The sequence below is a fragment of the Doryrhamphus excisus genome, chromosome 1, assembly GCF_030265055.1.
Source record: "Doryrhamphus excisus isolate RoL2022-K1 chromosome 1, RoL_Dexc_1.0, whole genome shotgun sequence".
Taxonomy (NCBI): domain Eukaryota; kingdom Metazoa; phylum Chordata; class Actinopteri; order Syngnathiformes; family Syngnathidae; genus Doryrhamphus; species Doryrhamphus excisus.
In genome coordinates, this window is record NC_080466.1 from 1,280,526 (window position 1) to 1,424,704 (window position 144,179).

The window sequence follows — 144,179 nt, forward strand, 5'->3', positions numbered from 1 at the left end:
AGCTTGTAAGTTGCACATTTGTTTATGATGCGGTTACTCTGGCCAACTATCGCAGCAAATATCCATCAGATATTCAATAATGTTTAAAAACACGCATTGTTACATTATCCGTTCTTGTATTATCGCCATGTTTTTCTTAGAGGAAGATGCATGCGTCTGGTCTGTTATCACACTCATACCAGCAAGGGGTTGACCTTTCTCGTGAATGTCATGGCGGTAAAAAGAGTCAACGTCTGCGCAAGATTAATAGGAAATGAATTATAGTCACTTGTATAACCTTGTATACAAGGTTCCTCATATTCTTTGGGTCTCTTGTGTTCTGTTCATCACGGATGGAAATGTGAAAAGTAGAAATGGATATTGCATGGATACAGGAAGAACATGTTTGGTGCAGGTCTGGTTATAGGTACAGGTTTTTTTTTCATTGAGCCATACAACATATACAGAAGAGGAGGTAGAGGTCATTTGAGTTTACATTTTATTTGCACTTTGTCTCAATATGGTTCCTTCTTTAAAGCCTCCCTCTGTGCTTTTCCACCTGCCTTCACCTCTTCTTGCACACACACCACCCCATTTCACACAAGTCTCCAAACACATTACTGTCTGAAATGGGGCCAAAGCCTCCGTCAGTCTCCTGCGGGTGCAGTATGAGTATGTTCACGAGTGTGTGTGTGTGTGGAAGAGGGGGAATTCGGTGTAAGTGGGTCACCTTACTGCAGTGTTCAACACAAAACAAGCATGTCAACACTCAAACACACAGTCATATATTACCATCTTTTTGTCTGGGAGTAAAATCCACCCTCACGTTCACACAAACGGACACTTTGCCTCGCTCTGTAACGCTCCACAGGCTTGATTGCTTCAGGGGATGAACAAAATAAGGAAAAGTATCTCATTCCATCACTCTCGCCCCGCGCCAGGACTCCCTCTGAGCTTGTTTGAAGAACCTGTGAGGTCTCGGGAGTCATGTAGCCGCCCGTGTTACAATCTGGGTATGTTCAACCACATCAGCGCTTTTTTTCCCCTTCGATGACTTCATGAAATATGTGTCTGCGTGCACTTCCGTGACCTGCAAAAGCACTCTGGTCTTTAACTCGACACCTTCTCCACAGGGAAAGCAGGACACACTCGTTTTATTCTTCTTTGCTTCAAGTCAAAGAAGAGGAATGCCCTCCCACGTGGCGATGAGAACATCTGCTGGAAACAACTGAAGGCCTGGGAGAAAAAGAAGAGGAAGGGGTCAACAATGAAAGAACACGAGATTATGGAGGAGTTCATCCGCCGTCCAGAACAAGAGAGGTGAGGAATGCGGACTCACAGCGGAACATAGGATAGTGACACAAGCAACATGGCTATTTTTTCCTTCCAGAAGACTTGACAGAGTTCAAAGTAGCAGCTTCTACACCACAAATGGGAAGTTAAACTGAATAATTTCACCTGTTGAGATCTCAGACTTGGAAATCACTGATGTGAGATGCTATAGGAGGCTGAATGGAGACACAACATGAATAAATGAAGCATAGAGGTCACAGTGACATTATGATGAGGTCATTGTGGTGGAAGTGGTATTGACCAGGTGAAATGACTACAGCGGATCCCCGTAGATTCACGATTCAGCTTCCACGACCTTGTAAAGCGGTGTACCGGCAACCAGTCCAGGGTGTAGGAAATAGAATGAATGAATGAATGGAAAATGTTTCTCTAGAGCAGTGATTTTCAACCTTTTTTTTTTTTTACATGACCACTTTTTCTCTTTCCGAATGACCTTTCGGGAAACAATGGTATCCATGGAAAGGAATATATTATATCTCTTGTCTACATGCGCCGTGAAAATCAACCAGAATAGTCACTAGGGCATGCCCAGTAAAACGTAAACATCAACATCACGTGATACCGGCTTCCCCGAGTTTTTCTTTCACTTGTCGGAATAACTCCGTATTGCCAGTTTTTCGTGTGTCCAGTCTTGAAATTTAGTTTGAATCAAAACTTTGCTTAGTCCAGTGCCGATTGCTGGCCTCCATTTTTAAAAGTGAAGAACTGCGTGTTACGTCATATCTGAGCATGCGCTGAAAGAACGCACCCGGGATCAATTTAAACAGGAAAAGATCAAATTCAATCTTGCTAATATTTTATAATTAAACTCGGGACATTTATTTTCTTTTTTTAATAAAACTGGACTTATGAATAAAGTATAGAAGGGTTTAGATCAGAGGTGGGCAAACTTTTTGACTTGTGGGCCGCATTGAGTTAATAAAACTGTCCGGGGGGGCCAGAATATATTTTTAACGCACCCACTGTTTTACGCTTATAATTCTAAACAATCCACCTTGAATTATTTGTCTAATTTTATCTGTGTCGGACTATATGTATGTTATCTTGTATATGTTCGCTATATGTTGTTGTTTTTTTTCCGGAGCACTTTAAACATCAGACCACATCAAACTACGAAATTTAATTTTACAATTTTTTTTGTTTGGTTTTTTTTGTTGCAAAACATCTCACATACGAAATTCAATTTTACAGTTTTTTTGTTTGTTTTTTGTTGCAAGACATTCGACATACAAAATTTAATTTTACAATTTTTTGTTTGTTTTTTGTTGCAAGACATCCGACATACAAAATTTAATTTTACAATTTTTTTGTTTGTTTTTTGTTGCAAAACATCTGACATACGAAATTTAATTTTACAGTTTTTTTTGTTTGTTTTTTGTTGCAAAACATCTGACATACGAAATTTAATTTTACAGTTTTTTTTGTTTGTTTTTTGTTGCAAGACATTCGACATACAAAATTTAATTTTACAGTTTTTTGTTTGTTTTTTGTTGCAAGACATCCGACATACAAAATTTAATTTTACAGTTTTTTTGTTTGTTTTTTGTTGCAAGACATCCGACATACAAAATTTAATTTTACAGTTTTTTGTTTGTTTTTTGTTGCAAGACATTCGACATACGAAATTTAATTTTACAGTTTTTTTTGTTTGTTGTTTGTTGTAAGACATCCGACATAAAAAAATTAATTTTACAGTTTTTTTGTTTGTTTTTTGTTGCAAGACATCCGACATACAAAATTTAATTTTACAGTTTTTTTTGTTTGTTTTTTGTTGCAAAACATCTGACATACGAAATTCAATTTTACAGTTTTTTTTGTTTGTTTTTTGTTGCAAGACATCCGACATCCGAAATTAAATTTTACAGTTTTTTTTGTTTGTTTTTTTGTTGCAAGACATCCGACATACAAAATTTAATTTTACAGTTTTTTTTGTTTGTTTTTTGTTGCAAAACATCTGACATACGAAATTCAATTTTACAGTTTTTTTTGTTTGTTTTTTTGTTGCAAGACATCCGACATACAAAATTTAATTTTACAGTTTTTTTGTTTGTTTTTTGTTGCAAGACATCCAACATACAAAATTTAATTTTACAGTTTTTTTTGTTTTTTTGTTGCAAGACATTCGGCATACGAAATTTAATTTTACAGTTTTTTTTGTTTGTTTTTTGTTGCAAGACATTCGACATACAAAATTTAATTTTACAGTTTTTTTTTGTTTGTTGTTTGTTGCAAGACATCCGACATAAAAAATTTAATTTTACAGTTTTTTTGTTTGTTTTTTGTTGCAAGACATCCGACATACAAAATTTAATTTTACAATTTTTTTTGTTTGTTTTTTGTTGCAAAACATCTGACATACGAAATTCAATTTTACAGTTTTTTTTGTTTGTTTTTTGTTGCAAGACATCTGACATACGAAATTCAATTTTACATTTTTTTTTGTTTGTTTTTTGTTGCAAGACATCCGATATACAAAATTTAATTTTACAGTTTTTTTTGTTTGTTTTTTGTTGCAAGACATCCGACATACAAAATTTAATTTTACAGTTTTTTGTTTGTTTTTTGTTGCAAGACATTCGACATCCGAAATTTAATTTTACAGTTTTTTTGTTTGTTTTTTGTTGCAAGACATCTGACATACAAAATTTAATTTAACATTTTTTTTGTTTGTTTTTGTTGCAAGACATCCGACTTGCAAGTCATGTTGCCAGCATGTATGTTAAAAGTTAGAAGGCAACTAGCGGGCCGGATTCACACACTTGGTGTGCCACACGTGGCCCCCGGGCCATAGTTTGCCCACCCCTGGTTTAGATTCTGTTCCACAGATGGCGCTAATACACACGAAAGCCGCTTGCCAACCGCCAATAAACAACAGAAGAAGAAAAACACCAGGAAGAAGAACGCAGTCTGACAACTTCCTGTTTGATCGGATTGGTTAAGGGAATATTCCATCACTGTTCAATTCTTTCCGTTTTGAGCAAATAAACCAAAGTGAATTGGAATATTTGGGTCCAGGTATACTATTGACATAATGGCTATTGACATAATATTTACAAATGGTTGAAAATCACTACTCTAGAGTCCATAAAAGTTGAGTAAGGATAGTTTTTGGCAACTCTGGTGCTTTCCTCTCCTCTGTCATTGTATTCCCTGTCGTGTTTTGTGCTTACTCCTCGTTTCCTACACTTTCTGTGACACGTACACTGTTATTTGTCTCTATTATGTGTGTTAAGCAGTCATTTTTAGGATGTGTTTTTTTTGTCTACGAGTAATGTTGCTCATGCAGTACGTGAGAGCATCTTGCGCACATCCCATTAATTCCATGAACTTGCCAACAATGTGGGCAGATGACACTTTTCGCTGCTGGCCGCTGTCTCGCAGGCCGCGAGTTTGAGACCCCTGTTTTATTTCATTTTTTTGAATTTTTTTTTTTTTTTTTTTAGGCAACATTAGACTTTGGTACCAAGGTGGGGGCCTCAAACTAGCGTCTCACGGGCTGCATTTGGCTCATGGGCTGCAAGTTTGAGACCCCTGTTTTATTTTTTTTTTTGAATTTTTTTGATTTTTTTTTTGACAACATTAGACTTTGGTATCAAGGTGGGGGCCTCAAACTGGCGTCTCGCGGGTCGCATTTGGCCCGCGGGCCGCGAGTTTGAGACCCCTGTTTTATTTTATTTTTTTGAATTATTTTTTATTTTTTTTATTTTTAGGCAACATTAGACTTTGGTATCAAGGTGGGGGCCTCAAACTAGCGTCTCGTGGGTCGCATTTGGCCCGCAGGCCGCGAGTTTGAGACCCCTGTTTTATTGTAATTTTTGAATTATTTTTGAATTTTTTATATTTAGGCAACATTAGACTTTGTGTGACACGGACAAACTGTTATTTGTCTCTATTATGTGTGTTAAGCAGTCATTTTTTTTTTGTCTACGAGTAATGTTGCTCATGCAGTATGTGAGAGCATCTTGCGCACATCCCATTAATTCCATGAACTTGCCAACAATGTGGGCAGATGACACTTTTCGCTGCTGAGCGTGTGTGTATGGGCTTGGAGAAGCTGATCATGCTTGTGCTATCCTTTTTCTGCCACATTGCCATGGCGACAGTGCCCTCCCGGGGTAATGGGGGACGAGTACGCTAGAGCTATTTATTCTCCCTCCCTCACCCTCACATTTCCTCCGTCTCTCTCTCTCTCTCACTCACTCCATCTCTGCCCTCTCCCTCCTGCAACCTCGCCGCCGCTCTCCTCTCTCCATCGCCCTCCTTCCCTTGCTCTTTCATTCCCATCTCTGATTGGCTTAACACTCCCCTCCTCAAAATGAGAAACTGTCTAATGAGACGAAAGGGTGAGGGAGACAAAGACCAAGTGTCTTTAAAAAAAAGAGAAGACGGAAAAGCATGGGGGAGGTGATCTATGCAGATGTATGTTCCTCTTTGCATGTCAATCGTGGACCTGTTCTAACAAAACTCTGATGTCATTTGGGAGGGAAGCGGTGGACAATGATGGTCGTACTGCATGGACATGTCGCCGCCACCGATGTGTGTAGCATCCACGCACAGGTCACATCAGGCACAATCATGTCCTTGCAAAGAACATCCTGTGAGGGAAAATAATTGAACAATGGAATTATTTACAATATAAAGTGAGAAGTGAGTGTCACGTTAATGTACCGAGATACGTAGCTGACATCTCAAAATGCAGTCTTACTACATCCACGGTCATAAACTGACAAATTTAATCTGTTTAGATGCTCATCTTCATGTTTTCTAACACACTGTTTACTCATCAAGGAGGCATAAAATATGAAAAAAAAATGGTATAAAATAAAAACAAATTATTCATTTTCTACCGCTTTTCCTCACGGGGGTGCTGGAGCCTATCCCACCTGTCTTGGGGCCAGAGGCGGGGTACACCCTGGACTGGTGGCCAGCCAATCACAGAGCACATATAGACAAACAACCATTCACACTCACATTCATACCTATGGACAATTTGGAGTGGCTAATTAACCTAGCATGTTTTTGGAATGTGGGAGGAAACCGGAGTACCCGGAGAAAACCCACGCATGCAAACTGATGGCAGAGGGTGGAATTGATCCCTGGTCTCCTAGCTGTGAGGTCTGCGCGCTAACCCCTCGACCACCGTGATGTGGTAAATTATTGGCCTGACATCAGCATAAAAATATAATATTGGGTTATATGTGTATTGTTTTTTTTTCCCTATCATGAAAACCAATAGGGCTGCAAGAGTGGTTAGCGCTCAGGTCACACAGCTAGGAGACCTGAGTTTGATTCTGTGTGGAGTTTGCATGTTCTCCCCGTGCATGCGTGGGTTTTCTCCGGGTACTCCGGTTTCCTCCCACATTCCAAAAACATGCTAGGTTAATTGGCCACTCCAAATTGTCCATAGGACAATTTTTAATTTTTATTTTTCTATACACAAAATAAGATAATAATAAAAAGACAATAAATCAATCAATCAGTAATAAATAAGTAAATAATAATAAAACAGCAAATAAGAAAAACGTAACAAACCACATACAGTTGGTAGAGAAATGATTTTTTTCATATTCAAATGTACAGTATTAACAGTTATTTAACCTTTAACATGAACATGAATGAAACTTAATAATTGTACCCAATTAGCAAGTTAGCATGGTACTCAGTTCCATCTGGGAGCAGCGTGGTAACTTTAACAACATGTTTTAATGAGATGCTTTATCTTGACGTGTATTTTAGCTTTTATTCCAAATCATTTCCTGCATTTATTTGTACCCAGCGTCATATAAGCCTTTAGCTTCATTGCTAATCCAAAGCAGGGCGGGGTAACAGGGTAGGGTAACAGTATGGGCGGGGGCAAAATCATGTTTAATTGTGTCCGGTGTGCACACAGCTTTAAGCTGTCATTTCAACATTAGACTTTGGTATCAAGGTGGGGGCCTCAAACTGGCGTCTCGCGGGCCGCATTTGGCCCGCAGGCCGCAAGTTTGAGACCCCTGTTTTATTTTATTTTTTTTTATTTTTTTTTATTTTTTTTTATTTTTAGGCAACATTAGACTTTGGTATCAAGGTGGGGGCCTCAAACTAGCGTCTCGCGGGCCGCATTTGGCCCGCGGGCCGCGAGTTTGAGACCCCTGTTTTATTTAATTTTTTTGAATTTTTTTTTATTTTTTTAATTTTTAGGCAACATTAGACTTTGGTATCAAGGTGGGGGCCTCAAACTAGCGTCTCGCGGGCCGCATTTGGCCCGCGGGCCGCGAGTTTGAGACCCCTGTTTTATTTTATTTTTTTTTATTTTTTTTAATTTTTTTTATTTTTAGGCAACATTAGACTTTGGTATCAAGGTGGGGGCCTCAAACTAGCGTCTCGTGGGCCGCATTTGGCCCGCGGGCCGCGAGTTTGAGACCCCTGTTTTAGACTATTTTTGTGCCCGTGGGGTCAGAATTCTCACATTTTTTTTCTCCATATCCGATCAAATTCCTTCCAAATTCCTGACTTTCTAAGGTGAATTCAATCCCAAATGAGCATCATTTGTAAAGCAGTCAGGCGGCGTCTTGTACTTCACTTCCCATTGGTGACATTGGTGACATAGCCGCATGCAAACTTGCAACATATATAGCACATGCATACCAGGGCGACACAAATGCCACCACGAATGAAGACACATTATATAGACAGCGGGAACAGAAGAGCAATAACGGAAGAGAAAGACCGAGGGAGATAAATGGCCGAGTAAGGAGAGAAAAAAAAAAAAAAAAGATGAGTGAAGCGAGAGAGCAACACTGTGTGACATACTGCAGACAGAAAGACTAACGGAGCGAGAAAGAGAGATGACAGAGGGAAAGAGAAGAGGAGAGCTGAGGCACGTCAATAGCCCCCACCTCTCTGCTCCTCCCCCATTTTACCCCCCCACCCCCACCCCCCTCTCCATACCCTCCATGCCATGTAGCAGACCTTTGCTAGATGTAACAAGCCACTCAGACGCTTGCACACATTGGACGTCACTAGATTCCCTGAAGATCAGGTCATCTTTGTGTGTGTGGACTTTCTTGCATATGTGTGTGTCAGTGTTACAACACATATTTAAAACGGGGGGGGGCACATCACATGGTTGTTTTTCTCTCAAATCTTTGTGGTCACTTTGACACACACATATATATATTTATATAAACTCTGGTTCCCTCCTTTTCTATTTCTCTCTCCTCCCACCTGAGCTGTAATTTGCAGGGCTGATGAGGGCAGGACTGAATTGTGTTCACTCCATATAACACACACACACACACACCCACATCCACAGTGCTGTACAACTACAGAGTGAATCTGATCCTTTGTGTCTGTGTGCGTGGAAGCTCTCTTTTTAACCTCTTTTTCTTCCCGTCTGTCTCTCTGTTGCTTTTTGTCACTCTCTCGTCCTCCCTCCCTCCCTCCCTCCATCTCTCTCTCTCTCTGTGTGTGAAGCGTGGGGAAAAACAGACGCTCATGTGACTGGTGAGAGACAGCAAGAGAGAGGCAAGGAAGAGAGCAGGGGGGATAACAGAGCCGACGCCACCATCGTTCCGATCGGATTCCCGCCAGACATGTGAGAAGATGTCCGTGGGCGGCTGCGCGTGTCCCGGTAAGTGGCCGCCGTGGTGACTGTTGCCGTGAACGACAGCTGCAACCGCTGACACTTTCTCTTTCTCGCCGCTCGTTGCTGTAATTCCGTGTTTTGGTGCGAGCGGCTCCCGCTGTGGCGTGACTGAGGCACAGAGGAAACGGGGAGATATGGGTGCCCCGGGGCCCTGGGGCCCTGGGGTCTGTTTGCAAAGCCTCATGGGAGGTTATTTTCTGTGTTGAGAATAGATGTCAACAGATTATCCCTTTTTACTTTTCACCTCAACTTTGTTTTGGAGGATTTTGTTTGGTTTAGAGCAGGGGTCTCAAACTCAATTTACCTGGGGGCCACTGGAGCTGGGGTCTAGGCAAGGCTGGGCCGCATCAGGTTTTCCAAAAAAACCCCAAAACACATTTATTAAAAACAGAAAAATATACAAACTTTTTCAGTGCTTTGGTTCCGATTTTCTACAATAAAAGCTCTGATAAAACATTCCACTGTTTAAAATATCTTAATTATATTTTTCTGCACAAAATAAAATGAAAAATAAATAAACAAATCAAGAATAATGAAAAAAAATCAATCAATAATAAATAAATATAATATTAATAATAACAGCAAATAATAAAAACTTAAGAAACCACATATAGTTGGTGGGTAGACAAATTATTTTTTCAGATTAAAATGAACAAAGCATTATTAGAGCCCTGTAGACATGACAAAACACGACTATAGTCACATTTATACTCTTTTTATTTACAACATATTGCGCAACTGCAGGGTCTTGAGACACATGCTAACTCGCAAACTAGAGAGCTAGCGACCTAAACGGTAGCCTTCAAGTTATTTCCTTTCAACTTAAATCGCCAAAAACTTACCACTTCCACACGGATAGGGAGGATAACTATTAACAGTTATTTAACCTTTAACATGAACATTAATCAAACGTAATCATTTTTTACTGGGTACATGATACCATACAGCATCCATATCAAACTAACATTAAACTTTCATATCAAGGCGGGGGCCTCAAACTAGTGTCCTGCGGGCCACATTTGGCCCACGGGCCGCGTGTTTGAGACCCCTGGTTTAGAGATTTGCTAATATTCCTTTAGCCGGTTGTTGTCACAGATAGCAGCAATTCTTTGAACTTACTTCAGAAAACTTACTAAAGAGTGCTCAAAGAATCCCGAGTGTGTAAGAGTGCAAAGGTCACTGGCTTTGATTAAATGATGCTGGATTGGTTGTCGGTTTAATGCACTACGGTAAATACATAAAGAAGGTTATGGCATGAATAAAGTTCATCCAGATGAAGACGCACTTTTGTCACAGATGCGCAACAATGCAGCAACACCCGATTATTTAGCATTTAGCTCCAAAACCAAACTTAGGGTCAGGATCTAAAGTTGAAAAACAATCATTTATCTAATGTTGAGTTCTGTGTTTTCATTCATTCATTTTCTACCGCTTTTCCTCACGAGGGTCGCGGGGGGTGCTGGAGCCTATCCCAGCTGTCTTCGGGCGAGAGGCGGGGTACACCCTAGACTGGTGGCCAGCCAATCACAGGGCACATATAGACAAACAACCATTCACACTCACATTCATACCTATGGACAATTTGGAGTGGCTAATTAACCTAGCATGTTTTTGGAATGTGGGAGGAAACCGGAGTACCCGGAGAAAACCCACGCATGCACGGGGGAGAACATGCAAACTCCACACAGAGATGGCCGAAGGCGGAATTGAACCCTGGTTCAGCTAGCTGTGAGGTCTGCGCGCTAACCACTCGCGCTGCCGTGCCGTACTATGGTACCCATTATGTTATTGGATGCTCATATCACCTCCTACTTCAGTACGAGGTACATTATTAAAGAAAAAAACAAAAAAAAACCTTATTTTGGAAAGCAGGAAGTGAACAAATGTAAGAGTTACTGATTGTAAAAGTACCAGATGGAGGGGTAGGATTTAATAAGCTTTGCTTCTTCCTACTCCTTTTGGACATGTGGAACTGGGAACTGATTATGGGATGCACTCAATTGGAATCTGATGCATGTTCTAATGAAATTAAACCATTACCATTACCATTACCATTACCATATTTTTCCTGATTAATGAATGAAAACCGATATTAAAAACTGCTGTATACATGCCATGTGTTCATTCTATCACAGGACACATGTCATGTTACAGTTATCGGTATTGGCTCATATCCGTATCAGAAATTGAAAAAAGTTAATCCCTAGTTGTTTTACATCAAAATATCTATTTATTTTGAAATGTAACTAAACTAAACATTTAGTGTGTGTGTTAAATATGTTATTATCTGCACACCTCAGTCGAGTGTTTGGGTTTTTTTCCATGCAAATGATCTTTGCCAAGCTCTTGTCAGATGCACGTGTGCCACCTTGTGGCTTTTTCTATTGTTAAAAACTGCTCTAAAAGTGACATCCATTAGTGGGCAGATGCGTCATCACCTCGTTTTTCCTCTCGCGCAAAAAAATAATTGTATGAAGCGTTGGGGATAGAAGGGTTATGTTAGAAAGGTCGTGGATTATGTGCGCTATTACAAGGAGATCTAGGAGGTGAGGAGGCGGTGAGGTTTTCCTTCCAGACGAGCCTGGAACCGTATTTTAAGAAGGGTAGAAAGGCCTGCAAGACAATTACAGTGATAAAATGTTTTTACAGTAAACCTCGGATATATCGCACTCGGATATATCGGGAAATTCGCTCACAACGGACAGATAAAAAAGAACCGATTTTTCTGTAATGCATTTCCAATAAAAATTCATTGCATATATCGGATTTTTTTATAACGGTTTTCGCCTATTTCGGACAAAATCTCCAGTCCCGTTCCAATGCATTTCCATGAAATTTCCCTAGCATATATCGGATGGCCGCATCGTTATGCTAATCTTGTTGATGTCACTGGCTATTGTCTTTCTCCTGGCTCCAGATTTAGGACAAATATAAAAGTGAGTGACGTCAATAATACTAGCACAGCAGTGAATGAGATCTTAACCTCACTATTGGAAATAACGTAGGCCTGACGGGCGTAACAGGGCCTAGCTTAATTAACAATTTGTTATGCTCAGAGTCCAATAAAGTTCAATTCTCATTACCTTACGTCTCTTTTCATTGCCCAGTCCAGGTACATTGGAAACATAGTCAAGGAAGTGCCTTTTTATAACGGATAAAATCCCATTTACGCATATACCGGATATAAATCCCATATATGCGTAAAACGGACATTTTCCGGTATACGCATATAACTGATTTCGCTTATATCGGACAAAACCAGTGGGAACAATTGAATCCGATATATCCGAGGTTTACTGTATTACTGTATTTTATATGCTGTTGTGTGTACAGTATGTGTGAGGTTAGGTAAATTGTAATTTACACAAAAGCCTATATCATAATCTGGGAATGGAATCATTGGTAGGACTGGACAAACGTGCTAAAACTGATTTACTGTAATCAACCTTTTTTTGTTTAATAAACCAGAGTTATTCCAGTAACAGGAGATCAGTCGTAGAGGAAGTAGAATACGTCGTATTGAAAAGCGTGCGGCCAGTCGGCTGTCTTTGAAGGATGAGGAACTCCCCTCAGGCTGCGTTACGGTTGCTTTTGGCCTTCCAGAACCTGACAGCAAACGGATAACTCCACTCGTGTTATTGACTTTAATCACGCCGCATTGAGAAGAAAAAGAGGAATCAAGGTCTAGAAATAAAGCCTGCGCCGCTTCCCCCCCCCCCGCCCCCCCCCAGGCAATATATTATTAAGTGTTGCAGCCATTTATGTCCCGCTCCTCATAGCACGTGTCGACATTAAACATAATCCTGTATCTGAAAATCTATGACTTGCTATTACTCGTACTGCGTGGTGTTCTATTCCACCGGGGAAGAAGTGGAAGTCTTTTGATGGGTGCAGCATCACCCTGATGTGGCCTCTCTGTTCCCCTTCTGACTAACAAACCACAGCGACTGCAGTGGTCGCACACTTTCATCATGAGAACGAGCCAAACGCTAAATGCTCTCATGTTTGTGGTTTGGAAACTATTTCACTGGCAGGCGGTCGCTTTAGTTAAGAGACAACAATGGCTTCTCATCGCAAAGAATGAAGAAATAGCTGGACATTGTCGTAGATTGTCGTAGATCAGGGGTGCTCATTAAGTCGATCGCGATCTACCGGTCGATCGCGGAGGTGGTACTGGTCGATCGCTGGTCGATCGCGGCGTGACATTAAAAAAAATATCATCCCAGCATCAATGCCGTCACTTGATTGATATACAGGGCAGCCATTCAGATGACAACTGAATGTTGCCCTTCGGGCGACCAATCAAATCAAACAACGTCTCTAAGTGCAGCAGAACTTACGATGTCAGCCTATCATCCATCCCCGTTACTTGATTGACATACAGGACAACCAGTCAGATGACAACTGAATTTTGACCTTTAGGTCACCGCTCATGCGTAAACAACGATGCAAAGTGCTAAGCTAGTCGGCGAATTGCGAGATTTTAAGCCCTCGCTAAAGTTTATGGTCACTAAAATGAGTGAAGGAGCTGGACCAAGTAAAAAGGCAAAAACTGGACCAAGTAAAAAGGCAAAAAACATATCACTTCCATACGGATATGGAATATTATACGGATATTATGATACGGATATTATCCATGACTGATAAACATTTGGAAGTGTGCTTGAGGCTGGCTATCAGCAGCTACTGTCCGGACTATGCATCCCTGGCTGGTTCAATTCAGTGCAAGTCATCAAAGTAAACTCAGGTAATTACAAAAAATGTTAATAGTTAATTATGTGTGTTTTGCAATATTGGCTCATTTGGTTATGTAAGGTACATCAACATACATTGTACGTACAAATAATCCTCAATACATTTGAAAATAAATAGATGTTTTGCATTTTTGTAGTGGGTAGATCATTTTGACTCGGTCATTTTAAAAGTAGCTCGCATGCTGAAAAAGTGTGAGCACCCCTGTCGTAGATTGTGGCGCTCTGGAACAGCGGCCATCGGTTCGGTGATTAAACCGTTGTGTGATTAAAGGCGCACGTGTGTTTCCAATCTGTGCTACAGAGGAAACGTCGCTGCCACTTCAGCCATTAAACAAGCCTGCAGAGCCGAGGCGGGGGATCTTGTTTAGAATAGGTCCTTTGGATATCTTGCGGTCAGATTGCATAGTGAATCAACACGGTCATGGAAATTTCCTCAAAGATGTCCGACTGCTCTGTGGGCGAGCCTGCGCTTATGTTTTTTCACGACCTTCCATAGTCTGCTAGCTTTATTGTTAGCCTCCTCGTCGTTCAATCAATCAATCAGTCAATTAACCGTGAAGAATTCAGTCAATGGTTTGGAATTGATTGTTGGCTTAAACAATCGAAACGAAGCAACTGAGGCAAAACGAGGTCTGTTGAGCCGGACTTTGGATCCGACTTGACAATATCGTGAAAGACTCGACTTGGACTTTGACATCAATGACTCATAACCCGACTCGAGCTTTAGTCTGACTTGCAAATATTTGAGAATTTCAGGACTCGAAAATTTCAAATGTTATGACTTTGGACTTGACTTGACTTGACTTGACTCGCACATCTTTACTTGAGACTTGCAAAACCCTGACTTCCTCCGACCTCTGATGTATAGTGACAGGCAACTAAAAGACATTAAAATACATAACAAACCTAATTATTATTTTGATGTACAGTCACTCTATAAGTCACTCTAGTATAATGTTTTTTTCAAAAGTCTGTCATGACCAACCACAAGCTAAAAGCCAACTTTGAACCCCTGACATCACTTCCTGTCCTCCACATGGAACACATTTACTGCAACACCCACCAGCAGAAGTTTTATTTGCTTTAAATGGCTTATTTTACTATATTGGGTAATATGTTTATAAAAGATACTATATGGGTGTTATTTCATATCTAGGAGTCTTTAATAATGTGACAAATCATATTTGGAAGATCTGGAGGATTTGGAGCTAGGGTCTGGGCAAGGCTGGGCCGCATCAGGTTTTCCAAAAAAAAAACAAAAAAAAACGCATTTATTAAAAACAGAAAAATATACAAACTTTTTCAGTGCTTTGGTTCCGATTTTCTACAATAAAAGCTCTGATAAAACATTCCACTGTTCTCAAATATATTAATTTTTATTTGTCTGCACAAAATAAAATGAAAAATAAATAAACAAATCAAGAATAAAGAAAATCAATCAATCAGTAATAAATAAATATAATAATAATAATAAAACGGCAAATAATAAAAACTTAAGAAACCACATATAGTTGGTAGGTAGACAAATTATTTTTTTCAGATTAAAATGAACAAAGCATTATTAGAGCCCTGTAGACATGACAAAACACGACTATAGTCACATTTATACTCTTTTTATTTACAACATATTGCGCAACTGCAGGGTCTTGAAACACATGCTAACTCGCAAACTAGAGAGCTAGCGACCTAAACGGTAGCCTTCCAAGTTATTTCCTTTCAACTTAAATAGCCAAAAACCTACCACTTCCACACTGATAGGGAGGATAACTATTAACAGTTATTTAACCTTTAACATGAACATTAATCAAACGTAATAATTTTTTCTGGGTACATGATACCATACAGCATCCATATCAAACTTGCGCGGGCCGCACTGACATTAAACTTTCATATCAAGGCGGGGGCCTCAAACGAGTGTCCTGCGGGCCACATTTGGCCCGCGGGCCGCATGTTTGAGACCCCTGCTTTAAATGAACCAATATGGTTCTTGAATTGTATCGGTTACCCTGAATGATGATATGAATCAAAAAGGAATGGGTACACCCCTACCCAAATGTCGATCCCTAATTGATGTCAATGAGAAAAACCATGACCCGGGTGTACAAGTCCTGTGTTTGCTCTGTCAGAAACCAAAACACAGGTGATAAAATGACAGTCGCACAAAAGCTGGCCCCCGCTCTGTCTCCCCTCCCTGCTTGTTTACATTCCAGTGCCATGTTGAACTGCCTCCTCCTTGTGTGGGCTCAGTGTTTTGTGCGGGAATGTACGTGTGAATGTACTCCCTGGTGTTGTCTCATCCATTTTTTTTTCACCTTTATCCCCCCCCCCCCCGCCCCACCTTCCTCTTGTGCAAGCTTTTACTTCTAGCCTCATCGTCTTCCTCATCGCCCGCCGCTCGTTGGCTCTTTTCTGTCTGACGCCCCTGATTGCTAGCGTATGTTGCATGGCTGGCTGGAAAGATGTGGAGGTCGAGGGTGAGGAAGAAGAGGAGTGTGTGTGTGTGTGTGGAGGGGAAGGGGGTGGAGGAGGGGGGGGGGGGGGGTGTTGCCCTCTCATGTAGGGAGTCACATGGCATCCCTGATTGGAGGAAAATGAGTAAAGACAGCAGCCTGGCTGAAATAGCAAGAGACAAAAAGGCACAAAGGCTTAGCTGTTTGGAAAGGGTTGCACAACAAGGCAGCCTGAAGAGGTGCTGGTGGTGGGAGGGGGGGGATTATGAAGGAAAAAAGAGAGTACAGAAAGATGTGATTTGGGGAAGAAAGAGTTGGAGGGTGGAATGAGATAGCAGAGTGTGACAGAGGGATGAGGAGCAAATGGGAGATGAAGGCTGCAGGAGTGCATAAGGAGTGTAGAGGGAGGGCGGGAGGCTGAGAAATCAGACTGTTTCTGTGTTTTCTGCAAGGCTGAGCGCTGACGTGATTGGCTGGGGGGGGGGGTGTCGGGGAAGGCGGGCGGTGGGGGGGCAGACCTGACTCTGAGATCAGAGACAGACAAAATGGCTCCCAAAGAACAGAGAACGCAGCATCAGGCCACTGTCATATCCCACTCACACAGCTGTCAGCTGACACCAGTCTCACACACACACACATTCAAAAAGCTAAGCCACCTGCTAAAATTACACGTACGGATTTAATAATATCCTCCATTTTTAAAAAATATTATATTTATATATATTTCTTGTAACACACGTACCATTCGAGTTCGTGGTTGTTGTCCCGAGCATTGATTCATCCTGTCCGATAGACAATACTTTCCGCCACGTTTGAAAACAATCACACTTCCCTAGTGCGTCCACACGAGGGCGCTGTTTGACAAAGTCATACAGTCGACTGGCTGCCTCTGATGGTGTCACAGCTATTCTAGTCTTCCCTTTGATTATATATATGTGTGTGTGTGTGTGTGTGTGTGTACTGCATAGATGTATGATAGTGCTCACGACTGAAGCAGAGTGATGCTATCTGCAGCATCACAGACATGCTCATTTGCATAAAGCTTTCCTTAGTATGTATAATGGCTAAATAAGGGCTAATATCACAATTTAAAATGTAAACGAATATTAAGAAAAATACTCAATTTAATACATAATTAACTGAACTTTTGGAAAAAAAAGGCATTTGTGATTGTTTGTATGCTTTTTGAGTAAATAAAAAAAATCTAGGAATTTCATCTCAAGCTTTGAAGGGTACTGCCAATTTTGGTATTGATCCAACTCCAAATATTTATTGGATTTATTGGAATATAATTTGTGATTTTTGCCTCATGATGACAATAAGGAATAAAGCACAGGACATATTTTAGGCAAACAAACCAAAAAATAAAACAATAACATTTTATGTACCATCTTGGAAAAAATGATGAGACCCTATAGCGTTATATCCTTCGGTAGTCGCCCGAGGTGTTGGGAGTGTGTGGAGAAGCTAATAGCTAGCCGGTGTGTTGTGACATATTGTCAATACGCCAGTAATGTATAATTCGATCGGCATAATAATAATAATGTAGTTGTAGCTTGTTTAATATGCAAATGGAGCGTTGTTGGAGTCTTTTTCAAGGCTTTATTGGCGGGATAAGTGTTTCCTTTGTATCACTTTGTTCCATCTTTTTATCTGTTTTTTTATCTTTAGAATGCACATAGAAAATAAAAGCGTGTTTATGGCCACTCATATAAAGTATCCTGTATTTGTGAAAATAAATCATAAATCAATTTAATTTAGACTTAAATCGACATGACCACCCCTAATGTTTCAGGAAAATGGTGTCCAAAGTGAGGTCGGAGGGCCATTTGGGGCACATAGAATAAAATTAACACCAATAAACTACAAAATGGGAATAAATAGAGCAAAAGGACAAGATGTAAAGACAAGAAGCTGACATGTTGACGCTAATAGCTAATAACACAAAGCTTTGTCTGCAAATGTTACAAATACAGGAAATCATGCCCTCGTAATGCAACCATTTGGATCCGTCAGCTGTTGGTCGGGGAGGGCCAGTGAGAAGGATGTTATCAGAACTGAGGCAGACGTTCGGTTTCCTGTTGACTAGTGAGTGGAAGTGGCGACCCCCCCCCCCCCCGCCCCCTTCCCTTCCCTCCTCACCACCCCAGTGCCTCTGAGCTGATAGTCTGGACACTGGAGATATCACAGAGGAGGGGAGAGGCATGAAGACACGCTCATAGAGCTGGAGCAGTGTCGAGTAGTCACGGTGTGTTTATGGGTGACAAAATGGCCATGTCTGAACAGCCAGAAACCCAGGGAGGTAAGATTGACCTTTTCCTTCTGGCCCGCCGCACACCTGATTCAGCAGCGCGTCACGTGATGAAGAAATGATGGCGCCTGACTGCTTTGTTGTGGCTTCTCTCAGCTTTGTTGATGCGCCGATTATCATCACATCAATTGGATTAATCGGGTCTCGCTTTTAGGTTCAAGTATCACTCAGCATACATTAGAGACTTTGCTCTGTTTATGACCGAGGTCAGATCCTAGACTGGGATGTACAGTCATGGCCAAAAATAGTGGCAGGCTAAAGGCGCTAATATGTTTTAGTGTAAGTCACAAATTTATACCTAAATTACCACCTAAGGCACTCATACTGTCTACAAAACACATGAAGGACAAACGAAATACAGTCATATAAACATTATAGGCTAGTCTGGAAGGATAGCCTTCTTCTCCCAGAACTCCTTGTGACAGCGCACAGAATCCATGACCCCTCTGGTATTCATTAGCATTCAATAATCCTCATCCTTAACTCATTCACATACCAAAAACGTATTTAGATGTTTTTTCAACCTGACCACACACTCCCAAATATGTATTTATATGTATGTTTTTTGCGCAAGACGCACAAAGAGGTGATGATGTAACTCCACAATAGCGTTTGAAGTGGATTTTATAAGAGCACGGCCTCCCTTTTTTAGTCAGGGACTGATATTTTGCTGAAATTTACTTATGTTCTACTGCTGATTAAAGAAAGGGGCAACATATTGAAGTCCAAAAAGTGAACAAATAAGCCACGTGTAGCTCTGCAGGCACACACAGTCTCATGTTTACCAACCAAAATTACATTTTTAATAAATTTATGGGAGAACTTATGGAAATGCAACCTGAAATGTTGTAAAGCAGGGGTCTCAAACTCAATCTACCTGGGGGCCACTGGAGCTAGGGTCTGGGCGAGGCTGGGCCGCATCAGGTTTTCCAAAAAAAAACCAAAAAACGCATTTATTAAAAACAGAAAAATATACAAACTTTTTCAGTGCTTTGGTTCCGATTTTCTACAATAAAAGCTCTGATAAAACGTTCCACTGTTCTCAAATATCTTCATTTTTATTTTTATGCACAAAATAAGATGAAAAATAAATAAACAACTCAAGAATAAAGAAAATCAACCAATCAGTAATAAATATCATAATAATAATAAAAGGGCAAATAATAAAAACTTAAGAAACCACATATAGTTGGTGGGTAGACAAATTATTTTTTTCATAAAAAAATAACAAAGCATTATTAGAGCCCTGTAGACATGACAAAACACGACTATAGTCACATTTATACTCTTTTTATTTACAACATATTGCGCAACTGCAGGGTCTTGAGACACATGCTAACTCGCAAACTAGAGAGCTAGCGACCTAAACGGTAGCCTTCAAGTTATTTCCTTTAAAACTTAAATAGCCAAAAACTTACCACTTCCACACGGATAGGGAGGATAACTATTAACAGTTATTTAACCTTTAACATGAACATGAATCAAACGTAATAATTTTTTCTGGGTACATGATACCATACAGCATCCATATCAAACTAACATTAAACTTTCATATCAAGGCGGGGGCCTCAAACTAGTGTCCTGCGGGCCACATTTGGCCCGCGGGCCGCGTGTTTGAGACCCCTGTTGTAAAGGGTCACAAAGCCTGTGCAGGAACATGAAAATAAGTATTTCAAATAATTTTACATCCTTGCAAAAGCGTGTGAAGAGTTTAAAAAAATGTCCAAAAATATTTCGAAAAATAGCATTTGAGATTATGAATTAATTTGCAAATGTGGAATTTATTCCTTTTTGCCATTTGTTCCATTCTCAACATCTTATTTCATTTTTCATGGGTAAGAAAGTAAGAGTTTTTACACTTTTGTGAGGCTCCTCTATTTTTTCCTTTTGCTGCAAATGTCTGTTTGTATATGGCTTGTCATGTCAGGCCATCAATTAGTCATCATTTACTGCCTTCTTCTTGCCAGAACGCACGCTATTGATTGCAGAAACTTATCCTCTCTGACAAATAAACACAAATACGACACTGCCTGTTTAAGTGCTGTTGTGCTTATATACATGCGTACATAGATATCTGTCATTTGGCGTGAGGGTGCTCACTGCAGGGAAGGTTAGGCAGCAGAACGTGTGTGTGTGTGTGTGTGTGTGTGTGTACACACGTGTGTAGCTGGTTAGGGTGCTGCTTGAAGATAAGGCCTGCCCTGTGCCTCATAGCGAAAGAGACAGTGTGTGTAAGCCCTTAAAGCCTTATCCTGACACACCTCCCACCCCCCACCTCCTCTCCATCACCCAGCACATACACTTGATCTGTGGATTAACCCAGTCATGTAACATTTCAATGGCAAAGCTCACAACACACACACACACACACACACAGGGGATTAACCCTTGTGTGTCCATAGATGATTCTTAGCCTCTCTCCAGTTGTGACAGCTTGCTTGTGTTACCATGGCTACTGTGGCCGGAGAAGTGTAAGATAGGCAAATCCACATAAATCACCCACAACACACGCTGCAGGTACTCGTGTGTGTACACCACCCCCCCCCCGGTACGAGACACGGGGATACAGTATGCTGCCATAGAGACTGACTGACAGAAGCATCCTGTGCTTTGTGTGGCGGTTCTCTTGATACAAATATACTGTACATACGTAGACTCAACATCAGCATCTTTTTGCCACGGGTCGGGGAGCGCGGTAAAAGGGATGTCCGTCTCTGGGATGTTGGGTAGCGTCATATTTCAGCTGTTGTATCATCCTGTCATCAATCATCTGTGACAACAATCGGGAAAATACATACACGGTACATATATAGATCTGGGTTTTGAACCTGGAGGAGGATGTTTTGAGTCCTGTTGCAGACTAAAGAATAAATGGAAGCTAGTTGTCGGCTTGCTGACTACTTGGAGTCCATGTTTTGAACACCTCATAGCACATAATTGTTATGTGTTGTATGCAACACAGTATACAGCAGAGTATAATGTACTTAAAAATGTCTAATCCAGCCTGGACCGTTAGGACCCACTAATGCATACTTCCCTGTAATTAAGGAATGCCGTGACAAATGAGCTTGGTTTCTTACGTAACCCGCTTGGTCCATCCCCGGGTCGGCAGAATGAGAGCGGAGAGCGCTAGCCATCCAGTTATACCAGGGGTCGGGAACCTTTTTGGCTAAGAGAGCCATGAAGACCAGATATTTTAAAATGTGTATCTGTGAGAGCCATATACATTTTTTTAAACATTGAATGCAATAAAATGTGTGCATTTTTATGTAAGACCAACAGTTTTAGATATAATGGGCTCTAATTACGTAGACCAGGCACACTACCCCACGCCAATGGGGTGTGGCCAGCATACTTTCATGAGCAGCACAGTGTCTAATAATAAATCAAATACTTGCTGCCATTAATGCAACTTCTGCTGCTGCATGGTTTTGAACCGTATTCAGTATATTTCATTCTTTTGGCCATCTTCACCAGAAGGCTTGGTTCTGCAGCTTTAGCTAGGTGACTATTTGACTAAAGGAGGAAAGTTTACATTTACATGTTTTTTGACATCTCAATGACCGAGGTAGACGACCGCATTACCCAGTAATAATCAAGTTTTGGTGTTTGACCTGGAAAATATCATCAGGAAAGATTGATATGGTCGGCCGTATTGCAGCAGAATATAGATGGACGACTTAAAATTCATAAGAAAGTTGTTGATTTTGAATATTATTTTTAACAGTCATTTCCGTGATGTTTACTTTAAAATGTTAGCAAACATACATTTTTATTGTGGTAAGAAATGCTTGAGAGCCAGATACAGTCATCAAAAGAGCCCTACCTGGCTCCCGAGCCATAGGTTCCCTACCTCTGAGTTATACCAATGTAGTCTTGCAGAGCTGGTTGCTGCGGAGCATGTATTTCAATGGGAAAGATGCAGGTCAAGGTCTTATAAAATTAACTTCTGCCACTTTGTTGTTGTTTTTTTTGTTGGCTTAAAACTACACCAAACATGTTCTCTATTGTGGAGTTGCATCATTTGTGCCTCTCTTACAAAAAAAAAACCCTCTGGTATTCATTAGCATTCAATAATCCTCATCCTTAACTCATTCACATACCAAAGACGTATTTAGATGTTTTTTCGACCTGACCACACACTCCCAAGTATGTATTTATACATATGTTTTTTGCGGAAGAGGCACAAAGAGGTGATGATGCAACTCCACAATAGTGTTTGAAGTGGATTTTATAAGAGCACGGCCTCCCTTTTTTAATCGGGGACTGATATTTTGCTGAAATGTACTTATGTTCTACTGCTGATTACTGTTCTACCTTTTCCTTCTGGTCCGCCGCACACCTGATTCAGCAGCGCGTCACGTGATGAAGAAATGATGGCGCCTGACTGCTTTGTTGTGGCTTCTCTCAGCTTTGTTGATGCGCCGATTATCATCACATCAATTGGATTAATCGGGTCTCGTTTTTAGGTTCAAGTATCACTCAGCATACATTAGAGACTTTGCTCTGTTTATGGCCAAGGTCAGATCCTAGACTGGGATGTACAGTCATGGCCAAAAATAGTGGCAGGCTAAAGGCGCTAATATGTTTTAGTGTAAGTCACAAATTTATACCTAAATTACCACCTAAGGCACTCATACTGTCCACAAAACACACGAAGGACAAACAAAATACAGTCATATAAACATTATAGGCTAGCCTGGAAGGATAGCCTTCTCGTCCCAGAACTCCTTGTGACAGCGCACAGAATCCATGACCCCTCCGGTATTCATTAGCATTCAATAATCCTCATCCTTAACTCATTCACATACCAAAGACGTATTTAGATGTTTTTTCAACCTCACCACACACTCCCAAAGATGTATTTATATGAATGTTTTTTGCACAAGAGGCACAAAGAGGTGATGATGCAACTCCACAATAGTGTTTGAAGTGGATTTTATAAGAGCACGGCCCTTCCCTTTTTTAGTCGGGGACTGATATTTTGCTGAAATTTACAGGCACACACAGTCTCATGATTACCAACCAAAATTACATTTTTAATAAATTTATAGGAGAACTTATGGAAATGCAACCTGAAATGTTGTAAAGGGTCACAAAGCCTGTGCAGGAACATGAAAATAAGTATTTCAAATAATTTTACATCCTTGCAAAAGCGTGAACAGTTTAAAAAAATGTCCAAAAATATTTCGAAAAATAGCATTTGAGATTATGAATTAATTTACAAATGTGGAATTTATTCTTTTTTGCCATTTGTTCCACCCTCAACATCTTATTTCATTTTTCATGGGTAAGAAAGTAAGAGTTTTTACACTTTTGTGAGGTTCCTCGGTTTTTTTCCTTTTGCTGTACCTTACAAAAAACCTGAACGATCCCTGTTGTGGCCTCCTTTACCTTTACCTTTACCTTTACCTTTACCGTGGAGAGGGTTGGCATGGTTGCTGCGTCTTGACGACGACGCTTGAACACAGACTCGGCGTGACGCAGGTGTATTGTGATGTTGAGTTTCAATAATGATGAGACCATACCGGGATAGCAGACACTTTGAAGGTGAAATGGCAGAATAGCAGTGGAAGGAACGGGAAGAAACGGTGTAATGTTTACAAAACTTGTGCCAAAACGGTCAAAAAAATTACGGCTACCTGCCTTTTCTCTTTCCTACCCCCTGCACAAGCGAGTGTGCGCCATTTATGGCTTCCATGTGCGTAAGCACGCACACCCACCTGTGACCACGTGACCACGTGACCACGCCCCATACACCCAGGCAACTTAAATCACTTCAATCACTTTCATTGCAAATGTTAATCCAAATGTTACTCCACAATCAAAGTGGAACACAAATGAGGGTTTGGAAGGGGTGTAGCGAGCCATGTGTCAAACATGGAAATGTTTCTGAACATATTTGCTGGTGGTCCCGGAAGGTAACCCCCCAAGAAAAGCAGAGATCTAGCGTATTTCCTATAGCAAAATGTGTCTTAAAATATGCACAAATCCCAGATTGTACAGCTGTACCGTCTCAGCGGTATTCATCTCAGTGCTAAAGAGCCACTGGCATGACTTTAGGTTATTTTTTGGTTTAAATAGATAGTATAGTAATATTCCAGAGGGCATGACTTTGGGCTGCAACACAAAACGAAGATTTTAAAAAAAAAGTCGTTTCAGGTCATGATTATCCTCCAAGTATCGAAACTCATTTGAATTCTTGAAGTCGTCAAGTATTTGAACTTGAATGAGTGTATTCCAGACCAATATAGGTGCAAATAATGTCACCGTAACATTGCCAGTCCGCATGGGCTGATCTTATTTGGAGTTTGCAGAGTACTCTCACAAAGACGGCTTCATTTTTCTTCATGATCTTGTATTAAATGCAATGTTTTCATTCCCTGTGTGCATGCATAAATAAGGTCTGTGTTTGTGCTGGCGGTTCACATGACAGACGCACACTTAATACGACTTGTTCTTTTTATATCCCAACCTTTTCCATATGGGTGAGGCCTTTCTGGCTGTGATCTGAATATCTGATTATATTTTGAGGCGATTTAAGCAGCTTTAGAGGCCATGGAATTCTTCTTTAGGGCTTAATGCTTTGTGTGTGAGACATGCCGTGCTTCTGGTTCTAGTTTTGTTTCATTAAGAATCACAGTTATAATCTTTTTTTTTTTTGTAGAAAATGTATCAAATTTGCCCCAGGATTGTTCAATTTCCTTGTATAGGACTCTCATTGTGAAAATAATTGTCTCTGTTGTTTGATGACAGGAATAATTCCAGTCATGCAAACATTTAGAAAATTAGAAATGTAAAAATGTGAGACTCTTGTGTTACAGAATGTGAAAGTTTTTTTTTTTTTTTTTCCCTTTATTTGGGCAAATATGTGAATCATTACAGTGCATTTCTTACATCAATCAAAATATAACTTTCCATTATTTACATTTGTATTCAACTATCTGATCCCAAGCCCAAAAGGAGTAGGCTGAAGCAAAAGCTTATAAATGCCTACCCCTTTTTGCAGGATATAATCATGTTCATGCCACTGTCTTGTTTCCCCTGTTATTATTTTCATTGTAATATTATTATTATTATTATTATCATTGTTGTTATAATCTTTATCATTATTACCATCATTATAATCATCATTAATATTACCATTTTCATCATTATAGTTAAAAATTTTGTGATTTTTTTTATTTTTAATTATTTAATTTTACAGACTTCATTGCTTCTTGTAGAGTGTAGAGATTTCTACAGAGAGTTCAGACAGAGAAAATGAAGGAGAGGACCTTTGATCCTTCTAAAACGCACTGAATGTAAAAAATGTGCTCAGGGCGCCAGACCTGAGGGATATCTGTCTTTAAAGACATGAGCAGGATGTCCAGAAGAGAGTTGGGAGGATGAAAAGGTACATTTTTCTCAGTCTGTGTTAGAAACTTAGCTATAAAAATGGGTTCCTCTGTGATACTGTCAAATATTACGTTTTATGTATTTCTTGTCTGGTTCCTCCGATAGACAGGATCACTTCCATTTGGTTCTGTGAATTTACAGTATTTCTCTTACACTCATTGTCCTGAAAAAATTTGTTTGTTTGGAAATTTTGATTTTTTTGTTGGTATTATAAGAAATGATTTTTAAATCTTTTTTAACAGAACATGAGTAATTAAAATTGAGTAATTATTAATTTATGGTTTAGAACAGGGGTGGGCAAACTTTTTGACTCGCGGGCCGCATTGATTTAATAAAATTGACGGGGGGGCAGACTGTATAGTATTTTACACGTGACAGTCCATTTGTACACATATATTTTTACACATATTTTACACGTAAAAGTGTCATGTAGTCTGCTATATGTGCACTTTGAGATCATTTATTTGATGTAAAGTGCGTTATAAATTAATCATTATTATTATTATTGTTATTATTATTACGACCAGTCCAGGGTGTACCCCGCCTCTCCCCCAAGACAGCTATGATAGGCTCCAGCACCCCCGCGACCCTCGTGAGGATAAGCAGTAGAAAATGAATGAATTATGATTATTATGATTATGATTATTATGATTATTATTATTATTATTATTATTATTATTATTACGACCAATCCAGGGTGTACCCTGCCTCTCGCCCCAAGACAACTGGCATAGGCTCCAGCACCCCCGCGACCCTCGTGAGGATAAGCGGTAAAAATTAATGTATTATTATTATTATTATTATTACGACCAGTCCAGGGTGTACCTCGCCTCTCGCCCCAAGACAGCTGGGATAGGCTCCAGCACCCCCGTGACCCTCGTGAGGATAAGCGGTAGAAAATGAATGTATTATTATTATTATTATTATTTTAATTATTATTATTATGTGCTCGTGTCCCTTTTTTCAGGAGCATTTTGTAAACAACACAAATCAAAATAACGAAATCGATAAAACAGCTACTTCGACCATCAAAAGGTTGGCTCAAGCCATGATGCCAGGTTGTACGTTGAGTTTCAATGAAATATTTTGGAAAGAACAGGCGGGCCATATTCAAACACTTGGCGGGCCGGATGTGGCCCCCGGGCCGTAGTTTGCCCACCCCTGGTTTAGCATTAGGGTTTATATGGATTGATGTAGGTTAAGAGTGGAATAGAAACTATATCTGAATTGCTATATATTTTAATTCTATATTTAAGTGATGTTAAAACTCCTCTCGTCTCTTTAACAAGGAGTGGGGCAGATGGGCAAATATGTGTGTTCATGTAGCAATAGCTACCGTATATTAAATAAAAGAGCTTCTGGCCATGAAGGGCCCCAGGACTGCACTCTGGACACCACTGCAATAGGCCAAATAGTCATCTGTGTCACTTGCAGGGAAGGCATGGGATGAGGATGAGGAGGGTGAAAGAGGGGGGAAAAATGCTTAGCAGGCAAGCTTTCTGAGCATCGGTGGGGAGTAGTAGGGAGGAGGGGGGCGGCTGGCGGTGGCGGTCAGGGTAGAGAAGAGCAAATGTACTGCGGAGAGAGAGGAGGAGGAAGAGGAAGAGTAGGAGGAGGAGGGCCTAGAGCTATTGTTCATGTCCTCCTGTGAACAAAGGGCTCATCGGGGTCCGTATGTAAACCCACAACAGGCTCCAGCCCTTTGACAAGGCCTCATGCGGGACAAAACATAGCCGACGCTCTCCCCGCTATTTGGGCCGTTTTGCTTCCCGGAGAATCGGATCGATCGCGTCGGTCGTGTTGTTGTTGCTACGCTGCGCCCAGGCGTCCATTCAACGGGCATATCCGTCTTTACGCACGGTGCGTACACACACGGATCTGTAAACATTCCTTTTTCTTCCTCATTGGACCTCAGCGCAGGTAAACGCTCCCTTTTCCCACAGCTACACACTTCTTCGCCTCGTTCACTGTAGGCAATACAACGCTTAATTGTGGCTAAAGGAACGAAGTTGTGATTAATTTGGCTAATTTTGCGGTCTTCTTTTTGAAAGGGGATTTAACGCAAAGGCGCTAGCAAGACTAGCTAGCTGTTGGTACCAGCTGCTATCGGGGCGAGCTAATTTTAGCTTAGCCGGTATTGGCCCTCTTCTCGGTGTTATTTACACCAAAGCAAAAATATATATTGTGTATCTCTTAACGCAAAGTTTGTTTTGACATAATCTTCTCTCATATGTGGTTACACATATTTTGCCCCAGATGTGTGAAGCTAATGTTTCGGCCTAGCTAACTGCTAGTGGTTAGCATTACGCGCTTGGTGCCTTTCTAATTGCCATTGTAACCCCAGAGCCCGTCGTAAAATGTGCGTGAACGGATTTAGAACAATACACCCATATATATCAGCGCAACGTTTAATAACTTTTAACTCAAACAAACCCCCATGTTCACAGCATCTTGTGTTTTTGAAGAAAAGTTGATGATGGTGTTAGTGTTTCGGTGCTAGCTTAAAGTACACCGCCAAAGCGACTACAGTATGTTTTATGATGCTATGTATGTATGTATGTTTGTGTCTGAGATGTGCAGATTTAGCTTTTTAACTTTCGACTTTGCGACGTCATGTTTCGAGCAAAGACACCGTGCACCTTCGAAAACGAGTTGTTTGTACAGTACAGAGTCTGCATGTTCGACAGAAATGAGCAAATTCCCAATGGAGGAAGTGGAATCCTGCTGATGTGATTGTGACTGCCTGTCATTAACCGCTAACAGGGGAGGAAAGGAGCTAATGGAGCTCTCACCATCTAATGGACACATAACCATCGATTATTTATTTATTTATCAACTCCATTTGTGTTGTTTTTCCTCCTCCCCCAGCCTGTGCATACTACTGCTGGATCCTGTGTACAACTAAGTGAGGGCATAGTTTCTTTTTTTTTTTTTTGCTTGAAGTTGTGAAACTTGTTTTGAGTCTTGACACAACACACGTCTTGCAGCCAAGCCCTTGTGTGTCACCTTCGTCACACGAGTTGTTTAATGAAGTCACACAACAGTGTCCATTGTTCTTCTTGTTTGTACAGTGGGGCATTATTATTTGCGGAAAATCCGCCATTTTGTGCATGTAATCACTATAATTAAGCTGTTTACTGGTAGAAAGCCCACCTTATTTGCCCTACTTGAGCTTGAGTTGCACAGAAAGTAGACGCAAACCGACAAACTTCAGCTTGCCTGACGAGGTGTTCCTGATATGCATGGAATCGGCTTGATATTTCCACTCGCACAGTGCAAACTCCCGGTGCAACCAATAATAATAATATACACGGAAAACGATACAACCCTATAACCCGAAAGGCATGCACATTAACTCAGCATGCTTTGCTGTAAATATGTATGAAATAGTACTGTTTTGCATGTGTACACTCATCCCTTTTTTATCACGGGAAATTGGTTCCAGACCCAACCGTGAAAGTGAATTTTTGCAAAATTCATAATAGGATACACAGCGTTTGACTTCATTAGAGCCTTTTAGACATGAAATAACACCCCTATAGTCAGCCTTACACTCGTATTACCTGATAAGTACATAAAATAGGCCATTTAAGACCTAAATAATACATAGTGTAGACTCACCCGGAGCATCACATTGGGTATTTCCTGCAGTGGCTATTGTCTCATCGATGTTAGCTTACTGACACCTAGTGACTACATATCAAACAAGTGCCCTTTAAATGCCATATATTTATATTTTAGTTCATTGACCACTTTTTATGTTTAAAAATGCACAAATACGTAACATTTACTTATACATGCTTATGTTTTTGACAAGGCTGTAGTGATTGATTCATTAGTTTATGTATTTTGAAAAACTAATAGCACAAAGTGACGAGAGACGACTATTAGACCGTGTGGTACATTCTGTGTTCCACATGTGTTACTTGTTATTTTAGTTGCACTGTGAGTGAAGGAGGCATTTGGTTTGATGGCCTCCTGTTGGTTTGTATTAAGAGTGGACCCGTAACACCAGTCATGGAAGATGTCCGGTGCCTGTCGTACCCCGGATAAATGGGAGAGATGTCAGGAAGGGCATCCGGTGGAAAAACGGCGCTAAATCAAGTCATGCGGTTGGCTCGCTGTGGCTACCCCGACGGGTACAGTTGAAACACAGAAAAAGTGGAATCTTTGCATATAAATGTATATATTTTTCTTTATATTAAATGTAGTATGTACACCTGCTGATCTCTGAAGCTTGAAAATCTCTTTGGCACATACACCATCATATGTTTATTTTGTGTCACAAGACAGGGTCATTTATGAGGCGGGGCCTCGCCATGGCAACGGCCGGGGTCATGACCTGGAGACTGCGCCGCTTGGATAGCCTTTAGAGAGCTGGCCAATTAGAGTAATACAGGGGGATGAGACGTGTGAGAGACTTGTTGTTGAGCTGTGTGAGCATTGTGGGGGTATTTGAGCGTTAGCTGTGGACTTTGTTACTGAGAAGATGGAGCAACGGAAAACCCTTTACAGCCTCGATTGGGTTCTAGGTTCATGCTACATTTCATGTCCAGTGTTTCCTGTAAGCCCTCTATTTACAGCCAAACATGAGGTTATGTCTTTATGGGTGTTGGCTTCATTTCATGCAGCGCTGGACGCGTTTTGTGTGCCGTATAACGTGCACAAGTGAAGTAAAATGTTTATGTTGCTCCGTGTGCGCTGTACATTTAATATGTCACTATATTGATGAACAGATGTGTTATAATGTAGGACCAAGTCAGGTGTGGTTGTCTGATATTTATGTTGTGTAAACCATACTTCCCCGACACCTTAAGAGCTGAGCTGGACGGTGGGTTGGCAGCTCAGGGCTTTTGGTTTTTGGTTGACTGGGTAGCAGTGCTTAGGGCTGGTCCTTGGTACATGCGTGTATGAAGTGTGTTCAGAAGCAGAGTTTAAAAAAAAAAACAAAAAACAAAGTGAGCACCACATTTTTCTGTGGTGGTCCAAATGTAATTGTGGTATAATAAATGCACACTGAACTGATATACAGTAGGTGCCACATCAACAGGGTTTTCCATGTGTTATTAGAAGCCTAAAAAAGCAACACCTTAAATTAGTCTCTCATCCTCAAACACAAAAAAATGGAAATTACCTTTTAATTTTATTTCTAATTGCAGTCTTTTTTTCTCATCCAGGCTGTTCCTCCAAGTCGTTCAAGCTGTACTCCCCCAAGGAGCCTCCCAACGGTAGCACTTTCCCCCCTTTCCATCCCGGCACCATGCTGGACAGAGACGTGGGGTGAGTTTTATATTCTTCATTTCTATGATTTGGAATTTTTTGTACCAGTTAGCTTTGCTAGCATACGTGTGAACTTTGCTTGCTGGGATTAACATTGTTCTCCTGCTTTGGGAGATGGTATAAGCTCTTGCTAAATGTTGTGAACTCCTGGGTCTATGCAAGCATATTGATCGGATTAATCCTGCCCTAATTGGTATTTTTCTGTGCCTGTGCCTGCACGTAAAAGTGAGTGAATGGCAACAAAAATACATTAGCTTCAGATGCCACCATTTGAGTCAGAATCCCCCAAACTGCAGGGCTCATTTAGATTTGTCCTAGTGGGTTCTGAAACAGATGTCTCATAAGATATTAGGTTGGGAAAATGTCATCGTCATGATCTGTGTAAACTTCAAGTACTGTTTGCTTGATGCTTGATAGGTCCACAAATCATCAGCTAAAATGCTCATGTGAGATGCTATGAAGGTTTTTGTGACTGAAATGTGTACTGCTTTTCTCGCATATTGTTAGACCGTAGTGTTGTGACCATCCTGTCGTCTGAATTTGCTTTTATTATTAACATTGTCACCACATCGTACAATAAACAGTAGTTCTTAATATCACTCCTTTCAGTCTGTTGCTCCAAGCTTATTTTAATGAGGGTCAGACTCCTAGGATTCACCATATATACTCAATGTGTGCTTGGAAGGGGTCCAACAGGACACATTGACGAGGGACGCAGAAGTCATGCTAATGCTTTCTGTAAAGACTTGAAAGCCATCCCTCGGTTTGACAGATTAAAGATGTTTGACGGAAGTGGACTGTTAACAGATACCTCCCTGGAGAAGAAGTGCATGCTGCAGAATGGTCTGCCGGTGAAGTGTGAAACACTCAGGATCAGGGAAATCCTGCAGCCTTGCCAACCTATGATCACTTCTCTGGGAGAAATATTTCATATGGGTGGTAATTCCACTCTCGACACAGCACAAACTCAGCCTTTGGTGCAATGTTGTTGGTATAGTTTTAATACAGAAGGTCCCCTGCCTGTATGTGATTCGGCATTGGTGACCTTGCATATCCATGGAAGATGTGATGTTGTATAACTGCACGTTTTGTAAGCATACAAACTGTATAAATACTATGTAGGCCTACTGTATTTGTTGATGTGTAAAATGCGCTTAAATCAGAGGCATATTATAGGATATCACAAAATAGCAGACTGGTCCAGATAGGGACCCAGTGATGCCTCTTTACGAGCCCATGACCAATTAAAGTGAATGGAAACTATAATATAATCATATTAACATATACAGTAAACCTCGGATATATCGGACTCGGATATATCGGAAATTCGCTCACAACGGACAGATAAAAAAGAACCAATTTTTCTGTAATGCATTTCCAATAAAAATTCATTGCATATAACGGATTTCGCCTATTTCGGACAAAATCTCCAGTCCCGTTCCAATGCATTTCCATTAAATTTCCCTCGCATATATCGGATGGCCGCATTGTGGCGCTCCGATTCGCCAAGTCGTGACAGGCCGCTATACGACGTCATTTGCAGCGTTTGCAGCGTTGCCTGCGCGTCCAGGTACATTGGAAACATAGTCAAGGAAGTGCCTTTTTATAACGGATAAAATCCCATTTACGCATATACCGGATATAAATCCAATATATGCGTAAAACAGACATTTTCCGGTATACGCATATAACGGATTTCGCTTATATTGGACAAAACCAGTGGGAACAATTGAATCCGATATATCCGAGGTTTACTGTAGTAATACTCACAGGCAGATTGCAGTGACAGATTTTTGGGCGTAATAACCTCAATTATTACAGTTGCGTGATGGCAAACGCAGTGACATCACTCAAAAGGAGTCAATTAAATAGTTTACTTCCCGAGATGTGACTGAGAGAACCATGGCTTGCTTCAAGTAAGAAAAGTTGATAAATATGTAAATGTGAATGGACTGACCAATACATGTTGGTTCTTCCAGAACCCGGTGCCAAACCACTGCCCTGAAACTGTAGTGCTGGTCACTTAGCGCGAATGTGGTGCGCCATTACGGGATTTTAGTTTCCCTTATGGGTGTGGAGTGCTTTTGTGGTGGTGGTGTTGAGGGGAGCTGGATCACGTCATTGTCAAATATGTTTAGTTATACAAATGAACCGTCTTCTGTTGCTTTTTTTATGTCACAAACATCATTTTTAAATGGGAGTTGGTGTCTTGTAATATCGGTAAAAGCCGCTAGATTTGTTGTTAATCGATATCTAAAGCACGCATGTCAAACTGAAGGCTCGTTGGCAAAAAGTGGCCCGCGGAACTGTTTGGAAGATAGCATCGAGTTGACCTGTATCACAGACCTCATTAAACAAAATGCTAACTGTGATTTGTCGTGGAGCTCTACTATATTGGTAAAATGTTTGAAAGTAAAGGTATGACTTTGTTTTCATGAAATTGTGTTAAAGACAGAATAAACATGAGGTGTTACTAAGGCAATTCCACGGTCATTCTTGATGCTCGTTCAGTGAAGTAAGGCAAAACGGTGTGATGGAATCATGTTGTGTGTATTTTACATATTCAAGGTCCTATGCCATTTGTGACACTTTCTTGTGTTGTGGTTTAGTAGCACAATAAGTGATTAAACGGATCTCTGTTTGTTGCTTCTCCAGTCCAACCCCAATGTATCCTCCCACATACCTGGAACCAGGCATTGGGTAAGAGAACATTAATCTCTATAGATAATGTTGCGGCCTCATCTCGCATTCAATTGAGCATTAAGTCTGACCAGGCTAAATTAGGTTGTTAAACAGCCCTGAAAGTAGCAAAGCTCCGAATTTCCCTTCTGTTTTACTACCACGAGCCAACTGTTCTCAACTGATCTCCTCCTCCTCTTGTTTTCTCCTCCTGTTTTATGGTGTAGGAGGCATACACCATATGGCAACCAGACAGACTACAGAATATTTGAACTAAACAAACGGCTACAGAACTGGACAGAGGTTTGTAAACCGTCTCTATCTTGCTCATTCACACCCTAACCCTAACCCTAACACAATAAGCGCATATGGTAACATCATATTTGTCTCTTCTCCAAACTCCAGGAGTGTGATAACCTCTGGTGGGATGCATTTACTACAGAGTTTTTTGAAGATGACGCCATGTTGACCATTACTTTCTGTCTGGAGGATGGGCCCAAGCGCTATAGTAAGAAATAATGCCATACAGGGTTCCTACCAAAGTATGGAATTATATATTTTTTTTAAATAAATGTTCAGGTCTGGAAATGTAGGGAAACTATTCATATTTCTAAGACTGGTACCGCTGTTGTGTTAACTAATTTATGAAAAAATAGATGGATTAGTGCTTGCTAAGGCCGCTAAGATGTTTGTGTGAGAACACACAGTCAGCGATGCATCCCGGTAAACATTTGGGAAGATTGAACGACCAGTCCTCTGCTCTTATCCTCCTCTAAGCCTTTGTATGAGCGATAATCGTCTAATCTAAATATTATACGGTGACATAATGGCAGACATATTCTGAATAATGAAAATAAATCATTAATACTGGAACTTCTTTACATACTAGGGTTATCACTAATGATTGTTTTCTTAGTTGATTAATCTGAAGCATGTCGTTTTTAATTAATTGAGTAATCAGTTAGGCCTTAGACGGACTGAAATAATATGAACCAAACGCAAACGGTTGGTCGAATACCAATAAAGTTGCCCTTTGCCACTTTGTGCTTTAAATTTTGCGGCTTCAGTCTGTCAGGGTTTAAAAAATATGTATTCTTAAATCATGTGTCGTGGTTGTTTCGGCCTATTAGTCAAAGAATCAGCATATTTGACGGAGCAACAGGCTTTTATTGCAGGTTTGAATTGTCAGTATTGAATTGAACAACCCTACTTGTAGTTGACCTTATTTTGTGACATCTTGTCTGCTATGTTGGGTCATACAAGTTTAAAGGTGATTATGGGGATGCTATTTCATGTTGAGAGGGCTCTAATGTTAAACATCGTATTTAGAAGGCCATAATGTTTTCTCTATGAAAATCTCCCATTTATAAATAAGGAATCCTCCTCATTTATCATGATCTGTGCTGGAACCAAGTAACCACGCTAAATGAGGGATTACTGTACCAAAATCGATTAATCATCAATTCGCTCATTAATTGTTGCAGCTCTAATGATACACATCTATTTACCAAGTCTGGAAATTACGGAATTTTTAAATGACAAATTAGTAGGAACCCTGGCCGTATTAACTCAATCACAATTCAGCCGTATAATCAAGCATCTTTGTACGCTAACCCGTTTGTTTCCTTTTATTTCATTTCAAGCGATTGGTCGTACGTTGATTCCAAGGTACTTCCGGAGTATATTTGAGGGTGGTGCCACTGAACTCTACTACGTGCTGAAACATCCCAAGGAGTCATTCCACAACAACTTTGTCTCCCTTGACTGTGATCAGTGCACCATGGTCTCCCAAAATGGAAAGCCAATGTTCACACAAGTGAGTGTGTGTGTGTGAGAGAGAATCTGTCAAGAATTAATCATACCTTGCAAATTGACAGACGTTTTCTTTCTGGACATTGCTAAGTGTACTAGTTATTGGTCCTTATACAATAGTGGCTATTATCAAGAATCAATAAAGTAACAAGTTAGGTGAGATGCAGTACGTACACATATGTGGTCATCCTAACCCCAATCCCCTGAACTCTTCCAGGTGTGTGTGGAGGGACGATTGTACTTGGAGTTCATGTTTGATGACATGATGAGGATAAAAACGTGGCACTTCAGCATCAGACAACACCGTGAACTCATCCCTCGCAGTATACTGGCCATGCATGTGAGTGGATGGCTTTAGTTTGAAATAAAACTAATCATCTCTGTGTCGCGGTATGTATCTGTTGTTTATTTTTGTTTCTCACTGATGACACCCAGGCCCAGGACCCACAGATGCTGGACCAGCTGTCCAAAAACATTACAAGATGTGGCTTGTCAAACTCTACTCTAAACTACCTCCGAGTAAGTCAAATATACAGAACATTGGAACGCCACCTGATGTTCTGTGGTTGCTCCAAGCTTATTGTATATTTAACTCTGTCTTGCCAGACGAGAAATGACAAATTATGGTACCACAAGCATATTTTCAGCAAAGTTGTCTTACATACTCTATTTGACGTTGCTCGGGACCATCTGTTACATGACCACAGACCGTGTATAGTCTTGCTTATAATGCACTTTTACCTTTTATATAAATTAACAGCACTAGAAAAGCTGCCACTGGCAGAATGGCTCCACCTGGATAATAGGCATGTCAGACACTTTGTATCCTGTTTGTGTATAATATGTATTGAACATTTTTGAAATACAGATGTTTATTATACAAATACATGAATTACCATCTGGCTGAATTAATTGGAATGTACACCTGTAGAACATTACAGTAATTGACAATTGGATACTAAAGTCCTTTTGGGAGTTTGGGCTGAAGTGTCTACACCAGGGGTGCTCATTAAATCGATCGCGATCTACCGGTCGATCGCGGAGGTGGTACTGGTCGATCGCGGCGTGACATTAAAAAAATATCATCCTAGCATCAATGCCGTCACTTGATTGATATACAGGGCAGCCATTCAGATGACAACTGAATGTTGCCCTTCGGGCGACCAATCAAATCAAACAACGTCTCTAAGTGCAGCAGAACTTACGATGTCAGCCTATCATCCATCCCCGTTACTTGATTGACATACAGGACAACCAGTCAGATGACAACTGAATTTTGACCTTTAGGTCACCGCTCATGCGTAAACAACGATGCAAAGTGCTAAGCTAGTCGGCGAATTGCGAGATTTTAAAGCCCTCGCTAAAGTTTATGGTCACTAAAATGAGTGAAGGAGCTGGACCAAGTAAAAAGGCAAAAACTGGACCAAGTAAAAAGGCAAAAAACATATCACTTCCATACGGATATGGAATATTATACGGATATTATGATACGGATATTATCCATGACTGATAAACATTTGGAAGTGTGCTTGAGGCTGGCTATCAGCAGCTACTGTCCGGACTATGCATCCCTGGCTGGTTCAATTCAGTGCAAGTCATCAAAGTAAACTCAGGTAATTACAAAAAATGTTAATAGTTAATTATGTGTGTTTTGCAATATTGGCTCATTTGGTTATGTAAGGTACATCAACATACATTGTACGTACAAATAATCCTCAATACATTTGAAAATAAATAGATGTTTTGCATTTTTGTAGTGGGTAGATCATTTTGACTCGGTCATTTTAAAAGTAGCTCGCATGCTGAAAAAGTGTGAGCACCCCTGGTCTACACCCTCTGCTGGTTGCTGCCAAGTAGTGAAATTAACTTGTGCCCTCTCCTCAAACTGTAGGAGGTTATTTGTTATCTTTGAAAATAGGACCTTTTGATAATCTCTAAACAGACGTTTGATCTCTGCTCCAGCTTTGTGTGATTCTGGAGCCGATGCAAGAGCTGATGTCCCGACACAAGACGTACAGCCTCAGCCCCAGAGACTGCCTCAAGACCTGCCTCTTCCAGAAATGGCAACGGATGGTGGCACCGCCAGGTAGGTGGCCAGCAAGCACGGAAACATTGTGCATACAAACACGACACAATTCCCACATAACTCTTCCTCCGTCTCCTTCCTGTAGCCGAACCATCGAGACAGGCGCCAAGCAAGCGACGGAAGCGTAAGATGTCAGGTGGCAGCACCATTAGCGGAGGAGGAGGAACTAATAACAACAATAATAACAAAAAGAAGAGTCCCGGCAGTGGATTCCCACTGTCCAGCCAGGTTCCAGTAAGTACATCAGTGTAATCATTTGTGTGTACTATTAGTACTACAATAACTTTGATTCCAATGAATGATGAGTTTCACATATAGGATCGCAATCTAGTGGTGATGCAGTGTGTGTGGTGGCGGATCTAGATGATGCCATTGTCTAATTTGCATAATTGGCTATTGGTGCATCGGGTTTAATGACCACTGTGAGCAAAACCAAAAGAGCACAACAAATATGGCTTGTAGTGCTCTTATACATTAATTAATACAAATTAACTTTTTTATGTCACAAGCAAGACATAGCTGCCTGTGAATGTATTTTGAGGTGGTGATCCAAAGAAGCAGCAGCAGCTAATTGACGAGCGTTACAGGCTTTCGTGCTAAGAGCTCCAAAAAAGTTGCTAGATTAGTCATTCTGCATCGGGGTGTTCGAACTTTTTCTACTGAGAGGCTCATAATGAAAAGTCAATGGGGTGGCCACTTTATTTGTATATCAATCAATCAATCAACTTTATTTGTAGAGCACTTTTCCTGCAAGGAGATGCAACACAAAGTGCTTTCCAGAATTAAAACAATTATCACAATTAAAAAGGAAAACAATGAAGAAAAAAGAAAGCCCCTCCTTCCCACCCTCCATACTAGACCCCCACACACACACACACACACACACACACGCAAGCACACAATCACCCACAGTAGGGAGACATGGCATGGTACTGAGGAACAAGGAAACGCCACCTTTGGGGCCGTCCACACTGGAAGAAGCTGCAGGCCGTGCCATCGGAGGACCAGCACCCGGGCCCTCCGACTCCGTTAGACGGGCGGACCCTCACATTAAAGGGAGGAACCCCCCAGCCGGCCGTGTCGAAGGGACCCAAGGATGGCACCCCCTCAGCATACCCAAACAGCCCCCAGTGTGGAGGACCCCCCTGAGGAAACACTGGAGTTAGAAGCTAAAGACTAAGACCATAAAATAGGACTAAAAGATAAAACATAACACTGGAGTTAAAAACTGAAGATTAAGAGCATAAAATAGGACTAACAAGATAAAAACAAACACTGGAGTTAAAAGGTGAAGAATAAGAAAAATAGGACTAAAAGGATGAAAACATAATAAAAGCTTAACAATATTAGTTAAAAGCCTGATTAAAAAGGTGCGTCTTTAATCTTCTTTTAAAAATATCAACATATGTTTTTTTAGGGCTGTCAAAAACAACACGTTAACGGCGGTCACAATTTTTTTTCATTATTTAGGTTTAGTAACTTATTTAGTAATTAAGTCTTCTTGACTGTAGAGTATGTCGTGTATTATTGGGGAGCGAATGAAGTACCTCTTGCTACCCTTAACACGTCTGGCCTCCGCAGGATGTGATGGTGGTGGGAGAGCCCACGCTGATGGGAGGGGAGTTTGGCGACGAGGACGAGCGTTTGATCACGCGGCTGGAGAACACGCAGTTTGACGCGGCCAACGGCATCGACGACGAGGACAGCTTCAACAACTCCCCAGCTTTGGGATCCAACTCGCCGTGGAACAACAAAGCGCCCTCCAGCCAGGAGAGCAAGAGCGACAACCCCACCTCGCAGGCATCGCAATAGAGTCGGGGGGGGGGGGGGGCGCCCACACTCCGCACCACAGATCCCTCGCTCCATTTTCCTCCCACCCTCCGACCCCCAAGCCAAAAGTCATGAGAGTAACAGCTTGCTCACCAGCCCCCGACATGCATTCAGAGCTCAGACTCTTCAAACACACGTCGCCTGACGGAGATCAGTTTGACCTCCTGCCAGCTCCACGGATCCACAGGAAGTATCACAGGGCTTCCCCGAGTTAAAGGCACTGTGGCCGCCGTCTGGTCTTTTCCTGTGTTTCACACTCAAAATGTCCTGTCTCCTAAGTGACTTGGCAATTAAGATGAAGACGTAGGAATTGAATCCAGGCGAGAAGTGTGCACCCTAAACAAGCCAGGCTAAACTCCACAACGCGACATAGCAAGCAATGTGGCTCGGCTCCAGTGGCAAGTTGCTTAGGGACAGCTTGTCCACCCAGCCTCTAAAGCGACTCTCTATTCTTGGCTGCTCTGATGAATCAAGTCACTAGAAAACTTTGGTAATTTGTGTGCGCTTGTGTATGTGTGTGTGTGTGTGTGTGCGCTCGAGCAAAGGGTGACCGTAGAGAAAGTAGCAACCCAAACACGTCTATGGCTTGGTCAAATGAAGCAAACCAGAATTTAGAATCGTTGAAAATGATCAGAGTTTTTTTTCCACTCATGTCTGGGTCTACTCGCGCTAAACACACTCACGTGTGTGCCCGCACGCACGCACCACTAACGGAAGGCGTTTGAGTCCCTCGGTGCACGAGCCATCTCTGAGTAAACGACAGTGTAAGCAGTTCTCTTCAGCAGAGAACATACCTACATCAACATACACACTTACACATTTTAAGAGGTTTTATACAGTATATATTTCCCTAGAATGTTTTTTTAATTTGTATTAAACATCTTAATTTCATTTGTTACTTTTTTTTTTTAACCTATACTGAAAAGCTACAGACCAAGGAGCAACACAGGACTTTTATTCTTCCCCTAAAATATATTGTTTTTAACTTTTGTGTTTATAAAAGAAAAATTATTTAGTGTGGATGTTTTATTTTGTCTTTCTGTTCCTTTTTTGAAATTTTGTGTATTTGTGCTTGTATATTTAAGGTAGTAGCAAAGTTCTGTCTGACTGTAATAAGATGTATTCTTACTTAGATATACCTAAAGCCATCCCGATCTAATGTAAAGAAACAAAAATAGGAAAAATGAGGAAAAAGAACTTGGACCCTCTATCTTCCCCTCCCGGCTCTATCTTCCTCTTTTTTTTGTATTTTTAAAGGGTAGTGTAAATTGAAATTACCAAAACGTGGGGGTACAATGGCACCATAGGAGGTTTTCCTGTGTCTGTCTCATTTGTCTTCTGTATTTATTTAGAAAATGTCAGAAATTCACTTTCATGTCTGCATATATTTTTTCCCCCACCGCTACATTTGCCACAAATTTACGTATTGCTACTTTAAACCTAATCTTTTTTTTTTACCACCAACTTTCACACTAATCACTGGCTTGAAAAATGTTTTTGTCAATTATTTTCAAGATAACGTCACATTTTTCATGAGTGACAGCCACCCAAACTTTTTCCAAAACCGATCCACTCAAATGTATTTGGTCGCAGTGGAGTCTGTCAATTGGGTTTATGGCTGAAAGGTCAGAGTTCATCAAGCAGTCCTGCTGTTTTGGGTTTAGCCCCGCTGGGATACGTCATGATCACAAGTGACATGGAATTTTCTGACTCTTTGTACATTTCTATTTTGTTTAAAAGTTCACATTTAAAATTGAGTTTGAATGGTGAGTTGTACCTTCCGCAAACCCTGTAGAGTCATTGTTTGATATCTATTTTTATTTTTATTTTTTGGTTAGTTTCTGCCCTTGCTAATTAATGTATGGTACCAATAAAAAAAGATACATTTTCACTTTAAGACATTGTTTCTCAAGTCTGTAAAAGCTGTACTGTAGACATAAATATTATACAATATACTATTAGTTTAGTGCACTGACGTACATCTTATTTACAGTTACACAAGTTAACATGTTTGAAAAGCAGTGGGAAGAAGCCAAACTTAAACCTGCCCTTTCTCCGTCATAGCAATTACTAATAGTTAATGTCCAGTGTTCAGTAACAAAGATGTGTGAGGAGTAGCGTTAATAAAGTTTGTAGACAACTTTCACTGTAAATAAAGGAGTACGACACGGCGCACCAACACCCCAAAAACATAATTGGTCATTAGAAATATAAACAGTGTAATTATGCTGTACATTAGACCTGTATTATCACTTATTTGTCAATTATTAATGATTATAGTGAATGAGATTTGTTTTCTGCATTAACAAATTTTAGAGCAAACAAAAAAATAATTTTGACCAAAAACTTTGGTCAAACTTTGGCATATGTATGGTGCTGTGAATGCAGAATCACAAATAGTTAGGGATCTGCTGTATATAAACAGATAAATATGTGCTAGATGACACATAATGCTGTATAAAGTGATACAAATTGCAAAAGTAATCAGAAGATATGGAGGTTTACTAATGAATAGGCCTATTAAAATATAACGTGTTACATGTACAAGTGATGCACTTAAACACGGCATTTTGACTACATCTTCTAAATGTATTTAATATATCATCACACGGAATATGTGTGATGCAAACGTAATAATTAAATGACAGTCAAACCAGTTGTTGATTAAGAATGAATGTCGCTTTACAGTGAAGTGTTTCGGTTAGGGTGCAGTGACCCTGTACGCCAGTAGGGGGCTTGAGAGTTAGCAGCAATGACGCTGTTAGCTGTATGCTAGCCGTAGCTACTGCACTGTGAAGGCTTCATGAGCTTACATATGTACTTCAAACACTGAAAGTGAGGTAAGAATGAAGTACGCACTTAAATATATATATATATATATAAGAATTCTGTAACGCAACAAGTACGTTAATGTGAGCGTACTACTCATTTTCCCGTCGTCTCTGGCTATTTCGATATGTTTTGAATGTGAGTAATTGTCTGGTCCGGATTTAGCTAGCTAGCATTAGCTTTCCATTGGACAACAGACAGTACGATGGCAATTGAGTGGTACTTGGTTATTAGCAATGCTAACTAGAAGATAGCCGCGTTAACAGGTCAAACGTAGTGTTGTGTTTCTTTAGCTGATTAAAGTCAACAAACACTGTTAAATCAGTTAACGGCCAACGTTAACTGATGAGCCCATCCCCATACATCATGTATCTCATTACTTGGGAGCCGACGTTGACAGCTGATGACAAGTTCCATGGCTAGCACACTTATGGCATACATTTTGTCCAAATCCTATGCAATTTATCGGGCAACAAGACTATTGTAATATTTAAAAAAAATAGTAATTTAGTGTTGATCTTTGTGTGAGTAGTATCTATCTGTCCCCAGACCTAGCCATGTCTCAGGTGGAGAAAAAGGCAGGTTTGTTAAGGAGGACATCGTCCTCCAAGAAACCACTGAAGGAGAAGGTGGTGTTGATGTATGATGAGATCTTTGCAGTGAGTATCATGAGCACAACAAGCCCGACATTTAGTAATTATATGGTTATTTAGGTGTTGTTTTATTGACACAATGCATTGTCTATTCAATTCAGAAGGAAGACCCGGCTAAGAACAGCCCTCGCTTCTGGGATGAGCTCTTTCTAATGAAGGTACAGTAGCGTAACACGTAAATACTTGCTCCAAAGGGTGGATATGCTCTTTATAATGTTGCTCAAGACGCTGCCAGATAGGTGCTCATTTAACAGTTGAGAGCTGGCCAGCTGAGTGATTCCTTCACACTTCAGTCTGTAATCTTTCTCTAGTCATTTCCATGTTCACAATGAAGCAATGTCATTTTTTTTAAAGTGACACCACTCCTCCTCTTCCAGGTGAACTTGGAGTACCTGGAGTCGAAGCTGGAGAGTGTTGATGGCGAGGAGGTACAGCGAATTCAGGACAACATCAACTCCCTGTTCCACCACAGTGTTCAGGCTCTCGGAGAGGAGCATCAGATCAAAGTGGTCAATGCTCTGCAGGTGAGTACCGTTCGATATCTTAGGACCGAGTGTTGCATGTACGGTGTAACATTTAGCCAAGTTCATCCCCTGCTTTCCTCCCAGACTCTGTGTGCACTTTTTCGTGGGGTTCACCAAAAGAACAGGTCGGCGTCTGGCTTTGACATCATCAATATGCTCATGGGCTTTGACAAAGCAGAGCAAAGGATGAAGGTATGGGGGGGAATATGCAGGGTGGTAGAATAGACATGTACAGTCGTCCATAGTTTGTTGAGGTTAATTGGTCCTTGATAAGTGAGTTTTCCACAAAGTAGGGTTCCTTATTTATTAGTGGAATGTTTTTATAGTTATTATTAGAGCCCCCAGACCTGTAATATCACTCCTATAGTCACCTTTACCCTTGTATTATCCAATATAGTTGTCATAAATAAGACCTCAAGTCACAAGTTAGCATTGACAGCATGCTAGGTGGTCATTGTCTCATCACTGTAACGTTCCTGACACCTAGTGGCCAGTTTAGTAGAATACTACTGCAATTTGACAGAGAACACGTATGCAGTGAACAGTCACACAGGAGCTGCTGTCAGCCACAACTCACATTATAAATAACATCTTCTAAATGCCACATATATATTGTTCATTTGTCCATTTTAATGATTGAAAATGCTTAATTTGGACCAATACCAATTTTGCGTAATTTTGATTAATATTAGGCCACCACAAAACGATTCTCATTTGTTAATCCATTATTGGAAAGACTCGAGGGCGCAATGTTCAAACAGCGATGTAGCAACGGACAACCAACATTCATGTTAAAGGGGACCTATTATGCTAATTTTTCGACTCTTGTATTGAGATGTGGTCTCCTCTAAAGCAGCTACACACAATAACCCACAAAAAAACTTTTAGATTTTCCAGAATCTGCACCTATTCCAGTTGTATCTCCTTATTTCCTTTCATTTGTGCTTCCTGCCAAAATGGTCTGTTTTAATTTATTCCATCCACGGCCCGCCTCCGGGCATGCCCACGTTTTGTGATTGGTCACACGCCCAAGGTGCTTCCTAACTATGAACCATATAAGGAAGTCCGCCCCTCTGTGACATCACAAAGGGGCAGTTTTACCACGCCTTTTGAAACAGAACATTTTGAGCCATCCCAAACTTCTTTCAGGGCTCACTTCCAAATGCGCAAACCTCATTATCTGAAACTTTGACATCGTTTATCACGAGAATACAACATTCTAACAACGTTTGTAGGTCAGAAAAGTGGGAAAAGCATAATAGGTCCCCTTTTAAAGGAATTAAAAGTGCGTGTTTATGCTTGCTGCAGGACTTGATGGAGAGACTGGACAGTCTCCTTTGTGGAGATGGCTCAGAGAGTCTGAAGAGCCTTTGTCTCAAACTTCTTCTCTGTCTGGTGACGGTGAGATGCTATGGAAGACCTTCAAGACCTTCAAATACGGAAGTTGACTTGATTGTTCGTGTTTTGCAGGTAACTGACAATATTAGTCAGAATACCATCTTGGAATATGTGATGATCAATAGCATCTTCGAAGCCATTCTGCAGGTGAGTAAACCTGCAAACAATGTGCAACTTAAATGTGTATTCAAGTACAAATTAAACGCAAGACATGGAATTGTTGAAGACAAGGCACTCTAACAGCATCCGCCTCACACACAATGAACATATGTGATGAAAATAGTGCTGCAGTATTCTGCATTCGTGAGTCCATCATTTCGCTGTACTGTTTTACCATGGGCGTCTGCAGGGGTCCCTAACCCCTGGTCCAAAATCCGTATTTGAACAGTTTTCATGTGCAAGAACACCGCATGCATGTGGTGGCATTTTTGCTCTGACTTTTGGTCCTCATCTGCTTGAGCTTGTGACAACTAACCTCACGTGCAACCCAGACAGAGCACTGTTCATGTAGTGCGACATGGTCCATATGGCTGCCTTTTGTGCAGTTGGCGGCAGTTTGATTCCCAACCAATGGCCCAACACTGCGTCCTTTGAGTGAAAAACATCTGTCGTCAAAACTAAGAGACAAATAATGTCAGTAACTTGCAGTGGCGACCCCCAGGGAGAGAAAGGCAACTACAGTATTGACTGACAAAGACATACTATGCATAATAAGTACACGTGTTGCATGTTTTATAATGCTCTTTTGAGGAATTGAATGTGTCACTTAAACACGTCCATCAGTGCTGCTGTTCCTCTCCTCCGCAGATTCTTTCAGATGTGTCCAGTAGAGGGCAGCATGGTTACGATGCTGTGGTTCTTTTGGCCCTTCTAGTCAACTACAGGAAATATGAGGTTTGTTGTTTGCACATATTTTACTAAATGTTGTCTGTGAATGATTGCAGGCAATGGAGCAATAAGAGTAAAATACTGTTGTACTTTTAAGTTACACGTGTATATTATGTGCACGCTGCAGAAAAATCTAATCCACCTCTGTTTCTCTCTCAGTCTGTAAATCCATATATTGTGAAGCTCTCTATTGTCGATGATGAGCCAACACTGGATGTAAGTATGTTGTCATCACACCTACTATTATATGTCGTCCATTGAAGGCTGTCTTGAATTGAAAATATGTCTTTTCTTCCCCCAGGGAATGGGCATAGTTGTCCACCAAGCTTTAACAGAATATAACAGGTAAAAAATGATATCTATTATGATGATACCACTGGCCCCGTGAGTTCTGGTTGATGTTTTAAATAAATGTTCTATTTCTACTTTGCTCATAAAAAATGCAAAAAGTTATTTATAGCTAGCAGTCGGTAATGTTTTTCCATGAGGCAAGGTTCAGAAAAATAGATTCTGTACACGCAGACTTTTCATTATTTTGCGTGTAGAGTATATAACACAAAAGCCTCTGTGTGACTCGACCAGTCATTCTGGAAAGTTCATTACCTCCTTCTTTCTGTTAATTGTTCCTCCTCATTCTCTTGTATTCTACAGGCAGTACAAAGACAAAGAGGAGGAGAACCAGGGCGGCTTCTTCTCCACCCTCACTAGTATGGTAGGTGTTTCAGTGCTCACTTAGTGGCAGTGCAGCTCACATAGAATGATGACCAAAATACCCCAGACTCCTGTACTACACAATCATTTTGGGTGTAAGATGATTTATTGAAAATAAATACGGCCCTAACAAAGAGTCTTTCACATTTTGGTCGATTAGGTTGTAGATTGTCTGTCTGTATATCGTCAGGTCAGGTCCTCCTTTCGCTCCATAGAGACCGCCATACTCAAAGGAAATGGATTGAAATATATTGCATCAGGATGTACAGTAAACCTCGGATATATCGGATTCAATTGTTCCCACTGGTTTTGTCCGATATAAGCGAAATTCGTTATATGTGTATACCGGAAAATGTCCAGTTTATGCATATATCGGATTTATATCCGGTATATATGCGTAAATCGGATTTTATCCGTTATAAAAAGGCACTTCCTTGACTATGTTTCCAATGTACCTGGACGCGCAGGCAACGCCGCAAACGCTGCAAATGACGTCGTATAGCGGCCTGTCACGATTCGGCGAATCGGAGCGCCACGATGCGGCCATCCGATATATGCCAGGGAAATTTCATGGAAATGCATTGGAACGGGACTGGAGATTTTGTCCGAAATAGGCGAAATCCGTTATAAAAAATCCGATATATGCAATGAATTTTTATTGGAAATGCATTACAGAAAAATTGGTTCTTTTTTATCTGTCCGTTGTGAGCGAATTTCCGATATATCCGAGTCCGATATATCCGAGGTTTACTGTATTTTCCTCAAATTGCACAAATGTGTGTTTTCATGTCATGACTGTCCACAGGTGGGCAACATGTTTATAGCAGATGCTGATGAGAAGCTCTCAGTGCAGTAAGTACCACATCTCAAATGACTCTTTTGTTCGTCTTGTTTGACTCCACCAATGAGCCACAAAAGCTGAGTACTTTCCACATGAGCAAAAGTTGTCCTTAAATATTACTTCTGCTGTTTTTATCAACTGGAATTGTATAACAGTGGACTGTTTGCTTTTTAGACGATTCAGAAGTACCCCTCTAATTGCCATGTCATTTTAATTTGTGAAGATGATATGATTACCGTCATTTCCGGTGTTTTAGCTGCTACTTATTTCATAAACTTTGAGACATTTGGAGTGTTGCTGTGTGATGGTTTTAGTAGGGCTTGGCGATATATTCATTCTTTCAAGCACAATATCAAAAACAAGCATACCGTTCATATCGATACAGACTGGATTTGGAAGCGGAGGTCTCGTGTTTCAATTGGCGCCACCCGAGCTCAAGCTTGTATCTTCTGTGGCGTTTTTATTGTTTAATAGTGCTTCATTTATTACTTTCTTAGTGTTTTTGGTGCTATACCGACCCTTCGAGCAAGTGAGCGGCAATGGACGCTCATCTTGTTGCGTTCGTAGCTTGCCTCATGCTCCGTTGTTTACACTTGGGAGCAGCTGTTACCTTTAGCACCCCTTCACTACGGCGAGCGATCGGAGAAACAGAGGAGGGTAGGCTGCATTGCAAGAGTGAGCAGTGAAAAAGAGGGTATAAAGGTTGCTGTATAAAGACAGCATCAACCATGTTTACCGTCTATCTTCAAGGGATGGAAGCACTAACGGTGCTAGCCCGGCGGCAGAGAGACTACTCTGAGTGCAGCATGATTGCACTGAAGAGTGAACATTACATTGAACTTTTTAATAATAATATACTATTTAATGGCTGCACAGTGAAAAATGTATAATACAAATGTAATAATCCTAAAAATTGTCGTCATCATAACAACAACATGGGCTACTGTTGTGGCCGTAATCCAACTAAACCTCAACTTTGTACCCCTGACATCACTTCCTGTTCACACGCCTGCAGACATTTATTGCAACACACACTAGAACACGTCTTATTTATGTTTAAAATTGCTTATATTTTCTCTGATGATGGTAATACAAATGTACAGGTGACTCTATGGGTGTTATTTCATGTCTCGAGGGCTCTAATAATTAAAAAAAATATTTATTTAGAAGGTCGTCAACAGGTTTTTCTATACCATAACTATGAAAATATTCAATTTATAAATGAGTAATCCTTTTGGAAGACACACACACATTTTCAGCCTGTAAATGTAAATAAAATGAATTGGCTGAAAGTCTTTTTTGTCTGTAGGACCAATGAAGCGATTTTGCTGGCGCTGTACGAGGCTGTGCACCTCAACCGCAACTTCATCACTGTATTAGCACAGGTAATATTTCACAGTTTTTCTTTGCATGTGCATCTGCTCTGTGTATTTCCAGTGGTTTATGATATTAGAAATTGCCATCACGGTACAGTTGGCAGCTTTTTTCAGACGTTTTAGATGTGTCCACTTTTACTGTGGAAGGGACCTGATTGATCTAAATTTGTCCGTGTCCTTTGTGAAGATAAAAATGTGGTTGCTTTTATCTGAGTCAACTGACAGTTTGCTTCACACGGAAGTTGTACTTTGTGATTTCTTTTTCAGCACTTAATGGAAACACGTTTGAATAGCATATTCCATGTCTTTGCTTTTTCAACAGAGCCACCCTGAGATTGACATTGTTGCAACCCCTACCAGCCCCGCTCCAACCACACCGACGACACCACTTGGCACAACCCCGCCCTCCCTAGACAGTATGTCACATTCTTTTGGATATTTCCACAATAAATGGTTAAATAACCAAACTAAAGCAACTTTTAATGATGCCCGCACCACCACTGTTTATACTGTATGTGCTTACAAAGCGTGAAGCCACAATTCACCTTTTAAGCAATTTGAAAAAAGACCTGCAGGGGTAGCAAAATGGAACAAAGGGTTTTGAAAGCGGCCTCTTTACTTCAGATTCAGCTTAACTTTGTTGTTACATGCATTTTTTAGAACATGCTCACCAAACACTGCAACTTTCTCCTGCCGTGAGCAAGAAAGCTTTAGCAAGTAAATGTACCTACCAGTAGCTTTTTATAAATATTCATTACTTTTTGGGTTTTCTTTTTAAAATAAAATGAAGCCGGTTCAATTCATGGTCCTTCTAAGACAAGTGTAAGACCTTTACTCACATTATTATTATTTATTTAAATTATTTAAATTATTTGGGCAATTTACTGTTCACGCTGCACTTTACATTATGTTGTTCACATTTGGTGTCTATTCTATCTATTTATTCTCCACATTATTATTATTATTATTTATTATTACTTATCTTCTTTTGTGTCTGTTATTATATGGGAGCCAGGCAACGACATTTCGTTGGCAATTTCACTACTGTGTTTTTGTGCAATGACAATAAAGGGAGTCTATCTATCTATCTAATACTCACATTATTCATCAAACCCGACACTTCTCTCTGAAGTGTGACGCATGACTGTTGCTTCTTCTTGTGCGCTTATTGTTGGCGTAAGTTGTAATTGTTCATTCTCTGTGTAGTGATGAACAACCCGGAGCTGCCACTGGATCCCAACCTGCAGACGAGCAACCTTCTCATCACCTTCCTCAAGTATTCCTCAATTGTAATGCAGGATACTAAAGGTAAAAAAAAAAACAACTTCATAGTTAATCTGCTTTCTTTTAATGCTCCCCTTTTCCCTGTATTACACATGCTTGATACCGATTTCATTTTCTTTTTTTGGCTTTAATGTTGTTTTCAGATGAGCATCGACTCAACAGTGCCAGACTGTGCCTGATCATCCTCACATGTATAGCCGAGGTGGGAGCAGTGCTCATGCTTTCATATGCTCTCAACCTATCGAGGCACAAATGTTAACCTTGTGTGTTTGTGCGTGCGAAACAGGACCAGTATGCTGATGCATTTCTGCACGATGACAATATCAACTTCAGGGTCAGTCTACATAGAATGGTAAGTCTAAGAGGCCATCCACACGGATAGTTTCAGCCTCTCATCCACATGGAAAAGGCGTTCTCGGTGCATTGAAGCACTATTTTATGAGAACGGCTTCCACAGCGGGAAATTTGAAAACACCAGCTTGTCTTTTCCGTGTAGATGAACAATCTGAAGCCTCTTTAAACATATTGACATCTCCGACCCATCACCATCACGTCACTAGAAGTCAGCTTTGACGACAAGTCAACGTAATATTAGACTATTTCGAGTGTTGTGACTCGGCAAAGTCGACATTCTCCCGGAATTTTCGTGTCTTATACTATACACATATAATTCCACTTCATTGTAGGTCTACACCAGGGGTGCTCATTAAGTCGATCGCGAGCTACCGGTCGATCGCAGAGGTGGTACTGGTCGATCGCTGGTCGATCGCTGGTCGATCGCTGGTCGATCGCGGCGTGACATTACAAAAATATCATCCCAGCATCAATGCCGTCACTTGATTGATATACAGGGCAGCCATTCAGATGACAACTGAATGTTGCCCTTCGGGCGACCAATCAAATCAAACAACGTCTCTAAGTGCAGCAGAACTTACGATGTCAGCCTATCATCCATCCCCGTTACTTGATTGACATACAGGACAACCAGTCAGATGACAACTGAATTTTGACCTTTAGGTCACCGCTCATGCGTAAACAACGATGCAAAGTGCTAAGCTAGTCGGCGAATTGCGAGATTTTAAGCCCTCGCTAAAGTTTATGGTCACTAAAATGAGTGAAGGAGCTGGACCAAGTAAAAAGGCAAAAACTGGACCAAGTAAAAAGGCAAAAAACATATCACTTCCATACGGATATGGAATATTATACGGATATTATGATACGGATATTATGCATGACTGATAAACATTTGGAAGTGTGCTTGAGGCTGGCTATCAGCAGCTACTGTCCGGACTATGCATCCCTGGCTGGTTCAATTCAGTGCAAGTCATCAAAGTAAACTCAGGTAATTACAAAAAATGTTAATAGTTAATTATGTGTGTTTTGCAATATTGGCTCATTTGGTTATGTAAGGTACATCAACATACATTGTACGTACAAATAATCCTCAATACATTTGAAAATAAATAGATGTTTTGCATTTTTGTAGTGGGTAGATCATTTTGACTCGGTCATTTTAAAAGTAGCTCGCATGCTGAAAAAGTGTGAGCACCCCTGGTCTAGACAAGACTAGGGAAGCAGAAAGCGATTATCTCATACGCATGCGTCCTTCCTTCTTCTATAGTGCCGTGTGTCGCGTGGTTCTGTCTGCCTTCCTGTGTGTATTGTACTGTGTATTACATCGGCTTCACTCAATGATCTGTTGTCGTCTGGATGCAACTATTATTAATAAATGTAGGGATATTTACAAACAGATCTTTGCAATATTTTGCAGCCCATGAGGCACAGAAAAAAAGCAGTGGATAAGAACATCCCCTCTCGGCCATTGGTGTGTGCAGTTTTAGGTATGTAGAATCCGTGGTTTAAGGTTTTTGGTGTCTAACGATGCTTATTACTGGCATAAAACTGGCAGTTTTGCTTTACTGTGATTTATGTTTAATTGGTGTTGGATGCAATTTCTGCATGATATTAGAATGTACAATTTAACTTTTTTTTTTCAACCTTTTTAGATCTGATGGTAGAATTTATTGTCACACATATGATGAAGGATTTTCCAATGGATTTATACTTGTGAGTACACACACACACACATACATGTGCATGCATGTACACCGATTCATTGTTTTTTTTTGTGTTTCTGTTCATCCTAAACAGGCGCTGTGTTCAGATCATTCACAAACTCCTGTGCTACCAGAAGAAGTGTCGAATCAGGTTACACTACACTTGGAGAGAGCTCTGGTCGGGTATGCGCCATTGCTGTTCTACCGTAACATTACTAATAGATTCCTGATAATCCTCACATGACCACATACATGTGGGGGTGTCTGCAATACGTCTTTTGAACTAACTGTTCTCTCAGTTAAAGGCATAGTTCCTGAAAATAACGCTTCTATAAATGATTTGCATGTGTCTATTTGTAGAATGCGGATTGTAAATCTCTTGATGTTTCTCTTTGCTGGGCATACCCGTGTAAGAGTTTACACCCTTTGCACGCTAAAGGCAATTTCCCTCTGAAGTGGTTGCCATGTGCATTTGGAAATAAATTGCATCATTGACTTTGGATAATGAGTCTCTAAAGGAAGCACAATCCGTTGTGGTGGCCTTGGTTTCAGCCTGGTCAACACAAAGCTGGATCGCATTCCACTTTTTTAATGGTCCCATTGCACTGTGTCTCATTAGAATACTGATTCCTCTAATCACACCGATAATCAGCTTCATTCCCTGGATGGCGGCGCAAGCTCTCCTTGTGGCGGTAATAATAGGACACCATGACACACGAGTGAATACAAAGAACGAGTCAAATTAATCCAGGAGAAGCTTGTTATCATTCAGAATGTTTATGTTGTGCTTCATTATGTACGGTTTTCTCTGTCTCGCTTATTTCCTGCTACGAGTATATGGTTTAATAGCAGCGTACGTTGTTAGGTCCTATACCAGGGGTGGGCAAACTATGGCCCGGGGGCCACATCCGGCCCGCCAAGTGATTGAATATGGCCCGCCTGTTCTTTTTTAAAGTATTTCATTTAAATTTACCGTACAACCTGGCATCATGGCTTGAGCCAACCTTTTGATGGTTGAAGTAGCTGTTTTATCAATATTGTTATTTGATGTGGTCTGTTGTTTACAACGTGCTCCTGAAAAAAGGGACACAGACACAATAAAAAAAATTTAAAATAAAAAATTAATAAAACAATTTAAAAAATAAAAACAAAAAATATTAATTCATTCATTCACTCTGGACTGGTGGCCAGCAAATCACAGGGCACATATAGACATACGTACAACCATTCACACTCACATAAAATAAAAATATTTAAATAATAATAATAATTAATTTAATTTATAACGCACTTTACATCAAATGAATGACTTAAAATTGCACATATAGCGGATTGCATGACACTTTTACAGATACAATAATTCCAGGTGGACAGTTACGTGTAAAAAAACATAATAGTCTGGCCCCTCGTCAATTTTGTTAAACCAATGCGGCCCGCGAGTCAAAAAGTTTGCCCACCCCTGTTCTATACCTAAATTAACACTCACACTGTACACAGAACACACAAAGCACTTATAAAATACAGCAATAAAAAAGTAAATACAAGAATTAAACGAAACTCCCTATGGTTGGCTTGCACACTGGAAGGGGTGTTGCAAGGGAGGGAGAGACGGCCTATTGGTCTCAACAATGAGACCATTACAATGCTTAGTTATCACTGTCCATTTCATAGGATCCATCCACATGTTCAAATCTTTATTCTGGATGATGATTGATTGGACATGCAGCCGGTGTTGGTCAGCGTTTGTCCACTTCCTGACCGTTTGACGCCATCAAAATTGTATGCCTTTTGCCCAGGAAACATAATGACGAGGAAAGTTACCATAAAACAAAAGTGATGTCGTCCTTCCTCGGTGTAGCAAGGTGCAACTATGTATTCTTCCGCCGCACGCTCACGTAGCTTATATCAAGCCTCCATATTGTCTCATTAATGCATGCACATCTCCCTCTGCAGCACTCATCAACCTGCTCAAGTTTCTACTGTCAAATGAAACCACGCTGCTGGCCAAGCACAATATTTTTCATCTGGCCCTCCTGGTGAGAAACTCATACAGTCCCAGGAATGGTTGACTTTTTTTTTTATGTTGTTTAACTGGCTGTCTCCCTATTTAGGTGGTGAACCTATTCAACATGTTCATCACATACGGAGACACATTTCTGCCCACGTCCAACAGCTATGACGAGCTCTACTATGAAATTGTGCGAATGCACCAAGTTTTTGACAACCTCTACTGCATGGGTATGTTAGTTCCGAGAGACATTCAATTATTTGTGACTAAATATGTAAAAGATACAAGACAATTTTGTGTTTCAGTGCTGAGAGTGTCAACAAACACCGGCCAGTGGAAGGAGCCTGCCAGTAAAGTCACACACGCCCTTGTTAACGTTCGGTAATTCCACTCTTACACACACACTTAACCATCAAATAGTGCATGCATCATGCAAAGGAGAAAAGAATAAAATAAAGATAGTCCTTGTTGATTTCTCTCCCATCATCTTGTCCTGACAATTCAATGACCTTCCTCGCATAAATGATAGCAGAATAGAGTTCCCTGTTTGTTGCTGTCACCATCACTTACTTGATATATATATTGCAAGTACGAGCGGCGCCGTTCAATCTCACGCTTGTGCTTATGCCATCACTTTATATTTGGCCTATAAAGCCGTTTATTCTATATAGATTAATGCTAATGCGGGAAAATATTGCCTTTGCAATTCCCCCGGTGGGCTGGCACAATATGAAGCAGCCGCATCCAATCAAATGGGAATCAAAGGAAATGAGGTGCGCAACACATCAACAGTTATATAACCCCCTAAAATATTTAGTCTACAGCACCAAACCCGCACACGGTAAGTCATTATTTAGCCGCACCTGTAATTTGCTACATGCTAGCGGCAGTGTTATAAATCTGCATTAACGCAACATCGTTTCTTTTTACATTTCAATGCAAGTCAAATTCAGACTTCACCCAGTCAGGATGACAGGCCACTGAGCACTGTAGATTAACTTATCCAATCACGTGAGGGCGCAATATGTTTACTAAATAGACGTATTATAGAAACATATAGACATTTTGCGCCCTGTGACTCTTTATTTAATAGACAATCAGTGATTGGTCAGGTATACGGAGTATATAATCAAGTCAGTGTAAGACATATATATGTATATATATATACAGTAAACCTCGGATATATCGGATTCAATTGTTCCCACTGGTTTTGTCCGATATAAGCGAAATCCGTTATATGCGTATACCGGAAAATGTCCGTTTTACGCATATATCAGATTTATATCCGGTATATGCGTAAATCGGATTTTATCCGTTATAAAAAGGCACTTCCTTGACTATGTTTCCAATGTACCTGGACGCGCAGGCAACGCTGCAAACGCTGCAAATGACGTCGTATAGCGGCCTGTCACGATTCGGCGAATCGGAGCGCCACGATGCGGCCATCCGATATATGCGAGGGAAATTTAATGGAAATGCATTGGAACGGGACTGGAGATTTTGTCCGAAATAGGCGAAATCCGTTATAAAAAATCCGATATATGCAATGAATTTTTATTGGAAATACATTACAGAAAAATTGGTTCTTTTTTATCTGTCCGTTGTGAGCGAATTTCCGATATATCCGAGTCTGATATATCCGAGGTTTACGCACACACACATACTGTACAGCTCTACCTGACTATAACATCATTGATCAGCTCGATAAATTAATTACAGTGAAGTACATATTTATTAGGGGTGCAACAATTCACGTTTCGGTTCATTTTCACACTTGCGTCACAGGTGAATATTTTTTCGATACAAATTAGCAATTTTTATGCCTTGTTTAAACTTGTATTTTATTGAACTTGCCAACTTTAGTGTAACTCAAAAGTGGTGGGTAAGTCATTATTGATGCACTACACTGCTGATGGGGATGTCATACAACTTTATGTCAAAAATCAAAACTATTTCTTTAAGCGTGTGCTGATAATTGTAAAAAATAATGTACACATTGTACAGCGAATATATGGACGTAATCTTAATTTGTTTGATTTGCGTGCTCAAATATTGTCGGAAAAATGTTCATCTCAGTCTGGATTGCCCAATCTTCCATGTGCAAAGCTTGACCCTCTTCTGAGATGAATTGGTCTCAGACTGTGAGCCAAGTTTTCATCAGTGCCCTGTGTCTAATGTTCTTGTGGGTGTTTGGAATAAAACACCTGCAGCTTGCTTCCCAAAGCTTTCACAGCAGATGTAATTGTGCAGCTCTGCAATGAGGTCATGTCACTCTGTCCACTCTGTGTAAAGTCACTCATTCTTTTGTCTTCAAGGGCCATCATAAACCATTTCAACCCGAAGATTGAGTCGTATGCTTCCGTGAACCATATCTCCCAACTGTCCGAGGAGCAGGTAACGGTACACATTCACACAAGAACATCGGTATGTCAGGCAATTCGCTGGTGGTCGGTGAATGAAAAGTGGAGAACGCTATGTCTAGAACAGGGGTGGGCAAACTTTTTGACTTGTGGGCCGCATTGATTTAACAACATTGACAGGGGGGCCAGACTATAATATTTTACACGTAACGGTCAATTTTTACACGTATATTTCACACACGTTTTACATGTAAAAGTGTCATGCACTTTGAAATTATTTATTTGATATAAAGTGTGTTAGAAATTAAATGTATAATAATAATAATAATGATTATTATTGTTATTCAATAATTATTTTTATTTAGTACTATTATTAATTAATATCATTAATATTAATTATTTTTAATTTAATATTATTATTAATTAATATTATTAATGGTAATAATTAATAATATTTTATTGATTGTATTATTAATATAATTATTTATTTAATATTATTGGAAAATATATATTTTTTATATTTATTATTATTATTATTATTATTATGTGCTTGTGTCCCTTTTTTTGTAAACAACAGACCACATCAAATAACGAAATTGATAAACCAGCTACTTCAACCATCAAAAGGTTGGCTCAAGCCATGATGCCAGGTTGTATGCTGAGTTTAAATGAAATACTTTGGAAAGAACAGGCGGGCCGTATTCAAGCACTTGGCGGGCCGGATGTGGCCCCCGGGCCGTAGTTTGCCCACCCCTGGTCTAGCAGCAGTACTGGAATTGCGTTACTTTTGGAACACGTTACATTTTATATTCTGGGGATTGTTCTTTATGAATTTGAGAAATGGTTTCATGTGAAATGACATCAGCACATTGTCACCCTTCTAAAACCAACATCCCTGTCAACATTGTAGTAAACCACAAACGCCATTCTTAAATGTGATTGCTACAGTCGATGTCTCCTTGAATGAACCGCCGGACAGGTTTATCCAATTTTAGTGTCCGTTATTATACAACCCAAGTCCACACTTACTGATTTAGCCCGTTCAAAAACACAAATTGAACTGTTTTGCCAACACAAACTGAATTACTTCTTTGTCATTAAGTGTGGATGTACTGATGAAGAGTGTTAAGAGATCATTAAAGTCAAATGAGAGCACAGCGAGGATAGGAAAACAAATGAAAGTGTCCTTTTACTAAATGATAAGAGTGATATATTTGGTCATTATTCTGCCTCTGTACCCTTATCTGCTTGACTTGAAAAGCAAACAAACCAAAAAATGAACTTAGCGCTGCACTGTGTGATAGTCTAGAACAGGGGTGGGCAAACTACGGCCCGGGGGCCACATCCGGCCCGCCAAGTGTTTGAATACGGCCCGCCCAATCTTTCCAAAGTATTTCATTTAAACTCAACATACAACCTGGCATCATGGCCTGAGCCAACCTTTTGATGGTTTTATCAATTTCGTTTTTTGACATGGTCTGTTGTTTACAAAGTGCTCCTGAAAAAAGGGACACAAGCACATAATAATAATAATAATAATAATAATAATAATTATTATTATTATTATTATTATTATTATTATTATTATTAGATTATTAGATTATTATAATTATTATTAGAAATATTATGATTATTATAATTATTATATTAATGCTAATTATTATATTAATTATATATAATATTATTGTTATATTTGCATATTTTACATAATAATAATAATAATATAATAATTATTTTAATTTTATTATATTTTATTATTTTTTAAATATTTAAATATAAATATAAAATAATAAATAATAATAGCAGATTGCATGACAATTTTACAGATACAATAATACCAGGTGGACTGTTACGTGTAAAATATACAGTCTGCCCCCCCCCAAATGTTGTCATATCAATGCGGCCCGTGAGTCAAAAAGTTTGCCCACCCCTGGTCTAGAAATTAATCATTTGACTAAACTAAACACTTTTAATAATAACCTGACAAACAACAGTCTCCAATCAGCAATCCGATTGAAAGAATGGAAGGAAGTGTTTCCAGTTTTCAGTTGCTGGGCTCATTATGAAAATGTAATGTTACCACCAGCGAATGGCAAAAAAAAACAACACAATAATAATAATAATAATATTAATACATGTGAAACACACAATGTAATTGCATCACAGACTATGCAGGACTGGCTGACTTTCTTTTGGGGGTATGTACTTCCCAGCAAAGTAGCATAGCATAGTATTGTTTTGCACTTTTATTAGTATTAGGGATGTTGAATATTGACTTTTTTTTTTTTTGCCAAAAACCGTTATGCCGATATTGTCCAACTCTCAATTTCTGATACCAATATGTGTAAGATGACATATCTTCTATGGTGGAATGAACACATATGCGTTGTATACAGTGTTTTTTTTTTATATCGGTTTTCTTTTTCGGGGAAAAAATCTGATACCAATATCAACCGATATTGCATTTTTATGCTGATATCGGGCAGAAAATATAAATATATAATATAATATATTGTGTATTTTTGGTTGCACCGTGAGTGAAATTGGCATTCGGGTTGATAGGCTCCTTGTTTTGATTGAATGCTGACTGCCAACAGTTTTACCGTATCTGCCTGATGACTAGAGGATGTTCATTTGAGTCCAGTTGAAGTTTGCCTATGAAGCCATATGAACTGTTTGGAGATGCATCTGTCATTTTTTTTTCCTTGAGCATACACGGACCCACACCATCCTCCGGTATTTTCATTGCCTGTAGTGACACAAGAAGATAAATGGCATCCAGTGCCGCTTTTGCACCATTAGATTGAAAACACAGTCCAGCGTGAGGCCGGTTTTGTTGTTGTAATTTGAGATAACAAACAGTCATGCGCCTGCTTCGTGATGCGCAACGCTGACTGTATTTGTACGGGAAAAGCCTCCTTTGCTAAGCCAGGTTTCATCCTCCTTGTCTTTTCTTGATTCCTCCTTCATGCTCTGTTCACCTTCCATTTTTCATTTTTGTTCTTCCGACCCGTTTGTCACAGCTGACACTTTTCCTCCCCCAACCGCCCCCCCCCGCCCCCCTCCATCTAGCTCAGCCTTGGACATGCTTTCCATTTCTCTGCCTGGGAGGTGGGGCGAGGGTGTATAAACACACTTGAACTGAGGTTATCATTCAAACCTGCCTCCGCAGTTTCTCAGGGAGGGAGCGCAAACAGAGAGGTGGGGGGACATTTCCATTACAAGACCACCCAACAAATAAAAATAGACGCAGGGCTGCCTATTAATAAGAAGGAAAAAATCCAAAATGTATGCAGTGGACATATTGCTGTGTGCTGCAGTTAATGCAGGGGTGCTCACACTTTTTCAGCATGCGAGCTACTTTTAAAATGACCGAGTCAAAATGATCTACCCACTACAAAAATGCAAAACATCTATTTATTTTCAAATGTATTGAGGATTATTTGTACGTACAATGTATGTTGATGTACCTTACATAACCAAATGAGCCAATATTGCAAAACACACATAATTAACTATTAACATTTTTTGTAATTACCTGAGTTTACTTTGATGACTTGCACTGAATTGAACCAGCCAGGGATGCATAGTCCGGACAGTAGCTGCTGATAGCCAGCCTCAAGCACACTTCCAAATGTTTATCAGTCATGGATAATATCCGTATCATAATATCCGTATAATATTCCATATCCGTATGGAAGTGATATATTTTTTTTGCCTTTTTACTTGGTCCTGTTTTTGCCTTTTTACTTGGTCCAGCTCCTTCACTCATTTTAGTGACCATAAACTTTAGCGAGGGCTTAAAATCTGACGCAATTCGCCGACTAGCTTAGCACTTTGCATCGTTGTTTACGCATGAGCGGTGACCTAAAGGTCAAAATTCAGTTGTCATCTGATTGGTTGTCCTGTATGTCAATCAAGTAACGGGGATGGATGATAGGCTGACATCGTAAGTTCTGCTGCACTTAGAGACGTTGTTTGATTTGATTGGTCGCCCGAAGGGCAACATTCAGTTGTCATCTGAATGGCTGCCCTGTATGTCAATCAAGTGACGGCATTGATGCTGGGATGATATTTTTTTAATGTCACGCCGCGATCGACCAGTACCACCTCCGCGATCGACCGGTAGATCGCGATCGACTTAATGAGCACCCCTGAGTTAATGGAATCAGACCTACACTGAACTTAACATGGATGTGCTGTCCGCATAAAAGCGTCTTTGTCAGCGTTTCATAGAACCAAGACGCTTTGTGAAAACTTGCTGGGTCTATTAGCACATATGTCATGGCTGACAGGGTTGGAGCTGTGAATAATTAGCTCAGCTTTGTCAGGTTTGATCAAAAAAGATATCAATACATCCTCAGTGATGGAGGAGAAAAAAAACATGTAGATATTGTAAGAGATATCATAAGAGCTGGAAATATCCGTATGATGATGCTTGTAGACTCATTTGTTCACTTCATATGCCGCTCGTCCTCACTTGGAGTCTATCCCAGCTGACTTTTGGGCAAGAGGCGGGGTACACCCTGGACTGGTTGCCAGTTTGCATGTTTTTGCCAATGTGGGAGATCGTCGGAGTACCCAGAGAAAACCCACACACGCACAGGGAGAGTTGTCAAATTTAGATTTAAAGCCACATCTTTCAGATTTCCTGGCCAACATGCTAACCACTAGGCTACCGCGCAGCCATGCATGTACACGTGACTCATGAATAAAATGTCAAGCATTCAACACTAATGAATATTTGACTATCTCAGTAGCGTCTCCTTATCATGCGATGTCTTTGCTCGCTGTGTTAGGTGTTGGAGGTGGTGCGCTCCAACTATGACACGCTGACACTTAAACTGCAGGATGGTTTGGACCAGTTTGAGCGATACTCGGAGCAGCCCAAAGAAGCGGCTTTCTTCAAGGAGCTGGTAAGAGAAACACGGTGACAAACGACAGCAAGTTTGATGCCCAAATGGTGGCGCACATGGCTGTCAGTACTAATACCTCTTTAAGGCCTACTAATGTACCGTGGAACCCTCTTAAGTCGACCAGTTCATCAAGTCCTGGTCCCCCGTATGCTTAATGGTACTAAAAAGTCCACTTAAAACTTAACTGCAATTAATTGACATCTATCAGTCATTTCTAAAGTTTTGGGATTCCAGCAAACCACATTGAGAACCATTATCCACAAATGGACCTTCCCAGGAGTAGCCATCCAACCAAAATTAACCCCAAGAGCACAGCAACAACTCATCCAAGAGGTCACAAAAGACCCCACAACAACATCCAAAGAACTGCAGGCCTCACTTGTCTCAGTTAAGGTCAGTGTTCATGACTCCACCATAAGAAAGACACTGGGCAAAAACGACCTGCATGGTGGAGTTCCGAGACGAAAACCGCCGCTGAACAAAAACAACATTAAGGCTTGTCTCATTTTGCCAAAAAATATTTAGCTGTCACCGAGACCTTCTGGAAATGAAAAGTTTAACTTTTTGGAAAGTGTGTGTCCCATTACATCTGGCGTACAAGTAATGCCACATTTCAGAAAAAGCACGTCATACCAACGGTAAAATATGGTGGTGGTAGTGTGATGGTCTGAGGCTGTTTAGCTGCTTCAGGACCGGGAAGACTTGCTGTGATAAATAGAGCCATGAATTCTGCTGTCCTGCCATCTGTTGGTGACCTCAAGCTGAAACCAACTTGGGTTCTGCAGCAGGACAATGATCCAAGTCCACCTGATCCAAGTCCTGACCTGAATCCTATTGAGATGCCGTGGCATGACCTTCAAAAGGTGCTTCATGCTGGATTGCCGCATTGCAAGTTATCTTAATGAGAAGCCCAACGCATATAAACAGATTTGATATAAAGACACCATAAAGTTGGAGCTTAGAAGTTAGCTCAATGCAATAAAAAAACAAAACATTATTTATGACGTTAATTAATGCATCACAATTAATGCCTTAATTTGACACATGATATGAATGTACTTGACATTCTTCCTGGTTGTGAACGTGCGTGTCTTCAGGTACGCTCCATCAGCCTGAATGTGAGGAAGAATGTGTCCCTGAACACTCTGAGTCAGGACGTCCTACTCAAAGAGTTCTCCACCATCTCCTGAGAGGCCCCGCGGGGACCTCCATCAACATGTACAGAACACGTCAGGTGCACACGCCAACGACACTAAATGGAAGGTGTTGTCTTCGTTCCTCTTGGACTACGTTAGGCTGGAAGCTCCATCACTAGCGCCCTGTCCACACAGGAGACATCCTGGGATTTTTTTGTTTTGCCAGATTTTCCCACATCGGTAACCAAGAACGCTGTTGCCATGTTGATGAAAGGCTGAAATAACCAAATACTTGGCCATTTCCACCTGAAAATGTTCCCGTGTGGACAGCACCGAGAGTGACGCTAGATCAGGGGTGGGCAAACTACGGCCCGGGGGCCACATCCGGCCCGCCAAGTGTTTGAATACGGCCCGCCCAATCTTTCCAAAATATTTCATTTAAACTCAACATACGACCTGGCATCATGGCCTGAGCCAACCTTTTGATGGTTGTATCAATTTCGTTTTTTTACATGGTCTGTTGTTTACAAAGTGCTCCTGAAAAAAGAGACACAAGCACATAATAATAATAATAATAATTATTATTATTAGATTATTATATTAATGCTAATTATTATATTAATTATATATATTATTGTTATATTTGCATATTTTACATAATAATAATATAATAATTATTATTTTAATTTTATTGTAATTATTATAATATTTTATTATTTTTAAAATATTTAAATATAAATATAAAATAATAAATAATAATAGCAGATTGCATGACAATTTTACAGATACAATAATACCAGGTGGACTGTTACGTGTAAAATATATAGTCTGCCCCCAACCCCCCATATATTTTGTCATATCAATGCGGCCCGCGAGTCAAAGTTTGCCCACCCCTGCGCTAGATTGTCCGTGTGTGTGTGTGTGTGTGTGTGTGCGTGCTCTTGCACTGGTTTATTGCTTGCAAGCTGCAATATTGGCTGGACTGTTAACAGACATGAATGTTTGAAATCCACACGCAGTACGCAGAAAAAGTATTTTTAACCCAATGTTAGTAACTTCTGCTGTCTAAGTGATTGGATGTGTAATTTATTTCTCCACTTTGAGATGGTGACACTTGATTGTCACTTTGTATTTTTTTTTCTCCCCCGTGTAGCAGAATCATTGTTTGAATGCTAACTTGATGCGTTCAATGGCAATTCAAGTATTTTAACTTAACACAGTTTGCTAATGGATTCTTGTGACCAGTAAAGACGTTGATGCTGTGGAGTGACGGAAAAGGAAGCCATGACTAAGTTGTGTACATTTTCCTGCTTCACTCAAACTTCAACTGAATATGGTGTTTTGTTTTTTTTTGCTCTGGATTATTTCCACAATGATTTATAAATAATAAATATGTACAACCATCAACCTTTCATTCGTTGATTATATTTTTCAATTAACAATTTGCAATGAATGATGTTTTAAGGTAACTTAAATTAAACTCCATAGAGAATAAAAATTCCGAGCGTACTTAAATGCATCAAATTCTACTTCCACGGTAAGAGTTACGTTAGTGAGTGATAAAAATATCTACTTCTTTCTGTTTATGTAGACCACACATAATTAAGACATATTGCGACTGTGTGATCGGAGTGTCTATGAATGCATCTCAGGGCGTCTCGTGACAATAAGGAAGTACCTTTCCTCGGAGGACGAGAGAAGTGTTTTGCTAGTTGGAAATACACAAACGGTGTTGGAATTGCACTCCTGTGGATGTGTTCAGGTCTGAATAAAGTTATAAAAGAGCGTGAGACTTAAAAAAAAGGCTGCGTGGGGCATAAATATAGATAGACGCAGCGTGGCTTGTGTTTGTCCACTGCTGCGCTACGTCAATGTCGCTGCCATATTGGATGTGTCAAGGCTAAGGCTGTATTTGACCTATCCAATATGGCGGCGACGTTGACGTCTATGGTGTGGGAGGCCACTACACTATGCTTCCACCTGCTGTCATAACAGAGAAATATGTCTTGACATGATGTATAAGATTTTAATGTAATCACTGAACTAGTAAATTACTTATCACTGTTAGCATGCTATTTTTGACAACCCTCTTAAATATGCATATTTTTAGCAGTAGTCAACCACGAAACTGATGATTTATTAATTACAGTAATATATTTAGTAATAGTAAAATCTTCATTGAGTGGCAAGGAATGGTACAATTAGTGATAGAAATTAACTTTGTAGTGTTTTGTACATATGAGACAAAAGTATTAAGCATATTCAAAACCTGACTTTGTCCACATGTGTATATTAATATACTGTACATGAATCCCATGTGGTACTACTTGCTTCATGAACCTTTACAGCCCGACTTAACATGCTCAACACCTCATACCTGTGTACAAGCACAGCTCTATTAATGATAGCAGCAGTCCAGTGTCTTAAGTGGACAATCCAGACACGTTTCAGCGAGCTGACATGTTGACTATGTTGCATCTCTTTTAGCATACAGATTGCGTGTTTGTGCGAGATCACGTCTCCAGACAGAACTGAAGCAAAGCGTTTTTATCGTGACGACCCACCAAGGTTTCATTGAAGCATATCAGCTTTCTCATCTCATTTTCATTCAGGCAGAGATTGCCTACTTTATCTCTTCCGCACTCTCCTCCTCCTCCTCCTCCTCTTCATACTCTTCAGTTTGTGTGTCTTTATTTGTGTATGTTGTGTTGTGTACGACATGTGCTGGGGATTAACAAATTAGGATTTAGAATTACAATCCTGTTAGAATACATCTTTCTTTTGATACATACATATACTGTAAGTCGGTCTATAAGCCAGGGATGGGCAAACTGCGGCCCGTGTGACACATATGCCCTGTCAAGCGTCTTAATCTGGCCCACCAGGTTTTTCCAAATTGCTTTTTTTTTTAAAAACCTCTAACATTTAATTTGTCCAAGAACGCATGTCAACATATATGAGGCACAACGTACACAGTAACAAAAAATAAATATACCAAATACCAAAGCCAAAATTACAGTACACCCATATCACCCTGCCGCAGGGCATGCTGGGTAGCTTGTGGTACTCTCTCTACCGACATCGTCAGGGTCATCAGGGTAGTTTCGCATAACTCTTGATATCCGATTTTTTATTTTTCATAGCTCATATTGTTGATACCGCTGGGCTACCCAGCATGCCTTGCGGGCACTTGTACATGACAGTTTAAGTTACGTGTTGTGTTTTAGTTGATGTATGTGATGCGTTTTCACTTTCGGCGGATGTGTTGTGTTTTCGTTTGGTTGCACTGTGAGTAAGTATGCTGTTGTTTTATCAATTTTTGTTGTTTTTAAAACATTTTAAACATTTTTAACTTTCCTCTTGTGATTTTTTTCTGAGCTAATTTGACTTTCCTGTAATATTTGGACTTTATTTTCATTCTGTTTTTGCAAGCTTTTGTCCAAAAATGACAACTTTATTTGTTGTTTTGTTGTTTGTTCAACTTTATGTGATTAAAATTTGATTTTTCCTCATAATATTACAATGCTTATGATTATATTATATGTTTAGAAATTAAAATATAGGTCGACGAGCATGCAGTTGGTATCGAAATTGACACCAAAATGTGCAGTACCCCCCCCCCCATCGCCATGAAACGGGCGGAGCGTTCCGATTGATGACAGGATGAAAGAAGTGTAGAAAGTTGGTGCAGGCATGAAGGAGAAGATGCGGATTGGAGGACGTGGAAGGAGAGCAGGACGGATGATGTGAGATTCACGCACAAGATTATCACCCCCCCCCGCTCCTCCTGCCTCGATGTTTGGGAGATGAGAACCACACCAGAACTGTAACGTCCGTCCTGGAGGTCCTGGGGGAGCCATGAAGTCCAGGAGTCACGACCAGAGTTTTTCCGAGTCCACAGAACTGGACCGATCCTACGACCCACTCACAGGTATTGTCTTCTTTTTACTTTGAAGCTTCTTTTTAGACGAAAAAAAGCACCTTATTGTGGCTTGTCGATCTTTTTCTCTGTGATTACTTTGAAAAACGTTGACATTGGATGGCGTTTTTAGAGCTTTCTAAAAGTCTGCAGCATCTCCTGTCATCTAAAAATATCTCCCTCGGTGTGTTTTGTAGTATCCTGGGATCAAGGAGACTCTCTTTTTCTCCCCTTTTTTTGCATACTTACAAAGACAAGCACACTTAATCATATTTCAGTCTAAAATAGAGCAGCAAAAAAAAAAACGTGTGATCCGAATAATGCGAGCATGTTTACACAGCTGGAGCTTCACCAAACAGTGAACAGGTGCGTTAACAAGACACACAAACAACACTTACACCTGGGGTCCTAATTGCACCCTGGGGGGGCATTCATTGCTCACTGCTGTTGTTTTTTAATTGCTTTAATTGTTTTTTTACTATTCAAATAATGTAATTCGTAATCCACACAACAGCAGCAAAAATTGAGAAAAAAAATCACAGTGGTCATTTTGCAAAATTAAAGTCACAATACTAGAAAAAAAAGTTCAAGTTGAAAAAAATTAATAATAAATAAAAATTCTAAGAAGAAAAGTGCTCATGTTACTTGAATAACACACAACAACAGCAAAAATTGAAAAAAAATCACAGTGGTCATTTTACAAGATTAAAGTCACAATACTCGAAAAAAATGATAAGTTGAAAAAAAGAATAATAAATAAAAATTCTAAGAAGAAAAGTGCTCATGTTACTTGAATAACACACAACAACAGCAAAAATTGAAAAAAAATCACAGTGGTCATTTTACAAGATTAAAGTCACAATACTAGAAAAAAAGGTTAAGTTGAAAAAAAAGAATAATAAATAAAAATTCTAAGAAGAAAAGTGCTTATGTTACTTGAATAACACACAACAGCAAAAATTGAAAAAAAAATCACAGTGGTCATTTTACAAGATTAAAGTCCCAATACTAGAAAAAAAGGTTAAGTTGAAAAAAAATAATAATAAATAAAAATTCTAAGAAGAAAAGTGCTCATGTTACTTGAATAACACACAACAACAGCAAAAATTGAAAAAAAATCACAGTGGTCATTTTACAAGATTAAAGTCCCAATACTAGAAAAAAAAAGTTTAAGTTGAAAAAAATTAATAATAAATAAAAATTCCAAGAAGAAAAGTGCTCATGTTACTTGAATAAAGTCAAAATATTATGGCAAAAAGTAAAAAAAAATGGAAAATTTACAGACATTATTTAAGAACAAAATAGAAATATTAAAATATTCATCACCATCAGAATAATAATAATAATCATATGCTTTTTCATCAATATGACAAAGCTGATATTTTTCTCGAGGTATACCTGTATATGTAACTTCTTAGTGTATTTACATGTTAGGGTTGCTCCAATTGATCCGCCACCGATCGGGATCGGCTAATACCAGTGGAAAAAAAAACATGAAATTGATATTGGATGATACATGCTTCATAACGGCAATTCCATCCGCCAATCAGCTCCGCCCCCACTGCACCGTCCACAGAGTGATATAATTTTGCACACTGCAAAATGTGCCACCAAAAAGCTTGGCGTTTGGTACTTTGGTACTTGGCAAGGTGTGGTGACTTTGAGGCTCGCGATGTGATCATCCGTCAGGCAGCGGCTATAAAGCCCTGGTCCCAACCCACTGTACTTGCAAGTGTGGGCAGAATTTGGGGATGAGTACCTCCTTGGGAGCATGCAGACATGTAGCGCTTTTAGTGCAGGAGGAACTTGTGTTGTGTGCGGGGCTGCGTGGGACTCACGTGTGACGTATGATGGGTGAGCGTTTACGAGGGAGTCACCTGCATCTGTGCTTCAGAAGGCGGCGGATGCGGCTGGAGGGGTCCAGCAGAGGCGGGCAAACCTGCTTTTCATTCAGGTTTTCAGTTAATAATGTGAGAATACTAGAAAGAAATGTACTATGAAATACAAAAGATGTGTTGTGGATACCAGCATTTTGTTCATGTTGTGGTAAAACAAACATATTAGCTTTGTTTGGCTTGAAATAAGCTATGAAAAAAAATCCTAAAAACGAATAGCTCTTGGTAATTTTCATTTTGTAAAATGAGCTCTCAGAAGAAAATAATATAGTATAGCCATTTAATCCAGAGCCATTTATAGCCATTTACACCGCGTGTATGTAATACTCAGTAATATGACAAAATAAGATAGATGTAGCTTTGCGTACTTGTGCTAGCAAAACAAAAGTACAAGTGACGTATGTGTAATTAACTTACCTAACTTGATATTGAGCGCTATGCCTTTTCTTTTCTTATGTTGCCCTTGTAAAAGTTGCGTTTTGGGTCATTTCAATTCTCCACTTTAAAGATGAATTTTTCGTCATCCATCATTCAAGCCTTTATTTTGTTAAAAAGCGGAAGTTTATTTTGATACCGGAAGCTGTTTCCCGGTGTTTCTCATACCAGTGTGTTGCGTATACATACAAAGACAACAAAAATAGACTTAAAGTCAAATTCACGTGATTAAAATATAAAAGAGGATTTGAAAGCGTATGACGCGTCTGGTGTGAATTCGGAGTTCGATCGCCGTTTGGCCACTAAACTGAACACATCTCGGTGTGACCCTCTGTCACTTTAAGAAGACTTGGCTCCAACGTGCGCGTGGCCCAGATTGCACGTGTGCGTGTCTTGTTTGGTGAAAACTCCTAATCTGGATGCCGTGTTGACGTAACATCATTCGAAAGCTGACATCTGCTTCAGGAGCCAACTGTTGTGTAAGAAACCATCAAAGCTGATCCTCCTCATGGGACGAGGTGCCATCTAATGCTAAGCGTACTCACATGTGTCAATGCTGAGGCTGTGTGTTTGTGTGGGCATCCAGAACGGAGGATTATAGGAAGCAGACAGGCGGCGTTATCTGACTAACATTCATTTAGCTTCCCTAGCCTTCTTAAGCCGCCATGATGGGACCTCAAATCAGCTCGCAGGGGACTAAGGGTGGAATTAAAGCGATTGGAGACACGATGGCTTATTTGGTTGGGATCAATATGGAGGGAATTATGCAAAACTAAAAAAAAAAAATGTATTTATTGAGGAATTATTAGCTGATATTAGCTAAGCTATTAGCTAACCCATTATTAGCTAAGAGTCACAGCTAGCCTATCATGAGTTTTTTTTTTTTTTTTTTTTTTTAGGTCTGTGTTCTTTTTTGTTTTTGACCTGTGCTAACTCACAACTGTAAACATCATCGTTTATGAACTCTATGAACCATTTCCAACCAACTGCTGTCTGATTTATCGCCCGTGGCACATTGAAAAAATATAATTAGTAGAATTAGTCCGATATCGTCTTTTTCGCAGTCCAACTGTCAATTTCTGATACCGATATCAGTCGATATGGATATGTGTAACATGGCATATCTCCTGTGGTGGAATGAACACGTATGTGTTGTATACAGCATTCTTTAATAGCGGTTTTCATGCTCGGAAAAAAATCTGATATTGATATCAACCGATATCGGGCTGATAATTATTGGGCATTTGTAATAATTATATTATAAAAATTATTATTATAATATAAGAGTATAATTATAATAAGAATAAGATGACAAAAACAACAATAACATCATGAAACAGCTGTAATTTGACAAGAATAAAGGCAAAATATCAAGGCAAAAAAAGTAATATTTTAACAAGTTGTGGTAATATCTTGAGAAACAAAATGCCATTTCCGGAAAATTTTGTTGGGTGCATATATTATGGGAATAAAGTCAGAATATTATGAAAATACATTTTCAGAAGAATATTGAAATATTCAGAAAAAAACAGGGAAATTGATAAAAAAAAAAGACCCAAGTTTGTACTGTTAGTACGCTTTTTGACCTATATGGTGTTAAAAATATACATAACTTGTGTGGCATTGGGTGGAAAAAGTTTGGACACCCCTGCTTAGATGATGAGTGATGTTGTGATGAGTGTTTTTTTGTGGAATGGGATAAGCTATTTGAGCATAGTTAATAGACCTAAAGGGTAAAATAAAAGCCCCAGTGAGCTCCCTCCCACCCCTTTACAGTGATAAAAAATACATTAACAACACAAGAAGTACACCATATATGTAATTTGGGGCAAAATTATGGACAGAATTTTTTAGGGCTGTCAAATTTAACGCGTTATGATGACGGCACTATTTTTGACGCAAGATTAACGTGCGCTACTCCTGTTTGACCCTCGGCCCACATCGTAGTTTGATTAATTTGACCGAAATTGATATCCTTTTACATAAAATTTGATGTAATTATCTTTGTAGTTGCACATCGAATAGTTTACCACAAATAGATTCCCCCTACTTATTATAGATATAAAACGTATTTATATCTGTGATTAAATGAGGTTAATTGTGAGGTTAAATGCCATTAATCATGATCAAATATTTTAATCGACTGACAGCCTTAATATATATAAAACTGACCTACACATTTAGCAATCAACAAAGATAAATATAGTCAGATTACCAGTATACTTCAGTTATTACTGGTTAATTCTTGGAATTTTTTTACTATTTCAATTTTATTTTACAAAATTTATTTAAAAAATCCTCATAATAATAACATGTTGTTGTTAAATTATAGTTTTTTTCTCATTCATTTTTCAAAAGCCGCCCCTCTTCGCATTGGCCATTTTTGCTGATTTTTTTTTTTGATTTTTTTTGCATTTTTTTTTTTTTTTGACATATTTTTCACGGCACACAGAATATAGTGTTTTTGGGCTAAGTAGATATAGTATACACCAAAAGAAAGATTAGACTATCATCTTTCATTGGGAAAAAAAAGTTAGTTTGTAATCAGCAGTAGAACATAGTTAAGTTTCAGGAAAATATCAGTTCTCAACAAAAAAAAGGCTTTTTGTGAAAAATAGCTTTTTACTTTGACACAAATTTATCCATGCATATTTAGCCAGAATGTTTAACCTCCTATCTATGCGCTACACGGCAAGATGCCTTTGTGCTTCCTGGTTGCTGCGGGACATGTATTTCAATAGGAAAGATGCAGGCTGAGTTCTTATAAAATGCACTCATGCCACATTGCGGCCACGTTTTCAGCTTAAAACGTCACCAAACATGATCTCTTCTATTGTGGAGTTGCATCATGACCTCTTTGTGTCTCTCGCACAAAAAAATAAAATAAAACGCAAAAGACGTACGTCTTCGGGAGCAACTCCATCTTTGGTAGTGCATGAGTTCAGTTGATATTTTGACTTAATTTTGGTGAGGTTACTGTTGATTTTTCATTTTTTTTGTCGTTGTTATTTCTGTCATTTTAAATGTGCTGTGGGCCAATAAAAAGACAACACCGCTGGCAGGCGAGATTGTATTGATCAGCCTCAGTTGGCTGCATGAAATCGATTGAAACAGTCCGAGTCGCCCCCAAGCTGTGCGACATGAAGCACGTTAAAACACTTCATGGACTTAAATGGACGACTAAATCCTTAAACGTGCAACCGTCGTTAATTGCGTCCACGCCGTCACACACATTATCACCTACAGCGCTCTTCTGCTTTAGTACGTGTGTGTGTGTGTGTGCGCGTGTGTGTGTGTGTGTCCCTCAGAAAGCATTTGACTGTGATCAATCTTCTCTCCTGTGTCACATCTAAAAATAGCAACCGGGAGAAAGAATGACATCAGCAGGGAAACTTTGTATCCTCTCTTTGGTTTTAGATGTACGCAATCGGCTTTCAGCTAAAAAAAGATGAGACGTGTCTTCACTGCTTATGTGTGTGTGTGTGTGTGTGTGTGTGTGTGTGTGGCCTCCTTTCCATCCTGCTGATTGACATGCATCAGTAAATATCATCATGACATGTCGCCAAATACAGGATAGTTTGAACGTAGTAGTAGTAGGTCGCAGGTTGGAGTGTCCATCACTGAGGAAGTGTTGGTCCGAGGACATACAGTATATATATATACTATATATTTATGTATTAGGGCTGTCAAAAATGTCATATGTAACCACATACCAACACAGGGGTGGGCAAACTACGGCCCGGGGGCCACATCCGGCACGCCAAGTGTTTGAATACGGCCCGCCAAATTTTTCCAAAGTATTTCATTTAAACTCAACATACAACCTGGCATCATGGCCTGAGCCAACCTTTTGATGGTTTTATCAATTTCGTTTTTTGACATGGTCTGTTGTTTACAAAGTGCTCCTGAAAAAAGGGACACAAGCACATAATAATAATAAAAATTAAAATAATAATTATTCTATTATTATTATAACTATTATTATTATATTTATTATATTAATGTTAATTATTATATTAATTATATATAATAATATTGTTATATTTGCATATTTTACATAATAATAATAATTATTATTTTAATTTTATTGTAATTATTATAATATTTTATTCTTTTTAAAATATTTAAATATAAATATAAAATAATAAATAATAATAGCAGATTGCATGACAATTTTACAGATACAATAATACCAGGTGGACTGTTACGTGTAAAATATATAGTCTGCCCCCCCCCCCCCCCCCCCCCGGAAATTTTGTTATATCAATGTGGCCCGCGAGTCAAAAAGTTTGCCCACCCTTATACCAACACCATATTGTATTGATACATATTGATATAAGGGTGATAACTAACACTATAATAAATGTATCCACATTTTATTCTAGCACATATACTTTATGTATCTCCAACTCACATAGGTTTCTTGTATGTTCATTTGGGAGATGCATTCTGGGACACTTTAAACAACACACAAACGTGTGTCTGTGTGTGTAAACAAACAGGAAGTTGAAGAAAAAACATGAAGTGGATTTTCTTATCACCGACTTTGTAACTCTGAATTTGGATGTATAATTTGCTTCAGAAAAATAATAAGTAAATTCACCTTAAATTACGGTATTGTGTCTTTGAACGCAACACCTCACTGCTGATAATAACACAGTTTAAAGTGTTCTGTTATGAACTCATTCAAATCCAGCCATTATTCAAATGCCATCCGTCTCGGTATCTGACATTTTTGATGATTTTGAAGGCACACAGAATATGAAATATATGTCGTCAGCTGTACTTTGAACACAAAAACATGTTGGAAGTCTTTTTGTTTGTGATTATGGTGATTGGGCCCTGCTTCTCTTGTGTGGTTATGGAGCAACACCGCCCTCTGCTGGCAGGATGCTTCCATGCAGACTTAAAAGGGAAAGAAAATGTTTTGGGGGTTTACAGGCGAGCTCGAGGCGGCACGGTGGCCTAGTGGTGAGTATGTGAGCCTAACATACTGGAGATGGAGGGTTTGAATCTCTGTAGGGCAGAGATACTGCACGTGTGGCATCCTCCCTCAATGTAAAAACATGAATGTTAGGTGTATTTCATATTGGATATGATTTATACATGTAAAGGATTGTTTGACTTAATGTTCCCTGTGATTGACACCTGAAGGATACTGGGGTAGGCTCCAGCTTGAGGACAGGCACTCTAGAGAACAGATGGAACCTTGGAGTCAGCAAAGCTCATTCAACCAGCTAAATCAAGGATTCACGTGCAGCTACAGTAGCCAAGGAACTAAGGCACATATATTTAGAGTAGTTACTACAGTACTAACAAGGAACTAATGGGTAATTACTGAGGAACTAAGGCACATGTATTTAGAGTAGTTACTACAGTACTAATAGGGAACTAATGGGTAATTACTGAGGAACTAAGGCACATATATTTAGAGTAGTTACTACAGTACTAACAAGGAACTAATGGGTAATTACTGAGGAACTAAGGCACATATATTTAGAGTAGTTACTACAGTACTAACGAGGAACTAATGGGTAATTACTGAGGAACTAAGGCACATATGTTACTACAGTACTAACGAGGAACTAATGAGTAGATACCAAGGAAACAAGGCGCATACGTTTACTAATGAGTAGAGTAGTTACTGAAGAACTAAGGCACATCCATTTAGAGTAGTTACTCAAGTATTAATGAGGAATTAATGAGTAGTTAAGTTACTGAAGAAGTAAGGCAAATGCATTTAGAGTAGTTACTGAAGCACTAACAAGGAACTAATGAGTAGAGTAGTTACTGATGAACTAAGGCCCGTTCATTTAGAGTGGTTACTTGAATACTAATGAGGAACTAATGAGTAGTTACTGAAGAATTAAGGCACATACATTTCGAGTAGTTACTGAAGTACTAATGAGGAACTAATGAGTAGAGTAGTTACTGAGGAACTAAGGCACATACATTTAGAGTGGTTACTTGAGTACTAATGAGGAACTAAGGCACATACATTGAGAGTAGTTGCTGAAGTACTAAACATGAACTAATGAGTAGTTACTGAAGAACTAAGGCACATACATTTCAAGTAGTCACTGAAGTACTAATGAGGAACTAATGAGTAGAGTAGTTACTGAGGAACAAAGGCACATACATTTAGAGTGGTTACTTGAGTACTAATGAGAAACTAAGGCACATACATTGAGAGTCAGTAGTTACTGACTAGTTACTACAGTACTAACATGGAAGTGATGAGTAGAGTAGTTACTGAGGCACATACATGTAGAGTGGTTACTAATGAGTTGTGGTTAGGGTTAGGTAGGTTCATTGCTCTTTAACTACTGTAATTTTGTGTACCTTATGGTAAAGTGTTAGTGAGGAATTAGGTGATAACCGTATGATAATAAAGTACAAATATTATGACCATAAATACATAATATTTCAAGAAGTAAAAATATGTATCAAATCTATTGTGCCAAAAAAAACCCACGGCACACAGGTTGGGAATCCCTGCCTCCACGTGATGTTGATGTGAGCTCTGTTGTGATTGGTTCCTTCCAGGTAACCCAGCATCCAAACCCGGCAAAAAGACCATCAAGCAACGGTTCCTCAAACTGCTTCCCTGCTACCACGCCGGCGCCACGCCGTCCATCAATGAAAGCGAGTGTCACATGGGCACGCCCCCTCGCCTCCTTTGCGGCGCTCTAACACTTTTCGTGTCTCCGTGCTTCACACAGACAGCGTGAGCGACGACGCCGAGCTGTCTGCGGTGCGTTACCGACCTGAAGGACTGGAGCGTCTGGTGGAGCAGACCAACTTCAGCAAGAAGGAGCTGCAGGTCCTTTACAGGGGGTTCAAAAACGTCAGTCACATGTGCAACATTTCTGGTGTGGGAGTTTTTATCTCATCCATTTTCTTATCACCCTCGTCTCCAGGAGTGTCCCAGTGGGGCCGTGAACGAGGAGACTTTTAAAAACATCTACTCTCAGTTTTTCCCTCAGGGAGGTCAGTGGCATATTCTTTTTATTCCTCTCTTCCAGGACCAAAATAAACGTACAGTAATTACAAAGATGTGTGCTTAGAAAAGAAATAGACACACAAAAAAAACAACAACAAACCACAAAAACACACACATGACTACTTCATTGTCATTGTTTTTGTGGGAATTTCCAGTTTGGTGAACATCCTGCTTTGTTTGCATCTTAACTGGTCTTTGCATTTGCTACACATGCAACATCTAATACAGGGGTCTCAAAAATGCGGCCCGCGGGCCAAATGTGGCCCGCAGGACACCAGTTTGAGGCCCCCGCCTTGATATGAAAGTTTAATGTAAAGTTTGATATGGATGCTGTATGGTATCATGTACCCAGAAAAAATTACTACGTTTTTATTAATGTTCATGTTAAAGGTTAAATAACTGTTAATAGTTATCCTCCCTATCCGTGTGGAAGTGGTAAGTTTTTGGCTATTTAAGTTGAAAGGAAATAACTTGAAGGCTACCGTTTAGGTCGCTAGCTCTCTAGTTTGCGAGTTAGCATGTGTCTCGAGACCCTGCAGTTGCGCAATATGTTGTGAATAAAAAAAGTATAAATGTGACTATAGTCGTGTTTTGTCATGTCTACAGGGCTCTAATAATGCTTTGTTCATTTTAATATGAAAAAAATAATTTGTGTACACACCAACTATATGTGCTTTCTTAAGTTTTTATTATTATTATTATTATATTTATTTATTACTGATTGATTGATTTTCTTTATTCTTGATTTGTTTATTTTTCATCTTATTTTTGTAGAAAAATGAAGATATTTGAGAACAGTGGAATGTTTTATCAGAGCTTTTATTGTAGAAAATCGGAACAAAAGCAAAGTTTATTAATTTTCAGATCCTTTTTTTCAGATACAAATATGTATGCACATTTCCTGTTTGAAGCCTTCGACACTCACAACAGCGGATCGGTCAGCTTTGAGGTAAACATCCTCTCTACACGCTCCCGCTCTACTCTACTCTGCATATGAGCGTACTATATGATAAAGTATATGTACACAGTACTGCATTGGCGTGTTACTAGGTACTGTATGCATGCATCCCTCTTCTGTCCCGCTGTAGGACTTTGTGATAAGTCTGTCCATCATCCTGAGAGGCTCCGTCACAGATAAACTCAACTGGGCTTTCAACTTGTACGACCTCAACAAAGATGGCTGCATCACCAGAGAGGTGCTTCACTCGTCACTAAAAGCGTTTATTGAATTATGATTCACAGACCGATGACGTGTTGTTGTTTTCAGGAGATGACAGACATCATGCAGTCCATCTACGACATGATGGGCAAGTACACGTACCCCTGCATGAGGGACAGCGCCCCCAAGGACCACGTGGAGTCTTTCTTCCAGGTCTGGGTCATATGAATGAAAGTGGAATTATTAGGTCTGATTTTTTTTTTTTGCCATTTTTTGCCGATGCAGCTAGGAGACCCGAGTTCAATTCCACCCTGGGCCATGTCTGTGTGGAGTTTGCATGTTCTCCACGTGCATTTTCTCCGATTACTCCGGTTTCCTCCCACATTCCAAAAACATGCTAGGTTAATTAGCCACTCCAAATTGTCCATAGGTATGAATGTGAGTGTGAATGGTTGTTTGTCTATATGTGCCCTGGGATTGGCTGGCCACCAGTCCAGGGTGTACCCCGCCTCTCGCCCCAAGACAGCTGGGATAGGCTCCAGCACCCCCTCGACCCTTGTGAGGACAAGCGGTAGAAAATGAATGAAAGAATGAATGGTTTTGATGATCGGGAAAAAATCTGATATCTGATTTTTATGCTGATACCAGGCCGATAATTATCGGTACCGATAATTATTGGACATCCCTAGTCGGGAGCGCTCACACTTTTTCAACATGAGTCCCAAAGATCTTCTGTCTTCTATAAGCAGAGAATAAATACTTATAAATACTAATAAATACTAATTTAGAAATGTAACGTAACGTAAACAGGTGGTATAAAATACAAACAGTTATTCAACTATACTCTAATCCACATAACATAACTAGTTTATCAGTCGCTTTGGAGTATTAGTTGCAGGACCAGCCAAACCATGAAAAAAAGTGTGTTGTATAGTCCGGAAAATACGATACTGTATTTAGAAATATGAGTATTAATGTAAGTTGTACGTGTATATCAGTGATGCCTTACTGCTGAGTTCCTTTATCCGTAGTCAGAATAATAAACATTTCTATGTGTAGCTTGAAACGTGATGTTTATGCAATTGCTAGCTCGCTATCGATCTAATGGGCACCCCTGTATTAGGTCGCACGGTGGAATAGTGGTTGGCACATCCGCCTCATCTCCCATCTCTAGGACAAACACGTAGCTCCAAATCTAAAAAAAAAAAACAACCAAAAATTAGAGACAAATCTATCTGTGTCGTTCCAAATGTATCTGTGGCGGGTGGCCTCAAATAAATGGGTTCTTGTTCCATAAAGGCCACAAGGTTCCATGGTAGTCTGGGCTGTAGTTTTTGTGTAATTCTGCTTCCTAACCAACAAAGAAACCACAAACAAAACATCTTGGCTTCCTGCTTTTGTGCTTGGCAGGGCTAAAAATATACCACTACTAAAAATATACTACAATACTACATTATCGTGGTTAAGTGGTTCCAGACCCGATTGTGATTTTCATTTTAAATGAAATATTTTTGTACTGAGAGCTTAGAAAAAACAATTTTTTTGGGTGGTTTTTAACATTAGAGCCCTCTAGACATGAAATAACACCCCTATAGTCACGTTTACACTCGTATTACACAATGTAAGACGGGTATGATAATAGAAAAAATGGCATTTAAGACATAAATAAGACTTGTGCGCGTGTGTGTTGATGTAAATGTTTTCTGGCTTATATTGGATTTTTATGAAGATAATAAAAATCTGGAGTGTGTGTTTCACCCAATATTACAGCAACATTACTGACACCTAGTGACCGGTGTAGAATACTACATACAGTACCATCACTATGTCGTTAAATGCGTTTTCTGTATTTGTCTTTTATTTCATGTTGGCAGTTTTATGCTTGAGAATGTTTCATTTCGACTAAAAATTTGTTTAAATATAAATTTTTGACCAATAATAGGCTGTATTGAAACAAATATACTTATAACGAAGTCGGAATTCCAATGAGTTCTCTGTAAAGGGTTCATATCAGGAATTAATGAGAATATACAAGAATGAAAGAAAGTAAAAAAAAAAAAGTGTATTAATTCCAATGGAACCCAAGACAATGGAAACAGAACATCTAACATGACTATCACCTTCTAGAAGATGGACAAGAACAACGATGGCGTGGTCACTATCGAGGAGTTCTTAGAGACATGCCACAAGGTCAGTTTTTTTTTTTTTTTTTTAATATTTCCATATGTCGGACTAATAAATGACATTGGTCCTTTTCTTCCAGGATGAGAACATCATGCAGTCCATGCATATGTTTGACAATGTCATCTAGTGGAGTCCAACCAGAAGATCCCTCCACCTCAGTGCTGCAACACTTAACCCAAAGTGTGTTTTATTTTTTTAATTCATTCATTCATTCATTCATTTGAATATGTTTACAGTTTTTATATAACATTTTTTTGTTTTTATTTTCAGAAATGTCTCTCTTGGAAGTGGACAAAATGCATGCTTTAAGAGAAATTTCATGAACGGTAGCAGAAATGGACTTTTCTTGGAAAATACAAGGCAGATATTTATAAGCAGCTGGTGGAAAAAACCCAGACGTCCTACAAAGCCCTTGGCTTCAATATGTCACTGAAGATAGACTTTTTGCATTCCAGAGAAATTTCATGAACGGTAGCAGAAATGGACTTTTCTTGGAAACTACAAGGCAGATATTTATAAGCAGCTGGTGGAAAAACCCCAGACGTCCTAGAAAGCCCTTGGCTGCAATATGTCACTGAAGATAGACTTTTTGCATTCCAGAGAAATTTCATGAACGGTAGCAGAAATGGACTTTTCTTGGAAAATACAAGGCAGATATTTATAAGCAGCTGGTGGAAAAAACCCAGACGTCCTACAAAGCCCTTGGCTGCAATATGTCACTGAAGATAGACTTTTTGCATTCCAGAGAAATTTCATGAACGGTAGCAGAAATTGACTTTTCTTGGAAAATACAAGGCAGATATTTATAAGCAGCTGGTGGAAAAAATCCAGACGTCCTACAAAGCCCTTGGCTGCAATATGTCACTGAAGATAGACTTTTTGCATTCCAGAGAAATTTCATGAACGGTAGCAGAAATGGACTTTTCTTGGAAACTACAAGGCAGATATTTATAAGCAGCTGGTGGAAAAAACCCAGACGTCCTACAAAGCCCTTGGCTGCAATATGTCACTGAAGATAGACTTTTTGCATTCCAGAGAAATTTCATGAACGGTAGCAGAAATTGACTTTTCTTGGAAAATACAAGGCAGATATTTATAAGCAGCTGGTGGAAAAAACCCAGACGTCCTACAAAGCCCTTGGCTGCAATATGTCACTGAAGATAGACTTTTTGCATTCCAGAGAAATTTCATGAACGGTAGCAGAAATGGACTTTTCTTGGAAAATACAAGGCAGATATTTATAAGCAGCTGGTGGAAAAAAAACCCCAGACGTCCTACAAAGCCCTTGGCTGCAATATGTCACTGAAGATAGACTTTTTGCATTCCAGAGAAATTTCATGAACGGTAGCAGAAATTGACTTTTCTTGGAAAATACAAGGCTGATATTTATAAGCAGCTGGTGGAAAACCCCCAGATGTCCTACAAAGCCCTTGGCTGCAATATGTCTATCTGAAGATAGACTTTTTGCATTCCCCTTCTAGATTTTTTTTTTCCATTGAACTGTAAAGAAAGTGATGAGCACGGGGAAGGATTCCACCAGGACATCGGAGCTGTGGAGAAACATGTCAGGGAAAGTGGAATCCATCTTGGCTTCTGGTCAGGGACGACAAGCCAAGAAGCGTCCTTCAGTTAAGTTAAGTGAATAAAGGGAACATTGTAGTTTTAAGTGATACTTTAATTTGTTTTTCATATTCAATCACCTGATTTGTATTTTTTGTTTTCCGTCAAGTGCGGAGATTTCGAATTTTTATCCGAGACCAGCTACAGTGAAACTCGTCGGGGTCTAAAGCAGGGGAGCCTCCTACTACCGCTAGCCGCTTCAGAGCGAGTGTGAGTCCTACTTAGCATTTAGCTTGTTATGTAGCTTCTGTTCCAAGTGATGAAAGTTGGGTTCTTGAACTGAATCTATTCCGATAATTCCAACTGTCTCTTATCTTTTTGCGATGTTAATCCCAAATCAGGGTTAGGAAAGGGGAAGAGTGAGCCATATCAATTACTTGCGGATCTCCGCCACCCGCAGGTAGGCGTGGAATGTAACTCCCATGAACAACGGGGATCTACTGGGGTGTGAAAAAGTGTTTGCCCCCTTCCTGAGTTTTTCATCATCATCATCAAACAAATATAAATATTACTCAATGGCAACACAAAATGACAAAACTGTTCTTTAAATTAAATCCTGTGTGAAAAAGTCATTGGCATAAAAGTAACACTGCTTTTCATAGCAACAGTAAAATACGGTGGCGGTAGTGTAATGATCTGGGGCTATCTGTAATTTATTTGTGACCTCAAACTGAAACCAACTTGGGTTCTGCAGCAGGACAACGATCCCAAACACACCAGCAAGTCCACCTTTGAATGACTGAGGAAAAACCAAATAAAGACTTTGGAGTGGTCTAGTCTAAGTCCTGACCTGAATCAGATTGAGATGCTGTGACATGGCCTTAAAAATACCAAACATCTGAAACATGTAAGTATGACAAATGAAAACTCGGGAAGTAGGCAAACACTTTTTCACACCACTGTATATATGTATATAAATATATATTATATATTATATATAATGTCAGCCAAGTTTTGAGCTCAATCGTAATGTGTCACTCCTCGTAGACGATGCAGTGCTTCACTTTTTTGTATGATTTTGATCCCCAAAAAGCATTAAATCAAGCAATAACATTGTCATGATGTACAGCACTCACATTTATTACGATTGTATTACGTCTGCATGACTCCAATTGGATGTTACGTAGATTTTGTATAGAAATATGATGAATAAAATCTCAAAGCTGGTGTATCCTGTAAATTGACATATTGTCACATTTCATTGAGTAAATATAAAGAAATGCTTAGCTTTTCTCTTCATGATTGTACAACTTAATTCTTGTATATTTATAATAATAATAATAAATTTAATGGATTTAGCTTCTCAAAATCTGAGATTTTTTTCCTCAATGTGGCACTAATACTTATTACGAAAATTAACCAAGCATCATTTTTGGTACTTTTTAGCCTCATTAGAAAATGCTGTTAATCAGCAAAGCACACTCAGCAAAAAAAAAAAAACATGGAATACCAAAGTCGGTTTAATATATCCTTTATTTTTATTTAGCAAAATTTCAGTAAAAACTCTTAATAAGTACAAATTTCCCTGTCAGTAGTTATTTATTTCCTCCAGCTGGCGTCCCCATGACTACGTATATTAAATCCACAAGAAAGAAATCAGTCAATCTGCTGAGCCGACGCCTCAATCAGAGATTTGACATCAAATTGTTATAAAGTTAGAAAGACACACAAGCTCTTACTTTTGGTTCAAACTGACAATTAGAATCCTGGCTAAGCAAACTAAGCAATCCTTTTTCCCTGTAAAAAAAAAAAAAAAAAATCAAATAAAATCGTACAATTCCAGACAACACCCACCTCGCTAAGCAACACTTCCCCCCCCTCCCTAAAAGCGCATCTCCACAGTTGTGTGGCAAAAAAAAGCACCATGTGTCAAATAGTTTGGGGTTACAGCAGGACAAAGTCGACAATTGCTTGTCAAAACTACCGCGCAGGCGCTCGTGTCGTTTAAAAGGCGTTAAAGATCCACCTGTGGTAGTCTTGTCAACTAGTCCTCTCGCTAAAAGATACAAGAAGAAAAACAAAGGAAGTTATGTGATCTTCACAACGTAAAATCTCTTTGGCATAGATAACCCACCCGGAAGCTGAAGCACACACACACACATGCACACACATACACACACACACACACACACAACCTTAGAAGTTTTTTTCGAGCCACAACCTACACGCATGGTCTTTGTATAAATGATGATCATCAATATTAGACTATAAAAACATATGTAAGACCTGTTAAGATTAGAAGTGGCATACTCGAGGATAGTTGTACTGTATATATTACATATAAGAAGGTACACTGATGCAGAGGGAATCAAGATCTTCTTTGTTCCATTAGAGCTTCTCCACCACCTTCATCTCATGTCAGGGTCTGTGACAAGGACAAAACAGAATGACAGAAACAAAAAAAAAACAAACACAATATTAGATATTAGATCCCAGTTAGGCTTGAGTAAGTTTCTTTGAATAAAACTACTTTAGAAACCTCAACTTGTGTACATTCTTCTCCTGTTGGCCAAAGTGTTCAGATTCCAGAGCCTCCTCCTAATTTAAATAACAGCCTGACTCCCGGTGGCATCTTACAAAAGAGACTAAACTCATCACGCAGCAACTTAACACCCAAATGTATACCTTGGAAATATACAAACATACATACCTATACGAGTTTAAAATTTGCATTGCATCCGAGCAATGTATTAATTGAGGCGCTGCAATGACGTCAGCTTCCCTCTGTGCTCTGGTGGACAAACAGCATTCCATTCACCATCCATTTGATGCCGCTTGTCCTCCAATGAAATGCTTTGCTCAGATGAAATCCATTATGGGGAATGTGTTAAGTCGCTGTGTGATGAGTTTAATGTTGTTTGTAAGATGACCTTGGGACTTTTACATTTTTGAGTAATGACCTCCCGCAAATGGGTTGACAAACTCGTCTTGAGTTTTTCATATTGGCTCCTGTCAAATGAAATGACACTAAAACACAAATTCATCTTGTTTGTTGGGTCTGAACGAGGAGGAGTAAGTCATGATCACTTCAATCAATCAGCAAAAGGCTTTAAGTCTTATAGAAATACAAAATAATTTGATAGTTAGATTTAAAGATCTCAGTGAGGAAGTCATCTTTGCACCTATTTTATCTGTTGCTACGTTTTCCATTTTCACGTATCAAACAGTTTATCTCTGAGATTTATTGTTTTATTGCATTATGTTTAGTACACGAGTATGGTGTAATAAAGCTGTGGTGCCGTACGAGGGCAGCGACATTTGCGACCTTTAACACCGACCTTTAATAAGGCTCAAACTGCTGTTGTCGGTCGTAGGGCATGTTGACGGCAAAATCGTCATGCATCACGCCATCAACGCCGTCCATGGGCATGTCACCGCCGTAGCCGCCATAGTTTTGGAAAGGAGCGTCCATCTCTGCAAAGACACAGCCATGTTTCAGAGAGGGCAAAAGATGCTAAAAGAAAGGTGATGTAATGATGGAGGATTGAGATGCAATGCACTTTAAAAAATAACGTCTTTCTTTTTTCTATGCCTTCTAAAGATGTAATGCATGGAATGGGACACACCTATTCTATCTAGATGGCTAATAGATAGCCGCTGGGGTGGGGGCACCATTCATTCATTTTCTACTGCTTATCCTCACGAGGGTCACAGGGGGTGCTGGAGCCTATCCCAGCTGTCTGGACTGGTGGCCAGCCAATCACAGGGCACATATAGACAAACAACCATTCACACTCACATTCATACCTATGGACAATTTGGAGTGGCTAATTAACCTAGCATGTTTTTGGAATGTGGGAGGAAACCGGAGTACCCGGAGAAAAAACCACGCATGCACGGGGAGAACATGCGAACTCCACACAGAGATGGCCGAGATGGCCGAGGGTGGAATCAAACTCTGGTCCCCTAGCTGTGAGGCCTGCCAGTAATGGCGCCATAGCTTGGTTACTATGCACCTCACATTATATTGTATAGAGCGTTGTTGTTTTTTTTATACGCAGAATAGGTGCATCCCATCACATGCATTCTTACTTAACTTATTTTTATCTGTTTTTATATCTTTAGAAAGTGAAAGCTGTGTGTTCATGTCTTGAATTGACGGACAAAATCTAATTTTTAAGTGCAGTTTTCCCTTAAGAGGCCCAGGGGGAAGTCCGACAGAGGTGGTGACTAATCCGACAGGGAAGTGATTGGTCAACTTGGGAAGATGACTTCTTGTATATGTTGACGTCATAGTGCCCGCGTGGGCTGTTTCTGCTGCTGGGAAGCAATCGCTTCACTCACGGCATTGCTCACTGCATGCTAATAATGCTATAACAGGCACACACACTCACCGTCTTGGTAGGGTACATCAAGCGGGACGCTGTTGTGGGCCTGCAGAGGGATCAGCCAAGGTCAAAACGAGTGTTGAATGTACAGTAAATATGCCAACAAAGGGATGTTTAAGAAGGTTGTGTTGTCGCCGTGGTAGCACCAGGAGCAACCAACACTCACCATTTCCCAGGCGGCGGGGTCGTGCTTGAACATGGAGTGTGTGAGCTCTCTGGAAACTCTCTTCTTGTACTCAGCGTTCTTATCCTCAGAGATGCGGAAGAGGACGGCGGCAGCGTACGTCGCTGAGAAAAAGTTAAAAAAAAAAGTATTTGCCGTATTCATACTTTCCAAGCTATTTCGCCAACTTAGCTGATGTTTCTGATTGCTGTTTTAGGGAGGGACAAGTTCAAGTTTGTGAAGAAGTAACACGGTGAATGAGGAGCCTACATTACGTCAATGTCATATTTGTGCCTGTACTGACTATGGTACAGTAAACCTCAGATATATCGGACTCGGATATATCGGAAATTCGCTCACAACGGACAGATAAAAAAAGAACCAATTTTTCTGTAATGTATTTCCAATAAAAATTCATTGCATATATCGGATTTTTTATAACGGATTTCGCCTATTTCGGACAAAATCTCCAGTCCCGTTCCAATTTCCCTCGCATATATCGGATGGCCGCATCGTGTCTTTCTCCTGGCTCCAGATTTCGGACAAATATAAAAGTGAGTGACGTCAATAATACTAGCACAGCAGTGAATGAGATCTTAACCTCACTATTGGAAATAACGTAGGCCTGACGGGCGTAACAGGGCCTAGCTTAATTAACAATTTGTTATGCTCAGAGTCCAATAAAGTTCAATTCTCATGACCTTACGTCTCTTTTCATTGCCCAGTCCAGGTACATTGGAAACATAGTCAAGGAAGTGCCTTTTCATAACGGATAAAATCCGATTCACACATATACCGGATATAAATCCGATATATGCGTAAAACGGACATTTTCCGGTATACGCATATAACGGATTTCGCTTATATCGGACAAAAGCAGTGGGAACAATTGAATCCGATATATCCGAGGTTTACTGTATCACTCGATGTCTTTTTGGAATTTTTGTATGATGTTCTCATAACATTCATTCATTCATTCATTCATTTTCTACCGCTTTTCCTCACGAGGGTCGCGGGGGGTGCTGGAGCCTATCCCAGCTGTCTTCGGGCGTAAGGCGGGGTACACCCTGGACTGGTGGCCAGCCAATCCCAGGGCACATATAGACAAACAACCATTCACACTCACATTCATAGCTATGGACAATTTGGAGTCGCCAATTAACCTAGCATGTTTTTGGAATGTGGGAGGAAACCGGAGTACCCGGAGAAAACCCACGCATGCACGGGGAGAACAATGTTCTCATAACATTTCTTTGTTATTCACTACGACAACAAAGTATTGAACTGAATGTAAAAACACGGGAGTCGTACCGATGCCCTCGTTGTTGGAGTGCAGCAGTTCCATCAGCGGAGGAGATGCTCCCTCGCTGTCGATGGCCTCGGCTGATTGTTTGTCCAGAGCCAGCTCACACAGCACGCCGGCCGCCACACGCTTCACATTGTCCATCGGTGAGTAGAGAAGCTGGCGAGGAGGAGAAGGAGGAGGAGGAGATTTATACAACAGACAGGAGTGACAACAAAAAAGGTGAGTTTTTCCCCACTAATACCTGAACAAAGAGAGGAATAGTCTGCAAATTGGCAATCTCTGCTCTGTTGACAGGGTCTCTGGCTAGGATGTGCAGAGCTCCGGTGCAGCCCTCCACAATCTCCTCCATCCTTACTCCATCCTGATGAAACACAACAGGTAGGACACAAAGACAACAATAGACACAAAAAGACCTCCTAAACAAGAAGCTTGTACCTGGTATGTCTGCTGGTTGGACGAGCCATGTTTCTGGGCATCCTGGTGGGCTTTGAGCAACAGGTGGACCAGGCGGGGGATGGCTCCCGCGTCCCTCAGTGGAGCCTGGTTCTCCTGGCACAGAGCCAGGTTACGGATCAGGCCAACCACCACCTTCAGGACAGGAAGCCATTACATTTAGCTTTGCGGTGTTTAAAACATATTTCATACAATCTGGTCACCACTCTCACCTTTATAACGGGCCAGTAGTACGGCTGGTTCAGCAGCTTGACGATGGCCGGGATGCCGTAGTGTCTCCTCACTGCGTTCTGTGCCACCTCAGCCTGCTGGTGGCGTGAAGTCAGGTGACGCAGGGCGCAAATGGCGGGTTCGGTCACATCCTCTTTCTCGCCAGCACGCAGTATAGCGTGGATCAGCGCTTCCACGCCGTTGCTCTGGGTGACCAGAGTTTTATTGTAGGCATTGTTGCATGTGAGATTGGACAAGACCCCGGTGGCACAGGTGAGCATGTTGATGTCGTCTGAGCTCAACAGGTTGACCAACACCTGCAACAGGCCGTCCATTCCCTCCTGAAACGCAGCAGGAACATTTCACGTGATTTGAGGGATAGTTGTGTAGTTGCACGATGACATTGAACACCTAAAAAGGGAGAACACACCTGCTTGGTGGCAGCATCAGACAGGTTCCTGAGTGTCCACAAGCAGTTCTGCATGAGACGCTGGCTCGAGCCAGTCAAGTGCTTGCCCAGAGCTTGCATCCCACCTGGAGGCAGCACACGCGTTAGCTCAAAAACTACGCACTGCAGTTGGTGCCGTATAACAAAGAGTTGCCACACCTGCATGACTGGCTCGTGCACACAGGTGTGTGAAATGAATACACATATCTCACATACCAGCCTCTACAATGGCGGGTTTGTTGCTGGGGCACACAGATAGGACTTTGAGCACACGACTGGTGGTCCACAGCAGTTTCTCATAGTTGTAGTTCCTCATGATGTGAACAAGACCCTCGGGACCCCCATTGGCAAGGATGATAAGCTGTGAGACAAAGATTATATATGATTATGAAGAGAGATTACATTATTTATGGAACACAATTTCAGTTGGACCTTATCTGGAAACGCCTTTAAGAATCGTGGCATATAGACTATGACCTGTCCAAGCACGCAGAACACATCCAATCCCATGTTCGGCTCTGTAGCCACACCCGAGGTTTGAATAAACGTGAAACCTGTTCAAATGCCACACCTGAATCAAACCATGCACACACACGCCTAACAAAGCATAAGTCAGGCATTTGTACCCGCGTCCTGACACACACAGAAACACACCTTGCTCTCCTGATTGCCATAAGACAGCAGTTGCAGACAGTCTGTTGTGATGGCCAAAAACTTGGGGTTGCTTTTCTTCAGGAGGGGAACCATTCTCTGCAGACCGTCAGCCAGACGAACGGCCATTTTGGCTCCCTCCTGGTGTAGGAGGAGGTTGTGGAGTGTTGTGATGGCGTAAAAGAGCACCGATTCCACGGGAGAGCTGAGGGACACCAAAGAGCGATAATGTCATTTTACTTAAGTCCTGGAGATGGCCAGTCTGGTCCACTAATTATACACTATATTGAATATCGTGGAGTGCCTTGATTGACATGTGAGAAACGCTGCAGTACCTGAGCATGCGGACAAGCGCAGGAATGCCCCCAGACTTAAAAATGGAGAGCAGACCCTCTCTTTTGTGGGAGAGGTTGTGGAGGATGCTGGCTGTGACTCGGGCTGTCTCCATGTCACTGGTGTTCTGCATGGCTCGGACCACTGCAGACACCACCTGCGGCGACTGCATCAACGCGTGGCGGGACGCCTCCTTGCGTGTCAGCTGGTTGACGATCTGAGCTGCCTTGCTGACCACCGCCTGAAGGAAAGACAACGATTTGGATTGTTGGGAATAAGGCTTCCGCTTGGAAATGATTTCTAGTTGAAATATTTGAAAGTAGTTTAGCTGGTTGTGTGGACAATATAAGATACGCGGATGCACCGATTGCATTTTTTATCTGCCAATAGCAGAGCTCTGTTTGCTTTAATATGCAAAAACGTCACATTACTATTGTTGATTTGATAAAGAAGCTGTACCAAATGCCTCTCTACAGGCAAGTACGATATTGTAGAGACCCAACAGTTTTGTGTTGTGTAGATAGATGTCAGGTGTGTGTGTGGACAGATCAGGATGTACCTGATCTTCATCGTTGAGCAGTTTGGTAAGTTCAGGCACGGCACGTGTGGCCAGCTCGGCGTCATCTTGGTAGTTGATCAGATGAATAATGGCCGCCTTGAGCATCTGGGAAGGCTCTGCCAGTCGCTGGACGTTGGTCATCTGGGACGGATCTGTTTGGGTCGTAGTCAAGATGGTCGTGCTTTCCTCCAGCGTCTCCGGGAACATGGCGGCACGCACACGCTGGGCTCTGGTCAACACGTATTGGGAGTCTGGAAAAGGAAGGGCATTCAATGATGACGATGCTCATCGTGCTATGCTAAAGGTGGGTCTTACCGGCCGGTTCTGTCGTGACGGTGGTCATGGTGTACTGCTTGGAGGTGGTGAAGTCGCCGTCATCATCTCTGACCGTGTTGGCTCCAGACTGGATGCCCGAGTCAATCTGGTATTTCCTCTCTTGCCACTCAGTTACCTTTGTGACTCCTCTGTCCAGCTCACCCACTGTCAAGCACGAAGGGAGGAGAAACTTCAAGTCAGACCAAATCCTTTTTAAATCCTAAATCCAATTTAAATGAACGACTGAAGAATTTCATTGACTAATATGTTCAAGGACATGAACACTTACTTTGCAAAGCCATCCTTGTCTCCTGCAGTCACAAGCCTGCAGAAAAAGCACAAGCCAAGGATATCTGATATTATATACAATATTAAGCTCTGCATCAACGAGTACACACTTCACATAACAACATGAATAAGCAACACCGCATTAATCCTACATTTTCATTTTCAAACATGAGAGCAAGGGACTGTATTTGAATGCTACGCGAGTGTGCAGCGTGAACGTTGCCCCCACGCCTTTCAAGCAAAATCACGGGGGAGTAGGGTGAAGACGGAGAGAAAGGCAGCTGTAAATTAGGAATGCTAGCTGCCTCTGCTGACCTTTCACCCTTGGGCCTCCACCCATACAGTCGTGGGAGCAGCTAGTGCTGACGCACGGCAAACAGGAACCTGTCGGGCTGGTTTTGGGTTAGTGTGTGTGTGTGTGTGTGTGTGTGTGTGTGTGTGTGACAGGGAGTTGAGAATACAAGCTGCACACAAGCTTGTCCCTAAATAGCTGTAACTTCAGCTTCGGCGCTTAATCATATTCACCTCAATACCGAATACAAGGAGCTTCAAGTCATGCAATTTTTTTGGAATACACAAGTGTTTTATCAGCATTCCGGATGACATAACAGACATGTGTCAGAGCATGTCTGCTGTAAAGACTTCCCGTCTTTTTGAATCATCTTTTTCTCAATCCAGTCCTCCTCCTTGTAGCATTCTAAAACATGTAAAACATTCAGTGTATCGGTTATTGCAACAAGTGTCTAGCTTTTGTCAAGATAATTCCGTTCATACATGTCCTCCATCATTTTCAAACATCAAACCCAAAATGACAAGGCTGAAAGAATGTTTGTCTCCTGCCCATTTCTGCAGCTGGGAAATGATCCACCACAGAAGTCTTCCTCGTCACAGAAACATCTGCATTTTTAATAGCCGTAACGTGCGACTTGATAACACAATGCACCCACTGTGCTGCTTCGTGTCGACTGACTCAAGTATTGTGCATCAGCATGTACAAAGAGTAGTGTGTTGGGAGTACTTGCTGGAGCAGACTGGATATGGAGCACAGTGATGGATCATAATTTGTCAAAAATCCTGAAATCATCTTTTTTGCACATGTTCGCATGAAAGAAGTAATTGACATTGAATAAGGTGATTTGGTGTATATACAAACCTACATATGTATTTCTCTCCCAGGTATCAAACTGAATGCCAATCGGTAGCTCCTGCAAAATTCTGGAATTACAATTTGCACATTTTAGATTAAAAGAAGAGTTTTCTCTCTGCTGCACAAACTGGCACTTTTACGTTAACAACAGTTAAACATGTATTTTTTGCCTTCAGCTGAGAGCACCTCTAGGGCTGTAGATCCTGCCAAACCAGGCCCCAAACTACTTGCAGCTACATGTTACATGATAACGCAATGCCTCGTGTGTACAAGATCACAGTAAATCACTGTTACGGGGTGTGGCCTCATCCTCATTAGATGCTAACTGGCCAAAGTTTTTTTCTGTTTATCAACCCAACTATATCAGCTTTTTGTTATTCTAGCTTTTGTCCACTGAAACTGCAACAGAGCCGACACAAGTTTCCTGTAAATCAGGGGCAGTCTTTGTTTTCCTGGGCGAGGCAGTGAGTTCAGCGAACTGTTGCAAAGCTGCGACACACCCCTCATATCACCTAGGTAACCGAAACTCCGCATGGGCAAAACGGGGGGCACTGTGGGGATTTTATCTGCTGACCCATCTGATGTCTAAAGGGCTTCCTTGTTTACAGATAAGGCTGTACAAGCTAGAAAAACAACAACAAGAAAAGTGTCCATTTTTGTGCTTCCGAGTGGACTTTGCTCTCTTCCAGTTAATGATACATGATTTCCCTCTCACTGTACATTGCTCCGTCAGCGCCATTCCCACAAACACATAATTGCACAGTAGTATGTAAGCAACACTCTTCACTCAGAAGGACAACACCCACTATCTCGTTGAGCAATGTCTTCCATGCATGGTCGGAAGCGCCTCTTTGAAGTAAAAAAAATACCACAGTCGCATTCGAAGTGAAAGCTGCAGGTGAACAAGTTGCAACAGAAATGCAGGGCTTGTACTGTTCAGCAGCGCCGCTAAAACGCCACTGTGACATTCCACACAGGCATAGCACATTCAAACCGTGCTGCGTCGAGCTGCCTCGCACATCATGTTTTCCCCACTCCCTTTCCGACCTCGCTGCTCTAAAATTATCTCACCAACCTGCTCATTAATTTTTAAACCTGCAGACACTCGAGTAACAATGGATATCGTCATGATGTCCACGCTCGCAACAAATTTACTGCCTCCCCTTTTCACTCAGGCATGCTAGACAGAGAGGGAGTGTCAGGGAGTGTCTCCCCACTCCCCAGTGGTGACAAGCTCTCAGCAGGGGTAGTGTATGTGTGGAATTATCGGAAATACACGGAATGGCTGGATGGCAGGATTCCAGCGCTGACAATTAACTATGAAAAGTGAAATATTTATACTTGTGTATTTCCACATAGTTTTTTAACATTCCAGTGAGCCAGATTTGGACTTTGCTGTCACAAACAGGATTGAATCAGCTGGGCAGGAGGCCCAGCGGGTTGGAGATGAATGCTGGTTGTACTTCATAAAGCAATGATTTGCTAGGCACTCTCTTATGGTTTGGCAAGAAGAACATTAGTACTCGACCTTTGCTGTCTGATTTCCTCAGCTTTTAGTGAAGATTTGAGTTTTGGGTAATAAATGAGTAGTGCATTAAACACGATTTTATATATATTAATGGGATATATTCTAAACCAGGGGTGGACAAACTTTTTGACTCATGGGCCGCATTGAGTTAACAAAATTGTGCAGGGGGCCAGAACATATATTTAACACACGTGATTTTACGCTTATAATTTTAATAATTTTAATAAATTTTAATAATTTTTTAATATTTTTTAATATTTTTTAATAATTTTTAATAATTTTTAATAATTTTTAATAATTTTTACGCCTTGATTTATTTGTCTAATTTTAATTGTCATACTATCAGCTATATGTTTTCATTTCTCCTTTTTTCAGGAGCACTTTTTAAACATCAGATACATCAAACTACGATTTTTTTTTTTTTTACTGAATAAGACATCCGACTTGAAAGTCATGTTGCCAGCTGGTATGTTAAAAGTTGAAATACTAAAAAGCAATTGGCGGGCCGGATTCAAACGTTTGGTGGGCCGCATGTGGCCCCCGGGCCGTAGTTTGCCCACCCCTGTTCTAAACACACAACCGATCTGTTTGGAAGCCCCTGAACCCAAAACAGCGAACAAAGTATTCTGCATTAGAGCAGACTTAGCAGTAGAGTGACTTGCAGCCATAACCAAATAGAAATACACAGCAAACACATTGAATAAACAGGGGAAACGGTGTTGAATATGTTCTTTACGTATATAAAATACAATCTGATTCAATATCAAATATGGCATAATGTCCAGGATACATGTTATCTTCAGGATTTCTCCTGATCTATTGTTTTTATCAATCCACTTTAGGGAACTGTGTTTTTACATTATGTTTCCGTGGAAGATGAAGTGTGTTAAACGTTTAAAAGAACACGGTGGGGTCCATCCATTAGCTCTGTGTTACATGCAAGATAGGTGTAGCCATTTTGGGGCATATTTGTGACAATTTAAGGCAGGTTTAAAGCATTTATAGTGATACAGGCGATATAACGATATATATGCTAAAGTGATCATTTATTTTAGTGTGAAAATAACGTTCAGTTTTGCTTGCCATTTCATGGACTTTTGGTTCCGGAGACTGACCCACTACTTTTTGATATGCACCCAGTTGGGTTTGGGTTTGATAATTGCCTAAACATGGATCCAAGCTACTTAGGAGCAGAGAACAACATGTAAGCTTGGAAACATGAAACGGCCAGAGTGAAAGCAAAGGAACGAAGAATGTCCTGAGTGTATTTTTTAATTTCAATATCAGCCACTTAGTCCAGCTCCTCCTGGAGGATCCTAATGCGTTCCCAGGCCAGTTGGGAGACATAGTCTCTCCAACGTGTCCTGGGTCTTCCCCAAGGCCTTCTACTAGTTAGATGTGCCCTAAACACATCCCGAGGTATCCTAACCAGGTGCCCAAGCCCCCTCATCTGGCTCCTCTCAATGCGAGACTCTCTCCCGGATGGCAGTGCTTCTCATGTCATCTCTTTAGGGCTTTAAAGTCCCATGCCATGCAATATTAGCTGGCTCATGCCAAGTCGTTTTCTCTCGTTAGAATGCACAGAAAAGAGAAAGAAACATGACTCTGCTGGACATATTAAAGTAAATGTTAAAAGCAAAAAAAGAAAAGCAACAACATCCCTGTGGTCCTCCATTGTTACTTTGGGTTTGACTTAAAATGCATGAGAAGGAAATACAAACCCATGATGGTTAGATGCCAACACCAGGGAGTGAAGCTAAGTGTTACCCTAATCTCAATTTCGAGCCATGTGATTGAGGTGCCAACAGCACGAGAGAAAGGGCAGATGGAAAATAAACAGTCAAGAGACACTTTGGAAAAAAGGACTACGATAGCAGTGACTAAACCACAGGTGACCCCGGGAGTCCAATTTGCAGGTTTTTCCTATAATATATACTTGTAATATAGATAATTTAACATTTAATGTTTACACTGACATGCGAATAAAGAACAGATTAAGCTGGCACACAAGTGTAATGCTTTCACCATCTGTATAGACACAGATCAAGTATTAGACGTATCGCCTGACAGACACACACACACACAAACAAACCCTGACATGCAACACAAAGCCCCCTTACGTTGAACCGTTTCCCTGATGACTTACCACACCAAGCACCAGGTGCCCTCGGTAGAGAACTGGGCAGACCCCAAAGCGGATCCAGTTTAACACACCCAAAATCTTCCGGTCCCAAAGCCACATATGGCCCCGCTGTTTGCGTAACAGCAGTTCCAGCACTATAACGGACCTCGGAGGGGTTAACTGGATAGATGTTCATTAGAAATCAATATAGATGGAAGGTTGTGAATGACGCACGGCTAATGGATTCTGTGCGGTGGGTGACAGGAAATAGGGAGTTAAAATTATCTAACACCACTGCTGGATCCAAGAGGAGTCGTTTATTGAGAAAAGCTGTACTTTGGCAAATGCTGACATCAAACTATGGAGACACACTTACACGAATAACTAATTGCACAATTGCTGACCTTCCTTTTGCAAAAACAGTGTTTTTTGCAAATTGACTAACAGATGATGATGATGGAATCCAGAGGACAGGAACATCACCAAGCCAAGAGCTCGGGGAAAGAATGGAAAATGACATACTTCTGGTGCAGTGTTGCGCAACACACAAATTAAATGTGTCTAAAAAAAGGCAGATATTGCAACACACTCCCCTTCTTTGGGTGATCTGGAAACATTCCTGGCACTCTCAACACAAGTCAACTGGAGCAGCACACCGAATGAATAAAATAAGAAGCCCTTGTATTCATTCGCCAGCTAATTTACTGCACGACTTCAAAAGGGTTGACTGAGGCCAGTGGATGGGGTTTGGTGGCTGTGGACTGGTGTGTAGGGTGATTTCTTGTGAATCAAAGGAAATGCGAGTTGTCTCTGAGGAGGGGCCCCATGTGTCGAGCAGATCATATTACATAGGCTGATAAAGAAGGGAGGGAAATGGTGAGAGCCGTGTGCTCGGCCTGACAATGACCTTTCATTGGCATGGCCTGTGCAGCAGATTGGTTGACATAACAGTCGGACATATTTGTTCATTCATTGAATTATTCATTATTTACTCATTTCCCATTTATTCATTTTATTAGTATGTGTGGATTTGTAAAACGGGCTTGTGTCTAATAAACATGCACATATTTGTATCAGACAGCTCCGTGTGGAGATTGCATGTTCTCCCACTTCTCTTCCGGCTTCCTCCCACATTCCAAAAATATGTTAGGTTAATTGGAGACTCTAAATTGTCCATACAAATGGATATGAGTGTGAATGGTTGTTCATAATAGTTGGCTGGCGACCAGTCCAGAGTGTACCCCCCTCTTGCCCAAAGACAGCTGGGATAGGCTCCAGCATACTCACTCCATGACCAAGTGAGGATAAGCAGACTGAAGTCAATAACTGTTAATGAACAAGTCAAAGCTCTCAGATGCTCTGCGTTATTATATGTGCTCTCGCCTGTCCATTTTGTTTGTGTGTTCCACAGCGGATGAAGACCGCAAGAGTCTCCTGTCGCAGCGGTCTCCATTTGCGCATGTAAACACTGTGGAACATACACCCAACAATGAACAGACGAGTGGGTGTAGTGATGTGAACGGACAGAAAATAACACAGGGAAGCCAAATCTTTACTTATGTGACCGCAGCAACTAGCCGGAACTACTTTCCTCCGCACCGAAATCCGACCAAAACTCCACTAACGGGACAAAGTGGGGGGTAAGTCACTGTTGATGGACTACACTTCTAATGGGGTGTCATACTGGTTCATGTAAAAAAAAAAAAAATCCAAATTAGGGTTTCAAACTGAGTGAAGAAGACACAAAGCAGCTTACCATTTCCACACAAACTGAGAGGAGAACCTTTTCCCCCAGTCAATCTCAGCCAGTTTAACCTTACTGATGTCTCGTGGCCAGAATAATACCTATCCTTATGTTTTGACTGATATAGACCATAACCTACTACCAAACAGTAATCATTAATGAATAACTTTCTCCACAATCATGACATAGCGTGGGAGCCATAATCGAACCGCCATATTGCGTCGGTTGCCTGTATTATCATAATTTGGTCTCAAAATAATGTTGACAATAATATCATTTATACAATAACATTTCAAAATGCACCTTTGTTGTTTTGTGACTTAGTTAAGAAGACTGTCCAGTCATAATTTTTGTTATTGTACTTTTCTTCAAAACAATGTTAATATCTTGTCTAGTTCTCATAGACTCAATGACAATCTTACGATGCGTCCTGCTAGCCCAAGGCGATGGATTGTGATAATTTCGTGGAATGGTGTGGACATTACTCTTTGCAGGCTCGCTTTCAGGATTTTTCAAAATACATCTCTGGTGGAAAACATCCAACTTCTTGTCCAAGTTCTTGAAAATATATAAGTATATGTGATATTGAACAAAAATGAAGATGATCGTGTCAACACCAAAAGCTCAGCATGCCTGTACAACTCCATTGTTCTGTGCACCGTTCTTTACGCCAGTGAAATGTGGAAGAGCTCCGTAGAGAAGTCTTTCAAATTAGGAGTGGTGTGACATAAACATTTATGCGTCCTTCAAGTGTATTTATAAGCATATAAAAGTTAATTGTGTTGTCTTGGAAGCACCAATTATTGATGTGTTATGTGGAATGTCAAAATGGCTAAATTCCACATCACTGTCTCTTACGCTAAGAGGGGTTTTTCTGCAAGGATATTGCATTTGGATCCACCTATGAAGTAAAAAAGATGTGCCACCCCAAAAAGTGTCCGAAAATAAGATGGAAAGAGAAGGGCCCAAGTGTCTGATTGAACACAGACTTTCTGTGTGTTAAAGAGTGGAAAAGAGTGGCATTATTGTTCCTTTGACTGCTGTCACAGTGAAAAACACCAAGGGATTCAAGTGTCTCTACTGGATGCAACCAAAGAGCCTGAAAACTTTTGTGCTTACGGGCCAAGTTTGGTGGCCAAAGCCACGTTTGGGAACAGACAAGCACTTTCTGCTCACACTGACACGGTTGTGCATCATTGTATGCTTGCACAGTGAGGAGATGTGACACATGATGAATTTTTCAGAGAGAATACAAACATCCAACTAGAGGGAGGAACAGGAGGGAATGGCAGCCCAGAGGAATACAACACTGGGAAAAGTCCAGCTGACAAGCACAAAGCCACAGCAATGTATCAAATCTAAATCCTTTAAAAATGCAGCTCCAACAGAAAAATAACTTAGCAGAAACTATGAGTCACGGCATTCTCGCTTGCTGTGTGATACTGTGATACAACTTTCCATTTGAGATGCTGGAGTGTTTTCATGTTTATGACCTAACAAGTCCCTGGTGATTTACTTTGTGTCAAAACCACACCGTCGCGGTCCCCACTTTCCTCAATTAAAGCATTGGGAGTAACACAAGGAGACTGGGAAGAAAATACACATAAAAGGTAAAAAAATAGAAACACAAACCCGTATCAGGAATGAGAGTCATTGCCCGGATAAACAAAATCACCAAACTGCAAAACATTTTCATTGGAGGCAGTGACAGCATCAAGTTCACTCACTCCTGCTTGGATATTCAGTTGGTAATGAAAGACCGATAATGTATTCATGAAGAAAACAGAGACTGCTGTATTTGGCATGCAAGCCTGATATGCTGGGGTTTAGACAAGAGTTTTGCCAGAGGCAGACATAAACTTTACAGACTTAATTAACTGGAAATGTTGAGTTAATCTGCACCATTGTGTCTTCCCACAGTTTAGTAGAAACTGCAGTTCAGGGATATGCAGTACAACCAGCTTTGAAACTAATTGAAAAAAAAATTAATCCACAGTCATTCCTATCATTATGCCAGTAAAACCACATCAGGCCTATAGTCTGTCCAGAAACTCTTCTGTATGGGAACAGGGTGACAAGGCAAGGTGACATGCAAAGACACAAAACAGGTCACGCGACATGTATGCCGAGTGGCTCCGACCGAGCCCTCAGAAAGTACTCAGTCAGGCACAGGAGAGGGAGGAAACAGGAATTTACAGGAAAATTCATTCTGCCAGTCAAACAAAGAGGTTAGGCTACATGCCATACACATACACTAATCCCCTTTTTCAAAGTGTAGACCTATTTATAAACGCAAGGATCTCCTGGCCCCTTCCTCTGCTAATGTAGGACAGTATGAGGGAATTAAGCAGGAGGGGGGGGGGAGATTATCACTGTGCTACCACAGCTGTATCTGTGAAATCTAAAGCAAGTCACCCCCTGCTGCTAGCCCAGCACCCATCCACCCTCTTCCCCCGAGGGCAGACGGGTGCAGCTTTCCAGCCACAAGGCTTGTCTGCTGCTGCTACTTGAGACAACATATTGGCACCCTACTCTCTTCATCCAGACACAGACGACTACCTAGACTGGACATACATACAGCTGGACTCCATTAAAAACACATCTTTTCACCTTGCAAAACAGTAACGCTTAAAACATTTTACATGTCAGTTTATGTTGATGCAAGAAGTTGGACATGACGTTAATCGCATCAGAAAAGGGGAGGATGAGGAAAAACGTCATTTCAGCTCAATGCTGATTTCGGTGGTATTAATCATCAACCTAAATGAAAGGAATGTGTGCTCCCGTGGCTGCTAAGCGGGATTGGAAAAATGCTTTCTTGTCAAGCCTGGAGCAACAATATCAGGGCCAGCTTGGCAGCGGCAGGAGAAGAAGCTGTAGTAACAACCATTTAAGGGATGATTCATTATTTAGTGTCACACAATACAGTGATGTGTCACGTGTCAACAAAAGATGGCTCCCAATTTGGTATTAGTATGGGGGGGAGGCTTTATTTAGCGGCACCCATTATTCCAAATACAAGTTAATCTCCAGACTATTGTCTTTACTGTGTTTTGGTGTTAGAAATGCATCAAAAATGGATCAAAACAACAATTTCAGTTTAGATTACATTAAAAAGAACCAACCAAACCATGCACGACCAAGCACTTGGCGACGGAGGCAAGGAAAAACTCCCTATACGGAAGAAACCTCAAACAGGGGGCAGCCATCTGTCTCAAATGTTGGGATGAGCGAGACATCAAGAGGGACAGAGGGGATATTGGCGTTATTGTTACCAAGCCCAAACCACTTTCACTGCACAAGTTGGCAACTGCTGGAGTCAATTAGTCAATTTCAGCTCACATTTCAGTAGTAGTATCATAAAACACAGCAAATGTTGACTTATTAAACATATTAATATCTGTAATCTTTTATGATTAAAGTTGTCTTCATAATTCAAGCTTGTATACATTCTGAATATTTAAATGTCACTTCTAGTTCAGGAGTATCCAAAGTGCGGCCTGGTAAATTATTGCAACATTGTAAAAATAAAACTTTACACTGAAGAAAAGAGCAAAAATTAGGAAAATAGAAGTAAACGGCACAATTTAACACAAAGCTTTGGCTTTACATATATGCAAAAGGTATTTCTAAATACTTTTTTTGTTTTTCCTGTATGTGACGCTGGGCGGGTAAAGTTTGGTCCCCCCTGCTCTCGTCATTCACCTGTCTCACGCGTGTACGCGCATACACTCTCTGCGCGCTCCCTCTGATAACACTGTGGGACTTTATTGACAAATGACGTCAAGAAAAGCAGTCGATACTAAGCCCAAAGATGAAACACAATGATTCCACAGCTAGAAGTACGTTAAAACATGACAGATTCATATTTTGACGAAAAATGGGGAACTGCTAGCATAGCCTGAATTACAAGAACAGGTAGCAGCCTGCGCGAGGCATGCGGAAATGAACAGCAAACACGAAACACATTCGTTAGCTTCATTAGCTTAACGACTAACTGTCGACTTGAGTCATAAATACATTAATAAAACCTTACACGTTACACCTAGGTTCGATTTTCTAGTTACAAAACAACAACGACTGAGAAACAACGAGTGGGGACAACAGTAGTTTCGGAACAAAATGTAACAAAACTCACCTGTCGACTTTTTTTTTTTTTTTTTTACAAACAAGCGTTCGAGAGTATTCCCCAGCAAAAGCTGTTTTTCGTTCGGGCAGGACACTTGCTTGCTGTATTCGCCCAACTTCCAGCCACTCTCGCCCGTAGCACTGCTGGTAGAAAGTCCACAACACACAAGAGTCAGAGCGGCGTCACCTCCGCGCAGACTCCGCCCCCTTCTCAAGCGACCCCACCCTGTTTGCTTTGCTGCTGCTTTTTAAACGTTACGACTCTTTAAAGTCAGTGCCTTTCAAGTCTGGAACAACCTCAGATATACGGTTTGTTCGGATATCTTTATGTTACAATTCATATTTGTGACTTGTTCTTTGGACGGTATTGCTACCATAACAGTTAACATACCATAACATATCTTTTGCAATCTGTCATGTCTTTGATTATGACGTGTGTGTGACGTAAACAGTCATTGTGCTTCCTTAGCAGACAGTATAGAGGGGAAAATGCGCTCAACTATCCTTGCCAACCTAGCTTGGATTCATCACCTTCGTTAAAAAAATGAAGGTGATTTATGTTTGGAAAATAATAAGAAAATAATATAATAATAATAATAATAAGAAGAAGAAGAAGAAGAAAAACGCAAATTGGACATGTCCTGAAAATAAACACTGAAAAGTAAATTGTGCAACAATAAGTGCTTTCTTGGAACTCCAACCACTCATAGTGTTGCAACATTGTTAGGAAGCATTGAATCATTAAAGGGCTAAATTCCACATTATTGTATCAAACCTAAATTTACTGTTACTGTATGCACTTCTTCATGCCCACTTGCTTAAGATAAGGGTCAGTTTGTGCAATGATTTAGTTTTAAATCTTGATTTAGATTCAACACTTCCATGCTAAGCAATTGTATGATTTTAAAGCAGCCTATTTTATGTACAACTTTGAAAACACTGCATCATATTTCCATTCTTTGGTGCTGTCATGCGTATGATGCACCTGCATTTGTCAGAAAGGCCACACCTTTGTGAAGTAACAGTGAAACCAGACAACCAAAGTGAGTCATCACAGACGGGAAGCACAGGAATTACTCATGCAGTTCATCGTGATACCGTTGCTTGTTACAAACACATATTTTCATATACATTAAATCCTGAATACACTCAATTTGAGATGCAGTTTTGGAGGTTGACACTGTGAAACTGGGATGCAATGTTTACATGCTCCTGTAGTGTTGACTGCGGTCAATTACCAATAAGATATTCACTATTGTAGTTCACATTTGTCCATGTTGTCTGTTAGGTCAGACATATTCATACTATTCATGTCACCTCCGGCCACATAGTCACACATTTCCTGCGGGTTCTCCTTTGTGACAGTTATCATCTGAATGGAGAAGATTGCAAGGCATGCTGGGTAATGGTCGGTTATGTGGGTCATTATTTAACAAAGTGAATGTGTGCATTCACAGGCTTCTTTTAAAATAGCCTTAAGTCCGCTTGACACTCTTGGGTTGTTTTTTTTTGTTCCTTAAGGGCACATACCTCATATTTTCCTGACTACTTAGAATCGAACAGTGCAATTTATGCTCCCTTTTGATCATGTCAGGGTTTAGCTTAGCATTAAATGTGATTTGAGAAGTAATAACCTCAATGTTTTTACTTTACAGTCGATCCCTGATTTGTGTGGGGGTTCATGGTGAAAAATGCAAGTTAATGATACACCCGTAAATATTTCCATTTTGACACATGGCTCGCTCCAACCCCTCCAAACCCACCTGCTAGCTAAAGGGAATTTTGCCCATCATCATGTAATGAAAGATAATTAGTTAGTATGAGCTAGCCAACAATGCACATCATTGGGAGGGACTTATTTTTAATAAGAAACCCTGGAAAAAAAACCTCTAACAGCATTGTTTATCATTTGATAAACATGCTGTGATCGTGCATTAACATGTATATTACTGTAGTAAAGTAAAGTACACTACTTCTGTCTATAACGGCAGCATATACACCGACAACACTTACAATGTCCGCTCTCATTGGGATGGCTGTGTCTTCCAGCACAAGAAGTGTGCTCCAGAGTTCTGGTAAAAAATGCTGACTGCATTTTCTCGAGTATTCAAATTGAAATTGAGAGTTGTGGATTTTATGCAGAAATGGATGACTGCAGTATTGGATAATGTAGTAATAAACATCTGGATTTAGGATTTTGTATTAGAAGTTTGTATTTTTGGACCACACCACCATTCCAGTGCTTCATCCAGCATGTCTAAACGTCCAATGTACGCTGATGCATACTCAGCTACCAAAAAAAAAAATCAAATCTTGGCAACAAAACAGCTCATAATAAATCTAATTATTAATACATTTACATAATACATTTTTTTTTTACAATATGGTGAGTGCAAAAAAATTTTTTGGACTGGAAACGGCTCCCGGGCTACAGTGTGGACACCACTAATGTACATGACACAGGTTGTGTATGAATGTGGCTATTGTTTCAAACAATGAACTGGGAACTCGATCAAAGCGCAACAGAAACACAATGAACATCTGTACAGACAAATGCGTCTCGCAGGATGCCAATACCATTTGCCTGTTTTACAAAAGTGGCCTGTTTTGGTCGCTCTCATCTTCTGCTTTACACCCCACAGGAAATGGCCCCATTGTCCCAGGGAGAGGAAGTGGCTTGAAGCAGACCACTAGCTAGATCTATTGAGAGTGTGGTAAATTATTAAGCATCACTTACAAATGGAAGGCACATAAGGATTGTTGTGTTGGCTGACCACAGTGAACCACCAAGACAACCAATCTCTACTAAGTGACTTTTTTACAGTTGAGTGATTTGATGAGCAGTGATGTGTACAGTCGGTAAGCCTAAAACTTTGTCATTTTTTAAAATATCATTTTAATGAAAAAAAAAACCCAACTTTATTTGTGATCAATGGAATTGCATGTCGTTACAATGAAACATAAGAAAATGTCCAAACCATGCTGCATTTTTGCGCAATATTTAATAAATTAAATCAGTTATATTTTTTAAAATACTGTATTGGTTGGTCATAATCAAAAACAAACAAAATGGTTGACCAGGAAAGATTGGTCATTGAATGTGAGGGACACTTGTCATTCCGGCTATCACCAGTAGAGACCGACAGAGAACATAATTTATCGACTTTGCCTTGTCTGTAATGTTGATGTTTGGAATTCCGTTGTCCGTTGAATGCATCTTAGCATGAGTGTGATTGGTGGATAATGAGGAAGTGTGTGTTGTTGGAGGACTTGACTTGTGTCCAAGCTTAATAATATAGAGTTAACAATAAAAATATTGGCGTGTTAACGTTGGCAACAAAGTTACAAACAAGAGTCAAATACTTTTGTCGATGTCGGGACACAGTATTTAGGTACTTAAATGTGTTATCGCTGCAGTCAGTTCACCGAATTGCGTAAACTACTACATTGCCCATAATGCACCTCTCCGACGATGACCAAATGGAACACAAAGCGAACCAGCTTCAATGACAGCTGAGCAAAGTTTGCCGAGGGAAACTTCAACGCCGACTATAACCTTGAACTGACGCGAGTTAGCTGACAATGTAAGTGCAACAACTTGTACTTTTAAACCTCTCTACAGTATGACCACCTGTAGACGTTGAGTGTTTGTGTCTTACGCCAAACTTTGAGGTACGTTTCATTTCTATATCAGTGTGTTGTATCAGTGGGTGTTCCTGGGAAAACACTGTATTTCCAGCAACATTTACGGGTTGGTTATAAATTATGCCCATATTTCATGCAGAGAGCCTGTTTGTCAAGTGAACATTAGCAACGACAGTTTTGATGTCACTTGTCTTGTTTTGCTAATTACGTAAATGAAGGTTGTTATTGTGCCGATCAACAACCACAATTCAATAACTCAAAATAAAACCTTGTACATCATATGACCCAAAGGGCATATATTTTACTATACTGATTATTATAATGACAATGACAACTCCACAAATCGACTAAATTGGAATTTTTCTTAGCTAATGTTTTAGCATTTGTTTTATCTACATATTTAGATTCCTTGACCATAAAAACATACAATGGAAGCGCTTGAACTACATAAATAATGCTAACATGTTCATGTTAGCATGCTAACACCTAGCATTATAGCGCTAAGCATTAGTACAAGTGCCTACCTCTGAAAATGATACATTTGTGTAATGATAGCATGCGATTGCCTAGCATGATAGCACTGACTGCTTACGTTTATATTCATGAAAATTGCAAAAAATGCAAGTATGCTCATGTATGCATGCTAGCAGTGTTAACAAGCTAATGTTATCATGATAACACCTAGCATAGCAGTGTCTACCTATGAACATGGCTAAAAAGCCAACACGTTAATGTTATAATATACTAACACCTAGCATAGCGCTAAGTATTTATACAAGTGTCTACCCATGAAGACTGAATGCCACTAGCATTTCATGCAAATGTTAGCATGCTAACACCTAGCATGATAAAGGCTAAATGTTCCAAAACAAGTGCTCTGACAATTTTTTTGTGGATTTATATGCTCCAAAATGGCGACATATCTTGCCTGTATAACATGGCTTGTGGGTGGACTCTACTTCAAACGGTGTTCTTGTTAGCATTGTTAGTTAGCGCTGCAGTAACACACTTCACCTTCCGCGGAATCAAGGGTTCGCCAACAGTTCTTCAAAGTAGATTGGTAGAAATCCTGGTGGAAGCATGTATCCTGGATATTACGCCATGTTTATGATTTTGAATTAATGTCACTTCTGTTATTGTCTGAATTTTGACGAAAAACCAAAGAAATAACATACAAAAACTCTGAGGGTCGCATTATTTGTCAAGACAGATTTCTTTCATGATTCAATTTTAGTTACATTGACAGCGGACTACGCTGATTACATTTGTGCTGGTACACGTTTTGGATGCAGCAAAATGCGTTTGGTGCACAATGAGGTGAAAACACAACATTTTAAATGTAAATTCCACTGTTTTGCATAATTCCATTGTCTTTATGACATGACTTTTGCATGTCACAAAATGGAGATGTGCAGTTGGGCTGAAATTGACGCTGCAAAAAATATTCCACACTATTTCCCATGTTTATTCAGTGTATTTGATGTGTTTTTGTATTAGGTTATAGCTGCAAAGCACTGTAGTCTGTGTGTATCATGCCCCTAAAAGTGACTGGTACCGCTTTCAGGAGACTGACAATAAAATATGAAGAAACTTTGAAGATGCGACCAACCTTAAATTCTTGAATTCTTGCCTTAAATAAGCATGTGAGTAAGCATTACTAATATATGCTAAGTGCTACATGTATGATCTACACCAGGGGTGGGCAAACTTTTTGACTGGCGGGCCGCATTGATTTAACAAAATTGACGGGGGGCCAGACAGATATTTTACACGTAACAGTCCAGCTGGAATTATTGTATCTGTAAAAGTGTCATGCAATCTGCTATATGTGCACTTTGAGATCATTTATTTGATGTAAAGTGTGTTATATATTTATAATAAGAAGAATAAATTTATTATTATTTTATATTATTATTATTTGTTATTATTATTATTATTATTATTATTATTATTATGTGCCTGTGTCCCTTTTTTCAGGAGCACTTTGTAAACAACAGACCGCATCAAATAATGAAATTATTGTATCTGTAAAAGTGTTATGCAATCTGCTATATGTGCACTTTGAGATCATTTATTTGATGTAAAGTGCATTATACATTTATAATAATAAGAATAAATTTATTATTTAATATTATTATTATTATGTGCTTGTGTCCCTTTTTTCACTTTGTAAACAACAGACCGCATCAAATAAAGAAATTGATAAAACCGCCAAACCATGAAAATGTCGTCTCAAGCCATGATGCCAGCTTGTATGTTGACTTTAAATGAAATACTTTGGAAAGAATGGGCGGGCCGTATTCAAACACTTGGCGGGCCGGATGTGGCCCCCGGGCCGTAGTTTGCCCACCCCTGATCTACACCATTGCTTGTGGCTGAAGATATAAAAGTACAATACAGTTATCACAAGCTATAATTAGCTACCCATGACAACACACTCACCTTACTAGCATGCCGCTGCAACTGTTTACATACTAAAAAATAGTCCGATTCATTGTTAAATGGGTTATTGAATGCTCCATATTTAGATTCATAGGAACCAAAGAGAAAGAGGATAGCCTCACAAAGATCCAACAAAATTTTCTATCGCTTTATGATTATTGAAAGCGGGTCCCAACATGGAGAATAGCTGTAGTGAAACAAACAATTTCCTTGTTGAATGCATAAATCTCCTCACCGGAAAGCGGATTATTGTCGTCAATCAGTAACCAGGGATGCTGGAAATAACCGTCACAATATTGTCTGATAACGTGTGTCGGACACCGAGATAACGCTTGCATTTTCTCTGCACGTTCCCCTTCTCTGTCCGCCTTTCAGCCCCACCTCCGCCCAACTCGCTGTTGCCGAGACACACACTTCACACACAACGCAGCCAGCTGGTAAAAGCGCTCCAATGTTCTACCTGAAGAGTTTGCCTCAACTACCAAGCCCTGCTATCACAACACAGTAAGTTTATTTATGTTTTTTTTTTTAATTTTGAACATTTAGCATGCTACGGTATTTCAGTACTCAGTACATTGAGTGCTGCTTTCAATGCACTTCATGAGCATCTGACAAACATGTGCTGTTCACGGGAATCAGCAATCAACAAATCAATGTTCTGGGCTGTCTAATTGAATCAATTATCTGTAAATATGTGTATGGCACATATTTGCTGCAGTTTCGCCAAGTCTCTGGAACACCGTGAAGGAAATACTGCTGAGTGTAGCACTTCTATCTTGATTACTCTAGATATGTTATTATGTTTGCATCTTTTCTGTTAAGTGTGGCTATACATCAGTGTTTTTGCTCCTCTATGAAAAATATATAAAATGTAACTTGTTTGGTGAAGAAGATTTGATGAATTTAAAAAGTTTCACTTCTTTAAGAAGTTGACTCTTCCTGCTTTCTAACCTGCATTTTTTGCATGTTCATGTCAGCAATGTTAGAAATCCAAATTGATTGAAAGTCATTAGAAGTTGCAAAAAAAAAAAAAAAAAAAAAAAACAAAGTTCTGAATATGCCTTTTAGAGAAAGGGGTAATTTTTGGACCACTTTCTTTTCACACGGAGTGTCTGTCCAAATATAGCTCTCCCAGTTGTCAGGGTGACATTCTTGCTAACATTAACATCCATTTATGCCCCCTTCTGTTATGTGTCTCGCGCCCTTTCACCCCCCCAGATTGTCTTTCAAGTCCTAATCAAATAAATTAGTTGGTGAATAATAATCTTAAACTGTATTGAGGAAGTGAAGACCCATTTTTGTGTGTTCATATCATTTTAGTTATACTCAATTACAATATGATGTCCATTTTTAACTTTAATTTTGAATTTCTGTAACATTGCAAAACAAAAAATGCTTTCCTTTATTTGACCGCACACTCACCATGGATGACTGGAATATCTGATATTGTAATGCTTTGTCGCTGCATCACAAACAAATACGGACATTATACTCTCTGACTCACACGGCTATCATTTGGAGATGTTGTGATCCGATATTAAAATCAGATATCAGCAAAAAAAAAAAAAAAGCATCGGGTTATATCTGCCTGAATCTGAAAGTTCCGATATAAGCATGCTGATACAAGTAGTCTATTCCTACCTCCGCTCCAGAACTTCTACGCTGCAGCACCGGTTCCAGCATCCAGACTCCAAGATCATAACAACAGTGCTAACAAAGTAGCAAGGAGCAGTACCGATGTACATGCCAAAGTCAGACAAAGACACAGTGGAGCCATAGTTTGTCCTTCTGATCTTAAAGAATATATATTTTTAATAGTAATGATGTCAGAATATTTGGTTAGGACAAATCTACAGGTACAGTTTGTGTCAAATCCATCATAAACTCCATTCATTCATTCATTCATTCATTTTCTACCACTTATCCTCACGAGGGTCGCGGGGGTGCTGGAGCCTATCCCAGCTGTCTTCGGGAAAGAGGCGGGATACACCCTGGACTGGTGGCCAGCCAATCACAGGGCACATATAGACAAACAACCATTCACACTCACATTCATACCTATGGACAATTTGGAGTGGCCAATTAATCTAGCATGTTTTTGGAATGTGGGAGTAAACCGGAGTACCCAAGATGGCCGAGGGTGGGATTGAACTCGGGTCTCCTAGCTGTGAGGTGTGTGCGCTAACCTAAGGAATCTTACTTTGCAGAAATTCACTTATCACAGTCGAGTCTGGAACCAATTAACTGTGATAAATGAAATAAAAGCGGGCCACTGCCTGGCTCTTTATTCCAGCTAGCTTTAGCTTTATGGTAATGGTTTAATTCATTTTGAACAAACACACAAGTTGTACTGGAGCACATCACAATTCCAGTCCTGCATGTCCAAAAAGGAATAGAAAGCAGCAAAGCTTTTTTAATCCTACCTCTTATCAATTTCACGTTAGTTGCAATACATTTGTTCACCTCCTGTTTTCTAAATGTACTTTTTGCCTTTTGTAAAAAAACATGGATAAGATCGGATTTACTATATTGTAAGCTCTATTTTTCTGTCTTTAGAACGCACAGAAAAGGCTAAACGTGTGTTTGTGATTCACAAAAGGATTGTGGAGGATCCTTTTAAGTTCTGCGGTACATCTGTATGGACCTTATGTTCAGTGTGGCTGGTGCAAAAAAAAAAATGCATACAAGAAGTGTTGCAACATGTTTATCACATTACTTTAGACATAGTTCTTACTATTGTTATGATTTCACCTTTTCTTTTAAACTGAGAGGATTAATACTACAGTAAACCTCGGATATATCGGACTCGGATATATCGGAAATTCGCTCACAACGGACAGATAAAAAAGAAACAATTTTTCTGTAATGTATTTCCAATAAAAATTCATTGCATATATCGGATTTTTTATAACGGATTTCGCTTATTTCGGACAAAATCTCCAGTCCCGTTCCAATGCATTTCCATGAAATTTCCCTCGCATATATCGGATGGCCGCATCGTGGCGCTCCGATTCGCCGAATCGTGACAGGCCGCTATACGATGTCATTTGCAGCGTTTGCAGCGTTGCCTGCGCGTCCAGGTACATTGGAAACATAGTCAAGGAAGTGCCTTTTTATAACGGATAAAATCCCATTTACGCATATACCGGATATAAATCCGATATATGCGTAAAACGGACATTTTCCGGTATACGCATATAACGGATTTCGCTTATATCGGACAAAACCAGTGGGAACGATTGAATCCGATATATCCGAGGTTTACTGTAATTAACAGAATGCTGAAAACATTGCAAAGGAATATTCTAGCATCCTTAACATTTGCACAGTGATACTTATTAAAGGAGCATGCGGGACATTTGCAAGTTGTTAATCAATATCCACGTGACGCTATCTCTCCCGTTCTCTCAGAAGAATCGTTGCCAAAAGCCACCTCCCCTTCGCAACGCTGTGTGCCTCTGCTCACGTATACACCCTCCTGGAAGGGCATTGCATTGTTTGCACTGAGTGCCGCCGAGGATCTTGAGTTCAGTGCAGGTCCGGTCCAAGCTCCAAGGACAAAGGCTCTTTGTTTGCAACACCTGGTTAACGCTAATAAAAAACGTTAATAAATAATTGCTAGTATCTGAAGTCTGCACAGAGAAATATTAGAATCCATTGCGGCATAAATGTGATGAAGAAATGTTGGCCATAAACCAATGTAGTCAAATGATGGATAGGTCAGGGAGAGCAGTGGAGAACAACAAGGATAAAGGGAAGGAAAGTGATATGGGTGCTGGTGGGGGATATGGGGGGGGGGGGGGGGGTGAGTTATTTATGTGTAATTAGGTGAGTGCTGAATGGTGTGTGCACCAGTGTCTGTCTGTGCTGAAGTCAATCCTTTGCCCTCTGGACAGCTTGTCTTATTAACAATAACCGCATTGAGATATCAAGTGACACAGCCTTTATGTGTTGCATTCAGGGACGTGCAGTGATGTTCATGACTTAATGATGTAGTTTTTTTTTACTATGTTAATACAGGTTGCTTATTGAGAGGATAAAAAGAAAATAATAATTAAGTTTGGTTAATAAATCATTATGATTTATTATCTATACATGCACTGATACTTTGTTGTAAAAGTCTGATCACCTCCTGGTGAACTTGGTGATATTATCCTCCCAAAATCAAGTTTTTTTTATATATATTCAGCAGAACATAAAATAATATCTTGCTTTTGACTTGCTCTGTTCCAGCTTTACTTTACTTTTCCTCTCTATTGAAGGACGGCAGTGACTATAGCTCAAAGGTTGGGAACCTTTTCGGCTAAGAGAGCTATGAAAGCCAAATATTTTCAACTGTATTTCTGTGAGAACCATATAATATGTTTTTAGTGCTTCTTTAACATTGTTATAGTAAACCAATAATAAATAAAATACTTCTTAGTGGGGGCTGAGTGAGGATAAGTGGTAGAGAAAAAACGTCTTAGTGTTTTTTTTATTTCTTTTTGCCGTCTTCTTCATCCAAAGGGCTTGTTTAGCTAGCTGACTATTTGATTAAAGGAAGGAGGTTTAATTCTTGACCTCTAAATGACCCGGCTCAGCTACCACATTATCCAGTAATAATCCGATTTTGGTGTCTGATCTGGAAAATATCGGAATGACCGCTGGAATTGTAATATTTTACTTTAACATTACAGTCATGGTACACAAGAATGTTTCTGTAACTTTATATTAGTGCATTAGTTGTATTAGCTGCCATGTTCCAGCTCCGTGCACGCATTTGGTGCACTCAGATGGTAAGAAGAGCTTGCACACTACGCCTCATCTCAGGTTTCTGTTGTGTATATGATCAGAAAATATGCAAATTCACAATATATTCATAAGACAGGTGAGGCTCACCTGCCTCCCTTGACTGCACATCACTGGTTACATTTTTAAAAATAGAATATACAATGTAAACAATGTTTCTATTCAGTGTTAATCTAACAGCAAGCAGCCATTTTTTATTGAAGAAATTCCAGTAAGTTGTCCCATTTGCAACAGTGACCTCTGCTGACACAAAGTGGTTAATATGACAAACACTGTTAAGCCCTAAAAGCAGAAATGGGCACTGTAAGTTACAAAGAAGGGAAGTAAGAACGTGTTTTTACACAATTTATTCATTTATATAGTCAAATAATTGTCAAACTTTTTTGTTTGAATATTTTAATGAATACAAACTGTTTACATTGGAGCCACGTGCTTGTTCGTGTACCATGAGTTCAGTGGGTTTGGGTTACTAATTAAAAATTAAAAAGATAAATAATAAATCATGCCCATCTCTGTTTTCTTCTTCCATAGATCTATTCACAAGTGTCTCCTCTGATCTTTGCCCAAAAGGTGCTAAATATGTTTTGTGTTTGAGCCATAGGCTAAATTAAAGTGAAACCACACTTCAGGTTCACCCTGGAAATCATTTTGAAGCTGTAATTCGATATATTTAAGCGTCAGTCTTCACTGTATAGTATATATAATAATATAGTACGTAGAAGCAAAGTGATATATTTATGTGTGCTGTGTCCATGTACAACTTATTTCTGTGTGTTTATGGGTGTGATACAGTAATGCTGAAGAACCTGATCTATGCAGCTTCAGGGGGTAGGAACTTGTAACTCTATGCCAGCGACTCTAGAAAGCACGCAGGAGGAGGTTTGGCCCACCTTTGTCAAGTGAAAGGCTCTGTGGTGAAACAAATGTTTTGTTTTGAGTGTACATAAGGGGTCTCAAACTCAATTTACTTGGGGACCACTGGAGCTAGGGTCTGGGCGAGACTGGGCCGCATCAGGTTTTCAAAAAAAAAAAAACCCAAAAAACGCATTTATTAAAAACAAAAAAATGAATAAACTTAATAAAATAAATAAAAACGGCATTAAAAACAATAAAACGGCAAATAATAGAAACCACATATAGTTGTTGGGTAGACAAATTATTTTTTTCAGATTAAAATGAACAAAGCATTAGAGCCCTGTAGACATGACAAAACACGACTATAGTCACATTTATACTCTTCTTATTTACAACATATTGCGCAACTGTAGGGTCTTGAGACACATGCTAACTCGCAAACTAGAGAGCTAGCGACCTAAACGGTAGCCTTCAAGCTATTTCCTTTAAACTTGAATAGCAAAAAACTTACCACTTCCACACGCATAGGGAGGATAACTATTAACAGTTATTTAACCTTTAACATGAACATTAATCAAACGTAATATTTTTTTCTGGATACATGATACCATACAGCATCCATATCAAACTTGCGCATTTGGCCCGCGGGCCGCATGTTTGAGAAAAATGAAAAATTAATATAAAGTATATTCAGTTCAGCCAAGATAAAAGCTGGAATTTATTTTTCCAGCTATTAAATTTTAATGTTGTTTTGTCTCATCTTGAATGCCAGAATTTTGATTCTTTGCTTTCTTTTCCTCCTGTTTTGTTTTCTCTTGCTTTCTCTTCCTCGCTCGTCAGATATTGATGTTCTGCCGGCTTGTTCCTTCTCCTTCAGCCAGCAGGGGGCCCCCAGTGACTGACTTTTGACTGCCTCACCATCCTTGTCAAGCTCTCCCATCCTCCTCCTTTCCTCTTTCTCCTACCTCCTGGCCCACACAGGCCCACCTGGACTCCCAGTCAACCTTCTCCCTCCATGGTGGTTGGGGGGAGGCACAAGGGCCCCCAGATGTGGGCACCCAACCTATTCGGCTCGACTCAAATGAGAGTAAGCTGTCACAGCCGTACTGCCTGGATGCATCCACTCTCACAGGTAGGTCAGAAGATTAAAAAGCACCTTAGTTGTAGTCAAAGTTCACATACAAGCATCAATCATTATACAATCCATAATGAATAAGCCCATGAGGAACATATGTCAACTTTTTTACTGGAACTGTATATTATTACCAAAAGAAGCCCCCACACACATGTATACTATCATGAACCTTGTCCATCCTTGTCCAGACCTCTGTGCAGACCTACCGGAACTGGAGATAGTGAGCCTCTTGTCAGAGGGTCAACCCAACTACACTCTCCGAGCAGACAGTGTGTTTGGCTACGACCAGGATGACTGGCTACACACTCCTCTGCTGCCACCGGAGGTCGTCCTGGGCCTCACACACCAGCAGATTGAAGAGACGTTCAAGTACTTCTGTAAGTTCATATTTTGGTCTCTGCCTTTGCTGAGCCCTGATTTTGAGTGTTGAGTAGTTCACCACTTTGGGTATTTTACTGACCTCAAAGCATCCATCAGGTGTATATCATTTATATCATTGGTGTTTCCCACAAGGCTGTAAAGTGGAAATGACACCATCATCTTAAGTTGCATAATTCGTCATGATTTTTGCCATTCTGCAAAACCCATTGTTTGTGTGTGGACGGGTAAAACATAGCTTTTTGGTTTGTGTCATAAGAAGTGTGAACATTATCATATGTTGTTAAACCTTGTCGAACAGCAGATTACAAAGTAATTGCATTAATTGTGCATTAGCGTGCGCAGGATGATTTAAAAATGCATTCCAATTGCATTATTTTGTGTACACAATTCAACAGTATGTGGCCAACAGCGCTCTTATTTTGAAGAGCCTGTAGGCCAGGGGTCTCAAACTCAATTTACCTGGGGGCCACCGGAGCTAGGTTCTGGGTGAAGCCGGGCTGCATCAGGTTTTCAAAAAAAACCCAAAACGCATTTATTAAAAACTGGAAAAAAAAATCAATAACAATCAATAAATCAATAAAAAAAAACATCTTCAATGCTTTTGCTTCTGCTATACCCTACACTTTTTCAGTACTTTGGTTACGGTTTACCACACCAAAATATCTGATAAAACATTCCACTGTTCTCAAATATCTTCATTTTTATTTTTCTATACACAAAATAAGATTAAAAAAAACAAATTAAGAATAAAGACAATAAATCAATCAATCAGTAATAAATAAGTAAAATAATAATAAAACAGCAAATAAGAAACCACATACAGTTGGTAGAGAAATTATTTTTTTCATATTCAAATGTACAGTATTAACAGTTATTTAACCTTTAACATGACCATGAATGAAACTTAATAATTTGACCCAATTAGCAAGTTAGCATGGTACTCAGTTCCATCTGGGAGCAGCGTGGTAACTTTAACAACATGTTTTATCTTGACGTGTATTTTCCCTTTTATTCCAAATCATTTCCTGCATTTATTTGTACCCAGCGTCATATAAGCCTTTAGCTTCATTGCTAATCCAAAGCAAAACAGGGCGGGGTAACAGGGTAGGGTAACAGTATGGGCGGGGCAAAATCATGTTAATTGTGTCCGGTGTGCACACAGCTTTAAGCTGTCATTTCAACATTAAACTTTGGTATCAATGTGGGGGCCTCAAACTAGCGTCTCGCGGGCCGCATTTGGCCCATGGGCCGCAAGTTTGAGACCCCTGCTGTAGACTGTTAAGACAAGCTCGGTACGAGAGTAAATGTGCTTTTTGTCCTTGTTTCACTCAGAATATGTCAATGGGCATTGTAAACACACAAACAGTAAGCACACATGTTCTGCCAAACTACGCTAACCCAGCTAGCTTGCATTCATGTAACGTAAGAGGGGTTTTTCCACCACTTTTTCCCACACTTCATTTGCTGTTTGACCAGCCTGTCAGTTTCTTAGACTGCACTCCGAATGCCCTGATGGTATCTCAGCATTCCCTCCTTCTGTCTGCATTCAAATCAGCAACCTTCTGTCTTGTCTGCAAAATCCAGAGATTACCCTTCACTTGACGTCCCTCTCTTACAAACGCTGACACTTCAGTGAGTCACACAGGTCAAATGTCACCAAGCTGATTAACCTTCTGTCCCTTGGCTTCCTACAGAGTTTCCGCTGTAGCTCTGCCACTGGAAATCATGTGATACTCTTAAACTGCTGCACACAAAAGGATCAAAAATTTCCAAAACATGCGCCCGTTTTGTGTTGCCTATACGGTGCATCGCTGCTTTTTGGGTTGGTAACAATCTGGGACCACAAGCTCATGAGGAAAAATGCCAAAAAGTAATTGATACGCCCACAAAATGTATTTTGTGGCCACGTTGGACTACCGGAATTCCACGTTGGCCCCCTACACCAGGGGTCTCAAACACGCGGCCGCAGGACACTAGTTTGAGTCAACTGCCTTGATATGAAAGTTTAATGTTAGTGCGGCCCGTGCAAGTTTGATATGGATGCTGTATGGTATCATGTACCCAGAAAAAAATATTACGTTTGATTAATGTTCATGTTAAAGGTTAAATAACTGTTAATAGTTATCCTCCCTATCCGTGTGGAAGTGGTAAGTTTTTGGCTATTTAAGTTTAAAGGAAATAACTTGAAGGCTAGGCTAGGTTTAGGTCGCTAGCTCTCTAGTTTGCGAGTTAGCATGTGTCTCAAGACCCTGCAGTTGCGCAATATGTTGTAAATAAAAAGAGTATAAATGTGACTATAGTCGTGTTTTGTCATGTCTACAGGGCTCTAATAATGCTTTGTTCATTTTAATCTGAAAAAAATAATTTGTCTACCCACCAACTATATGTGGTTTCTTAAGTTTTTATTATTTGCTGTTTTATTATTATTTTTATATTTATTTATTACTGATTACTGATTGATTTTCTTTATTCTTGATTTGTTTATTTATTTTTCATCTTATTTTGTGCAGAAAAATGAAGATATTTGAGAACAGTGGAATGTTTTATCACAGCTTTTTTTGTAGAAAATCGGAACCAAAGCACTGAAAAAGTTTTTAATAAATGTGTTTTTTTTGGAAAACCTGATGCGGCCCAGCCTTGCCCAGACCCTAGCTCCAGTGGCCCCCAGTTAAATTGAGTTTGAGACCCCTGCCCTACACCTCCTCCAAAACCTCCTGCGATAATAGTGACTATTGCAATTATTAGAATAGATTCAGCTCCAGAACCCGTCCCTTCTCTCTTCAATTGTAATTGTTCACTCGGTACTGCAGGTCAGATTGACCGCAGGTCAAATTGACTGTGGTGAAACTTGAGGAATCACCATGGGTTGTATTTTCAATACAAAAATGCCTGAACACTGCAAAATAAAATAGCACCACCATCTTGAACCTCTTCATGACCTTTTGTTTAGAGGGATAGGAACTTATGAGCTTATATGGGTGCGTCCCCTTAAGGCTAGTTAGGCTGTACTTGGGTGATGCCGAGCCAAATGTTCCTATGTGGAGCAGGACAGACTAACCTGCCAACTGATGTCGGTGGCTCTTTGTCGGTCAGCATCGGCATTCGTTGCTTCTCTGTCTTGCACTCTTCCACCTTACTGACAGTGTTCACAAAAGGACATATATTTACCGCTGCTGAACCCAGCAGATCCCTGTTGCTAACCAAAACAGCAGCACCCACTGAGGCATGTTAGCAGTTTTATAGGAGATGAAATGTGGAGTTGTTGTAACAGTGTTAAATATGATTTTCACTTCCCAGTGTTGCCTCATAAATGCTTTCATATTAATTTTACCCTGCCAGCTTCTGTCCTCTGTCTAGGTTCTTGCATTTAATAATATTATATTTAGTTGTATGGTAATGGTAATGGTTTAATTTCATTTGAACATGCATCAGATTACAATTGAGTGCATCCCATAATCAGTTCACAGTTCCACATGTCTCCTACCTCTCTATCTGGAACTTTTACGATCAGTAACTGTTACATTTGTTCACTTCCTGCTTTCCATAATACAGTTTAAGGTTTTTTTTTTGTTTTTTTTTTAAGTACGAGGTGATATGACCATACAATGACATAATGGGTACCATAGTAACTGCCAATATAGTGATATAAAAAGATATATAAATATATTAAACTCAAAATATATTGAAAAATATACAAGAGTATTTCTGATAAACTCTGTAGTTGAAGAAATAAAGTCCTCTGACCGAGTAAATACAATCACGTCATTTTACTTCCACCTTCCTCTCACGCATACTGTATTTACACTAACTATATAATGCTACTATACATACTCTATTTATTTACTCTGTCCTTTCTTGTGGCTTTTATTCAAATCATCAATATATTTCAGTAGAACTTGCAATGTAATTGGGTAAAAATCTGCAATAGAAACATTATATTTCAGGCTTGCGTGATACCTTTGACCTAGAGGAGTCAGCTTGTGGTTGAAAGATTAATGAGGTGCTTAATATTTAAAAAAAACTGCAGTGTCTGGGCTAGCAACTGTAGAGGTTAAGGACAGACAGTGAAAAAGAGGCAAAGATATTGATATATGTGGTATGAGATATGTGGCATCTTTTAGTTTAATAAACATTTTGTGTTTTTAATTGTGTTAAATTAACTTGAAAAGTGGTCTTTTGAAATTTTTAATCATTTGACAGCCCTTGTTAGATGCATAGTAAGACTAAGTTTGCTGGAAATCTAAGTTTTGTTGCATCTGTACTCATTTAGTTATTGATTTAGTTAATGATTATTATATACTGCATTATATTGTTTTACAGATTGTATTACCACTATTTCATTGAGCAGCCCCATGCAAAGTGAGTGGGTGTGGCTCTGTCTGCAGAGGGGTTATGCGGAGCCCTCCTTCTGTGCTGTAATGCTGGCATTGCATCTGCGTGGAGAATGAAAGCAGCCATTGAGATGGGTGGAACCTACCATCTCCGTGATGTTGCAGGGGTGGGCGGGCTTAATACAGCATCTTCTCTTCAGGCTCAGATTTCCTAATTTCAGACTTTTCAGACTTCCGTTATGGCCATGTGACACAAAGCTATTCGGATGACGACGGCGGGATCAATACACGCTTTTCCGGATTATTGAATAGATCTTGCTTCATTCACCACCCCTCCTCCAATCCCTCCCTGATATTCTCACCCGGTAGTCCAACGTGGCCAGGTGAACGAAGGCAGGAATGACGACAGATGGGCCTTACAGACACAGGGATTATGCATTAGCACCAAGTAGCACAGCATATTCGCCGCAAACAAACACAGGTATACCCCCCCCCCCCCCCCCCCCCCCCCCCTCTCTTCTCTGAGGCAAGTGGATCACTGCATACAGGAGTCAGCAGCATGACTCTGAAGAGACCGGTGTGTCACATCGTAACCATCCAACTATATTATTAGAAGAGGATGGGGTCTCACTGATGGACGACACGAGTGAGGGCAGTTTTTCTATGGTTACCATGGAGGTGTGGATCTCTTCTGGGTCTGAGGAAGAGGAAGAAAATGGGGGCACTGCCGGTATTGTGCTGCCGGACATAGCGTGCAACAACAACAACAATAACAACAACAACAACCTTTGCAGGGAGGTGACACAAGGTGAGATAAAGCTTGAGAAACTGAACAATTATTTCCTTGATAGTGGATCTTGTTTGCTGGCTGAGGTGTCCAGTTTGTTGGTCTGCTGAGGTTTATCTGCTGAGATTTAATACGTCATGTGAACTGCAGAGTGCAAGGTTAAATTATGTCTTTGAAACAGTGTCATGCATTTTTGTGATGTCTTCGAAATCCTAGTATTTCTGGCTGTCCCGTATATATGCTTATATATTCAGCTGCAATGTTTCCACATAGTCGGTGAAGGTCACTGAGCATGTGTCTCTACACACTGCCGTATGCAGCGTAATGAAAGCCCTGTTGACTTTGCATGTATTTGGGTGCATTATTTTTATGAAGGTCATTGCTCTGTAATTTGGCAATAATGAATATTTTTTGATGGTGTGAAAGGAAGTTTTTGGAAAATTAACTTGACCGAATAGCTATTCTTCTTTTGAAGGACTGTGAAAGAATTATAGAGGACTGTAGGTGTGCAAGTGTGTACATTATGTGTACTGCTGACCTAGTTCTCGGAATAAATCGATACAATCGGTCGATAACAAAGCTCGTTTTAGTTCTATCACATGTAGAACATTTTATTAATAAAGAACAGAGTGGAACTTCTCTATTCCTCATCTGTTCCAGTGCTTTTTCTCGAAATCGGAGTGTGTATGATATACCTACTCCATCACCCAAACATGAGGACAATCGGGACTTTTCTGTATAGTCTGTTATTTGAGAGGATAAATTACCTGGTTGGTTTTGCGGCCCATTTCCCATTTAAGAAACCTTTTTTATTTTCAGTTCCTATTGAAAAAATACCTCAACAAACTAAAGCTCTGTAAGACAATTTGAACAACCTCTGATCTTGAAACAATAATAGACACAAGGGAACAATGTGAATGTTAATCCTTGACCGTCTGAACCCTGCGCTCTAACACACGTCATAAGTATGCCTAAATCAGCAGTGCCCATCCTTAGAAGAACAGTATTAGACTGTCGGTCTATTGTAGCTCCTAGAATTAGCACTGGCAAAACCCTAAAACCTTTAGCTGGCATAGCAAATCCTAACCTTGATTCGCCCTGCGCTGTAGCTGGTAGGTCAAGAGGAAATAGGTTTATTGCATGTTACATTTTAAAAAGGTTTTGCTAAATGAAAGTTGACTGTTTCTCTGAAATGTAATGGGATGTCTGTGAAGAATATGGCAATCGTTTGATTTGGTTCATGAGTGCAGTCCTCAGTTTATATTACTGTAGGTGATGATAAACTAGGATTACCATATTTTGTAAGCCACACCCACTTAGATCAGATTTGTTTGTATATAAGCCGAGCCGGTGTATAAGTTGCACGTGTCCGTGCAGTAAAGTGGCAAATTGTGGCGTGGACAAGTCCATGAGGACCAGTCAGCTCTTTATTTGACAGGATCCAATCATGGAAAATTCCCAATGAGCATGACAACCCATTGGTCATTACTACTCAATATTACAGTCTGACTCACAGTTTTATTACAAATAACATTAAACTCATTGCACAGCAACTAAAACTCAAACGTTATACCCCAGAGATATAGAAACATGCATCAATATGAGTTTAATATGAAAAAAAAAAAACAATATTTCATTGGAGGAGCACAGAAAGCAATAAAATCCCACTGCAAGCAGATTCTGTCCACTAAAGGGAGCCAGAGATCCCAGAGGGAAGCTGACGTCATTGCATCGCCCCAATGAATGTCTTGCTCAGACGTAATTCTTTATGAGAAAACGTTAAAATGTTTTTAAACTCATATTGGGATATGTTTGTATAGTTTATATACACCTTTTACGCATTAAGTTTCTGTGTGATGAATTAAGTGCTTTTCATAAATTAAGATTAAACAGTGAGTCAGATTGTTGTCTTGTTATTCTGGTGTGTATGTATATATATATATATATATATACACTGACTTCCAGTGGGTTGACAAGCTTGTTGAGCTGGCGACTCACTCGTGAGCAGCACAGTATTTTAAAAATTAGTAGTAGTTTTGAAGTACAGGTGATTATGTGATCACAAGAATAGAATTTAGCCATAAATTAGCTTTACGACTGTATAAGCCGCAGGGTTCAAAGTTTAAGAAAAAGCTAGCTGCAGAATTTTCCCAGAGGGAAGCTGACGTCATTGCATCGCTCCAATGAATGTCTTGCTCAGACGCAATTCTTTATGGGACAACGTTAAACTGTTTTAAAACTCATATTGGGATATGTTTGTATAGTTTATATACACCTTTTAAGCATTAAGGTTCTGTGTGATGAATTAAGTGCTTTTCATAAATTAAGATCACACAGTGAGTCAGATGTGTATATATATATATATATATATATATATATATATATATATATATATATATATATATATATTATATAACCTACGTTCTACTTAAAAAACGACTAAGAAAAAAAAGACAGAAACAACCTTTTTTCTGATGAACGATGACTCTAATCCTTCTTTTGGTATATACCATGTCTACATAACCCAATACCATAATATTCTGTGTGCCTTTAAAAATCAGTCAAAATCATCCAAAAAGGCCGGTACCGAGAGGGACAGCTTTTGAAAAATTCTGCATAAGATGGCACTGATTTATGATGTGATGAGGAAGTGCGGTCGACCTGCTGCTTCTACTGAGAGGAAGAAGAAAGACAAACTGCTCCATAGCCACTAGTCAACAGCCGACATCTAAAATTACATTTCAGTTACTTTGAAAGCAGCCCAACATTTTGCTATCCATCTTTTCTATGTCCATGTGTGCATGTCAGCGTTTTATTTAGAAAGATCACAGTGCCATAAATCACCAAGTGCAGTGTGGTAGTTTGTCTCCTATAACTCATGGGGCATTTATTGATTAGAGTGGGACACCTCAGTCTGAAGCTTTTAGATTTTCTCCATTAGCCTTATTAGATGTTGTGACATCGATATAACTAAAATGCTAACCAGCTGAGCGACGCTTTGGAATATGTCATGCTCATCCCAACACTGAGTTTGCTCTTCTATTTCTTGTTAGGGAACAGCAAGTTCTCCAAACAGTACTGAAACACTGAACACTTGTAGGACGTTACAGCAGCTCATCAATGAATTGTGCACATCTTCTCACTTCACAACAGACAAGGCTCCAAGATGTAAACAAAAGTCAGGAGCCAGCCACTGTTGTCTTCTCAATGATGGTGTAAACACTCGGCCAGTTTATTCCTGGCAGTCGCTCCCATTGAGCTATATCAGTATCCAGGAGAACCGGGTCTTTAGAGGTGTCTTATCTGGGCTAAAAAGGATCAAGCTAAGAGGATCATGGTCGGACTGACCACATGTTATGGTCTGTGGAACAAGGCCGACTCATTGAAAAGATAGTGTTTCCGAGTCTATTCTGAAGCCTTATTTATATGTATGTTTAGGGCTGGAGCACCAAGCAATAATGGAGCTCAAGACCTCTTGAAACTGCAGTTTTTATTACTACTTGATTGCAAATTTGTGACCCTCTGCGACACTTTGCATCCTGTATATAATAATTTAGAGATATGTGTTAATTGGACTGTCACAATAAAACATTTGCTAGACTATTAAATGTTCTTCAACTTATTGCCAATAAATTGTTATATTTTTCATGAATATAATAAGTATATATAGGGCGGCACGGCGGTCTGGTGGTTAGTGCGCAGACCTCACAGCTAGGAGACCAGTGTTCAATTCCCACCCTCGGCCATCTCTGTGTGGAGTTTGCATGTTCTCCCCGTGCATGCGTGGGTTTTCTCCGGGTACTCCGGTTTCCTCCCACATTCCAAAAACATGCTAGGTTAATTAGCCACTCCAAATTGTCCATAGGTATGAATGTGAGTGTGAATGGTTGTTTGTCTATATGTGCCCTGTGATTGGCTGGCGACCAGTCCAGGGTGTACCCCGCCTCTCGCCCGAAGACAGCTGGGATAGGCTCCAGCACCCCCCGCGACCCTCGTGAGGAAAAAGCGGTAGAAAATGAATGAATGAATGAAGTATATATGGGTATGAATGTGAGTGTGAATGGTTGTTTGTCTATATGTGTTCTGTTATTGGCTGGCCACCAGTCCAGGGTGTACCCCGCCTCTTGCCCGAAGACAGCTGGGATAGGCTCCAGCACCCCCCGCGACCCTCGTGAGGAAAAAGCGGTAGAAAATGAATGAATGAATGAATAATAGGTATAATAAGTATATATAGGTATGGATGTGAGTGTGAATGGTTGTTTGTCTATATGTGTTCTGTGATTGGCTGGCCAGTAGTCCGGAGTGTACCCTGCCTCTGGCCCGAGAACAGCTGGGATAGGCTCCAGCACAACCACAACCCTCGTGAGGATAAGCGGTAGAAAATGAATGAATAGTTTTACAGTTATGGTGTTACATGAAATATAGTAATCATATATAATAACCCATGCCTGAAATAAAAACACAAAGTCAGCCATTTTTGTTGAAAGGGGACCTATTATGCTCATTTTCAGCCCTTCGTATTGAGTTGTGGAGCAGCTACACACGATAACCTGCACAGAAAGCTCTCTAGATCTTCCAGAATCTGCACTATCCCAGCAGTATTTCCTTGGATTTCCCAGTCTGTTTGAATTACTCTGCAGTGATTGGTCACATCTGGGCACGCCCATATTGTGACTTCTCTCTGAAACCGAACTTTCAGAGCCATCCCAAACTTTTCTAATGGTTGACTTCCAAATAGGCAAACCTAATTATCTGAAACTTTGGCATCATTTAACGTGATAATTCATTCATTCATTCATTTTCTACCGCTTTTTCCTCACGAGGGTCGCGGGGGTACTATCCCAGCTGTCTTCGGGCGAGAGGCGGGGTACACCCTGGACTGGTGGCCAGCCAATCCCAGGGCACATATAGACAAACAACCATTCACACTCACATTCATACCTATGGACAATTTGGAGTCGCTAATTAACCTAGCATGTTTTTGGAATGTGGGAGGAAACCGGAGTACCCGGAGAAAACCCACGCATGCACGGGGAGAACATGCAAACTCCACACAGAGATGGCTGAGGGTGGGAATTGAACCCTGGTCTCCTAGCTGTGAGGTCTGTGCGCTAACATAATATAATATACTATAATAATATATACATAATATACATAATAAACAACATTTCTAGGTCACAAAAGTGGAAAAAGCATACCTCAATGGTGTAGGTCAGATGACCTACATCCTGTCCTCCATTCATGAAATCCTGTCTTTCCTCCCACAGTGCTGTGCTCAGACCGAGTGGGCCAGGTCACCAAGACATATCACGACATTAAGGCAGTCACACACCTTTTGGAGGAGGTGAGACATGCAGTCACACAAAAAGGATGAACTTTTTTTAGAGGATTCAAGTCATCTACCTGAATGACCATTTGTCACCAATTTTAGTACACTTTTTCCTTGTTTTGGTAAAAAAAAAAAGCATTATTTTGACTTAATAACTAAAAATCACGTCCCTTTTTTTTAAATTAATGTAATATTTTACAGAAAGAGCGTGATCTTGAGCTAGCGGCCCGGATTGGTCAGTCTCTCCTGAAACAAAACCAAGAGCTGACCGCCCGAAATGGAATGCTGGATGAACAGCTTGAAATTGCCAAGGAGGAGGTACAAACCAACTCAGTGTGGAAATGACACACACACCAATGTACTTTTTACTGAATTCAACTCATTCAGTCATTTTGTGGTATTTCCCAGATTGCTCAACTGCGTCATGAACTCTCTATGCGAGATGATCTCCTTCAGTTTTACGCAAGCACAGAGGAGATAGAAAATGCTGAATCCCACTCACCGTAAGTGCAACGTACTCTAAATATATCATGCGTTGTCAAAACATTGGCATTTGGTACATAAACTAATGACAAGGAGCACAATATACATACATTTATTACGACAAGCATCACTAGAAAAGCCTTAACCAAAAAACAGTGTGCCTGATTAATGATCAATAATGTTAATAATAGGAATCGACTGATATGTTTTTTTTTCGTCCCGATGCCAATACCGATTTTTTTCCCATCACCCTTAGCCGATGGCCGATTTTGCTTGGGCCGATATTTGTAGCTGATACTGCTTTTGCTCCCTCAATTTATATGAAAAAATGACAACGATAACAATTATTACAGGTCTCAAATTTAAACAAGTAATTATTGAAATGTAAACACTGAACACAGTAGGATTCAGATTTCTTAAACACACATTTAAACGGCATTATCAACTTTAAAAGGAATAAATATTCAACCTTGTGCAAAACATTTCTGTCGTAGTTTAAGTTTTATTTAGCATCGATGTGATGGCTGCTCCTCCGCACTGAGACGCATACTCCCCGATTTTTTTAAAGTAAACAACAAATTCACAAAAAATACATTATAGATCATGGCGCTAGCCGTGGCAAACTAGCCTCATTCCTTTTACTCATTTCTGGAAGGGACGTCATCATAGTGACACAGTAAAGAAATGCTTCGCAGGCTAGATCGTCGACTTGGTTCAGTATACTTTTCATCAAAATACCAGTCATGCCAAAATGATGTGTTGCTGCTGGATGTTCACAATATCCGAGTGATACTGTAAGTTATTGAATACAATTTTCTTGGAACAAATACTAGAATATTTTCAACTTGTAAATGTATATCAGTGCTTCTGCCAGCGTTTAAGCCAGCACTGCATATCACTTTGAAAACATAATATGGTTTTATAATAATAATAAATAATACATTTTATTTGTATAGCGCTTTTCAAGATACTCAAAGACACTTTACAAAAGAATGAAGTTGAATAAAACAAGTAAACAGAATAAAAGACACACCAAAATACAACATTCATTGGTTAATACATGAGTAAAAACACGAGTACAGTTAAAAGATGAATAAAAGCGGGGCGGGGCGGGGCACAGCAGTCAGGTATAAAAAGTTAAACATTAAAAACAGATTTAAAGAGGTGGGTTTTGAGTTGTTTTTTTGAAACTGGGAAGGTCAGGGCAAGCACGGAGTGAATGGGGCAAAGAATTCCAGAGAGTGGGGGGCAGCGATGGAGATGGAGGTTTTGTTGGTTCCGATGTATTCCTCGTGTGATAGCTGTTCTCTTTCTTTTAGAATAAAAAAGAATCAGTCAACCAGTTCTCTCAGCGACTTTGTCCATTATGACTTCCTGCAGCAGAAACTGAAATGCTTAGAGGAAGAGAACCACAAACTTCTATTGGAGGTAACGGAATTTTGAATACCCTAATTCAAGTGTACTCTTTTAAAAGTATATTTGATGTAGTCCAGACAGTCCAGAATTTTCAGTAATATTTCTTTTTGCAACTTAAACATATGAACCCACCATCATTTCTACAGGCCAGTGAACTCAGCACGGAGACAAGCAACTATGAGGAGCAAGAGCAGGAGCTGATGATGGTGTGTGTGGAGGAGCTGTGTAAGTTCCCTTTTTAACATTGTAAAACATTACACACGTTTTTTTTCCCCCCCACATTAAAAGTACCTGTGAAATTTTAGCTTCTGTCAACAAGCAAGTCGTGGATCTATCAGATGAGCTGGCGCGTAAAGTAGAGGATTCTCTTCGGCAGCAAGAGGAGATCAGCTCGCTGCTTGCTCAGATTGTCGACTTGCAGGCCCGCTGCAAATGTGTGAGTAAAAGCTCAAAATACTCGGCTAACAAACCATGAATTCAAAAGGCGTATCATATATTACCGTAATTAATCTCCTTCCACAAATGGTTTACTGCCTTCTTTTGGTTCTCTTAGATCACCAATGACAACGAGGAGCTGAACCAACATCTGAATGCCTCGCGCGAGTGTAACCTGAAACTGCAATCACAGGCAAGACATTCAAAAAAACACCAATTGTATCCACATTTATTTATAAATTGAACATGATAAATTTGGTATACACACTTATTTTCCAAGTTCTGTACTGTGAAACTTTAAACTGTATAATGGAAAGCAGGAAGTGAACAAATGTAACAGTTAGTGATTGTAAAAGTACCAGATGGAGGGGTAGGATTTAATAAGCTTTGCTTCTTCCTACTCCTTTTGGACATGTGGAACTGGGAACTGATTATGGGATGCACTCAATAGTAATCTGATGCATGTTCAAATGAAATAAAACCATTACCATTACCATTACCATTACCATGAATGAAACATTTAAACTGGGCATATTTGTCTGCCTCTTGGCAAAATACTGTCTGTGTTTTTGCCATTCTTCCATTGGCCTGCACGAGTCGTACGATTGACGGTCAAACCAGTCCAGGTTGTATTTTCCGGGACACAAGGTCACCTGAGACCCTGAACATGAACGAGTAGCAGAAAATTAAATTAATATTCGTCTTTTCCTGTCTACAGCTCAAAGACCTGCAAGACAAGTACTCAGAGTGCAAGGACATGCTTCACGAGGCTCGAGAGGATAATAAAAACTTGCGAAATAAAAGCCTGCCCAATAGCACGGTGCAGCGCTACACTGCTTTGGCGTCTGTCCTCCCCATGGACAGCCTGGCGGCAGAGATAGAGGGCACCTTCCGCAAAGGCCTGGACACGCCTGCGTCGTCAGAGTACAAGTAAGTCGTGATTACCACGGAAGTCAGTGGTGAGGGATGATTAAATCGAAACCATTCTTAAATGTTTATGTTGCCGTTAAATTTTTGAGTATTTCTTAGCAGTGAAAAGCATGTATAGTAGGACTTTTTGGAATTATTGTAATTAGTATGACTATATATTATATTATAAATTGACTGTAAATATTAACAAATTGAATATTCTCATAGTTGGAGCATAGAAAACAACCTTCTAAATATATTTTTTACCATTATTAGAGCTCTGGAAACATGAAATAACACCCCTATAATCACCTTCACAGTAAAATTACCTGATATAGTTTATTGAATCAGAGAAAATAAGCCATTTCAGACATAAATATAAGACTCATGCTTATGTGTTTTTCAATATTCTTGACAGGAAGTGGCATTGGGGATTCAGAGTTGAGTTTCAGCTTGGGTATGGGCACAACAATCCGCTGTTTGATTACTATGATGATTATTGTTATTATAACTATTCCGGCTGTGAGATCAGTCAAACCTGCAATAATTGATGGTTAATGGTGATCAAGTTCATCTGGTTCTGGTGTTACCAGTGACATCTTATGGCCAACGTGGACTACAGAACAGTTCATGAACACCCTTAAATTCCTTAAACTGTATTTGTATTTTAGTTCATGTTGTCATTTTTATGTTTGAAATTGCATAATTTAGATCGACACCACATAAAATTGGCTTAATATGCACATTTTGTAATTAATAATTAATACTAATAATCATTGGAATTGATGTGATTGAGTGTGAATGGTTGCTATTATATGTGTACCCTGGATAGGCCTGTCCCGATAACACATTATTGCAGATAAATAATATTATTTTGAGACCATTTTTTCATTAATGGGATTATAATATATGCCATAATAATGCAAGTACACCACTGAAAAGCAACTTTAAACTATTTAACATTGTTGGAAAGTCAAGAGCTTTTCCATAAAACAACTTAAACAAAAAAAAAAGTCAAATTTTCAAAAAATATGTCCACTTACTAGCCAAAACATGAAGCCCAACTGAACAATCCATTGAGAGTTTTTGTTTTGTTCCTCGCAGAAGCCACCCGTGGCGTGTGTTTGAAACAGTGCGGGTGGTGAACAGGTCGGTGAGGCTGCGCTCTTTGTGCCATTCCCCTGGACTTCCAGGTTCAAGCCCGGCGTCGGTGCGCTCCAGCTACACCAGCACTCCTCGCACCAGCTACTACGGCTCTGATAACACCAGCCTTACTCTGGAGGACAAGTCTAGCGCCGGTCCTGCCCTGAAAGAAGACATCAGGTGCATCAGAGAACCTTAGACGCACTTGATTGACGTGCGTTGCACGTTGTTTGTCGTCGGGTAGAATTATTTTTTTGAATAGTCAGTCCATATACTAAACATGTTCTTTCCTTAGCGTCTGTGGGCCAAAGCGTCTGGGCCAGCCCGGCACACCGGGAGGCCAAGACCTGGAGGCGGCCTTGCGTAGCTTATCAGCCCGCCAACAGAGCCACTCCTCTGAGCGTCCTTTCTTTGACGTGGACCGCGAGCGGAAACTCCGTGCCTTGGCGGCAAACAGTGAGGACGACGAGGGCTCCAGTGGCTTCTTGACACCAAATGACAGCTTGGCCTCCAGTTCGGAGGCATCGACCGGCACCAATTACTCCAACAGAAGCTCCCGCCACTCCTGTGGCTCCGTGGGATCCAGGTCGTACCTGCCCGACCGCCTGCAGATTGTCAAACCTCTGGAAGGTACATGTTTATGCAAACATTATACTGTATATACATTGAACACAACATTCATTCTCACAGAGGCTGTTAATCATTTGAATCTGTCATAGTCGTGACACTTAATTACAGAGCGTAGGTATACACTGCTCTCAATTGTAATCAGTGTAACTGTAATTCTTTTTTCACTCAATGGCTTCCCTCCAAGATAAATAGTTTGGATTTAGAAGAACATTCCCGGTGACAGATTTATCATTATTGATTGTTGGTTGCGTCAGGAAGGGCGTGTGTGTAAAAAGAAAGCTAGACCAAAGATGCAAAGTCATTTGATTACTATATTATTGGGATTAACGCTACAAAAAAATGAAGAATTTCTGAATTTCTCTTACAGTAAAGTCTCGTTGTATCGATATTGTCGGGAGTCGGAAAAAATATCGATATAACCGGACTGTCGATATATCCGATCCTGCGCCAACTGCATTAAAAGTGGGCAATAATGCAAAAAAAGCAGCTTAAATCAATCTTTGCTTAAGGATTTCAATACCAAAAAAGAACACGGCGAACGGCTGCTTCCAGTCAACTTTATTTTTCACACTTCCACCACCAGAGCGCAGCACACACACCGATTCCCGCACTTTCTGGTTCATAGGTCATGCTCAACCCGCCCCACATAGCTGGCCAAACACATGCCTGCAACAGAAGAACCAACTGCGTTCGTGGTTTCTCTCGTGTGTATAGAATAAAAAGATATCTGAATACAACACAATCAAATACATGTATTTGTACGCTTGTGTCCTCGTTGGAATAGGTGTGTATGCTATGTCAGTTGGTTCTTCTGTTGCAGGCATGTGTTTGGCCAGCTATGTGGGGCGGGTTGAGCATGACCTGTGAACCAGGAAGTGCGGGAATCGGTGTGTGTGCTGCGCTCTGGTGGTGGAAGTGTGAAAAATAAAGTTGACTGGAAGCAGCCGTTCGCCGTGTTCTTTTTTGGTATTGAAATCCTTAAGCAAAGATTGATTTAAGCTGCTTTTGTATCGATATAAGCAGACCAAATTGGCTGGCGGGAGATGAAAAGGGCATCGTAGTAACCGGGTATCGTACTAACGGAACTAAATATATCATAAAAGACTAGAAATTTGCCGGGAAATGAAAATAGTATCGTAATGAGCAGTAATTCGTTATAACCGATATCGATATAACGAGACTTTACTGTATTTTGTAACTTTTACATAAAAAAAAAACAGTCGGTAGTTGTTTGTGTTTTTCCTCCGTCAAACTCAGTTGTGCGATGTTTTTTTTTTACTCTTCTGTTCTGAGACACTGTTATTCCTGGAATCCGATCAAGTCACTCACCCAGTTTAGGGATCAAAGCCCGTACAAAGTACTAAGACCGGCCGCCGGCACCCCTTTGAGTGGTTCCCATCCATTAGCTGAGGGTCAAGCATCCTTGGAGTGTAGTTGGCTTGTTTAGTCACTAAGTGGGTATGACAGTCACATTTTGCATGATAGAATCAACCCCACATACGCTCACACACTAAGAGAAAATGGCCCAGACGGTAACGTCAAGCGTGAGTAGCTTCCACTGGTGATTGTCGCTGTGGGCTAGGGCGTGTGAAGTGAAGCTGAAATCAAATTTGTTAAGAATGTTAAAAAAAACACACACATCATTGCTAATAATGCGTATGTGTCATGAGTCAGCACTTCTGACTCTGAAGTTCTTGGCAGATTGCATTGACATGACAACACATAGTAGCTGAAATATGATTGGACAAAAAAATTGAACATACAAATACACCAAGGGTCACCTTGCGCCCACGTGGACCACTTAAGGCGTCCGCGAGGCATCTTCTACAAATAGCACTGCTCACAAATTATCATTGTTATTTTGTGCTTTAAATTTTGAATCAGAATTGCTTACATTAATGTATTTTTTTTTAATCGTCTTATAACATCAAAAATTAAAACAAAAATATTTTATAACAAACTATTACCTCAAGTCAAACGTTCATGTGTGCGCACGCGTCCGCTCACCGCTTTTTTCGATATAGTGCAGCGGTGATGAGGAGTTAGCTTACTCGTGCAGTTTAGCCCACAAAAACATGGCAGAAAAGCGAAAAAGGACTTATATTTTCCACAGTGATTGGGAAGAAGAATTTTTCTTTACGTATTTTGCGGGAAGACTGTTGCAATACCAAAGCGGACACTTCAAAACTTGTCATGAACGCTTCAATGCGAGCTACCCACCCGGCAGCGAATTTAAGTACGGAAAAGGAAAAGTTTGTTAAAGGCAGCTTTGGACAAACAAAGGACTTTTTTCACTAGGTAGGTGAAAAAATCACAGAAAGGTGTTCCCTCTGACTTTCAAATATGTGAGCACATAAATAAATGTTTCTTGTTAAAATATATGTTTTTGTTACCATTATTGTGTAAAAATAATTAACATTGATATGTGAGCAGTCGCTTCACATAGTATTACTACTACTATTCCTTTTGTTTTGAATACTAAAAATTGATCCGTGCAGTTTTGTCATTTTGGACGTTCACCGCAAACAAGTCATGTAGCCCTTCATACTATCCGTGCTCACAAAGTAGCCCTCGGCTTCAAAAAGGTTGGTGACCCCTGGTGTAGACTGTCCCCCCGCACCGAGACATTCAAAGAGTTATGTAAATGAAAAGCTTAGCGCAAAAAAGAGTACAAAATATTCTGGTGCTACCGTCACCACGAAAATCGTCAGTAGAGGGGAAACGTATTTCCGGTCTCAAAATGAATGATTGACCTGAAAAATGGCAACCATGCATATCCAATGTTATCAAAGTTAATGGCTCCTTTGTGAGGGTTGGTCTCCCCAGCATGACACTCGTTGTAGTACTGGTACCAGTTTACACACGACACCCCGTTTTCTGCCCCCGGCGTCCTCTACTGCCGCCCCTCCTCAGCACCCAGGAAGCAGGAAGTCCCGCCAACCCGCCGGCGGGGCACGTCGGAGCAGCGGAGCATGCCGTTGTCTTTCTCGGTAGAGCAGATGAAAGGGTGGTCGTCTGTGCCACCCGGGCGGTAGTAAACACTCAGGAAGGAGACGTTGTATCTCCTGGAAGACAAGGTCATCGACTTTCATCAACAACCTTGCATCTCATTCCAAAGAGAAATGGTGGATGCTACTCAGAGATAGCAGCACTTTTCCCCCATGTGGCGCCGATTAAAAATAGACAATGTCCTGCTCCCCCTCCTCAGGTTCAGTGACTCTACACCAGTGGCAACAGCTGGCCAAACCAAACCTCGGTGGCATCCTGCATCCTCGTCCCGGAGTTCTGACCAAGGACTTCAGGGAACTGGAAGTGGACATACAACATGTGTACAGTCTGAACGACCTGGAGGAGGATGAACCCGATCTGTCCATGCTGTCCGGAACCACCAGCATGGGTAGGCAACATTCATGTACACTCCCGTGAACGTGTTAAATGCAGTATTCACATCACTTGATTAGGTACACTTGTACCGTCAAGTGATGTGCGCTATATGGTTGCAAACCATAACCATAATTAAAATAAAAACATGATAAATGATGTTAAATGAATAACTAAAACTAAACTTTTTATGAGGACAGGTTGTTAATACTTCAGTCATCAGGATTTTTCTCCATGACAATTGTAATGCGCCATTTTTCGTCCCTCACCTGATAGTGTCTTCACCATCGGGTGTCAACCTCCCTCAGACCTCTCCCACTCCCACCATCACCACCTGCCAAGTCCCTCAGCCATCCCTCCTCACCCCCTCATGCCCTTTTAGGTAAGAACACGTTATGTATCTTGCCTTTTCATTGTCTTTTTTTTTTTTTTTTGCTGTGAGCAACGCACTCATCCCTCGTTTATCGTGGTTAATTGGATCCATACCAGACTGCGATAAGTGAATATATCCGGCAAGTAGGATAAAATATTCATTCATTCATTCATTTTCTACCGCTTTTTCCTCACGAGGGTCGCGGGGGGTGCTGGAGCCTATCCCAGCTGTCTTCGGGCGAGAGGCGGGGTACACCCTGGACCGGTCGCCAGCCAATCACAGGGCACACATAGACAAACAACCATTCACACTCGCATTCATACCTATGGACAATTTGGAGTGGCCAATTAACCTAGCATGTTTTTGGAATGTGGGAGGAAACCGGAGTACCCGGAGAAAACCCACGCATGCACGGGGAGAACATGCAAACTCCACACAGAGGGGACCGAACCCTGGTCTCCTAGCTGTGAGGTCTGCGCACTAACCACCAGACCACCGTGCCGCTGGATAAAATATTATCAAATGGAATGTTCTCTTATTTAGAGCACAGAAAACCTGTTTGTGACCTTCTAAATATGGGTTACACCATTATTAGAGCTCTGTAAACATGAAATAACACCCCTATAGTCACTTTTTTCAGTCAGATTACCCAATACAGTTTATATAATCTGAGAAAATAAGCCATTTCAGACCTAAATAAGACTCATGCTCTTGTGTGTTTCAATAAATATCTTTTGGATGTGAGGGCAGGAAGTCACATTAGGCGTTCAGAGTTGAGTTTTAGCTGGAGTACAGCCGCAACAGTACCTGGGAGATCATTCAAACCTGCAATAATCAATGGTTAATGGTGATCAGATCTGGTTCTTGTGCCAGCGTAGACTAGAGTTAGACTTTAGACTTTAGTTCTGTAGTCATTTTTAGGTTTAAACATGCTTACTAATAATCATTTATTCAATCTTTCAATACCAAAGATGAATTTTGAAAGTTTTTATAATCCCAAATGGTGGATCCTACAGACTTACTTCTACATATTTTGCGTTTTTTGCCCAAGAGGCAAAAAGAGGCGATGATGCAAATTTGCACCACCATTTCAGAGCACTTTTATGCCATAAAAATGGCCACAAGCTCAGCAGGGATCATTTCAATGAAGAATCACACATGGCAGGAAGTAGGAAGTCAGAGACCCTGCAGAAGGTTATGCATTGTAAGGAAATTTAACACACACACACACATGTGCAGACACATAGTTCAGTTCCTAGTGTAAAAAATGCAAAAGTGTTTGTTTTATTTGTAAATAAATTGTTGTTTTGATGTAAAACAACCCCTTTTTGTGTTGTTGTTAAGTTATGCTTGAAATGCGTCTTTTCTCAAAAAGCCCTTATTTTTTTTTTTTTTTAGTCGGGAGCTGATATTTTCTTGAAACTTACTTATGTTCCGCAGCTGATTAGTAAAGAACGGAAAAAGGGACAAACAAACTTTTTTGTTCTGCTGAAAAACGTGAGTCTAAGCTTTCTTTTGGTAGGTTCCGTGTTTATATCGCCGTAGAACACAATATTTTGTGTGCCTTGAAAGATCAGTGAAAAATGTCTGCTACTAAAGGGGTTGTATTTTGAAAAAAATGTCCGGGATTGAATGAGTTCATTGATTCATTTTTGAAAAATGAATGTTTGAACCGCAAAGTGTAGCGAGACGACTACTGTATCGTAGGAAAAGTCCTCGGTTTACGTACGAGTCTCGTTCCGGTCCCTTGCTTCTGTTCTGCTCATTTTTCAAACAAACCCTTTTTCCTCCTCCAGCGACAGAAAACGGGTTCCCGGGTTCTTTGTCCAACCGTAGAAGAAGTGGAAATGTGAACACCCAAGAGAGGCAGAGTACCACATCTGCTCGTTTGCCTGCTTGCTCGTTAACTAACCTCATGAAAGCAACACCTTGACTTTTGGGGGTCACAAATGAACCATGGACTCATTCAGTCATGTACAACGTTGGGCCTTTGACTGACTGCACGCTACAGTTGATGCATCTGCTCCGACTTGTTTGCACACCCATGATACTCGTGTGTCTTGTTGGAATCGTCTTAATGACTTTTGCATAACAGCAAATCACCTGATTGTGTTGCATCAGCGCTGCATCGTTAACCTGTTTCTCCAACTCACCCACTCTGGTTTTATTTTTCATACGGGTTCTCTCTGTCTTGCAGCCATCACTCTATCAGCCTGCCATTTTGTCACAACTGTCAGCTCGTGAGCACGTCGCCGGCGTCCCACCGGCAGCGCTTTGGCCTGGCTGGCTCCCCCGCCGCAAACATAAGCTGGTCATCGCTGGGACTCACGCAGCTGCTTCGAGAACGAGGTATCTCCGCCTCTTCCGCTCCGTCTCGCCGCCGTCACATACACGACATCCCCGGCGCCGAGCCATGGTGCCGCGCTGCCGTTGAGCAAGTCTCATGCACAGACACGAGCGGGAAAAGGAAGATTTTCAGCTTGAACTTAGTGGAGAAGCTTCAGAGTCTCGGGCTGCACAGGGTGGCCGCTTGGGGGATGACGTGCGGTGACGCGCCCATCACTTGACGCCCGATATCGTGTCTTTACCGTACCTTTCATTCCTTGTATGCGCTCCTCTTGTTTTCTACCGTCATTGCGATATCTACGCTCTTTCAAGGAGAATCATATCAGGACATGGACATGAGAATCCACTTAGTTGCAACCATAGCTTCCTTTTAGAAAAAGTTTTATACTGGTCATTTTATACTGGTAACACACAGTCACACTGTTGAACATGCAAATGCACCGAAAAAAACACATTGTTGTATATAAGATTTCATATTATCAGCTAAATGAAGAAGCAGTGCACTAAATTATGTCATTAATGTTATTTCATGTACTTTGCACTTGTTTTTCACATATATATGTTTTAATACTGGGCATCTAAACCACTGTTGCACCAAGTCAAGAATGTGATTGTAGAAAAAAAAAACAATAGTACCCCTGACATGGTCGTCTGTACCAAGAAGGCGTAGGATATCGTAGATTTACAAGGGAATCAGACTGATTCATGTTGACGTTGAGCTGCACTGTACGGTTGAGTTGTAAATAAAATGTCAACATTTTTCACTTTGTGGTGCTTTCATTAAAACTCTTTCGGTGTACTTTGCAAAAAGATTTTATTCATAAAGTTAGAATAGGACGACATTTGAGGCGGCGACGGCCACGGTGTCGTGCTTCATTCTGCATCTCTGCGTCCGAAATCCAACCAACCCCGATAGTCGCGGTCCAGCAAGCAGTCCGAGTTCACCATTTCTGTGAACAAAGCATTTCCATATGAAGAGCTTGCAACCAAAAGGCGCTAAATCCATTTTTGACTGACTTCGAGAAAATCATTCATTCATTCATTTTCTACCGCTTTTTTCTCACGAGGGTCGCGGGGGGTGCTGGAGCCTATCCCAGCTGTCTTCGGGCGAGAGGCGGGGTACACCCTGGACTGGTCGCCAGCCAATCCCAGGGCACATATAGACAAACAACCATTCACACTCAAATTCATACCTATGGACAATTTGGAGTGGCTAATTAACCTAGCATGTTTTTGGAATGTGGGAGGAAACCGGAGTACCCGGAGAAAACCCACGCATGCACGGGGAGAACATGCAAACTCCACACAGAGATGGCCGAGGGTGGGAATTGAACCCTGGTCTCCTAGCTGTGAGGTCTGCGCACTAACCACCAGACCTTCGAGAAAATCAATGATTTTTAATTACGCACATATCAATGTATTTGGTCATCAAGTCTATATTGCAAATGAAAGAGCTATCAATATAGGTCATAAAAATGCATGCTATAAAAATCCTGCACACACCATGTATTTTATATATTTTTTTAATTTTTTTTTTTTTCGGATTTAGCGCCTTTTGGCTGAAATGATGGATTTAGCGCCTTTTGGCTGAAATAAATTTGAAGTCACCTTTAACTTCTTCAATGGCATTGTTGTAAAAGAATGTAAGGTGCTTTAATGTGCTATGCTAATAAAATAATTACAACACAGAAGCCATTCTCAACATACAATACAAAATAATTATTATTAATTAAATTAGTAAAAATTTTATTAAAAGCAGTGCTCATATTTTTTGGTTGCAAGCTCTTCATATATGAACTTCACATAAACATAAACACATAAAGTTTCTGAAATGAAGAAATAATGTGAATCACAAAATGTTAACACAAAACATGTTTCTATAGTAGGCTGCACGGTGGACAAGTGGTTAGCGCGCTGTTAAATTAAAGTAAATTTTTTAACCTTGTAATTAACATGAAGGCTGAGGTCCTGCGGCACACACCCCCTTGCAAAACTTGCTTGGTTTCATCCACATCACGTGGTCCGCGTTTGATCGCGTTTAGGGCGCCTGTCTGCCATGTGCTGACTCGATACTAGATACATTTTTTTATGATACATATCTAGAACCGCTACTGATGTTGTTTGCTAACTGGGAAATGTACGCAAACAGAGGCAAAGGCTAATGTGAAGCTATTGCAAATAGCTGAAAACAATACGCCATAGTAGCTTTTTGGCCTCTGATAATCTGTAGTTGACTTTTTATGCATCATATCATATTTTCTAATGTTTTTATATGAGAAAAAAAATAATTTTAACTCCTAGAAATGAGCTCCAATGTAAAGCAGTTTATAGCTTTCCTTGTTTATGTATTTTTATTAACATTCAAAACCGTCAACTTTTCTTGTAAACATTTTATACATTTTATTGTGAACTATAATGCAAAGAGAAAAAAAAATGTCAATCATTTTTTGATTGCGAATGCTGAGCTACAAATTTTTCTTTTGGAAGTCTTCCCATGCGCCGCCTTTATGTGAGAGCAAAAGCGCAAACTTTCACACCCCAAACCCAAAGCATACCTGAGATGGCTGTCATGATTTGTTTGGTTATAATCTCACGTTCGTCCTCCGTGAGGTGCGCCCTTCTCTCCAAGCGTGGAGACTCCTGTCTGCCGGCGAAGTCTCTCGCTGCCTCCGCCCCCCTGGCTTGAAGCTGCTCCGCTTTTCTGCTCTCAGCTTCAGCTGCACCGGCGAGCAACAGCAACACCAGGGCGCACGCTGACATCCTGTTCCAAGACATGACTGCTCACCTGGACCACGAAAGATGCTGCACTTTGCCCTTTTTATAACACCCGTAAAGCTAAAAAAACGTCAAAAATCAATACCTGGTAAAGCTTTTGATTGATTTGGTTGACAGGTGAAACAGGAGGACGTACGTCAAGGAAGTAACGCTTGACTGATCATCACGCTTGCGGGAAAGCTTTTTGCAATGTAATAACAGTAAAACAAGTCAATCTATTTACTTGCCATCCAATGGTTCCTTCCAACAATCACAATCTGTGGAAGCTTGGCTGCAAGGTTGGAAGATAACCAACCCTGTTGACGGACGTTTCGTTCATACTGGAAAGGAAAATAAAAAACAGTGACAGTCTGGGACAGTCTGTCACCCCCCCCCCCCCCCCCCCCCCCACACACACACACACACACCCAGGGGACAGAATTTTTTAAACACTCTTGGTGTGAAAAAGTGTTTTTTTGCACGTTTGTCACACACAACCCAAACTGCATTTTTTTAATTATTATTATTTTTTATTATTAACGACAAAGTGATTACCTCCCCTCCCCTCGTTAAAACATAACTGAGATTATTTGACATCTATCAGTCTGGATGAAAACCATTTCTAAAAATGTGGGACTCTAGCAAACCACAGTGAGAGAGCCCTTATCCACAAATTGCGGCCAAAACACGGAACAATTGTCAACCTCTCCAGAACAAAAGAACATTAAGGCTAATCCCAGGGCACATGTAGACAAACAACCATTCACACTCGCATTCATACCTATGGACAATTTGGAGTCGCTAATTAACCTAGCATGTTTTTGGAATGTGGGAGGAAACCGGAGTACCCAGAGAAAACCCACAGGGAGAACATGCAAACTCCACACAGACATGGCCGAGGGTGGGATTGAACTCGGGTCTGCTAGCTGTGAGGTCTCTATGCGCTAACCACTCGTCCGCATTGCAGCCGAGAACCCGTTCGTTACCTTCTAAATACATTTTTCAACATTATTAGAGTCCTCTAGACCTTAAATAACACCCCTACAGTCACCTTTACACTCATTCATTTTCTACCGCTTGATGTCACAAGGGTCGCGAGGGTGCTGGAGCCTATCCCAGCTGTCTTCGGGCGAGAGGCACATATAGACAAACAACCATTCACACTCACATTCATACCTATGGACAATTTGGAGTCGCTAATTAACCTAGCATTTTTTTGGAATGTGGGAGGAAACCGGAGTACCCGGAGAAAACCCACAGGGAGAACATGCAAACTCCACACAGACATGGCCGAGGGTGGGATTGAACTCGGGTCTGCTAGCTGTGAGGTCTCTATGCGCTAACCACTCGTCCGCATTGCAGCTGAGAACCCGTTTGTTACCTTCTAAATACATTTTTTAACATTATTAGAGTCCTCTAGACCTTAAATAACACCCCTACAGTCACCTTTACACTCATTCATTTTCTACCGCTTGATGTCACAAGGGTCGCGAGGGTGCTGGTGCTCTTCGGGCGAGAGGCACATATACATAGACAAACAACCATTCACACTCACATTCATACAATTTGGAGTCGCTAATTAACCTAGCATGTTTTTGGAATGTGGGAGGAAACCGGAGTACCCACACATGCACAGGGAGAACATGCAAACTCCGCACAGAGATAGCCGAGGGTGGAATTGAACCCTGATTTCCTAGCTGTGAGGTCTGCGTGCTAACCACTCAATCACCGTGCCGCCTATGAAATCACCTGTTTATGAAAATAGATGAATAAACAACTCAAAACTCAAGTGTGCATTTACTTGCATTTGCAAACTGATAATTTTTTGCAGCTTTAGTACATTATTATATATACGTATATATACATTTATTATGCATTTGTGGCTGTAGGTGAGTGAGTGTGCACTAGCTAAAGAGAAAACAATTACCTTTTTACAAGCCCAGACATTGTATCTTAGCATCTCTTACTGGAAAGGCACAAGTAAACAAATAAGAAAAGATGCACACGCCCATCTGTGATATCTGATAAATGCTGTTGAAAATTGGGGAAAGTTTTTTTTAATTTTTTTTTCATATGTTGCCAGGTCTTATTGACATGCACACACCTACTTATGGAGAACACTTGGCAACAGATGTTGTGCGCTCCACCTGCACTGCATTAGCGCTCATCTATGTCAACTCACAAGTGTGTGTATCTTTATGTAATGTTCAGAAGCTGCGCCTGTCATGCAGTTTTGTGATTGACACCTCAAACCTACTTTGTGTTCTATGTTTGAAAAGTGCATTTAATTGCATTATATTGTATCTTTGTGTTCAATTACTATGTAATATTTTTATCCTCAATGGAAAATTTCTATTTAATATGAAGTATTGCATATATGAGGCTTAATGTGTTCATGCATGGAAGAAGAGTGACAATCCAAGCGGTCTCTTCAAGGGTGTGTCTTCCTGAAGACATACTTTTCTATAATTAATATACTTTTGTTTCTTTTGATTCTCTTTTGCAGTGCACCAGATGTAACAATATAGCATATACAGTACTGCATGTATGCACAGGTTGTACACACGCAAGAATTAATTCTAACCAGTTTACGTCGTAAAATGCAATGACTGACTTCAGTCGTTGAAAAGAAAACCAATTATGATCCAGTTTCTTTTGGTCGTGTGTTTACAATGTGGGTATTGTAGTATTGGGTACCATGTACGCCAACGCATTGATTTAATCTGCAGAACGATGATGAAAGATGGCCATAAAACGCCCCGAGGTAGCGATTGAATGTCACGGGAAACAGACGGCCTGGCAGCGTCGAAGGGCGTCAGCTGAAGTTTTACACCTAGCAGTTAATAATGCTTAATAACTTCCCCTCGCCTGCAGGGTTAATAGCCGCGTGCAAAAGTGCAGCATTGTATGCTCAACAAGTGCAAAAACTGATTTTTTTTTTTACGGTGAGCATGCAGACTGCAGCAAAGTCATAAGCTGTGTGCAAAAGGTATGCAAAAATGTATTATTTACATATTAGTGTACACGTATGCTCCATGCAGCATCCACTGTGACGTCACTAAGAAGTGCAACAATTGAAAAGTAGGGGAAAAACATTTTTGGCTACTAACTCGGCTAACTTTGACAAAGTCGGTAACTAAAAAGGCACATGAAAGCAGGATGCATGCATGAAAAAGTTTTATTTTCTTTTGCATGTTTATCACACTTATATGTTTCACATCATCAAACTCATTTAAATATGAATCAATGACAACACAACCTACACTTTTTTAATGAAACATTTTATTATTAAGGGAGGAAAAAATCAAAAAAAAAGAAAAAAGATCATTCCAACAGTAAAATATGGTGGTGGTAGTGCACTGGTCTACTTCAGGGACCTACAAGACAAAAAATACTGCTGTACCAAAACAACAGCTCTGTGCCCCATTACATCTGGCGTAAAAGTAACGCATCATACCAACAGTAAAATACGGTGGTGGTAGTGTAATGGTCTGCTTCAGGGACCTATAAGACAGAAAACACTGCTGTACAAAAACAACAGCTCTATGCCCCATTACATCTGGCGTAAAAGTAATACATCATACCAACAGTAAAATATGGTGGTGGTAGTGTAATGGTCTACTTCAGGGACCTAGTATAAGACAATAACCACTGCTGTACAAAAACAACAGCTCTGTGCCCCATTACATCTGGCGTAAAAGTAACACATCATACCAACAGTAAAATACGGTGGTGGTAGTGCAATGGTCTACTTCAGGGACCTATAAGACAAAAACCACTGCTGTACAAAAACAACAGCTCTGTGCCCCATTACATCTGGCGTAAAAGTAACGCATCATACCAACAGTAAAATATGGTGGTGGTAGTGCAATGGTCTGCTTCAGGGACCTATAAGACAAAAAACACTGCTGTACAAAAACAACAGCTCTGTGCCCCATTACATGTGGCGTAAAAGTAACGCATCATACCAACAGTAAAATACGTGGTGGTGGTAGTGTAATGGTCTGGGACTGACCTGGAAGACCTGCTGTAGGAGAATATGAGTCTGTTGACCTCAAGCTAAAACCAACTTGGGTTCTGCAGCAGGGCATTGATCCGCATTTCAGATTCATTTTCTACTGCTTATCCTCATGAGTTTCGTAGGGCGGGTGCTGGAGCCTATCCCAGCTGTCTTCAGGCGAGAGGCGGGGTACACCCTGGACTGGTGGCCAGCCAATCACAGGGCACATATAGACAAACAACCATTCACACTCACATTCATAGCTATGGACAATTTGGAGTCGCAAAAAACATCATTCCAACAGTAAAATATGGTGGTTGTAGTGTAATGGTCTGGGGCTATTATCATTATTATTATTATTATTATTATTATTATTATTATTATTATTATTATTATTATTATTATTATTATTATTATTATTATTATTATTTGGGGGCCGTTTGGATTTGTTTTGTCCCTTAATAATAAAAAGTTTGTACTGTATATTGTATTGTATTCATGCAGACTGCAACAAAGTTAATGAAAAATAATTTGAAAAAAGTCAAATTATTGTTCTGTTTGCAGATTATATTGAAAAAAAGGAGTAATAATGTTAATATTTAATTAGATAAATGATGAATTATCATTATCTTATTGCACAATATTAGTAACTATTGCGGGTTGTTTTGTATCCTCCTCAAAATACGAATGAATTATAATATTCATAATAATATTCATTATAATATTTTTGGGGATCCTGGCAATTAAAGTGTTATAGGATACAAGATAATTGAATACTTGAATGCAAGAAAATCATTTCACACAAATATAAAGTTAATTAAAAAAGTATTTTGTTATGTTATTGTTAGGTGGTGCTCAGTATAGCCAAACCAAGTACAAGAAAACTTCAAATTTCAAAATAAATTGATACTGTACTCGTCATCTAGCCAGCCAGCCAACAAAACTTTAAATTTAAATTTATTTTTTTAACACTTTAAGCAGACAAGACATTAATCCTTTGAAAAATGTCACCCGGGTCATCTTATCAGGAGCCATCAAGTCGCAGAACTTGATATTCAACTTGTCATTGAACACACCTATGATGCGTAAAAAACTATTATCAGCATGCCAAACATTTCTGTGGTACCTTCAGGGACCGTCTCCGTGTCTCGCATGCCACTATAAAATGTCCACTCGAGTCCTCCCCAGTCACTCCTCGACGACGGCATCGTCACCACTCCACCTCTCATCATGTCTCTCATCTTGGGCCGCCAGGGCAGCAGCAGCGCCCGCAGCATCTCCTCCGCCAGCACCATGAGCATGAGTGGCGGCATGGGGATGTTTGGGGGCAGCCAGGCCCGCATCTCCAGCGGCATCTACCAGGGCCGCGCGCCCAGTGTGCACGGGGGCGCCGGAGGCTCCGGCACCCGCATCTCCCAGGCTAGCACCATCGTCTCCTATGGGGGGGCTGCCTACGGCGACATCATGGGGGCCAGCGAGAAGACCACCATGCAGAACCTCAACGACCGCTTGGCCTCCTACCTGGACAAAGTAAGACCATCAGCACTACCGCACTATTTTAGCCCCTAGATCAGGGGTCTCAAACTCGATTCACTTGGGGGCCACTGGAGCTTGGGTCTGGGCAAGGCTGGGTCGCATCAGGTTTTCCAAAAAAAAAAAAAAAACACATTTATTAAAAACAGAAAAATATACAAAATTTTTCAGTGCTTTGGTTCTGATTTTCCACAATAAAAGCTCTGGTAAAACATTCCACTGTTCTCAAATATCTTATTTTTTATTTTTCTGCACAAAATAAGATGAAAAATAAATAATCAAGAATAAAGAAACTCACTCAATCAGTAATAAATAAATATAATAATAACAATAAAACGGCAAATAATAAAACTTAAGAAACCACATATAGTTGGTGGGTAGACAAATGATTTTTTTCAGATTAAAATGAACAAAGCATTATTAGAGCCCTGTAGACATGACAAAACACGACTATAGTCACATTTATACTTTTTTTTATTTACAACATATTGCGCAACTGCAGGGTCTTGAGACACATGCTAACTCGCAAACTAGAGAGCTAGCGACCTAAACGGTAGCCTTCAAGTTATTTCCTTTCAACTTAAATTGCCAAAAATTTACCACTT

General features: G+C 40.3%; 6 protein-coding genes and 1 pseudogene across 8 annotated transcripts in view; 5 read left to right on the plus strand and 2 right to left on the minus strand.

Moving 5' to 3' along the window:
• The first annotated feature begins 18,320 nt into the window (after window positions 1-18,320).
• ldb1b (LIM-domain binding 1b) lies at window positions 18,321-41,456 on the plus strand. The gene is made up of 11 exons (XM_058046166.1): window positions 18,321-18,465; window positions 31,050-31,152; window positions 33,808-33,852; window positions 34,059-34,134; window positions 34,237-34,339; window positions 35,475-35,647; window positions 35,861-35,983; window positions 36,079-36,162; window positions 37,606-37,729; window positions 37,815-37,963; window positions 39,311-41,456. Exons 1-11 carry the CDS (start codon window positions 18,420-18,422, stop codon window positions 39,539-39,541), a joined length of 1,257 nt encoding a protein of 418 aa, XP_057902149.1. The 5' UTR covers window positions 18,321-18,419; the 3' UTR covers window positions 39,542-41,456.
• Window positions 41,457-42,250: 794 nt separating this feature from the next.
• Window positions 42,251-63,947, plus strand: armh3 (armadillo like helical domain containing 3). 2 transcript variants are annotated; one of them, XM_058087328.1, is made up of 26 exons: window positions 42,251-42,399; window positions 42,938-43,047; window positions 43,143-43,199; window positions 43,419-43,565; window positions 43,650-43,757; window positions 44,874-44,966; window positions 45,036-45,110; window positions 45,771-45,857; window positions 46,011-46,067; window positions 46,153-46,196; window positions 46,503-46,563; window positions 47,368-47,414; window positions 48,713-48,788; window positions 49,102-49,195; window positions 49,986-50,087; window positions 50,207-50,265; window positions 50,350-50,415; window positions 51,835-51,904; window positions 52,070-52,130; window positions 52,215-52,303; window positions 54,074-54,156; window positions 54,232-54,358; window positions 54,434-54,509; window positions 56,444-56,522; window positions 61,288-61,404; window positions 62,502-63,947. In XM_058087328.1, the coding sequence occupies exons 2-26, from the start codon at window positions 42,946-42,948 to the stop codon at window positions 62,592-62,594; spliced, it is 2,070 nt and encodes a 689-aa protein (XP_057943311.1). In that variant the 5' UTR covers window positions 42,251-42,399; window positions 42,938-42,945; the 3' UTR covers window positions 62,595-63,947. The 2 variants fall into 2 exon arrangements, with proteins under 2 accessions (XP_057943311.1, XP_057943318.1); XM_058087335.1 differs by having other exon boundaries at window positions 42,317-42,410.
• A 2,307-nt stretch (window positions 63,948-66,254) lies between these two features.
• LOC131119244 (Kv channel-interacting protein 2-like) lies at window positions 66,255-81,939 on the plus strand (annotated as a pseudogene).
• Window positions 81,940-82,210: 271 nt separating this feature from the next.
• On the minus strand, window positions 82,211-100,681 carry jupa (junction plakoglobin a). The gene is made up of 16 exons (XM_058064690.1): window positions 100,489-100,681; window positions 89,811-89,846; window positions 89,522-89,686; window positions 89,207-89,457; window positions 88,650-88,888; window positions 88,318-88,519; window positions 87,880-88,024; window positions 87,646-87,749; window positions 87,218-87,556; window positions 86,988-87,140; window positions 86,794-86,913; window positions 86,558-86,708; window positions 85,250-85,371; window positions 85,090-85,129; window positions 84,034-84,169; window positions 82,211-83,120 (listed from the first exon to the last, which is right to left on the minus strand). Exons 2-15 carry the CDS (start codon window positions 89,821-89,823, stop codon window positions 84,036-84,038), a joined length of 2,178 nt encoding a protein of 725 aa, XP_057920673.1. The 5' UTR covers window positions 89,824-89,846; window positions 100,489-100,681; the 3' UTR covers window positions 82,211-83,120; window positions 84,034-84,035.
• Window positions 100,682-113,117: 12,436 nt separating this feature from the next.
• Window positions 113,118-136,047, plus strand: hap1 (huntingtin associated protein 1; the record flags this gene model as incomplete). The annotated part of the gene is made up of 15 exons (XM_058082694.1): window positions 113,118-113,340; window positions 113,532-113,720; window positions 124,110-124,186; window positions 124,373-124,489; window positions 124,580-124,674; window positions 125,974-126,082; window positions 126,217-126,295; window positions 126,376-126,506; window positions 126,624-126,698; window positions 127,224-127,435; window positions 128,519-128,737; window positions 128,853-129,187; window positions 132,396-132,584; window positions 132,845-132,950; window positions 135,139-136,047. Coding segments are annotated over 15 exons (2,526 nt in total), but the record flags the coding sequence as incomplete, so codon positions are not given.
• Window positions 136,048-136,106: 59 nt separating this feature from the next.
• On the minus strand, window positions 136,107-138,364 carry LOC131100515 (gastrin/cholecystokinin-like peptide). Of its 2 annotated transcripts, XM_058046140.1 has the most exons (3): window positions 138,148-138,364; window positions 137,843-138,048; window positions 136,161-136,237 (listed from the first exon to the last, which is right to left on the minus strand). In XM_058046140.1, the coding sequence occupies exons 2-3, from the start codon at window positions 138,045-138,047 to the stop codon at window positions 136,161-136,163; spliced, it is 282 nt and encodes a 93-aa protein (XP_057902123.1). In that variant the 5' UTR covers window position 138,048; window positions 138,148-138,364. The 2 variants fall into 2 exon arrangements, with proteins under 2 accessions (XP_057902122.1, XP_057902123.1); XM_058046139.1 differs by having other exon boundaries at window positions 136,107-136,237; window positions 137,843-138,364.
• A 4,856-nt stretch (window positions 138,365-143,220) lies between these two features.
• The window catches only part of LOC131100467 (keratin, type I cytoskeletal 17-like), a 4,930-nt gene continuing 3,971 nt past the window's right edge, over window positions 143,221-144,179 (plus strand). The window contains exon 1 of the mRNA XM_058046135.1: window positions 143,221-143,571. Within this exon, the coding sequence (XP_057902118.1) occupies window positions 143,272-143,571 (300 nt within the window). The 5' untranslated portion in view covers window positions 143,221-143,271. The remainder of the gene's footprint in view (window positions 143,572-144,179) is intronic.

Bases quoted from the DNA above. Each gene is read 5' to 3' on its own strand.
- jupa (XM_058064690.1), bottom strand. The intron at 87,141-87,217 runs GTGAGAGTGGTG...CCTGTCCTGAAG, and splicing joins ACTACTGGCCCGTTATAAAG to GTGGTGGTTGGCCTGATCCG. The intron at 86,709-86,793 runs GTATTAGTGGGG...CCTCCTCGCCAG, and splicing joins CTATTCCTCTCTTTGTTCAG to CTTCTCTACTCACCGATGGA.
- LOC131100515 (XM_058046139.1), bottom strand. From the start codon at position 138,062: ATGTCTTGGAACAGGATGTCAGCGTGCGCCCTGGTGTTGCTGTTGCTC. The intron at 136,238-137,842 runs GTATGCTTTGGG...CTTTGTTCACAG, and splicing joins AATCATGACAGCCATCTCAG to AAATGGTGAACTCGGACTGC.
- armh3 (XM_058087328.1), top strand. From the start codon at position 42,946: ATGTCTCAGGTGGAGAAAAAGGCAGGTTTGTTAAGGAGGACATCGTCC. The intron at 45,111-45,770 runs GTGAGTAAACCT...TCTCCTCCGCAG, and splicing joins TCTTCGAAGCCATTCTGCAG to ATTCTTTCAGATGTGTCCAG. The intron at 61,405-62,501 runs GTAAGAGAAACA...GCGTGTCTTCAG, and splicing joins CGGCTTTCTTCAAGGAGCTG to GTACGCTCCATCAGCCTGAA.
- ldb1b (XM_058046166.1), top strand. From the start codon at position 18,420: ATGGGTGACAAAATGGCCATGTCTGAACAGCCAGAAACCCAGGGAG. The intron at 37,730-37,814 runs GTAGGTGGCCAG...TCCTTCCTGTAG, and splicing joins ACGGATGGTGGCACCGCCAG to CCGAACCATCGAGACAGGCG. The intron at 37,964-39,310 runs GTAAGTACATCA...TGGCCTCCGCAG, and splicing joins CACTGTCCAGCCAGGTTCCA to GATGTGATGGTGGTGGGAGA.